This window comes from Phyllobates terribilis, unplaced genomic scaffold (assembly GCF_046119375.1).
Source record: "Phyllobates terribilis strain yellow unplaced genomic scaffold, ASM4611937v1 Scaffold_9__5_contigs__length_417890890, whole genome shotgun sequence".
In the NCBI taxonomy this organism is placed as follows: Eukaryota; Metazoa; Chordata; class Amphibia; order Anura; family Dendrobatidae; genus Phyllobates; species Phyllobates terribilis.
In genome coordinates this window covers 386,987,361-387,109,256 of record NW_027362769.1, presented here as the reverse complement: position 1 = coordinate 387,109,256, position 121,896 = coordinate 386,987,361, and the positions used below count along the sequence as shown (strand labels likewise).

Below are 121,896 nucleotides of genomic sequence, written 5' to 3'. Positions count from 1 at the left end.
AGGTAGCCAGAAGAGTATCGTTAGTTTGGGAGGCCTACAACTCCGCCTGGCCAGGGGAGATCCCATCTGCTCAAGGACTGACCAGGCCCCAATCGCTAGCCAGTACTCCGGGAGGGTCTATCGTTGTCACCAGTAAAGACCCTGAACTACACCGTACCGTCTCTGAGTGGTTCCTGCTACCCCCATCATCCACGTCGGCTGCCCTGAGGCCATACCCCTCCCGTTGGGGGTTATACTATCACGCTGCACAATCCTACCACCGGCCTCAGCGGTCTGCCCTGCAGCAGCAGCTCCTTAGCTGTACTCAACGGGTGGCGTAGTCGTCCAACATCTACCGCTAATACAGCGCCACTTAGTCTGACTCCCGGGGCACGGACCGGATCACCGCCACGAGACTACAACCCTCAGGAGATCCGGCTCCGGGTAAGCTCCCGCATGCGCAACGCAGCGCGACACAGGCCCAGGGGCGCGTCACAGGCGGCGCATGACAATGATGTCATATGCTGGTGGCATCACCGGCTTATGAGGTCACTTTCATGTGCTGCTTGCCACGGGCGGACTGGCGTCAGCCATCAACCTTTCTGCACCGCAATACATTTCAACTGAATGTGTGTCCTAGGACACACATTCAGCTGAAGCTAGCAGGGCCCTTCTACTTCCTGCTTGGGGGTCCACTGGAGAATCGTCCGATGTCCTGGTGCCCCGGTCTGACCTGGATTGCACCAGATCCTTCTTTTAATTAGCACACTTTTTACGTCTGATTACTTTGTGGGGTTTTTCTTTTCGCCTTTCTGGATGTGTTTTTTGTTTTCAAGATTTTGTGGACGATTCATTAATTTGTGACTTCTGGGGGAAAAAAAAGTCACTAAATTTTGGCGCAAATGTACTCCAGTCCCCCCACAACCTTCACCTCACCTCACCCCAAGTCAAGTTTAATTTCTATTTCTCTCCCAGAATATTGCAAAAGAAGCCTGAATTGTGGTGCAACAACAGTATTAATGTGGAGGCCTGTACTGCAAAATAATCCCTAAAAATCAAGAAAAAAGTCACAAAAAACTAAACAGTGATGGTTGTCAGAAATCAAGGGGACAAAAAAGAAAGAAAATGTGGTCTCAATTCTGCAGTAAAAGCAGCGCGTAAAACTATAAGTTAATGAAAAGAGGACTGACTGTGGATTTTCCATGTTTCACATCATTTTGCCCACAACATGTTAACTCTGCAGCTGGAGGCTGCGGCCATATCCCAGGACTGAAAATGAAAGTAGAAATAGACTTCACCCATCAGATGGACATGGCCGCCTCGCCCGCTGTGCTCCTTCTCCTCCTGCAGACGGGTACGTGTGTGCTTTATGTTACTGATCTCATCTCTGGGTTACATGGATGTGAAGATGGTGGTGATGGTGAGCGGTGTGATGTGCGGAGAGCAGGAGGGAGGGCTCACAGCTTTTGTGTATGAACATCCCAATTATCAACACATGAATTAACCCTGTTTATAACGTGAATGAATGAATGAAGGTTTGCCATAATAAGAGGCATAGTATTGAACTAGAGTCAGTTTCTGTAGAGAAGAAGAAAACACCTTCTCCCTATAGATGCAGTCAGACGGCCATATAACACCGGCGACGGTCACATCGCAAGGCTCGGACTGGCCGGTGACTCTCCAGACCCAACTGTGACATTTCTATGCAGATGTCATGGTCAGGTCACTCCGAGCATTGCGATGTGACTGTAATCCATGTTATAAGGCCGTCTGACTGCGCCCTTATAGTCAGAAATTCCCCTTAACCCCTAACAGTTCAGTGCAAGCATTGTGCTAACGCAGGAAATTAGCTGTAGGAGCGCTGCCGAGACCAGGACGAGTAATTCACTGCACATGTCCTGCTCCAAATTGTGAAACTAAAAAAAGATGTAGTCCAATAGTTAATGATATTCCAGGACTGGAATACTAAAGACTAAGATTAATGACCGGCCATCAATAACAGACAGAACGAAAAGTTGTGAATTTTCCTAATAAACACAGTACATACTGTAATAGCCCCTATAATTGACTGTGACAATTGTGAAGTAATTGTGTGGACATTGGTGCGTTCTCTACTGACATAAGGCCCATTTACCCCATAAGCATTAGATAAACTCGGCTGAATACTATTCTGGACCTCTACCAACTTCGAAAAACAAGAAAAAGACACATACAGTGGCACGGAGAGCACACCAAGTTTATATTTTACACTAATCCAGTCAACTATCCTTGTTCTTTTTATTCTCCTAGTGTTCCCACACAGTACGGTACCACTTTCATGGCAACCACACTGCTCACCACACTCATTTTCATGTCCCTACAGCTCCCTCACACAGTATGATGCCCCTCATAGCTTACTCACACAGTATGATGCCCCTCATAACTTACTCACACAATATGATGCCCCTCATAACTTACTCACACAATATGATGCCACTCATAACTTACTCACACAGTATGATGCCCCTCATAGCTTACTCACACAGTATGATGCCCCTCATAACTTACTCACACAGTATGATGCCCCTCATAACTTACTCACATAGTATGATGACCCTCATAGCTTACTCACACAGTATGATGCCCCTCATAACTTACTCACACAGTATGATGCCACTCATAACTTACTCACACAGTATGATGCCCCTCATAGCTTACTCACACAGTATGATGCCCCTCATAACTTACTCACATAGTATGATGACCCTCATAGCTTTCTCACACAGTATGATGCCCCTCATAGCTTACTCACACAGTATGATGACCCTCATAACTTACCCACACAGTATGATGCCCCTCATAGCTTACTCACACAGTATGATGCCCCTCATAACTTACCCACACAGTATGATGCCCCTCATAGCTAACTCACACAGTATGATGCCCCTCATAACTTACTCACACAGTATGATGATCCTCATGCATCCTACTGTGGAGCCAAGATGGTTGGGAGGTGTGAACGTGGCCCTCCTGACTGATTATGGCAGGGAAGAGAAGGATCTGCCCGGCTGAATATTAGTGGCTGGCAGCGGATCTCTCATAGAAATCATAGAGGAGCATAGCCTAGCTGAGGCTCCGTCACACAGAGGAGTTAGGAGAGATAGCTGTCAGCTGAACAATTCTTTGGACGACACCTACCTAATGTATACGGGAGACTTTAAACAGTTAAAAAAATGAAAGTGATTTTATCGCTGTCTCATTAAAGTTACAAAAGAAGGCCCATATTAAAGTATAAACAACACGTGGAGTATTCAATAGCAGAATGACAGTACGGAGACTTGAGAATTTCTGGATTGTATTGATTATCTATACTGATAATTATGAAAATTTTATTAAAATCTTGTGTCGTTTGGTCTTTTGTGTAGACCCCTATACACAATAGACAAATGTCAGCCTCTCCCACCAATATTGATGGATTCGCCTGATAGTCTAATGTGTATGGAGGCACGGGCTGACTTTCTGGTTGGGGGGAGATGTTAATCATGCATGTCTGATTTAGGACTGCCAATTGCATTACTCTCCCTGAGATAAGCCGCTGAGAGACGGGTCAGTCAGCAGCTGTCTCAGAAAACACAGGAGTGCTCGGCCAAATGAGATCTCCTGTGTATGGGAGAGTCGGCCGAGTTGGCTGTCAGCCGAATAATCGCCCAATGCACTGTTGGGCCGACAGACATCTAAAGTGTATGGTGGGCTTATGTCTTCTCTCCTTGTCCACAGTTGCATCTCTGAAGCTGCTTGTCCCACAGACTCAAAGGGCCTGGTTGGGCAAAAATGTGCAGATACCGTGCACATTCACTGTGGATAAACCTCCCGCCGACCGTTCACTACTGAAGGTAATTTGGTATTTTCAAGGAAAAGAAGTCCTGAGTGTAGATGACAAATCAGAGAAGACAAAAGATCACAGATTGTCCTACGTAGACAGAGCCTGGGATGGGGGAGCCGATCTGTATATTTCTAACACCTCGCTTTCTGATGGTGGACTGTACAAGTGTTCTGTAATATACAGCAACCAAAGAAAAGAGGCAGAAATCAGACTGGACATTCAAGGTAAGGATTCATAGATATAATTACAAATATTTACGTAATTAATTATCTGTAGAGATAAGATGATCTTGTGGTTGCAGCTGCTGGACCTCGTAATGATCAGTTGTAAGGAGATGTATAAAATATTTTAGAACAATGTTGGAATCTGAGAGTCTTCAGTGGTTGATACCTTTTAATGGCTAACTGAAAAGATGGTAAACATAGCAAGCTTTCGAGACTACTCAGGTCTCTTCATCAGGCATAGTATGCCACAAAATCTGAAGAGTCCCATATTTATACACAATAAGACACACAAAAAATGCAACAGGTAAGACAGGTGATGGAAAGCAGAGTTATTATGGAAGAGATAAACAGTTCTGGCTATAAATATTTTAGCAGTTAATAGATAAGGAGGGTGAAGGTTTTATTGTCCTGTGATTAGGTCCAGTGTTGTGATGGCCTCACAGGTCTGAGAGTCTGAGGAGCACATTCCTTAGTTGATGTAGAATGACATAAATCCATGTGACACATTCATTCCTGCTCTGAAAGTGTTAAAGGTCACCATCACTATATATTCTGAGATTCTTCTTTCTCTTTGAGATTTGAAGTTACCTTTTAATACCATTTTGATAAGGTAAAGAATATTTATACCGTGTTAGCCAGTAGATAGAACAATGTTGGAATCTGAGAGTCCTCATTGGTTGATACCTTTTAATGGCTAACTGAAAAGATGGTAAACATAGCAAGCTTTTGAGACAACTCAGGTCTCTTCTTCAGGCTAATAATGACACCAAATCTGAAAACACATACATATTTACATAGGCCAAAGAAAGAAAAAAAAAAAAAGGAAAAAAAATCAGTGCTATGTGCTGTCGTAAATACGACAGGTGACGTAAAGCCGAGTAGGCTAGGGAGGGGGAGAGGAGCTGGGAAAGTTAAAGCAAGATTCTAAGATAAGCGGAATAAATTGTATTATTGGTATATGGTTAGTAACCTGTGGAGATCTGAAAATACTTAAGTGAGTTGTGGAAAGTGATAAATCAAAGCAAGAGAGTTCACATACATGTCAAAAGTTCATTGTCCTCAAAATGGAGTCTCTTGGAGATGTGATATCCCCAGTTGTCCTTTAAATTTATATACCAACGCATGAATATATGATATCCCCAAATGCCCATTTATTTTGTATAAAAGCTCATGAATCCATGTGATACATTTAATCCTGTTTTGAATGTGTCAAAGGTTGTTATCAGTTTGTATTCCCAAATTCTTCTCTCTCTCCGAGATTTGAAGTTGCTTTTTAAGATGAGCAGATTCATATCTGTTAAACTGTGGTCAGGGCTGGAAAAGTGCTTTGCTACAGGTAGGTGCATACGCTTTTCTTTTATTGTGTGGCGATGAGAATTCATTCTTGTTCTGAATTTCTGCCCAGTCTCCCCTATGTACATGCCACCTGTTGGACATTTGGTACATATAATTAAATACACCACATTGCTTGTGATGCAACTGAAGTTACCTGGGATCTTGTAGTCCTGATCTGTCCCAGGAATCTTTATCTTGTCAGTTGTCATTATAGATGGACAGGTTTTGCACCTGTTCTGGTTGCAGGGAAAGGTTCCTGTAACTGCTGGAGAGGACAGGGCGCTTCTGACAATTATGCTTTTTAGATTCGGAGGTTGTCTAAAACACAAGAGTGGGGCATCCGGAAATATTGATTTTAGTCGGGCATCTTTTTGTAGGAGTGGTTGCAGTTTCCGTGCAGCTCCTCTTAGCACCTCCAGACTAGGGTTGTAGGTGACTACGACAAGAACCCGGTTGTTGTCTTCTCTAGTTTTGTAAAGTAGGAGATGATTCCTTGATATTCTGGTGGCTCTTGTAATCTGGTTTTCAATTGCACTTGGATGGTAGCCCTGGTTCAAAAAAGTCTTTCTGAGGTCCTCATGGTGATTGTCTCTATCTGTAGGGTTGGAACATATCCGATTGTATCTGATAGCCTGGCTATACACAATAGAGTTTTTTATGTGCTTCGGATGGAAACTGTCCCATCGGAGGTATGTTGGACGGTCAATTGGTTTCCGGTACAGAGATGTCTCTATGTCATTGTTTCGTAGCTTGATGATGGAATCCAGAAAGCTGATTTCAGTGCGTGAGTAGTTGAGTGTTAAGTTGATGGTGGGATGAAACTGATTAAAGTGTTCATGGAACGTCTTCAGCTGCTGCTCAGACTCCGTTCAGATAATTAAAATGTCATCGATATAGCGGTAGTAGGCCTGAGGTCTGATAGCACAAGAGGATAAAAAGTCACCTTCAAGCTTGGCCATGAAAAGATTTGCATATTGTGGTGCCATTTTGCTTCCCATTGCTGTGCCGGTCTCCTGTAGATATATGTTGTCATCAAACGTGAAGTAGTTGTGGGTAAGGATGAATTTAGTAAGTTTCACCACAGAGTCAGCATCAATTCCTGTGTTTTCCAGGAAGGTTTTGCAGGCATTCAATCCATCCTTGTGTGGGATGTTACTGTACAGAGATTCCACATCCATGGTGGCGAGGATGGTTCCTTCTGGTAGAGGACCTATTGCTGACAGTTTATTCAATAGGTTAGTTGTGTCCTGAATGTAGCTGGGTGTCTCTTTAACCAGGGGTTTGAGAACAACCTCTACCCATCCAGAAATTTGTTCCGTGAGGGAACCCACACATGAAATGATTGGTCTTCCTGGATTTCCTGATTTGTGGATTTTGGGAAGCATGTAAAACGTGCCTGTTCTTGGACTTTTTGGTATCAGGTCACCAGCTTTTAAGGATATGTCAGGTAGACAAGAAACTAGCTTGTTTAGTTCCTTGTGATAGTCCTGTGTGTGGTCAGACTCCAATCTCTTGTAGTAGTGTGTGTCCATCAGTTGTCTGTTTGCTTCTTTCAGGTAGTCTGGTTTGTTCATCATGACTATTGCACCACCCTTGTCTGCAGGTTTAATGATGATTTCTTTGTTGGTTTTCAAAGATTGTATGGCCTTTCTCTCCTGGACATTGATGTTGGATGGTTGACTCTTGTGTTTATCTAAAATGGTGGATTTTACCAAATGTCTGAAAGTGTCTATATAGTTATTCAAATGGGAGTTACGATTAGGATCAGGTGTAAAGTCTGACCTTTTCTTGGCTGCTAGGATCTTTCTTCCTTCGGCCCAGTTGGTTTCGGAATTCTCTCTGTCGCTGAAAATTTCCCTTAGGCGTAGTCTCCTGAAGTAATCCTCCATGTCATTGCACAGTTCGATTTTATCCAGAGCTTTAGTAGGACAAAATGAGAGTCCCCTAGAAAGCACAGCAAGTTCCACTTTGTTTGGTTTGTAATCCGAAAGGTTGATGACACAATTAGATGTTTTTGTGTCTTGACAGGAGTAGTTGTCCAAGTTGTCAGGATTTGTCTTTGTTTTGTTTGTATTGAGTCCTGAATTGATGCACAATCTATGTCATTTCTTTTCCTTGTTATGAATCAGACGAGTTTGTAATTTATGGTAATAATGTTGTAGATTCTGTTCCATGGCTTCTGTAAGTGTGTTCCTCCGTGTTTCCAATTCCCCTTGGATGTTACTTTTGATGCTGTAGAAGATATGCAAAAGGTGGTTCCTTAGCCTCTCAGAGGTCCTGTGGCAAAGATTTCGTGCATAATGAGTGTTATAGGTATGCAGAAGTGGATTTGTAATCCAGAGTCCTTTGGGAATCAGATTCTCCTTCTTGCATTTGGAAAGGAAAAATATGTCACTGTCCAGTTGTGCATGTTTCTTCAGAAGTGTCTTTAAATCCATAAAGATTCGGTACATTCTGGTATCCTCCATTTTGATAAGGTAAAGAATATTTATACCGTGTTAGCCAGTAGATAGAACAATGTTGGAATCTGAGAGTCCTCAGTGGTTGATACCTTTTAATGGCTAACTGAAAAGATGGTAAACATAGCAAGCTTTCGAGACTACTCAGGTCTCTTCATCAGGCATAGTATACCACAAAATCTGAAGAGTCCCATATTTATACACAATAAGACACACAAAAAATGCAACAGGTAAGACAGGTGATGGAAAGCAGAGTTATTATGGAAGAGATAAACAGTTCTGGCTATAAATATTTTAGCAGTTAATAGATAAGGAGGGTGAAGGTTTTATTGTCCTGTGATTAGGTCCACTGTTGTGATGGCCTCACAGGTCTGAGAGTCTGAGGAGCACATTCCTTAGTTGATGTAGAATGACATAAATCCATGTGACACATTCATTCCTGCTCTGAAAGTGTTAAAGGTCACCATCACTATATATGCTGAGATTCTTCTTTCTCTTTGAGATTTGAAGTTACCTTTTAATACCATTTTGATAAGGTAAAGAATATTTATACCGTGTTAGCCAGTAGATAGAACAATGTTGGAATCTGAGAGTCCTCATTGGTTGATACCTTTTAATGGCTAACTGAAAAGATGGTAAACATAGCAAGCTTTCGAGACAACTCAGGTCTCTTCTTCAGGCTAATAATGACACCAAAATCTGAAAACACATACATATTTACATAGGCCAAAGAAAGAAAAAAAAAAAGGAAAAAAAATCAGTGCTATGTGCTGTCGTAAATACGACAGGTGACGTAAAGCAGAGTAGGCTAGGGAGGGGGAGAGGAGCTGGGAAAGTTAAAGCAAGATTCTAGGATAGGCGGAACAAATTGTATTATTGGTATATGGTTAGTAACCTGTGGAGATCTGAAAATACTTAAGTGAGTTGTGGAAAGCGATAAATCAAAGCAAGAGAGTTCACATATATGTCAAAAGTTCATTGTCCTCAAAATGGAGTCTCTAGGAGATGTGATATCCCCAGTTGTCCTTTAAATTTATATAACAACACATGAATATATGATATCCCCAAATGCCCATTCATTTTGTATAAAAGCTCATGAATCCATGTGATACATTTAATCCTGTTTTGAATGTGTCAAAGGTTGTTATCAGTTTGTATTCCCAAATTCTTCTCTCTCTCCGAGATTTGAAGTTGCTTTTTAAGATGAGCAGATTCATATCTGTTAAACTGTGGTCAGGGCTGGAAAAGTGCTTTGCTACAGGTAGGTGCATACGCTTTTCTTTTATTGTGTGGCGATGAGAATTCATTCTTGTTCTGAATTTCTGCCCAGTCTCCCCTATGTACATGCCATCTGTTGGACATTTGGTACATATAATTAAATACACCACATTGCTTGTGATGCACCTGAAGTTACCTGGGATCTTGTAGTCCTGATCTGTCCCAGGAATCTTTATCTTGTCAGTTGTCATTATAGACGGACAGGTTTTGCACCTGTTCTGGTTGCAGGGAAAGATTCCTGTAACTGCTGGAGAGGACAGGGCGCTTCTGACAATGATGCTTTTTAGATTCGGAAGTTGTCTAAAACACAAGAGTGGGGCATCCGGAAATATTGATTTTAGTCGGGCATCTTTTTGTAGGAGTGGTTGCAGTTTCCGTGCAGCTCCTCTTAGCACCTCCAGACTAGGATTGTAGGTGACTACGAGAGGAACCCGGTTGTTGTCTTCTCTAGTTTTGTAAAGTAGGAGATGATTCCTTGATATTCTGGTGGCTCTTGTAATCTGGTTTTCAATTGCTCTTGGATGGTAGCCCTGGTTCAAAAAAGTCTTTCTGAGGTCCTGAAGGTGATTGTCTCTTAGGGATTATCTGCAGTGGAAACATATTAATGAGACTGATTTGATTCCGAACTACATTGAGGATCTATTATTGTCTTCAATCCTAAACGGATTGTATCATCAACCAAATTTATGCCCATATGTATAAATAATATATTGTTTATCAGCTTCTCCGCAGGTGATAATCACAGGTAAAATAGTTGTGGTGAATGCAGAGAGTGTCCTGCGCTGCTCCGTCACTGGATTCTACCCGGTGGACATTGATATTAAATGGTTCAGGGGCTCAGAGACGCTGAGCAATACTACAGAGGATCCGCCCCTGAGGAACCAAGATGGACTCTACAGTGTGAACAGCACCGTGACAATCGTACCTACTGAGGAGGACAGAGAGCAGAACTTCTCATGCAGAGTCCACCATGAATCTCTACTGGAACCTCACCAGGAGACATTTCATCTTGTTTATGGAGGTAAAGAAATATAATGAAAAAACTGACCTGGAATGGAGATTGATCTTACATTAGTGTTTACAGTGACTTTGACAATTTATTTTGTAGTACAGTAAAATAATTCCATGTATATATGAGAAAAAATAAATAACACAAAAAAAATGAAATTAGTTCATAAAATTAATCGACAAAACTGAAATATAAAAAAAAAAGAAAAATATGAATGTACTACACTGCCGATTAACTTCACACACACAACTTTTCCTAAGACGGTTACATATGATAAAAACTACAGAAAAATTAATATATTCCAAAACACACAAGTTACAAACATAAAAAGTGTTCTGGGGAACGTCTGGTGAGAAAAAGAAGCTGCACAGCACCAACCGATCAATATGAGCTGCACTACAATGAAGCAGATCCTTCTTATGGGCGGCACGGTGGCTCAGTGGAGTTTGCAAGGAGTTTGTATGTTCTCCTTGAGTTTGCGTGGGTTTCCTCCGGGTTCTCCGGTTTCCTCCCACACTCCAAAGACATACTGATAGGAAATTTAGATTGTAAGCCTCAATGGGGACAGTGATGATAATGTATGTAAAGCGCTGCGGAATATGTTAGCGCTATATAAAAATAAAGATTATTATTATTTATTATTCTTAGCTCACATTTCTGTTTCTTCCTAATTCACTAACAACTTTGTCTCCCTGTTACGATACAGTAAAGTTGCTCCGGTCACTGGTCACGGTTCTGACAGTTTATACTACACTTATCATTACTCTCCCTAATTCCTGTTAGTTACTTGAATCTGTGGTGAGGCTTCAGTAATTACAATTATCGATATCTTATCTCTCTATCGGTCTCTTTATCTCTTAAATTCATCAGCTGGAATCAGCAGGGAGAGAGTAACGGGCTGCAGTAATTCATAACATAATATTAAGCTAAAATAGTATATAGCCTACGAGTTAATGAAGATAGCAAACAAGAGAGTAGCCATGACTTACAGATAGGGAGACGGTTAAGTGGAATTTATAAGATAAGCTTCAAAATGAAAACTTTCATTACATATTATACATGTACACCAGTCTATAAAAAAACCTACTATGAAGGTTCAGCCTAAAAATCTTCTAAACTATAATGTCCTGATAAAACAACTTTATCAATTTACTTTTCTTTGCAGCCGTCCCATCTATTCACATCCTTCCTCACACATTTATAAAGAATGTAGAACAGCCATTGGTCTGCCTCGTGTCCGGGTTTTACCCAGAATCCATTGTGGTGAATTGGTTTTTGGATGCGTCGCCTATGGAGAAAACCAAAGTAAAGAGAATAAACAGCTCAGCGGTGGAAGCCGTCCTTCATTTCTTACCTACGGAGGAGACCTGGGGCACGGAGGTCTCCTGTGTGGTGGAACACGATACCCTGCTCCGGCCGCAGGCGAAGAGCCTGACCGTACTTGGGAAAGGTGAGAACAAACCTGATATTTTTGTATTCTATATTATCTTCTGACTACGTGTCGTCGAAAGCAGCGTGAACAGGTCCGATTACTTTCCTGAGTTACTGTTACCAGGGGAGGCGATGCAGTTATTCTGTGAGATTATGACATTACAAGGAAGAATTTACAGTTCTCATAATCATCTTAATCAAGGAAACTTCATTAAAATTATGTGACATGCCACTGACTGGGCTCCAGAACAAAATGATTACCAAGGTGCCCAAGAATTTCCAAATGGCTACAGATCTTTCCAGCTTTGTCACCACTTGTGAGTTGCCCCGCCAGCCTGCAGCTACTGTAAGAAGAGGCCAATATGTAGAGCGGCCGCCTCTCTCGCCTTTGTGCCTCCACTCCTTTGTCCTGACTTCTTGGCGACATAGAGGAGAGCAGGAGAATATAACTCACAGCTCCATTACAGCCTGGGAGACATACCTGGAGAAGGATTGGGCCCCCACAACAGTGGGTCATAACAGCTGGACTCTGACCTGTATCGACCCCTGGGCGGGTCAGGTGGTCACCGGCGACAACATGTGACCCTGTTACAAAAGCCTGGTGTGACCTGCACATAATATCTAATTTTACTACATTGGTGACCAGGAGCACTGCATAGGTGGGCTATTATACATGTGCCGTGAAACTATGAGCATCCTCCGGGAATAAGCCGGGTAGAGAACACCACGCTAAACTGCACATGCCCAGGAGATGGGGAGACGGCGGGGGCAAGCATGTAGGGTATACATGTCAAACTCTAGCCCATGGGCCATATCTGGCCCGCAGGGTGATTATATTTGGCCCGCGACACCAGAACTACCACCCTTATGTGGGGTCATTATTCTGTATGTAGAACTTCGTGGGGCCCATTATACTGTTTACTGGTTGGCCCTCGCCTTTGTCCAAGTTTTCCATTTTGGCCCTCTGTGTGTTTGACGTCCCTGGTGTAGAGCATTTTTATAAACCAATCCCCCTGATGCCTCCTTATCTGCTTTGTGCCTAAGATAGGTCTGGTAGGTAGCAGAAGATGTGGCATCAGAACACGGAGGGTGACACCAGGCGCTGATAAAATGGATTATATTAGTAGCAATTTAATATATCAATTTAATAATGTTCCAATTATTATACAAGTATTACACTTTGGAGACTAAACATTTCCTTTTGCTTCTTCATCTGTTCTCATTTGGTTTTCTTGTTTCAGATCTGACGCGTAATTATTTCCTTGCAATCGCTGCCGCAATACTGTCGGTGCTATTAGGAGCTGGGACCATTTTATTTTATGTGTCCAGATACAGACAGAGACGTAAGTGATTAACCTTACTTTCTAATGTTAGTGGATTCTGACTCTTGATCCAGACATTTAGTATCAGCCATTAGTGAGAGTCATTATTGTAGAAATCCCGTCTTTTCTGTGCAACCTGATCAAAAACGAAAAATGAGGAGCGGCTCCTCTCTCCTTCGCCCTCCTCCCTTCTGTGTAGGACAGTATCTGAAAATCTGTATTTATTGAAGAAAGATTTTACCTGTGAATTGACATTATTGAGAATGAAATATTAATCCAGGAGGAGAAAGAAGCCGATTTCTCTAATAAGATTTATTACAAAGTTTCTTCATGTGAAATATTCATCAATGAACGGAAAAAAAAATGACGTGGACACACGATGTAATAATGGCTGCAGAGTGGACTGAAACATTTCTGATGTCTTTTTTTATTTTGTCTTTCTGTTGTGGAGGTATTAGCAATGAAAATATGTCACCTAATAAGTTAACTTTAACTACGGCCAAGAAAGATGGATAGAAAGAAAGACAGAAAGAAAGAAAGAGAGAGAAAGAAAGAGGGAGAGATAGAAAGAGAAAGAAATAGAGAAAGAAAAAAGAAAGAGAAAAAGGTAAAGAAAGGGAGAAAAAGAAAAAAAAGAGAAAGAAAGGGAGAAAAAGAAATAGAAAAAAGAAGAGAAAGAAGCAAAAAAATAGAAGAAAGAAAGGAAGTAAAGAAAGAGAAAGAAAGAGGGAGAGATAGAAAGAGAAAGAAGCAAAGAAATAGAGAAAGAAAAAAGAAAGAGAAAAAGGTAAAGAAAGGGAGAAAAAGAAAAAAAAGAGAAAGAAAGGGAGAAAAAGAAATAGAAAAAAGAAGAGAAAGAAGCAAAAAAATAGAAGAAAGAAAGGAAGTAAAGAAAGAGAAAGAAGGAAAGAAGAAAATGAAAGAAGTAAAGGGAGAAAAAAAGAGTGAAAGGGAGAATAAGAAAGAAAAAAGAAAGAAAAAGAAAGAAACAATATAAAGAGAGAAAGAAGAAAGGAAGGGAAGAGAAGAAAAGAGAGAAAAGAAAAAAAAAGGAAAGAAAGAAGGAAAGAAAGGGAGAATAAGAAAGAAAGAGAAAAAGAAAGACAAGAAAGAAGGAAGGAAGGAAAGACAGAAAGAAGAGGCCGCCTTCAGGCTGCACAATGGGTATTATTGTTCCTTTACTCTTTTTATGTATCTTTATTATAAAATGTTTTTCCAATGAAATTACAATACAATTAACCTTGATGTTTCACAATTATCAATTTGCTGCAAATTACCAAAACAATGTTCTCTCGCTTGCTTTTCTTTTTCTCTGGCTAAAATAAACTGGCAAAAAAGATTATCAGGTCCTTTGGCCATGTGTTAATGTAGAAATGGAGCAAATACTACATCCCAGCTCCGTCTTCTCCTCACACCTGCCATAACTAGGAATGTCACTTGTTGTTCCAGGTCATCCGAAGCCAAGAAATATCACCCCCTCCGCAGACGGCAGCTTCAGTCTGAATGTGGATCATTTCTATCCAGATAACATCTCCATATCTTGGGAAATCTTTCAGCCTCCATCTAGTAAAAACCCTCAGACCCTGCAATCTACAGATCTCATGGAGGAAAACCAGGATGGCACCTTTAATGTGATCAGCACCACAGAAAGTCTCAGAGGGAAAGTCGATGAAAGTGAGAAATATTCCCTGCGAGCTGCGGTGACACACAAAAACCTAAAGCATCCGTCCTACAGAGAATGGAGTAATGAGAACAAGGACAACACGTGTAAGTGATTTGTAGAAGCCATATATAAATGAAATATACAGCAAATGTCCTGTAACCTTTTAACAATCACTGCTATGTACTGCAGACAAAGCAAACTTATAATTCGCACTCAAAGAAAACGCTGCAAAAATGCCATGAAAATGCTGCAAAACAAGTATTTTGAACTTATTTTTTACTGACAAGGAAGCAGGTTTTGGCTGCAGAAAATTACTTTTCTGAGCCTACAAATAGACTAAGGCCACGGCCCCACTATCAGTATTTGGTCAGTATTCAGTCAGTATTTTTATCAGGAGTGGGAGCCAAAACCAGGTGAGGAACAATCAGTGAAAAGGTATGATAGAAACAAGTCACCAATTCTGTATTTATCACCCACTCCTGAGAAAAAATACTGACCGAATACTGACCAAATACTGATAGTGGGGCCGTGACCTTACAATCTGCCATGGCTAACAAAATCTCAATCGGTTTTCTTTTTTCAAATAACTAGAAGGTGACCTGACATGACAATAAGGAGATACATGTAATACATCATCTCGGTGAAACATAATATCTCTTGTAGATAAAGTAGAACGACTGATAATTCCCACTCCTCGTTATTCACAGCTCGGCCAAAGTTTCTTGGCCCTCGAATTTATCTACAAAGTTTTACATCAGAAGCTGGAAACTAACTAGGAAGGTTAAGGGGCTTGTCTCATAGTCATAAAGGATTAAAATTGTAATGTACTTGTAAAAACAACCAAGTTTGCAACTTTCTGATTAGAAATCCTCTCCGCTCTCAAGAGTGGAAGGATTTTTAATTCCTCAGGTTATGGCTCAATGTCTCGAGTTTCTGCCTACTTTTGCAGTGGTCAGTCTCCTATGCTCGCTGTGTGTTATGCCGTCTGCACATCTGTAGCGCCCCGAGGGTTCGGCCGCTGCAGGGGTATTGCACCTCAGTCCAGAGGTGTGATATTCCACTCCCGGGTAAGGATGGAGTATGGACCAGGGCTCAGTTAGCTGCATACAGCACACACACCCCATTTCCGAGGGACAGCTCTACGGTGCTCCCACTAGACAGAAGTGCAGGCACGACCGACTATGTCCCTGCCTGGAGTGGGGAGGGGGGGTGGAACACCCAGTACTGTAGGGACAGATAGGGGTTGGTTCCTGAGCGTAGATAGGAGCTCATTGGTTGCTGGTCACCTGGGCTCATGGCTAGAGGGAGGTATAAAAGGTGGGCACCATCTTAGAACAGTGTTCAGTCTGTGAGCAGAGGAGAGCTGACAGGGAGCAGCAGCTCAGGCTGAGTGCTGCTCCACAGGCAGGCCTAGAGAAGAGGCCGGAGCCTGAGAGGAGAAGGAGAAGTGGGCCTGGAGAAGAGGCCAAGGGAAGGAGGAGAAGACAGAACAGGAAAGAAGGAGAAGAGAGAGAGAAACAGAAGGGCTCAGGAACAAGAAGGTGGAAGGGACCCTAAGAACCCACGAGAATCCAGGGTGAAGGGTCAGGCAGATTAAGGGTACCGGATCCCAAGTTGGTGGAGGAGAAACTACCCTCAGCCAAAGACCGGTCGTCGTGATCATTTATTGGTGCGACACCTCATCAAACCTGCTAGGAAGGCACCATATAGGACAGCGGAGGACGGGGCCCACGTTTACCCGCACAAGTCCGCGGCAGCTGGACAAAAGTGGGTCACTGGTGAGGCAGGCCAGAGAAAGGATTAAAGGGGGTCCTGTGCCATGCTCCAGAACTGCCTGGGAGTTGACCGAGCCCCACACCTGGTGGACGCAGCACGGCTCGGGCAGTCATTCCCTGCAGAAGTGACTTGGATATTAACCGTGAGTAAAGACCCTGGACTGCAGTACGTTGTCTGTGTGCTTTTTCGCTCCTCCGGCACTACCGGTACTGGGACTCTCCCCACCATCACTCCCACCATCTACTACACTGCCCTGGGGCCGCACTCTTCCCGTGGGGAGTCACACCATCCCAGCTGCACACACCATCGGCCCCAGCGGACTGCCTTGCAGCGGCGGTTCCTAATAACCGCAATCCACGGGTGGCGTAGTCAGACATAATCAATAGCACATAACGGACTACCACTAGCCTGACCACCCTGAGCCACGGAACCGGGTTGCCACTACTACTCCCATCGTTCCCTATTGCCCGGATCCGAGTGCCCCACGGCCCAGGGGGCGAGTCAGCTTTGGCGTAGTCGGCAGGATTACGTGCCCGCTAAAAACGGGTACTGCGCGCCTGAAGAGAAAGAAACTGTTTTATTGAAAATTGACTGTGCTGAAAATGGCGCCCGCCCTAGAAGAATGAGCGCCATAATGTGCGCGCCAAAAGACCACAGGAGGCCGCCTCCCATCGTGGGCCAGGTCCCAGAACGGCGCCAAAGAAGGAGCCCGCCCCCAACAGCCATGAGCACGGCTGTGGAGATGTCCATCAAGGTGGGGGGGCTGCCCCTGAAAGGGATTGTCACCAAGTTGCCCCGGGACCACCCCCAATGGGGGTGGGAAGAGAAGAAAACTGTGGGGCAGGGCGCGGTCTGGACCAGTCTCACCAGGCCGCACCCAGAGATAGAGACAGGAACCAGCTCCAGCGCCCTGGCGCGTGGCCTGCTGCAGGCCGAATCCCCATGCAGCTTCACGGAGCTGCTAGCGCAACTCCCCAAAGAAGACCCAGAGTTCATGCGGACTGCGCTGGAGGAGCTGGACCGGAGAATGGTCCGGGCACAGCGGGATGTCATCGCCGGGTGGAAGGAGGAGGTGGCCCAGCCGGCCGTGACCCAGCCGCTAGAGACACTGCCAGCACCCGACAGCGCGCCTGCCTCTGAGGACGGTGCAGGAGGAGTGAAGGCCGAAGACAGCGTCACGGAGGGAGCCACGAGGACCGAGGCAAGTTCCATGGACGTTACCACCCCAGGCCCAGCAGCCGCAAGCCTGCCCCAGCCTCCTGCCGCAGAACCCGAAGCCCCACTCACCGCACCTGTTGCCGCGCCGTCACTGCTCCCAGCTAGGCCTCAAGTGGCGAGCGCCGCGGCCACGCCCCACCCGGCGCCACGCCCCTTGACCCCGGGCGCCGTAAAGAGAGACGCGTCACCGGCCCGGCCGCAAGGCCTGAACTCCCCAGGCGCCTCCCAACCACGTGCGCCCCCAGTCCTGAAGCCACCACCCCTTGGGACTGACCTATACCCTGGTGACGTGGTCACCTTCACCCAACACGAGGGCGCAAAAGGACCGTACGCCCTCCATGTCCATCGACTTACAGAGGAGGAACTGCAGCACTATGGCTATGAGGAGAGCCAAGAGGACTCGGACGGGTCTGGAGATCACCAAGAGGAGGAAGGAGCATATGAAGGACACCGCTACTAGTAAGTAGCCACGTAAATGTGTACATAGTTACCCGTCAGGGTACAGAGAACTGTTTACTGTCATGGAACTGTGTGCAAGTTAACCCCCTACATCCCCCAACAGGCTGAGGACTGTGAGCAGCCATTTCCCTTCCCAAAACCGGCCGAGGACTGGGAACGGCCAATCCCCTGTAAATAGTTGCGCTTCCTAAAGCGCCCCCTACTGGTTTTATAAAAAGACTACCACGTCTACCTTGGGACAGCAAGTCCCTCATGTTTACAAGTTTGCCAAGGTTCCTGCACTTAAAAGAAGAATGCACACCTGGTCGCAAGTTGCACCGCCGCCAGGATTCAAGAATGTGTTTTTGAAAATGTTTTTCTTGTAAATGTTTTATATGAAAAAGTTTTATATGCTGCTAGGTGATAATACAAATGTTTTATATAATGTTTATATGTCAAAAGAGTTCCAGAAGTATTAGTAACGTGTTTTATAATAGTGTAACAAGAAAAGAGAAGTGTGTCCCATAAAGGGAATTGAACAATGTCGTCCGTTTCTAAATGTAAAAAGTTTTAAAAAGTTTTGCATGTCCTGTAATCAACTGTTTTTGCTCTTTTCCAGCCCGAGGACGTGCTGTGGTTTACCAGGGGGGAATGTAGCGCCCCGAGGGTTCGGCCGCTACAGGGGTATTGCACCTCAGTCCAGAGGTGTGATATTCCACTCCCGGGTAAGGATGGAGTATGGACCAGGGCTCAGTTAGCTGCATACAGCACACACACCCCATTTCCGAGGGACAGCTCAACGGTGCTCCCACTAGACAGAAGTGCAGGCACGACCGACTATGTCCCTGCCTGGAGTGGGGAGGGGGGGTGGAACACCCAGTGCTGTAGGGTCAGATAGGGGTTGGTTCCTGAGTGTAGATAGGAGCTCATTGGTTGCTGGTCACCTGGGCTCATGGTTAGAGGGAGGTATAAAAGGTGGGCACCATCTTAGAACAGTGTTCAGTCTGTGAGGAGAGGAGAGCTGACAGGGAGCAGCAGCTCAGGCTGAGTGCTGCTCCACAGGCAGGCCTAGAGAAGAGGCCGGAGCCTGAGAGGAGAAGGAGAAGTGGGCCTGGAGAAGAGGCCAAGGGAAGGAGGAGAAGACAGAACAGGAAAGAAGGAGAAGAGAGAGAGAAACAGAAGGGCTCAGGAACAAGAAGGTGGAAGGGACCCTAAGAACCCACGAGAATCCAGGGTGAAGGGTCAGGCAGATTAAGGGTACCGGATCCCAAGTTGGTGGAGGAGAAACTACCCTCAGCCAAAGACCGGTCGTCGTGATCATTTATTGGTGCGACACCTCATCAAACCTGCTAGGAAGGCACCATATAGGACAGCGGAGGACGGGGCCCACGTTTACCCGCACAAGTCCGCGGCAGCTGGACAAAAGTGGGTCACTGGTGAGGCAGGCCAGAGAAAGGATTAAAGGGGGTCCTGTGCCATGCTCCTGAGCTGCCTGGGAGTTGACCGAGCCCCACACCTGGTGGACGCAGCACGGCTCGGGCAGTCATTCCCTGCAGAAGTGACTTGGATATTAACCGTGAGTAAAGACCCTGGACTGCAGTACGTTGTCTGTGTGCTTTTTCGCTCCTCCGGCACTACCGGTACTGGGACTCTCCCCACCATCACTCCCACCATCTACTACACTGCCCTGGGGCCGCACTCTTCCCGTGGAGAGTCACACCATCCCAGCTGCACACACCATCGGCCCCAGCGGACTGCCTTGCAGCGGCGGTTCCTAATAACCGCAATCCACGGGTGGCGTAGTCGGACATAATCAATAGCACATAACGGACTACCACTGGCCTGACCACCCTGAGCCACGGAACCGGGTTGCCACTACTACTCCCATCATTCCCTATTGCCCGGATCCGAGTGCCCCACGGCCCAGGGGGCGAGTCACATCTGAAGATGGCCGGATCCAGTGATGCTCCACAGTTCCTCCTCTCTTCCAATGCTACGGCCCAAACTGTCAGTCTTGTGGAGCGCACCATCCCCGGGCAAGCAAAACAGCCCTGAGGCCAGGTTGCCATGTGCTCTTGAAGAATAAGGATTAGAACTTCCCATTAATGTACTGAATGCTATAAAAAGTTTAGCACAAACCACCTGGTCACCGAGTGCTAGGATTTATTAGGATGTTGCTCTGTACTGAATTTTGGACCTCATACTAGCAGGATATTGGATTTCATAACAATGGGATGATAATAGGTGAAGATTATCTTTTATGCCGCCTTTGCGGCCAAACTCAGTTTCCACTTTTGCTTGATTTCAGCCATACTGTGACAGAGACTCGGGCTTTCGATAGGAAAATCATATCATACACATTCTGCGCATAAACATGAGATTTTGGGGCCGGCGGACTAATCTTATGCTTCATCTTCCTGTAGGTTTTCTGTCTCCTCCAGAACTGGGGGAAATACTGGCACCGAGTCTGATGCTGAGCAGCCCGGCACAGCTCCAGTGCACAATCTCTCGCTTCTACCCCGATGATCTCACTGTGAAATGGATTAAGAAAGTGAAGGACAACGAGGAAACAATTGAGACGTGTGAGAAATACAAGATGACGCTCCACAGATCCCAGCAGCAGCGAGACAAGACATTTACATGTACGGCGGGTCTGACGCTCACCCCATCACTGGAGGACCAAGGCTCAGAGATCATCTGCAGAGTTACACATCCCGGCCTGGAGCGGCCGGCGGAGAGGAGTACGGGGCAGTTAGAAGTGAGGGGTAAGTCCAGGAGTGGGTGTAATCCTGCCCCCGAGTAACATCCTCTACAGCACCGGCACCCCCTAATCCCCTAATCCTCCAGGGCTGAAAGTAATCTGCAGTCATTGATCTTGCAAAAAAAATGTGGATTTTTAGAATTGGTATATATTTTCAAATAATTTTTAAGGGCCTAAATTCAGACTCTGCATTTAATAAAAGGAATAACAATCTCTGTATTACAGATATATTCTCTGTGTCTCTTTTTCAGTAAAACCAACATGTGACCGTCCCATCCAGCTCTCCATCACAGACTCCGGAGATGTGACAGCAGATTTATCGCTCCTAAACTTTTATCCCAAAGACATAATGATCACATGGAGCTACGGCCGATCCCAGGAGAAGAAGGCACCGGAGGAGAAAGCCACCGGAAACCTTGATGGCACCTTCTCTATTATTGCAAAGTGTAACATCCCGGAGGAAATCTTTAACCAAACAGATTGTAAAATAAAAGTGACCTGGAAACATGAAACCATGGACAAGGCGGAAAGCAGAGAGATGGGTGTGAGGCATGAAGGTGAGACGAGGAACCAATGTAACTCCTTGCACAGACATACACTTGCAGAACGAGAGTTGTTCTCCTCTCTGACACAGTCATTATGTATTTGTATGCAGAGAAAGGCAATGACAGAACCTCCTGCAGCTCTCTCGATTTTCACGAGGAAAATCTAATTCAAACATAGGTTTCTGCATTCATTTCTAGTCCCATATATACATATACAGTGTGTGATAATAATTTTCTATTTCTATCATTGACATTTTCTAGATTATCCGTGGTGTCCAAGAATTGTGGACCTGACTCCTCTGATTCTGCAATTGGGCAAACAGACCACAGTCACCTGCAAAATATCAAAGTATTTCCCAAATAACTTGATAGTGACCTGGTGCAATAAGACGGGGGGCTCTATAATAAATTGTGAGCGTGACACCTACAAGATGGCATGTACACCAGAGAGATCAGCGGATAACTCCTACTCCTGCTCGGCCTCCTTATCCTTCACAGCCACATCACAGCCCGAGGACCTGGAATTTATCTGTAAAGTCTCACACCCCAGCCTAAAGGATCCGCTAGAGCGAAGCACAGGGAAAGCCATGATGAGGGGTGAGTGGGGCATTTTTTATTAATTTTTATTTGGTTGAAAACAAGTTTATATTATAAATAAAGACAAAAAAAACAATTAAAGAAGCACTCAGCTCCTCCTCCGCCCATCAAAGTTTTTGTCCTCTTAATATATTGCAGTCGTCATATTATATAGCACTGTGAACTTACAATTGCTCATTTTGCCTTTCTACCCCGCTAATTCTTCTCTTTTCTATTTTTGCTCATTTTGCTTTTCTACACGGTTATTTTTTCTCTTTTCTTTGCTCTATGTAGAAACAAGAAGTCATCCCCCTCTTCAACCCCTGACCCACCTGCTCCGCTCCTCCCTCCTGCCAGGGACTTTTACACTGACTTCCTGTTTCTACATACAGCTATGGTGGATTCGACTCGTCTGGATTAAATCATGTCATGTGATGTCATAGACCTAATGGAAAAGAGAAAAATTAACGGTAGAAAGGCAAAATGAGCAATTGTAAGTGCACAGTGCTATATAATATGATGACTGCAATGCATTGAGAGGATAAAAATTTTGATGGGAGGAGGAGGGCTTCTTCAAGGGCAGCATTTCTCAAAAGTGACTAAAAGAAAAACTGTTTTTGTTACCCATAGCAATCAATCACAGCACAGCTTTCATTTTGCCAGAGCATTTTATGAAAAGAAATCTGTGCTGTGATTGATTGATTTGGGTAACAAAGACAGTTTTTCTTTTAGTCACTTTTGAGAAATGTGGCCCTTAATGTTCACTCGTGGAGTTATATCCATTGCTCCATTGAATCATACACCTTAGTCATAATTTGGAATGAACTACAGTCGTATGTCAGGCGCTGCCTCCACCAGTCGTTTTTGTTCACATTAGTAGGAGCCAATTTCTGAACATACCTATTCAACTGAAGATTTATCTTCCAAGCTGATTTGGCAACTTTTACTGTACGTCAATAGTTACTAAGACTTACTGTATATGTTGTAGGGCTTTGTACTCACTGAGCCGCGTTGGAGGTAGGCACAGGTTCACACAGTGATGCAGTCCGCGGGTTCAAACAAACTGGTGGTATATTTAGGCTGTGTGCCCACGATGCATTTTCCAAGTGTTTATGCTGCGGAATTTCCACAGCGTAAACGCTTGGGAAACGCTTGGTAAACTTTCCCCCATGGTCTCCAATGCAATTCCGCACTTTCAATGCCCATGCTGTGGATTTTTCCGCAGCGTTTATGCTGCGCTCAAAAATCCGCAGCATGTCCATTAATTTTGCGGAAGCGCTGCATTTTCGCCGCCATTGACTTGCATTAGAACGCGCCAATACCGCAAGACTGCATCTGTACTTGTGTAATTGGCGCGTTCTAATGTGCGGATGGTACCCGGGTGTAGAGGAGAGGAGAGTCTCATCCACACCCAGGTACCATTAAAAAAGCTGTAAAAAAAAGAATAAAATAAAAAATAAAGATTATATTCACCTTCTGACGGCCCCCGGTCTCCTTCTCTGTGCTGGCTGCCGACAGATCGCGCAGGACTGAAGGACCTGCGGTGACGTCACAGTCATGTGACGGCAGGTCTTTCAGTACAGCGTACTGCGCTTTGTCAGCAGCCAGTACAGGAGCGCAGCAAGACAGCGCGGGTCATCGGAGGGTAAGTATAGGTTTATTTTTTTATTTTTAACCATTCTCTCGGGTCACACTATATAAATCCATGCCGTTTGCATGAATTTATATAGTGTGACATAGTTGTCAAGTACTTTCCAAGTGATGCTAAAATCGCTTGGAAAGCGCTTGACACCTGCATGGGGAAATGCCAGTGAAGAATGCATGTACAATCCGCATGCGTTTTTTTCTGCCAGGGAGATGCAGAAACGCTCAGGAAAAAATCCTGAGCATTTCTGCATCGTGGGCACATAGCCTTAGTGTCCATACACCAGTGTGGAAACAAAAGTAACAGCCTTTTCCTGGCACAAAAAGGAATAACAGAACAAAGCTCAAAATAACAAGTCCATGCAGCATGGCCTCAGCCGTTTAAACAAAGTGCTTTTCTCTGCCTCCTGCAGAGTCTGAGAAGCACATGCAAGGTCTGCTCACCTTGCCCAACACACAGACAGACTGAGACCGGGGCAGCTGTCTTAAATCAGCCTTCCAAGACCTGGACTGGAGGTAAGTGAGCAGCTGGTCTCCCCCAGCTCTTTCAGCTGCTCATAAAACCCGGCCCTGTAATCCGGGCCCATTAAATTCCTCTCAGCACTATGTGTGCTGGAGCCTGCTTCTCCGGGTCCTACATCACTGAAGCTTGGCACTTCGGGGACACATACCTCCCGTCAGCGACCTGTCCGGCAGCCACCTTACATACCCCTCCCCTCTGCCCAAACCCGGCGGGCTTGGCACCTTCTGTCACCATACAATAAACCCTTGACAAGGCATCAGCATTCCCATGTTGTTTCCCAGGCCTATGCTCTACCTGGAAACTAAAATCTTGTAGAGCCAGGAACGACCTAGTCACTCTGGCATTGTTCCCCTTCTTTTCTCGCATCCACCTCAGTGGGGCATGGTCTGACATGAACCTGAACCTTCTACCTAGGAGGTAATACCTCAGAGTGTCTAACGCCCACTTAATGGCCAAACATTCTTTTTCTACAATGCAGTCATTCTTCTCACAAGTGGAGAGCTTCCGACTGAGGTATATTACAGGGTGTTCTTCTACGTTAATCTCCTGGGACAAGACTGCTCCCAGCCCGACATCCGATGCATCCGTCTGAACCACAAACTCCTTGGAGAAGTTGGGCGCCACCAAGACTGGCTGTTTACAGAGGACCAGTTTCAATTTCTGGAAGGCCGCTTCTGCTTCCGGGGACCAATTGGCCATAGCTGACTTCGTCCCTTTCAGAAGATCCGTCAGCAGGGCTGCTATCAGGGCAAAGTTAGGGACAAATCTTCGATTGTAGCCCACAATGCCTAGAAACGTCCTGACCTGCTTCTTCAAGAGGGGCTGTGGCCAGTTCAAGATCGCCTCGACCTTATTTATTTGTGGTTTCATTTCCCCTCTACCAACCACGTACCCTAGGTACTTGGTTTCCTCCATCCCCATGGCACATTTCTTTGGGTTGATAGTAAAGCCCGCCTTCCCTAGGGCATCAAGTATGACTTGAACTTTGTCCAGATGACTTTCCCAGTCCTGGCTGAATATGACGATGTCATATAGGTAGGCCGCAGCATACTTTTTGTGGGGTGCTAAGATCCGGTCCATGGCTCTCTGGAAGGTGGCCGGAGCTCCCTGCAACCCAAACGGCATCCTGACGTATTGATAACATCCGTCTGGCGTCGAGAAGGCTGTCTTCTCCGTGGCCTCTTTGGACAGGGAATTTGCCAATATCCTTTGGTGAGGTCCAGAGTGGTGATGTACCGATCGAGTCCTTGCCTTTCGATAAGCTCATCTACCCTAGGCATTGGGTAGGCGTCGAACTTCGAGACCTTATTCAGCTTCCTATAGTCGTTGCAAAACCGCCATTCCCCATCTGGTCTCGGCACTAAGACTATAGGACTGGACCATCCACTTTTGGACTCTTCAATGACTCCCAGGTTAAGCATCCGCCACACTTCTTTTGAGATCACCTCTCTGCGGGCCTCGGGGATCCGGTATGGTTTTAGATTGACACAAACATGCGGCTCTGTGAGAACCTCATGCTCTATGACCTGAGTGAGTCCAGACAACTCCGAAAACAGGTCTTTATTTCGCTGTAGCAAATCTTTGCACTGTTGTTTTTGGGCACGTGACAGTGACTCTGCCACCTTGACCTCTTTCACATCGGCCTCAGCCTCAGCCACTAAACAGGGAGCTTCCACGGGCTCTCTATCTTGCCATGGCTTAATCAAGTTAACATGGCAAATTTGGTAGGGCTTCCTCTTCCCCGGTTGGTGAATTTTATAGTTGACTTCCCCCACTTTCTCTACCACTTCATAGGGGCCCTGCCACTTGGCCATGAACTTGATTGCACTAGCACAAGCACTCGATCTCCTGGGTTGAATTGTCTCACCCGGACCGACCTATTATACACCCTGGACTGTGCCTCTTGTGCCTTGAGGAGGTCCTCCCTCACAATGGGCATCACGTGGGCAATCCTGTCTTGGGCAACGTGCTCCACCACGCTCCTATAGGGAGTGGTCTCAGCTTCCCAGGACTCTTTCGCCATATCCAGGAGTCCTCAAGGGTGTCTTCCATAGAGTAGTTCAAACGGGGAGAAACCTGTGGAAGCTTGGGGAACTTCCCTGATGGCGTACAACAGATAGGGAAGCAGACAGTCCCAGTCTTGGCCATCCTTTTCCACTGCTTTCCTCAACATTGCTTTCAAGGTTTTGTTAAACCTCTCAACCAGTTCGTCCGGATACCGTGTAGCATAATCTAATACCACCAAGACATACTGATGCCCTAGGGCGGACTTGACCAGAGGCCCCACTAGATCCATTGCTATGCGTTCGAATGGAACCTTAATGACGGGTGGGGGCACTAGGGGACTGCAGAAGTGGGCCACTGGGGAGGTTATCTGGCATGTGGGGCAGGAACGACAATAACTATTTATTTCTCTATAGCAACCTGGCCAGTAGAATATCTGGAGGATCCGTTCCTGAGTTTTGTCTGCACTCATGTGACCACCCAACACATGAGAATGAGCCATGTCTAACACCCTGCGTCTATAGGGCCCTGGCACCAGCAACTGTTCTATTACCTCACCCCTTGGCTTGGTTACTCTGTACAGCAAATCCCCATTCACAGCAAAATGAGGGAACCGAGTGTCAGCCCACGGATCCTGAGGCACTCCATTTAACACAGTTACATTTTCAAAGGCCCCTTTCTTTCCACAGTGTGGCACCCCCCTACATCTTTTCCCTCATTTCTGTTTATCGGCCTACCCGTTCTCTACGCTCCGCAAGCGACTTTCGACTAACATCCGCACTAATCCGTACCTCCCACTCCTGGCTTCAAGACTTCTCCCGAGCTGCACCTATTCTTTGGAATGATCTACCCCAAGAAATTAGGATGAACCACAACTTACACAGTTTTAGGCGCTCCCTAAAAACACACCTGTTTAGGGCGGCCTATCACCTTCCCTAATCGAAGTCATTTCATCTTCTTATAGCCCATCCCTTATTTCTCTAAACATAAGTCTCCACCGAACCCAAAAGCACTACAGATACTGGCTGGTGATGCGCTCATGCAGCCTTTATCTATCCCTCATCCCCTCAAGATGGCTGGACCATTCTTGTAAATAAGCCATTGTACTTTGTGTCACCCCCACCTCATTGTAGATTGTAAGCTCTTACGAGCAGGGTCGTCATTATTTTTGCTGTAATTATTGTATTATCTTTAGCTATGTTACTTATGACTGTTGTATATGAACCTGTGAATTGTTAAGCGCTGCGGAATATGTTGGCGCTATATAAATAAAGATTATTATTATTATTATTATTAGATCCCTGAGTTGGGCAGTTCCAAAGTTTCCCTTGGACACCTCCCAGCTCAGGGATATTGGCCTCAGGGGATGTTGCCTCATCCTCATAGCCCACAAACACACACATGGGAAACTCATCTACCATGTTCTGCGGATAAGTTTCCTTAGGAGCGATGTGGCTGTCGTCCGAGCAACCAGGTGTTCCCGCTTTCCCCCACATTTCCCAGAATAATGCAAAGTCACGTCCAATTATTATGGGATGCAATAGGTCCTTAACGACTGCCACTTCATGATATGTGGTGCCACAGTCCGTGTTTGCATCCACCTGGGCCACAGGATAGTTTTTAACGTCCCCATGGATACACCGGACACCCACCACCTTCCCAGGAACCAGTCGATGAGGGAGTGTGGCCCTTATCAGGGTCACTAAACTACCTGAGTCCATTAGTCCAGAGACTTGTATTCCGTTTATTGACACTGAGCATACCTGAGGGCCCTCGCCATGTTGAGGAACTGCGCTGCAGGTGGGGTAGGCAAAATAGGAGCAAAGCCGGCCCATGTTGCCGTCCATTGGCTCAGAGTTTATGGGACACTGGGCGGCAATATAGCCAGGGGTATGACATCTCCAACACACTATATTATGGGGTGGGACCTTGGGCAGCAACTCAGACCCCTCCTGAGCTCTAGGACACCCCCAGGTGTCTCTCTAGCTCCCTTCTTTTGGGTGTCCGCCGCCTTTTGGGAACCCCAGTATTGAGAGGCTACGACCCCTTGTTTTCCCAGCGGACTCTCAACCGCCTGGTATCTTTCCACCAACCCCACCAAGTCATCGGCATTATGGGGATCTCTCTGACCAACCCAGGATTTCACCGACTTCAGGAGAGAGTGTATAAACCTGTCTATGACGACCTTCTCCACCATATGTGCTGGGGAGGAACATTCAGGTTGCAACCACTTTTGGACCAGGTGTAGGAGGTCGAACATCTGGGAACGGGAAGGTTTGTCTCTGAAATAGGCCCAGTGGTGCACTCGTTGCGCCCTGACAGTCAGAGTCACTCCCAAGCGTGCCAAAATCTCAGTTTTCAACTTAGTGTACTCTTTTGCGTCCTGCAAGGCCAAGTCATAATAGGCCTTCTGCGGCTCGCCTGTCAAATATGGCGCCAGTACCTACGCCCACTGCTCTAAAGACAATTTCTCCCGCTGTGCCACCCTCTCAAAGACGTCAGGAACGCCTCAACGTCATCACCCGGGGTCATCTTTTGTAATGCTCTTCTTACCGTCTTATTGACGTGTGAGTTATCACCTGGATCTGGGGATGTGGCGGTCGTCCTGCCACGGATCTGCTCTGCCAAGATCTCCATTTGTCTTTGCTGCTGTTGGAACTGCTGCATCAGAAGTTTATTTGTTTCCTGCTGCTGTATGTTCTGCTGGCTCTGCAGGTACTGCTGTTCGAACTGCGCATGCTGAGCCTGCTGTTGCTGCTGCTGTTGCTGGTGCTGCGCCTGCTGTGCCTGCAACAGATGTTTAAGCACGTCCTCCATTTTGTCCGGCGACACTTGCTGGCTTATGGCCGACTTCACCCAGGACATATACGTCTTCTTGTAGCAGTCACACTGCCGCTTGGGATCTGTGCCCGTGCTTCTAGCACCAATTGTAGGGATTTGTACTCACTGAGCCGCGTTGGAGGTAGGCACAGGTTCCCACAGTGATGCAGTCCGCGGGTTTAAACAAACTGGTGGTTTATTTAGTGTCCATACACCAGTGTGGAAACAAAAGTAACTGTTATGATCTGCAACATGTACTAAGGAAAGATATGGGAAAACTGTCCCTACAGTAAAACTAAGCTGAATCCCTACGATGTAGCGGGCTGCCTGTTCCTAGCGATCAGACCCGCCTTAGTCCTCGGCTAGTCTGAACGAAGACCTGAAGCATAAGGGGAGGGGTCCCTAAAATAACTAAGGACTGGGACAAAAATGGGACACCTCCTAAACAAAGAAGTTGTTGCAGAACAGAAAAAGACAAACAGACAAAAAAAGTACTAGAGGTCCCAGAAGGACCAAAAGAACTGACAGAGAAGGCACAGAAGCACCTGGCTAGAGAAACAGTCAAACACTGAAGTCCAGCACAGACAAAAGGGCGGAGTTGGAATATAAAGGCAGATGGTCACGTGACCGCAAAACACAAGATGGAAAAAAGCAAACAGGAGGGTTCTAACAGTACCCCCTCTTTTATGAGGATCCTCCAGATCCTCCAGGCCTATCCGGAAACTTCTTGTGGAAAGCTTTAACAAGCCTAGGAGCAGAGACATCATCCGTCCTTACCCAGGAGTTGTCTTAGGGACAAAACCCTTCCAGGAGACAAGATACTATAATCTCCCTCTATGCCATCTAGAATTCAAGATACGAGAAATTTCATATTCGCAGTCTTCCACCACAGGAAGAACTGTGACAGTGGCGTCCCTATCAGACACATCAGCCTTTTTCAACAAGGAAACATGAAACACAGTATTAATCTTCCAGGAAGTAGGGACATCCAACCTAACCGCAGACAGGTTAACAACCTGAAGCACTTTAAATGGACCCACAAACTTAGGACCCAGTTTTCTAGAGGGAATCCTCAACTGCAAGTTCCTCGAGGACAACCAAACCATGTCACCCACAGTAAACAAAACCTCCTTACGTTTCCTGTCAAAATACTTCTTGGACTTGTTAGCCTCTTGAAGGTTGCAACGTACATTAGTCCAAACTCTCTCCAAATCACCGGAAAAATGATCTTCCTCCGGCACCGCCGACCCCAATTTGGAGAACGAACCAAAAGACGGATGTCTCCCAGTACAACAAAAAAAAAGGAGAACACCCAGCAGAGGAGGATGTATGATTGTTAAAAGCAAATTCTGCGAGAGACAGAAACTCAGACCACACCTCTTGATTGCCGCCACAAAACAACGCAAAAACTGTTCAACATCCTGGTTCTTTCTTTCAGTCTGTCCATTAGACTCAGGATGATACCCAGACGAAAATGACAAATGGACTCCCAACCTGTCACAAAAGGCACGCCAAAAGAGAGCCACAAACTGAGGTCCTCTATCAGAAACTATCCGTGGGAACGCCATGAAGCTTGACAATCTCCTTAACAAACGCCTTAGAGAGTGTCTTGGCGCAGGGCAACTTAATCAATGGAACCAAATGACACATCTTACTTAAACGGTCCATGACCACCCAGATGACAGTAAAACCCTCGGACACAGGAAGATCAGTAATAAAATCCATTGTGAGATGCGTCCATGGCGCACTCCAGAGGGCAAAGAAACCCCGCAGCAGGAGTATGTGAAGCCTTTGACCTAGCACACACAGTACATTGACGCACCCACTTGATGACTTCCTTCTGCCATCCAGGCCACCAAAAACTGCGACTGATAAGTCTCTTAGTCTCCGAAATTCCTGGATGACCTGCCAACCGAGACTCATGACACTCCACAAACAAATCTCTCCTAAAGGCTCTAGGCACGAACAACCTCCCATGGAGAGTGTTAGATGGGGCATCATCTTGAGCTTTCAGAATCCCATTCTCCAAAACGGAGTCCAATGCCGCCACCACAACTCCTTTCTGTAAAATGCTCTCCTCCTGCTCGGCACCGACCGTAGGAGAGAAGCTGCGAGATAAAGCATCGGCTTTAATATTCTTAGTACCAGGGATATAGGTAACAGAAAAATAAAACCGAGAAAAAAAAAGTGCCCACCTAGCTTGACGGGCATTCAAGCGCTTGGCAGCATCCAGATAGATCAAATTCTTATGATCTGTGAAAACCTGAATAGGAAATCTAGCGCCTTCTAAAAAATGACGCCAATGTTCAAAAGTGAGTTTAATAGCCAGCAACTCCTAATTTCCAACATCATAATTCAGTTCGGTTTCTGAAAATTTTTTCGAAAAGAAGGCACAAGGATGTACTCCACCCTTGTTCTCCTGAGATAAAACTGCTCCGACCCCCACCGATGAAGCATCGACCTCGACCACAAAAGGCTTGGTCTCATCAGGCTGCATAAGGATAGGGTCAGAACTGAACCTCTCTTTGAGGTACTCAAACGCTTCAATGGCCTCAGTAGTCCACTGTGCCGTATTCGCACCTTTCCTGATGAGATCGGTCAGAGGCTTAACAATTACAGAAAAATTCTTAATGAATTTCCTGTAATAATTGGCAAAACCCAAAAATCTCTGTATAGATTTCAAACCAATAGGTCTAGGCCATTCCTGCACAGCCTGAACCTTCACAGGGTCCATCTCAAAGCCCTCGCTGGAGACAATGTAGCCCAAAAAAATAATTTTCTGCACAGCGAACTCACATTTCTCCAGCTTAGCAAAGAGTGAATTATCACTCAATAACTGCAAGACTTCACGTACACTCTGCCAATGGGACTCTAGATCTGATGAATAAATCCAAACGTCATCCAAATACACAACCACATTCTTACCAATCAAAGGTCTCAGGATGTCATTAATAAGGTTCTGAAAAAACGCGGGTGCATTGGTAAGACCAAAAGGCATCACCAGATTCTCAAAATGACCTACCGGAGTGTTAAAAGCAGTTTTCCATTCATCATCCTCCTTCACTCGTAACAAATTGTATGCCCCCCGGAGATCAATTTTAGAGAACCACATGGCCCCCACCAGCTGGTTAAACAAGTCAGGAATTAACGGCAATGGGTAAGAATTGCGTACGGTAATCTTATTAATTTCACAAAAATCCAGACATGGACGTAAACCGCCGTCCTTTTTTTTAACAAAGAAAAATCCAACTGCCACAGGCGACTCAGAAGGTCTAATGTGACCAGCAGCCAGGCTAGTCTGTATGTATTCCTCCAAGGCCTTTCTTTCAGGAATACTCAGATTAAACAAGCGACTCTTGGGAAGAGTAGCACCCGGAACAAACTCAATGGCGCAATCATAATCCCTATGAGGAGGTAAAACTTGCGACTCCTCCTCTGAAAAAACCCTCCAAAAATCTTGAATAGGTACAGGTAATTCCCCTTTTTCCATAGCCGCAATGCGACCATTACAACATTTATCATAGCACTTCGGACTCCAAGACTTAATCACATTAGTAGACCAGTCCAGCAAAGGATTGTGCAGTTTTAACCAAGGCAATCCTAGAACGACCGGAGAGGGTAAATTATCTAATACAACCAAGTCCAAAATTTCTTGGTGAACTCCATTGATAGTGAGGGGAAATGCAGCAGTCTTGTGAGTAATACATTTCAAGGGAGTGTTATCAATCGCAATCACAGAAATAGGTGATGACAAAGGTTTGGATTTCAATTTAAGGTTTTCCAAAAACCCTTTATCAATCACATTAAGTGTTGAACCACAATCCACAAATACCTGAAATTCAATCAAATTTTCCTGCAAAGTAGTAGTCCCAGAAAGAAATACTCCTGCAGAGCGTAAACAAGCTATACGGGCGTAACTGACCTTTTTTTTTACTTTACGTAAACGAAGCTCACAATACTTAATCAAATGGTCAGCTTTACCACAATAAAGACACAATCCCTCGGCGAATCTCCGGTCTCTTTCCTGAGAGGGGAGCGACTTCGCCCCAACCTCCATCGGTTCTCCGCCGTCAGAGCAGATGTTCTGGGGACTAGGACCTGGCATTACAGGAGTCTTTACCTCATTCTGTCTAAATCTCAGTCTCCTATCCACACGAACAGCTAATTGCATGGCATCCTGCAGAGTCTCAGATGTGGGGAATGCAATTAGCAAATCTTTAACCCTTTCACTCAGACCAGCAAGAAATAGACATTTCAGAGCTGGATCATTCTATTTAACCTCTGAGGCCCATCTTCTGAAGTGTATGCAATAATTTTCAACATCACCTGACCCCTGATTCAAACGCCTGAGTTCTGCCTCAGCAAATGAGATTCGATCAGGATCGTCATATAATAGCCCCATAGCAGGAAAAAATTCTTCTACAGACCGTAAACATGGATCATTAGGGCAGAGAGAAAAGGCCCACCCCTGTGGTTCTTTGCGCAAAAGTGACATATAAACAAGCATTTTTAAAGAAAAAAAAATCTTGCTGTTTACCATAAAAAAAACATCAGGCAGTCCTACCTTGGGTTCCACAAAATGCGCTTCAGAACAGCCACTCACGTGTTGCTGGAACTTGGCTACCTCCAGAGACAATCCCTGCAAGCGTTGAGACAAATCCTGGATGGAAACCATACTGATCTCCGAATTTCTTTCCTTTTAGTTTTTTTGGGCTGGACTTACTGTTATGATCTGCAACATGTACTAAGGAAAGATATGGGAAAACTGTCCCTACAGTAAAACTAAGCTGAATCCCTACGATGTAGCGGACTGCCTGTTCCTAGCGAACAGACCCGCCTTAGTCCTCGGCTAGCCTGAACGAAGACCTATAGCATACGGGGAGGGGTCCCTCAAAGAACTAAGGACTGGGACAAAAATGGGACACCTCCTAAACACAGAAGTTGTTGCAGAAAACAAAAAGACAAACAGACAAAAAAAGTACTAGAGGTCTCAGAAGGACGAAACGATCTGACAGAGAAGGCACAGAAGCACCTGGCTAGAGAAACAGTCAAACACTGAAGTCCAGCACAGCCAAAAGGGAGGAGCTGGAATATAAAGGCAGATGGTCACGTGACCGCAAAACACAAGATGGAAAAAACAAACAGGAGGGTTCTAACAGTAACAGCCTTTTCCTGGCACAAAAAGGAATAACAGAACAAAGCTCAAAATAACAAGTCCATGCAGCACGGCTGTTTAAACAAAGTGCTTTTCTCTGCCTCCTGCAGAGTCTGAGAAGCACATGCAAGGTCTGCTCACCTTGCCCAACACACAGACAGACTGAGACCGGGGCAGCTGTCTTAAATCAGCCTTCCAAGACCTGGACTGGAGGTAAGTGAGCAGCTGTCCCCCCCCAGCTCTTTCAGATGCTCGTAAAACCCGGCCCTGTAATCCGGGCCCATTAAATTCCTCTCAGCACTGTGTGTGCTGGAGCCTGCTTCTCCGGGTCCTACATCACCGAAGCTTGGCACTTCGGAGACACATACCTCCCGTCCATGACCTGTCCGGCAGCCACCTTACAATGTGTAACCGAATTTTTGTATAACCTATGTATTGCATAGTGTAAGCTACTTTACCTTCCAGAAGTTTGGAAACACCTTTAAAAATCCACTGACTTTTTACGCAGGGACATCACATATATGCAGAAAGCACTAAATCACACTCCAACCGGTCTACCAAATAATGAGACTTTTGCAAATGCTTGTAAAAGATCTAATTGTTATGACTACATTTTTTTTTTTCCGGTTCACATAAATGGATTCAGCCTACAACTGCTATAAATGTTTTCTTTCCAGTAATGACCTCTGAAGGAATTTTTCGACCCTATTTTTGATTCTCAAAAACAGTGTTCCCACATTTAAAATGCCAAAACACTCTCTCCCCAAAACCTTGGTTTCCATTTTAATTGTTCCTCCTACCATTTATTAATCTACTGATGCACCCATCTGTTCACATATCGCAGTTTATGGCTGTGTTTTCCTAAAACTACCATGAAGTATAGCGCTGGCTCCTCAGTCTGCCCGACCAGATCTGTATTGGCTCACGCACTTTACCTCCTTGACCAACGCGCGTTTTGCTGGGGAAGCCGATCTACTTCTCAGGCACATACAGTCTTCAATGTATATGAGGTGACATCACTGTCATTGAGTAGTCTGTAAATGAAGGCAAATAAACTTGTGCTGATCAGTGAGCATGAAATTTGCAAAAGGGATAGGAAGGAAGCGCATCGAGTTCTGAAAATGTGGAAGAGACAACAATGTCTTCTTCAGGATACCGTCTCTCAGATGATCTTCAAGTTGTTCCAGCCATTGAAGCGAGGACTTAGTCACAATCATATTGGTTCTCAATAAAGTCGCTAAGGATTTTCAAGATTTTATTAACAAGCTTTCAGCTTTCCTGGTCTTACAGTTGAAATGAATCCTCAAATAGGACTGTGGTCTTGTTCACATGTTGATATCTATGCACACAGAAAGGCATGTGGATATTGAGCAACTGACCAACTTCAGTATTTGTAGCATCTTTTGCAGAACTAGTGATGAATTATAAGATTTCCTTTTTTCTTTTTTATAGATTTGAACATTCTAATAAGTTTTACACTTTTATTCCCAGTGATTCCAGAGATGGAGAAGCCGGTGAAGTTCACACTCAGGGAAACAGACAGAGTGCGGTGCCGTATGAAGTTAAAAAAATTTTACCCATCAGATGTTAAGATTACTTGGACATACGGAGGAGATAAACCGATACCTTCCACCAGAAAATTTATACAGACGGACGGAGAACAGACATTTGATGCTACGAGTGAATGTGCAGTTCCCTGGGATTATTTCACCTCTGGAGTGCGAGTGACTTGGGAGCACGAATCACTGACATCTCCTCAGCATCAGGATCTCAGTGTAATAGGTAAAGCCCTGTACACACCAGTAATCACATGGCAGAGCGAGGTAAAAAAAAATGTTGTTTGCACATAGCCTATAGAATCAACTTCTAAAGACGGATCTACTGGCAAACACAGTAAAAAAAAAAAAAAAAACATTTTTCCCTATCCAATATGATTTTTAATTTTTTTTTCTAGATTTTCCCTGGCGTCCAGTCATCGAAGAAATAGACAAACCAGCTTTCCTTGTGAACACTAAAGCTACATTGCAGTGCAAAATCTCTCAGTATTTCCCCAATAATCTCGCTGTGACCTGGTACAAGAAGAAGAAAGGAAATCTGGATGAAATGGAGAAAACTATACCCACTGCAGAGAGGCGGCCTGACAACACGTACAGCTGCACCGCCAGCCTGACAGTCACACCGTCCATAGAAGATGATGGAGCAGAGTTCATCTGCAGAGTGCAGCATCCCAGCCTGGAGCGACGCATAGAGCAAACGACGGGACCAATACAAGTCTATGGTGAGTTATTCTCTAGGAATTCAAAGATAAATTGAGGTCATTTTTTAAAAATTTTGCCATGAATTATAACTGTGAAATAATAATTTATATACAAAAGAGGCGAAAAAAAAGAGTATTGTGAAAACAGATGAGGACATGGCTGGATGACAGCTATGACTGAGCTGTTAATTTACAAGGTCATGGTTTATGATAGAAATGACTATTTAAGGTCACTGTGAGTGGTGATATTGGAAAGGAAATAAAAATAAAGTGCTGATAGGGATTTATAATGGAAGCAGCTGAAAATATCCTCATAAAACAAATAGATGAGGCAGCAAATTAAATAAAAGTTGTTATTATTGGGGGACTTCAACTACCCTGAAACTTAGAAAGCAGAAACCTGCAGGTCCAAAGAGAATAATCATAGATACCCATCAGAGCTATTGCAGGACCCAAGGGCACCTCTAGACCTAATTTTATCCAATAGTACAGCTTTAGGGTAGTTCAGGTAACTGTTAGAACTCTCCTGTTAGGTTTTTTCTATTTTGCTGGTCACATGACCTTTTTGCCTATTTAATCCTGCTCCGCCCTTCTGGCCATGCTGGACTTCATTGTAATTTCTACTCTTAAGCTAGCCAGGTGCTTTGTAACCTTTCTCAGTCAGTTTTGCTAGGTCTTTTGACCTTTATGTTCTATGTTGTGTGTTTGTCTTTTTACTGCTACAATTTCTGCTAGGAGGTGTCCATCTTTCTCCCAGTCCCTAGTTATTGTAGGGATCCCTCCCTCACATCTATAGGTCTTCGTTCAGACTAGCTGAGGACTTTAGCGGGTCTGATCGCAGGATCAGGTTCCCGTTACATCGTAGGGATCTAGCTTAGTTCTATTGTAGGGACAGATCTCCTTTCTTTCCTTAGTGCTTGTAGCCTATCATAACAGTAAGTCCAGCCCAAAAATATCTCTAAGGAAAGACCTCCAGTTTCCATCATGGTGTCGGTTCAGGATTTGGCTCAGCGCCTGCAGGGACTCTCTCTGGAGGTGGCTGAGCTCCAACAACACGTGAGTAGCTGTTCTGGAGCGCATTTTGTGGAGCCAAAGGTACGTTTGCCTGATTTATTTTTTGGTGAACAACAACATTTTTTTTCCTTTAAAAATGCTTGTGACTAGCCCAGGGGAAGATGGGGGATAACTCGGTACCCGGGCCTTTAGCCTGGCCTTTAGGGATGTTGCGGTGGTAGGCTCCCGGGCCCGTACCCTGGGCCTCTCTTTAAAAAGGGGTTGATGTTTATAAAAGAAAGAGTTCGTGACGCCACCTGTGGTTTCTGGTGAGGATCACCAGCGCTGCACGGTCCACTGAGGCTGATGATAGGGCAGCTTGATGGTATTGCTCTCCACAGGTAGAGCTGGGCCTCAGGGCAGTATAGGAACGGGGATGCAGGTTTAAGAGACTACGCCGGGCCAGAGCAAGAACAGGGACGGACACGATAGTCACTTCAGTACCTTTTACTGGTGGAATCTCAGGCACTCCCCGGAGCACTGTAGGGTGAAGGGTGTATGTCTGGATCCTCCCCAATGAGCAGGTTTTGGGCCTCCTGGTTCTTGCTGCTGCGTAATAAGTTTCTGACCTGCCTGGAGCTAGGCCTAACTTTGTCTCTGTCCTGCGCTGGCTGACCTTGTGGTAGGGCCTTCTCTTGGAGTGCACGCTCCCGACTTACGGGGTCTATGTGTCTCCTGGCTCTGGTACGTATCAGCACTTTAGCGATCCTGGGACCTGTAGTTCTCCAGGGATTCCGGTTTCTCTTACTGGGTCGTGGAGATCCCGGCAAGCGTCGGACCCGGTGTCCGGTAACTTCTTCTTAGGGGTGAGCTAGTAAGGCTCCTCTGCCCCCTATGTACTAACTCTCTACTCCTTCGCCTTCGGCCTACTCGAGCCCTCAATAGGCCACTCACACAAACGGCAGCGTGCCGCGGTTCACCGATCTTATGGCGCCGGCACACCTAAAGCTCACCTCTCTGAGCTGCGACTGAGTCTAGAACTGGATAAGCTCCACTGCAGGATAGCAATTGCAAGAGCTGGCACAGGCTTTTGTCCTCTGAGGTAACACGTCTCAGACTGCACTGGACTCACTGCTAATCCAGCCTCACACAGACTTAGACTAACTGCTGCCTGGCTCCACCTTCACTTATATATCTCCCTAAGGAGCTCCCTCTGGTGGTCTGAGGTGGAAGGTGGAGATGTGTGAATGGTTATGGGGGCCTCTTGTGGAGGAATCTGTCAATACACCCTTCTGGGTCTGTGATGCCAAGCACAGCTGGGCTTCACATTTGTTTATTGTATTTTCATTTGAGACCCAGATCCTCTGGTGATGAATCACAGCGCATAGGGTTCATAATGTCACTTTTGCGCAAAGAACCTCAGGGATGGGCCTTTTCTCTCCAGTGATCTGTGCTTTAGATCAGTGGATAGTTTTTTTTCTGCTTTGGGGTTGTTGTATGATGATCCTGATCGTGTCTCATCAGCTGAGACGGAATTGAGACTTTTGAGACAGGGATCAGGTAATGTGGAAAATTATTGTACTCACTTCCGTCGGTGGTCTGCTCAGGTGGGGTGGAACGATTCAGCTCTGAAAAGTTTGTTTCTTGCTGGGCTAGGTGAAAGGGTTAAGGATCTGCTTATTGCTTATCCTACACCTGGAAACTTGCAGGAGGCAATGCAATTAGCTATACGGGTGGACAGGAGACTGCGTGCAAGGGTTAATGAGAGTAAATCCTTTGCCATGTCAGCTCCTAGTCTTGAGAGGGTCTGTACTGACATTGGAGAGCCGATGGAGATTGGGGCGATGTCACCCCGCTCTCAGGAAAAAGACCACAGGTTTTCTGAAGGTTTCTGCTTTTATTGCGGAAAATCTGACCATTTCATTAAGAACTGTGTGCTTCGTATGAACAAAGAAAAAAAAAAAAAGTCAGTTACGCCCGTATAGCCTGTTTAAACACTAAGAGGGTATTTCTTTCTGCTACTACTGCAGCTCAGGAAGAATTAATTGAATTTCGGGTATTTGTGGATTGTGGTTCTACTCTGAATGTGATTGATGGGGGATTCTTGGAAAAACTTAAATTAAAACCCAAACCTTTGTCATCCCCTATTGCCGTGGTTTCTGTCGATGGCTCTCCCTTGAAATGTGTTACTCACAAGGTTTATGAATTTCCCCTCACTATTAATGGTATTCACCAAGAAAATTTGGATTTGGTAGTATTAAATGTAACATACCTGGCGGCGTCCTTGCATGGTGGTCCATCTCCCACTGTGCAAGAGCGCGCACTTGATCTCCAGTCCAGAATGTCTCTCTGGCTTCCCTCCATGCTGTCTGTTTGTGTCTGTTTCTGCTGCTTAAGGGCGGCGCCCAATCACTTCCTGCTTTTTGTACCTGCTGTGGGTCACACCCCTTGTGCGTCCTCAGCCTATTGCTGTCTGTCACCTGGTATATAGCTCAGCTGCTCCCATCTATCCCTGCCTGAGCATAGTGTTTCATTCAGTGTGTGCTTGCACTCTGAAGGTGCCAGGTCCCGTTCTTTGTCTCCTGCTTTGCGGTATCAGTTCCCGTTTCTGAACTGAGTCCTGTCTATTTCTCCTGCTTTGCGGTATCAGTTCCCGTGTCTGAACTGAGTCCTGTCTATGTCTCCTGCCTTGCGGTATCAGTTCCCGTGTCTGAGCTGAGTCCTGTCTATGTCTCCTGCCTTGCGGTATCAGTTCCCGTGTCTGAGCTGAGTCCTGTCTATGTCTCCTGCCTTGCGGTATCAGTTCCCGTGTCTGAACTGAGTCCTGTCTATGTCTCCTGCCTTGCGGTATCAGTTCCCGTGTCTGAACTGAGTCCTGTCTATGTCTCCTGCCTTGCGGTATCAGTTCCCGTGTCTGAACTGAGTCCTTTCTGTGTTCTCTTGTCTGCCTATCCTGGAGGCTGTATTTCCAGGCCTGTCTGAACTCGCTCCTAGCCTGTTCCTCCTGCCTTCTAGGGGCCGATTACCTAGACCTGTTCCTGTATCTTGTCTGTCCTGTCTGAACACGCTCCTTGCCTGTTCGTCCCGCCTCTCTGGGGCCCGTATTCCCAGACCCGCTCCTGTATCCCGCTGCAGTGTCGGTCTCCTCCGTACACTCAGTTCCAGTCTGAACTCTTTCCTATCCTTTACCTGTTTTGCCCCTATGTCCGTTCCCTTCCTTTTTCTGCAGAGTCTGAACTCGTACCTAACTCCTGCTTGTTGTCTCTGTACTCCCGTTTGTGAGTTTGTGGTCCACTCGCTACTTCACTGCAAGTATCCTGTGGGTATCTGGCTCTGCCTTTCTCTTCCTGTCTGTTCCGTGTGAACAGAGCCCTGTCCCCCCTGCTCTGCCTTGCTTACCGCTCCGGCGGTTCTAGCCTGCTCCTACTCCTTTGCTCACTGCTCCGGCGGTTCTAGCCTGCTCTGACTCCTTTGCTCACCGCTCCGGCGGTTCTAGCCTGCTCTGACTCCTTTGCTCACCGCTCCGGCGGTTCTAGCCTGCTCTGACTCCTTTGCTCACCGCTCCGGCGGTTCTAGCCTGCTCTGACTCCTTTGCTCACCGCTCCGGCGGTTCTAGCCTGCTCTGACTCCTTTGCTCACCGCTCCGGCGGTTCTAGCCTGCTCTGACTCCTTTGCTCACCGCTCCGGCGGTTCTAGCCTGCTCTGACTCCTTTGCTCACCGCTCCGGCGGTTCTAGCCTGCTCTGACTCCTTTGCTCACCGCTCCGGCGGTTCTAGCCTGCTCTGACTCCTTTGCTCACCGCTCTGGCGGTTCTAGCCTGCTCTGACTCCTTTGCTCACCGCTCCGGCGGTTCTAGCCTGCTCTGACTCCTTTGCTCACCGCTCCGGCGGTTCTAGCCTGCTCTGACTCCTTTGCTCACCGCTCCGGCGGTTCTAGCCTGCTCTGACTCCTTTGCTCACCGCTCCGGCGGTTCTAGCCTGCTCTGACTCCTTTGCTCACCGCTCTGGCGGTTCTAGCCTGCTCTGACTCCTTTGCTCACCGCTCCGGCGGTTCTAGCCTGCTCTGACTCCTTTGCTCACCGCTCCGGCGGTTCTAGCCTGCTCTGACTCCTTTGCTCGCTGCTCCGGCAGCCTTGCTCCGCTCGGACCCTTTTGCTCGCTGATCCGGCAGTCTCGCTCCGCTCTTATCCTTTTGCTCACTGCTCCGGCAGTCTTGCTCCACTCTTGCTCACCGCTCCAGGCGGCCTCGTCCTGCTTTACTCTTGCTCACTGCTCCGGCAGTCTCGCTCAGCTCTGACCCTTTGTTCACCGCTCCTGGCGGCCTTGTCCTGCTCTACTCTTGCTCACCGCTCCAGGCGGCCTTGTCCTGCCCTGTTCTCGCTCACCTCTCTGGGCGGCCTCACTCTGCTGTGTTTGTCCGCCACATCTGTGGTTCTGTTCCTGAGTCCCAGTGTGTACTGGGTCCTATCCCGCCAGTGTCCCTACCTGCTAGTGCCTCCCTGTCTGCACTCTAGCTGTGCTTGCCTGTACCCCTCTGCCTGTATTGTTCCTGAGTCCCAGTGTGTACTGGGTCCTATCCCGCCTGTGTTCCTACCTGCTAGTGCCCCCCTGTCTGCACTCTAGCTGTGCTTGCCTGTACCCCCCTGCCTGCATACCCGCCTGCCTGCATACCAGTCGTGCCTGCCTATACCCACCAGTCTGTGTGCCAGCCTACCAGTCTGTTCCTGTATTCCCCTGTGTGGGTCAACAGCCGTGTCCGGGGTCTGTCCTGGAGTAGCACCTGGTCCCTCTGCTCGGTTCCTCCTTGGTGCACTGGCGTCGTATGCCGTCGTGCGACCCTGGTCGGATCGGGTGAATACCTAGTTACGCCCCTCCAGGCATTCACTCTCCGGTACGGTCCAGTGGAATCACTACAATCACACGCACACGCCGCTCAGCCCGGGCGTGTGCATTACAGCATGCTCAGGCCATGGTTCCCGTTGAGCCCCACGGCCTTCGCTCTCTGAGAAGTTTTCCAGCGAATACATGCATTAAAATAAATAAATAATTTTTTTTTTTCCTTAGCTGAGTTCCAGGCGAATTACGCACCGTCCAGATGGATCTATCAGCTCTCGTTCCTGCGGATCCGCCACGTTACTATGGGGATCCAAGACAGTGTCGTGCATTTGTGGAGCAATGCATGCTACACTTTAAGGCCTACCCTCTCTATTTTCCTTCCGATTGGGCTAAAGTGGCCTTTATGATTGACTACCTAGCGGGTGATGCCTTGAAATGGGTCACCCCCCTATGGGAAGCATGGGATCCTGTCGTCCTTGACCTGCAGGCCTTCCTGGTGGCCTTTCGTATGGTCTTCGAGGACCCTAACCCTGAAGCCCCTGCTGAAGCTTCACTTCCCAATATCCTGGAGCAGCCCCGACGGGTAATGTGTGTGGGTAGCGCAATAGTCCTCCAGCCCAATGAGACTACTGCCCACCCAGAATCCTCACAGGGTGACTACGCTTTCCGGAATACTTCTCCCAACCTCAAGAGGCAGTCCAGACGTGCTAGACGTAGAGGCAAGCCGTCACGCCAGGGTCTGTCCTCCCTGAGACCTCCTGACCCCAACCTTGAAGTCCCTACTGAAGCTTCATCTCCCTGTATCCTGGAGAAGCCCCAACGGGTAATGTGCGTGGGTAGTGCACCAGTTCTCCTGCCCGAAGAGACTTCTGCCCATCCAGACTCCACACAGGAGAACTTCCTGCACCCGGCATCAGATGCTTCTCCCACTTTTACCGGTGTGCATGTCCAAGGATGCTCCAAAGCTGTGGTTACCTCAGAGTCTGTGCACCTCTACTACCTGGTGGAGGACCCCCTGTTGCCTCCTGAATCCTCCGGGATACCACTCGATGACAAATGGAGAGAGACTTCTCTACACCCGGTACTCGATACTATGTCCGCTTCGTCCTGTGAGCCTGACAATGGGTACCCCAAAGTGGTAGTTACTCCCGAGTCTCTACACCCCTCCGACCAGGCGGAGGACCTCCAGTTGTCTCCTGAACCCTTCGGGGTGCTACCTGGTAGCGAAAGGACAGAGACTCTCCTATACTCTGTACCTGATACCTCGCTCGCTTCGTCCACTGAGTCCAACCTAGTGTATTCCGAAGCAGTGGTTACTTCCGAGTCTCTACACCCCTCTGACCAGGCGGAGGACCTCCAGTTGTCTCCAGAACCCTTCTGGGTGCCACCTGGTGGTGAATGGACAGAGATTTTCCTATATCCTGGATCTGATACCTCGCTTGCTTCGTCCAGTGAGTCCGACCTAGTGTACTCTGAAGCAGATGTTTTCTCTGAGCCTCTGCACTCTTCTGACCCGGCGGAGGACCTCCAGTTGTTTCCTGAATCCTCCCGGGTACCACCAGATAACAAAGAGACAGTGACTTTTCCTCATTATGTACCTGATAACCCGTCTATTTCTTTCTGTGAGCTTGACAAGATGTACCTCGAAGCAGAGATTACCCCCAAGTCTCTGTCCCCCTCCAACCCGGTGAAGGACTTCCAGTTGTCTCCTGTACCCTCTGGGGTGCCACCTGAAAATATGTGGAGAGAGACTTCCTTGTGTGCTGTTCCTGGTACTCCACCCGTTTCGTCTGTTGCTGAGGATGGCTGGATAGGAGGTAGCATCCTAGCTAACCAGATGAGATCAGTTTTTCCTGTGGACAGTGGAAGTGATCTCCTTGAAGTGAACGACTGGTCCTCGAACTCCCTGCGGAAGATTCTGGCAGGCCTGAAGAAGAGGGGGCGTAAGGGGGGGGGTACTGTAACATACCTGGCGGCGTCCTTGCATGGTGGTCCATCTCCCACTGTGCAAGAGCGCGCACTTGATCTCCAGTCCAGAATGTCTCTCTGGCTTCCCTCCATGCTGTCTGTTTGTGTCTGTTTCTGCTGCTTAAGGGCGGCGCCCGATCACTTCCTGCTTTTTGTACCTGCTGTGGGTCACACCCCTTGTGCGTCCTCAGCCTATTGCTGTCTGTCACCTGGTATATAGCTCAGCTGCTCCCATCTATCCCTGCCTGAGCATAGTGTTTCATTCAGTGTGTGCTTGCACTCTGAAGGTGCCAGGTCCCGTTCTTTGTCTCCTGCTTTGCGGTATCAGTTCCCGTGTCTGAACTGAGTCCTGTCTATTTCTCCTGCTTTGCGGTATCAGTTCCCGTGTCTGAACTGAGTCCTGTCTATGTCTCCTGCCTTGCGGTATCAGTTCCCGTGTCTGAGCTGAGTCCTGTCTATGTCTCCTGCCTTGCGGTATCAGTTCCCGTGTTTGAGCTGAGTCCTGTCTATGTCTCCTGCCTTGCGGTATCAGTTCCCGTGTCTGAACTGAGTCCTGTCTATGTCTCCTGCCTTGCGGTATCAGTTCCCGTGTCTGAACTGAGTCCTGTCTATGTCTCCTGCCTTGCGGTATCAGTTCCCGTGTCTGAACTGAGTCCTTTCTGTGTTCTCTTGTCTGCCTATCCTGGAGGCTGTATTTCCAGGCCTGTCTGAACTCGCTCCTAGCCTGTTCCTCCTGCCTTCTAGGGGCCGATTACCTAGACCTGTTCCTGTATCTTGTCTGTCCTGTCTGAACACGCTCCTTGCCTGTTCGTCCCGCCTCTCTGGGGGCCGTATTCCCAGACCCGCTCCTGTATCCCGCTGCAGTGTCGGTCTCCTCCGTACACTCAGTTCCAGTCTGAACTCTTTCCTATCCTTTACCTGTTTTGCCTCTATGTCCGTTCCCTTCCTTTTTCTGCAGAGTCTGAACTCGTACCTAACTCCTGCTTGTTGTCTCTGTACTCCCGTTTGTGAGTTTGTGGTCCACTCGCTACTTCACTGCAAGTATCCTGTGGGTATCTGGCTCTGCCTTTCTCTTCCTGTCTGTTCCGTGTGAACAGAGCCCTGTCCCCCCTGCTCTGCCTTGCTTACCGCTCCGGCGGTTCTAGCCTGCTCCTACTCCTTTGCTCACCGCTCCGGCGGTTCTAGCCTGCTCTGACTCCTTTGCTCACCGCTCCGGCGGTTCTAGCCTGCTCTGACTCCTTTGCTCACCGCTCCGGCGGTTCTAGCCTGCTCTGACTCCTTTGCTCACCGCTCCGGCGGTTCTAGCCTGCTCTGACTCCTTTGCTCACCGCTCCGGCGGTTCTAGCCTGCTCTGACTCCTTTGCTCACCGCTCCGGCGGTTCTAGCCTGCTCTGACTCCTTTGCTCACCGCTCTGGCGGTTCTAGCCTGCTCTGACTCCTTTGCTCACCGCTCCGGCGGTTCTAGCCTGCTCTGACTCCTTTGCTCACCGCTCCGGCGGTTCTAGCCTGCTCTGACTCCTTTGCTCGCTGCTCCGGCAGCCTTGCTCCGCTCGGACCCTTTTGCTCGCTGCTCCGGCAGTCTCGCTCCGCTCTTATCCTTTTGCTCACTGCTCCGGCAGTCTTGCTCCACTCTTGCTCACCGCTCCAGACGGCCTCGTCCTGCTTTACTCTTGCTCACTGCTCCGGCAGTCTCACTCAGCTCTGACCCTTTGTTCACCGCTCCTGGCGGCCTTGTCCTGCTCTACTCTTGCTCACCGCTCCAGGCGGCCTTGTCCTGCCCTGTTCTCGCTCACCTCTCTGGGCGGCCTCACTCTGCTGTGTTTGTCCGCCACATCTGTGGTTCTGTTCCTGAGTCCCAGTGTGTACTGGGTCCTATCCCGCCAGTGTCCCTACCTGCTAGTGCCTCCCTGTCTGCACTCTAGGTGTGCTTGCCTGTACCCCTCTGCCTGTATTGTTCCTGAGTCCCAGTGTGTACTGGGTCCTATCCCGCCTGTGTTCCTACCTGCTAGTGCCTCCCTGTCTGCACTCTAGCTGTGCTTGCCTGTACCCCCCTGCCTGCATACCCGCCTGCCTGCATACCAGACGTGCCTGCCTATACCCACCAGTCTGTGTGCCAGCCTACCAGTCTGTTCCTGTATTCCCCTGTGTGGGTCAACAGCCGTGTCCGGGGTCTGTCCTGGAGTAGCACCTGGTCCCTCTGCTCGGTTCCTCCTTGGTGCACTGGCGTCGTATGCCGTCGTGCGACCCTGGTCGGATCGGGTGAATACCTAGTTACGCCCCTCCAGGCATTCACTCTCCGGTACGGTCCAGTGGAATCACTACAATCACACGCACACGCCGCTCAGCCCGGGCGTGTGCATTACATTAAATAATTTGCCTTCTCCAGTAATTTTGGGGTTACCCTGGTTAAAATTGCACAATCCTGTACTGGATTGGTCTACTAATGAAATTAAGTCCTGGAGCCCGAAGTGTTATGACAATTGTTGTAACGGGCGCATTGCTGCTGTGGATAAAGGGGAATTACCTGTACCTATTCAGGATTTTTGGAAAGTTTTTTCTGAGGAGGAGTCGCAAATTTTGCCTCCCCATAGAGACTATGATTGTACCATTGAATTTGTCCCTGGAGCGACTCTTCCTAAAAGTTGTTTATTTAATCTTACTATTCCTGAGAGAAAGGCTTTGGAGGAATACATACAGACAAGCTTGGCCGCCGGTCATATCAGACCCTCTAAGTCACCTGTGGCTGTTGGATTTTTTTTTGTTAAAAAAAAGGACGGCGGTTTACATCCTTGTCTGGACTTTCGCGAGATTAATAAAATTACTGTACGTAATCCCTACCCACTGCCATTGATTCCTGATTTGTTTAACCAGTTAGTGGGGGCCAAGTGGTTCTCTAAAATTGATCTCCGGGGGGCATACAATTTGTTGCGCATGAAGGAGGGTGATGAATGGAAGACTGCTTTTAACACTCCTGTGGGTCATTTTGAGAATCTGGTTATGCCTTTTGGTCTTACCAATGCACCAGCATTTTTACAGAATCTTATTAATGACATCCTTAGACCTTTGATCGGCAAAAATGTGGTTTTGTATTTGGATGACATTTTGATTTATTCGCCTGATCTGGAGTTTCATTGGCGGAGCGTACGTGAGGTATTACAGTTATTAATTGACAATTCGCTTTTTGCTAAGCTAGAGAAATGTGAGTTCGCTATACAGAGAATTAGTTTTTTGGGCTACATTGTCTCCAGCGAGGGCTTTGAGATGGACCCGGTGAAGGTTCAGGCTGTGCAGGAATGGCCTAGGCCTATTGGTTTGAAATCGATACAGAGGTTTTTGGGTTTCGCCAATTATTACAGAAAATTCATTAAAAAATTTTCTATTATTGTTAAACCACTGACCGATCTCACCAGGAAAGGTGCTAATGCGGTTCAGTGGACTTCTGAGGCCATTGAAGCTTTTGTGTTTCTAAAGGAGAGGTTCACCTCTGCTCCCATCCTTATGAAGCCTGATGTGACTAAGCCGTTTTTGGTTGAGGTTGATGCTTCTTCTGTGGGGGTTGGCGCAGTATTGTCTCAGGAAATCAAGGATGGATTACATCCCTGTGCCTTTTTTTCAAAAAAAATTTCTAAGACTGAACTTAATTACGATGTTGGTAATCTGGAATTGCTGGCTATTAAACTCGCATTTGAACATTGGCGTCATCTCTTGGAATTTCCCATTCAGGTTTTCACTGATCATAAAAATCTGATCTATCTTGATGCTGCCAAGCGCTTGAATGCCCGTCAGGCTAGGTGGGCACTTTTTTTTTTCGCGGTTTAATTTTTCCGTTACTTACATCCCGGGTACCAAGAATGTTAAAGCTGATGCTTTGTCTCGCAGCTTTTCTCCCATGGTCGGTGCTGAGGAGGAGGAGAGCATTTTACAAGAAGGTGTTGTGATTGCTGCATTGGACTCCGTTTTGGAAGATGAGATTCTTAAAGCACAGGAGAATGCCCCATCTAACACTCCTCATGGGAGGTTGTTTGTGCCTAGGACCTTTAGGAGAGATTTGTTTGTTGAGTGTCATGAGTCTCGGTTGGCAGGTCATCCAGGAATTTCTGAGACCAAGAGACTTGTGGGTCGCAGTTTTTGGTGGCCTGGATGGCAGAAGGAAGTCATTAAGTGGGTGCGTCAATGTACTGTGTGTGCTAGATCTAAGTCTTCACATGCTCCTGCTGCGGGGTTGCTTTGCCCTCTGGAGGTTCCTAGTGCACCTTGGACACATCTGGCTATGGACTTTATTACTGACCTTCCCTCCTCTGAGGGTTTCACGGTCATCTGGGTGGTCGTGGACCGTTTTAGCAAGATGTGTCACTTGGTTCCCTTCATCAAACTGCCCTGGGCTAAGACACTCGCTAAGGCCTTTGTCAAGGAAATTGTCAGACTCCATGGTGTTCCTACTGACATTGTTTCTGATAGAGGACCTCAGTTCGTGGCTCGTTTTTGGCGTGCCTTTTGTGACAGGTTGGGAGTTCATTTGTCGTTTTCATCTGGATATCATCCAGTATCTCGTCGCTTGGAAGGGTTTCGGTCCCGAGGATAACTCATGGGTGAGGGCGGATGATGTTTCTGCTTCCAGACTTGTCAGAGCGTTTCACAAGAGGTTTCCGGATAAGCCTGGGCCTAGGGGATCCGGAGGATCCTCTTAGAAGAGGGGGTACTGTTAGAACTCTCCTGTTAGTTTTTTTCTATTTTGCTGGTCACATGACCTTTTTGCCTATTTAATCCTGCTCCGCCCTTCAGGCCATGCTGGACTTCATTGTAATTTCTACCCTTAAGCTAGCCTGGTGCTTTGTAACCTTTCTCAGTCAGTTTAGCTAGGTCTTTTGACCTTTATGTTCTATGTTTTGTGTTTGTCTTTTTACTGCTACAATTACTGCTAGGAGGTGTCCATCTTTCTCCCAGTCCCTAGTTATTGTAGGGATCCCTCCCTCACATCTATAGGTCTTCATTCAGACTAGCTGAGTACTTTAGCGGGTCTGATCGCAGCATCGGGTTCCCCGTTACATCGTAGGGATCTAGCTTAGTTCTATTGTAGGGACAGATCTCCTTTCTTTCCTTAGTGCTTGTAGCCTATCATAACAGTAACAGTCATCACAACAATTGCTTTAATACGAAGTATAGGAAAAAGCTACAAAAGCACTAAACTTCAAAAATTTTATTATTAATCAATCCCTATTTACTTTTTTTTGTCTTTTCATTTCTTCTTCTACTTCTTTCAAGAGCCATTACTTTTTTTCCGTCAACAAGTCATAAGAGGGCTTTTTTTGTGTGTGACGTGTTGTAGTTTTGACACCATTCACATTACTATATAACATACTGAAAAAAAAAAAGAAAATAAATTGCACAAGCTGTGAAATGATAAAAAAAAAAGCAATTCTGCCAATGTCCATTGAATTTTGAAAGTGACCTGGCAATAGGATTCTTCAGGTCAAATCAAATAATTAAAAAATAACAAAGTTGTATTGTTTTTTTATTTTTGTGGTATATTAGTGACGCGCCCCTGGGCCTGCTGTGTCGCGCAGCGTCTCGCGCACGGGGGCTTACCCGGAACCGGATCAGATGAGGGTTGTAGTCTCCGAGTGGCGGGGACCCGGTCCGTGCCCAGGGAGTCAAACTCAGTGTGTGGCAGTCTTGATAGGTGTTATTTGAGTGTCGACTACGCCACCCGTTGATTTGCAGCTATGGAGCTGCCGCTGCAGGGCAGACCGCTGAGGCCGGTGTAGAATTGTGCAGCGTGATAGTATAACCCCCAACGGGAGGGGTATGGCCTCAGGGCAGCCGACGTGGAAGATGGGGGTAGCAGGAACCACTCAGAGACGGTGCGGTGTAATTCAGGGTCTTTACTGGTAACAACGATAGACCCTCCCGGAGTACTTGCTAGCGAACGGGGCCTGGTCAGTCCTTGAGCAGATGGGATCTCCCCTGGCCAGGCGGAGTTGTAGGCCTCCCAAACTGACTGTACTCTTCTGGCTACCTTGCTAGAAGCGGATATAAGTAGCCCACGTCCCTGAGTGTGCCGTGTGGTGCTCACCCGTATGGCCGGTGACTCGGGGCCTTCTAATGGCTTCCGCTCCACGATGGCGGTGCTGGTCCCACGCGTGTGACCTTGCCTTCGGGTTTCTGGGCCTGAGGACCTGAAATCCCCTGCCGGTCGGCTTCTGCTGCTGGGTAAGAGTTAGTCCCCACAGCCTCGGACGCCGGGTCCGGTAAGAAAGCTTCTCAGTCAGGGCGAGCTCTGCAGCTGCCAGCCCCTGACTCTTTGTAGTATTGCTCCCACTGAGCTTCTGCTGTTTCTTCCTATGACTGTTTCTCGTCTCTACTCTCCTTGACTCCTAACCCTGCCTCAGCCCCGGGTTTATATAGGGGAAGTTCTTCCCCTCCCAAGACTGGGCAGGAGGTGTGGCATGCACAGGATCCCTGACCAAAGGACCTCCCACCTGCTCTCAGACATAACATTACATTACTGTGGGAAACCAGACCCCTGGGGTGCCACATTCCCCCCTAGTGAAATTTAGTACTCCGGGACTAAACATATTTTAGAAAAACATAACAAGATATAACAACAATAATAGTACAATAAGAAGAAACACATAAAGGTGGTCACGGCATGTCCGTAACCGGGTGTAGTCTTTGAAGAAAAGCAAGGTGTCCATTTCACTAAAACAGGGAGACGTAACCAGGTAGGGGTTTGTCCTGCCCCGAGTCCTTAACAGTCTTTAGTCCGTCCTGGGTTACGCTCCAACTATGTACAAAGGATTCCCGGTAAATCCACCAAGGACTCCTACAAATAACTAGAAACACAAAATTATACACAAGCAACAATACACAGGTAAACATAAATAAAACAATTTATACACTTCAAATCCTCCAACGTGCGGGTAACTGGCCTCTAGTGGCCCTAGTGGACCTACGGAGCTGACCGTCTAGCCCTGAACTACAGGGTGTAGGAGCTGTCAAGGGTAAACTGGGCAGCTGTCTACCGGCTCTTTGGCTCACTAGGGATATGGCAGGCTCACTGCAAGCAGAGGGTTGATCCTCCTGGTCTGCGGGTGTGGGGTCTTCTGCCTCCTGGACCGGCTGTTCTTCCAGCTCTACCTGTTGCTCCGTAGGTGCTTGGGATGCTGGTTGGAGGAAGGTGAGTACGGGTACCACAACTGCACCATTGACTTGAGTCCAAGACCGAGGGAAGTCCCCGAGCACAGTACTAACCATATCTTCCCTTTCCTCTACGGGTCGATGGTCTTCTTGTTCCTCTTCAGGGTTCCTCAGTTGTTCGGGACACTTCTTCAGGTGGTCCCGGGATACAATGGCTGTAGTTTCCCCTCCGTCTTTACTGATGGTACAAACCTTCGGGTTCTCGTGGCTTGAGGGCAGTACGGTGTACGGGTCCTTCTCCCACTGGTCGTCCAACTTGTGGAGCCGTCTCTTCCTCTTCAAGACCTGCTCTCCGGGTACCAGGGGAACAGCGGGAGCATACTGGTTGTAAGTTTTCTCTTGTCTTTCCCTAGCCTGACAGAGACTTCGCTCCACGCTCTCCTGTACTCTCCGGTACTGCTGCTGCCTCTCTGTGTCCCAGTCTGCTTCTGGTGAAGTGTCCTCGGGTGTCAGGACTCCCATTTCCAGGTCAACAGGTAACTTACCAGGTCTTGCCCTCATTAGGTAAGCCGGGGTACAGTTGGTGGAACCTACCGGGATGTGGTTGTATAGGTCCACCAGATCGGGCAGCTTCTCAGGCCACAGACTGCGTTCTTCCAGGGGCAACGTTTTCAGAAGATCCATTACCACCTGGTTCATTTTCTCACAAAGTCCATTAGTTTGCGGATGATAGGGTGTCGTCCTTATCTTCCGGCAGCCATACAGAGTGCAGAATTCTTGGAAGACCTCCGCTTCAAAGGCAGGTCCCTGGTCTGTCAACACTTGGTCCGGGTACCCGTGTGGACGGCAGAAATGCTGCTGGAAGGCTCTCGCTGCTGTTCGAGCTGTTAAGTCCTTGACGGGGACGACAACCAAGAACCGGGAGTAGTGATCCACGATGGTTAGTGCGTAGACGTAGCCACTTCTGCTTGGGGTCAGTTTTACATGATCCAAGGCTACCAGTTCCAACGGCTGCCGGGTGACGATGGACTGCAGGGGAGTCTTCTGGCTGGCACGGTCCTTCCTTCTTAGGTTGCACGGGCCACAGTCTCTGCACCACTTCTCAATGGTTCCACTCATGCCTACCCAGTGGAATCGCTCGCGCAGCAGGAACTCCAGCTTCTTCCACCCGAAGTGTCCAGCTCCGTCGTGGTATGCCTCCATCACCATGGCTGCGTCTCTTCGTGGCACCACTACTTGCCAGAGTAGTTCATGCGTCCGGGAGTTAACCATTCTGCGGCACAACTTCCCCTTGTAAAGGAACAGTCGACTCCTCTCTGCCCATAGTTGTTTGGCTTCCTCCGGAGCGTCTGGTTCAAGGCAAGCCTCCGGGCGAGTCAGCATCTCCTTCACCAGTCAGACGGCAGGGTCGCTGTCTTGCGTTTCCGCCCAGTTGTAGTGAGGTAAGGGGTTCAACGTAGCAGCCTGCTTACTCCTTACCCGGTGGGAGTACTGGATAGTCCCATGACGGTGGAACGCAGGGAGTTCAACTTCTTCCAGTCCCTCCGGATCTTCTCCTTCGTCCGGCAGGTTGGGCATCCTGGACAGGGCGTCCGCGTTGGTATTGGAGCGTCCGGCCCGGTATTTGATTGTGAACTCGTAGTTGGACAGACGGGCCATCCACCTCTGCTCCAGGGCACCGAGTCTTGCCGTGTCCAGGTGTGTCAACGGGTTGTTATCCGTGTACACGGTGAACCGGGAAGAAGCGAGGTAATGCTTAAAGCGCTCGGTGACTGCCCATACTACGGCCAGGAACTCTAGCTTAAATGAGCTGTAATTCTCGGGGTTCCTTTCGGTGGGTCGCAGCTTTCGGCTGGCGTAGGCGATTACTCGTTCCTTCCCCTGCTGGATCTGGGACAGTACGGCTCCTAGCCCGATGTTACTGGCGTCGGTGTAGAGGATAAAGGGCTGGCTATAATCCGGGTACGCCAGGATTTCGTCCCCCGTGAGGGCCATCTTCAGCTGGCGGAAGGACTCTTCTTCCAGCTCCTCCCATTTGAAGGGCGGCTTCTGGTTCTTGGCCTTCCGGGACTGGCCTATCAGGAGGTCCTGCATAGGTGCTGCCTTTTTGGTGAAACCGGGAATAAACCTTCGGTAGTAGCCTACCAACCCGAGGAACTGCCGCACTTCTTTTACGCTGGAGGGGCTTGGCCATTCCTTAATTGCGGTGATCTTATCAGGGTCGGGAGCCACTCCGTCAGCGCTCACCACGTGTCCCAGGTACTGCACCTTTGGTTTCAGGAGGTGACACTTGGAGGGTTTCACCTTTAGGCCGTAACTCGCCAGAGCTTCGAACACTTCCGCCAGGTGTTTCAGGTGGTCCTCATACGTCTTGGAATATACGATGACATCGTCCAGGTACAACAGGACCGTCTCGAAGTTTCTGTGGCCCAGACAACACTCCATTAGTCGTTGGAAGGTTCCTGGTGCATTGCAGAGTCCGAACGGCATGCAGGTGAACTCGCTAAGTCCCATCGGGGTGGTGAATGCGGTCTTCTCCCGGTCCGCCTCTGCTACAGGAACCTGCCAGTACCCGCTAGTGAGATCCAAGGTAGAGAAGAAGTTAGCAGATCTTAAAGCAGCCAATGACTCCTCTATCCTTGGTAAGGGGTACGCATCCTTGTGTGTGATACGGTTGATTTTCCGGTAATCTACACACATCCTCATGGTGTTGTCTTTTTTTCTGACTAAGACTAGTGGAGCTGCCCAGGGGCTACAGCTATCCCTGATCACCCCAGCCTCCTTCATGTCTCTAAGCATCCCCTTGGCGTGTTGGTAGTGTGCAGGGGGTACGGGTCGATACCTCTCTTTTATGGGAGGATGGTCTCCCGTGGGGATGTGGTGTTCTACCCCCTTGACTCGCCCGAAGTCTAACGGGTGTTTACTAAACACTCTCTCGTACTCTTGAACCACCCGATAGACTCCCTGTTTCTGATGTGAGGGAGTAGAGTCAGTACCCAAATGTAGTTGCTGACACCAGTCCTCCATTGTTTTCTTAGAGCCGTTACCTTCCTCCGGGTGAGATGGAGGCAAGGGTTCCACAGATTGTATAGCATTTTGGTTAATGGTATATAATTTGGCTAGCGTGGCATACCGGGGCAGGTACACTTCCCTCTTCCCGATATTTATTATGCGAACGGGCACCCTCCCATGGCGTACATTAACCACCCCCCGTGCTGTCAAGATGGTGGGCCTACTGTCTGAGTAAACTGGTTCTACCATTGCCTGGTAATCTCTACCTCTCAGACCAATAGCTGCCCGGCACCAAATCATCATTTCACTTTTTGGGGGCATGGCAATAGGAAAAGGGTCACACATTCTTACACTACCAATCTCACCGCCGGAGAGTTCCACCTGTTGCCGTCGCATCAGTGCCCGGATCTCTTTCTGGAGCACCCGCTGCTCGCCGGAGCTGGCGTTCTTGGCAACCTGCTGTAAAAGGAAAATCACCACTGCAAGACAATTTTCAATTACATTAGTTCCTAGAGTTATTTTTGGGTGACTCTCATGTTTGTCAATATCTACAATGATCAGTCCCTGTGCTGCCAGTTCGACTCTACCGATTTTGATGGTCACCTCTTTAAATCCGATCTGTGGCAAGGGCTGGCCATTGCTGGCGATGATACTCAAGTCGTCGTCAGGGTAGCGGGTAATATCCGAGTCATTCCAGTACTGCTTAAAGAGCACGTACGGGATGGTGGTGACCTGTGACCCGGTGTCCAGTAGGGCACTCATGGGAATGCCATCCAGTACCACAGGCAAGACTGGACGTCCTCCCACATATCTGTCGCGCCAGTTCGATGGGCCTGGTGATCTTTTTCCTGGGGGTTGGCCCTCTACCCCAGGTTGTGCCCGTTTAAAGAACAGTACCTTGCCATATGTCCGGGTTGATTGCAGCGGCGGCAGATGGGTCGTCCGTCTTCGCTGTATCGGTCACTGGGTCTTCCTCTGGCCTGTGGGGTCCTCCTTGGTCGACGCCACGGGATGTCCTCCGGTCCGGATGCCAGCTGGATCTTCCCTGGGGTGGAAACCTGTAAAGACTGCACAGTTCGGGTTAGCGCAGCAACGCTCTTAGCTAGCTCTTGGACCTGATGGTGTAGGTCTGGAGCCGGGTCATTGTCCAAAGCCTGCGCATCAGCTCCCACAGGCCCTGCCGACAAGGGCGCCGCCTCCTGGTGGTAAGTGATAGCTGGGCGCCTGTGGGTCACAACGCCACCCGGTGCCGGTTCTCGGAGCACCCGGATGGCTCTGTCCTTGAACTGTGCAAAGCCCAGATGGGGATCCTGTAAGGCCATCGCCCGCAACTGGGTTCGGTGGGCATTACAATATAGTCCCTCTATAAATTGTTCGGTCAACAGCCTGTCCTCGTTTCCCACTCCATCAGGGTCGGTCTGCTTAATGGCCCTCAGGGCCTCTTGTAGGTTTAGTGCATAGTCCCTTATACTCTCATGCGCTCGCTGCTTGCACCCGTAGAATCTAAGCTTAATCTCGGCTGAGGTGCGGGTATCAAAGGTATCCTTCAGCCGGGTTAGTATCCCTGCGACAGTCTTCCTCCCAGGTGGCCAGGATTTTACTTCCCTTTTGGCTGCCCCGGTTAGTTGGGCCACCAGGATGCTCACTTTTTGCTCTTCTGTGAGGGGGTACACCTGGAAGAGGCTATCCAGGTTTTCTCTAAAGTCATGCAGGGTATGTGACTCCCCTGAGTACTGGGGTAGCCAAGCTGCTCCCGGGATATAGGGCATGGTGAAGGGCATAACTGCAGCAGCGGTGGCGCTGGCGGGGGTTGAGGCAATGAAGCTCTCCTCCGCATCCGACATCTTCCTCCCCCCTAGTGGACCGTGGCCTACCTTGCGATGATCCTGTTCCGTAGGCCGCGGCTCCGCAGTAGATCGTCAGGGTTGAGGACCTTCCGTCGCGCTCCGGTGACGTCGGCGTCTGCTGGGCTCCTTCCAGGACCTTACGCAACGTCCGGACGTGAGGCGGGGTTTCAGTTCTCGCGCGCTTTCGGAGTCCACGCCCCTCTTCTTCCCGCGCGGCGTCCTCAAGATGGCGTCCAACGGCGGGAAAACTCCACGGATGGCGGGAAGAAGGCTGAAGATGGCGCCGGATGGCGGGAATCTTCACAGATGGCGGGAAGAAGGCTGAAAATGGCGCCGGATGGCGGGAATCTTCACCGATGGCGGGAAAACTTCACGGATGGTAAGTTTTAAAAGTCTCTTTTTCAGGCACGCAGTACCCGGTGGTTGCGGGCACAAAATCCTGCCGACTACGCCAAAGTTGACGCGCCCCTGGGCCTGCTGTGTCGCGCAGCGTCTCGCGCACGGGGGCTTACCCGGAACCGGATCAGATGAAGGTTGTAGTCTCCGAGTGGCGGGGACCCGGTCCGTGCCCAGGGAGTCAAACTCAGTGTGTGGCAGTCTTGATAGGTGTTATTTGAGTGTCGACTACGCCACCCGTTGATTTGCAGCTATGGAGCTGCCGCTGCAGGGCAGACCGCTGAGGCCGGTGTAGAATTGTGCAGCGTGATAGTATAACCCCCAACGGGAGGGGTATGGCCTCAGGGCAGCCAACGTGGAAGATGGGGGTAGCAGGAACCACTCAGAGACGGTGCGGTGTAATTCAGGGTCTTTACTGGTAACAACGATAGACCCTCCCGGAGTACTTGCTAGCGAACGGGGCCTGGTCAGTCCTTGAGCAGATGGGATCTCCCCTGGCCAGGCGGAGTTGTAGGCCTCCCAAACTGACTGTACTCTTCTGGCTACCTTGCTAGAAGCGGATATAAGTAGCCCACGTCCCTGAGTGTGCCGTGTGGTGCTCACCCGTATGGCCGGTGACTCAGGGCCTTCTAATGGCTTCCGCTCCACGATGGCGGTGCTGGTCCCACGCGTGTGACCTTGCCTTCGGGTTTCTGGGCCTGAGGACCTGAAATCCCCTGCCGGTCGGCTTCTGCTGCTGGGTAAGAGTTAGTCCCCACAGCCTCGGACGCCGGGTCCGGTAAGAAAGCTTCTCAGTCAGGGCGAGCTCTGCAGCTGCCAGCCCCTGACTCGTAGTAATATTGCTCCCACTGAGCTTCTGCTGTTTCTTCCTATGCTGCTTCTCTGTCTCTACTCTCCTTGACTGACTAACCCTGCCTCAGCCCAGGGTTTATACAGGGGAAGTTCTTCCCCTCCCAAGACTGGGCAGGAGGTGTGGCATGCACAGGATCCCTGACCAAAGGACCTCCCACCTGCTCTCAGACATAACATTACATTACTGTGGGAAACCAGACCCCTGGGGTGCCACATTAGTAGTAGTAAACTAGTAAAGTGCTCATCACCCGCGCAGCTTAAATGCATCATTGCCACTTTGATAGTTTCAAACTTGGAAAATGAACTTCTAAGGGCTGTTTCAGATGTCGATGTCCAATGGCAGTGCACGGGCTGGCCGCACATCTCCTGACCCTTCATATACTTCTATGAAGCGGTCACATTCGGGTCAGGAGATGTGCGGCCGCTCCATGCATTGCAATCTGACATCAGACCGATTATCACAGACATCTGAAACAGCCCTAAGAAATTAAAACATTTATGAAACTACAAAAATTTTGTTTTGTCCAGCTTCTCCCAGGATGCAAAACCCCATACAATGGTCCCTCAAACAGAGGGGAGAGGGTCTCTGTACTCTCAGTTTGCAGAGTTTTTACCCCAAGTCTATAGAAATCAGGTGGAGCTGGAGCTCTAACAGTTCTGTAGAATCCAGTCAATCCTATGAAGACAACGCTGACTCCACATTCAATGTGAGCAGAGAGTGCAGAGTCGCTCAGCAGGAAATCAATGACCCCGTCTTTAGGATGACGGTAACCTGGAGCCACGAATCATTGAGAGAACCGGAGAAGAGAGAGGTGTACATCAGGGATGCAGGTCAATGCAGTGACTATCGTGTCGTTGTTTTATGTAATGCCAAAGAATAAAAGATTATATTCAGATTTCTATTAAAAGGAATCTGTCAAGCACGCTTTTGCTATGTAATCTGACAGCAGCACGATGTAGGGGGAGTGACCCTGATTCCAGTGATGTATCACTTAGTTTACCGGGTGCAGCAGTTGTGAGAGTTTCACAGTTTCGATCTAGCAGAGCTCTGAATGCTGAGCACTTTATAACCCCGCCCACTCCACTGATTGGCCGCTTTCTGTGTACAATGTCAGCAAGCTGCCAATTAGTGGTTGGGGCGGGGTTGGACCAGGAGGCACAAGACACCTAGTCCTGTAGCGATAATCTCCTGCTGATAAAACATTGATTTTATTGAAACTGCAAAACACAGCCTAGTAAGCGACACATCACATAATATATCAAAAACCTGGTGATAGATTTATATTAATGAATAAAGACAATCTATATTGGACGCCCTCAATAACAGATACAATCATACATTATTATATAGATGCTTTAAGACACACAACCAGGTCATGTATCCTACAGTATATTATCAGTTAAGTACTGTATTCACGGTTTTACAACTTGTATGGCAAAAGTATTCATGTAAGACCCTACTATGATAGGAGTAAGCAATAAGACCTGTTCATAGTGTTCTGTCTCAGACTGAAAGCTGCTTCCTTACAGGCACATTCCAGAAAACTAATGACTGGAATCATGTAGCACTGAAGCTGGCCATAAACATAAGAGGACTGTTGGTCGGAGACACTGACCATCTAATGTGTATAAGGAGCCCCAATAGTAGCTAGAGAGTAAAATCAGATTGGACTGTTGGATATTAACATGCCCAATCGTTTTGTTATCAGGGGAGATAAGCAGCAGCCTGAGATATCTGACATCAGCTTACTCCAGTCTTATTACAGAAAACACAACTGAGACAATCGTGCAAGCGATTAGGAGCGAAGGTCGGGAGGAATAACTGTAAGATGAACAAGTCTTCCTCCGACCACTACTTGAAGCGTATGAGCAGCTTAAAACACCCTCATCCTCAGTAAGAATAAGACGCTCACTTACACCAGGGATTATTCCTCCTGCTAGCTGATTTAAGTGTCTTATAATACCTTTATCCGCCCAAATTACTGCAGAGTAATTCTAAGGCAGCACCGTTAGTAAAAAAAAAAAAAAAAATCTCCAAATCCTTCTTTTGAGCTTTCTCTATATTTATAGGTCTTCCTGGGCACCCAACAGTCAGTGAAATATTCACACCGACTATGATGGAAAAGAAAAACGCAAAGCTGCATTGTGACATTAGTGGACAACTCTCGGAAAAACCCACAGTGTCCTGGTTTGTTAAGGAGAAAGGCAGCGATGGTTATAGTCCTGTAGAAGGGCAGAAGAAACACTACAAGATCGAGCTACAAAAGAACGTGGCCTCGTTACTAATCCAGCCATTGCTCAGAAGTCATCATGGGGTGTGTTTTATGTGCAGAGTAATACACCCCAGTCTGGAAGCCCCTATAGAGAGAAGCGCAGGACCCCTCCTCATATCACGTGAGTGCTGTACATTTATTAGAAGCGTAGCACACAAACAATGTCAGGCCACTTCACACCTAGATTACTTGTGGATTGTCGTAGTCAATTCTTGAAAATCAGTTCAAAAGCTCTTGATTATCAAAAACCCATGTACAAACAAATTGGATTTCCCTGTTGTGTTTGAGCTCACCGTTAAACGACCACTAAATATAGTAAATTCACAATTTAAAAAAAAAAAAAAATCAATAATTCCTTCCTAAAGGGGTTGTTCTCTACCTAGATAACCCCATCTTTAAATAAAGCAGTCCCTCTTGTAAAATAAAAATAACATATACTCCCCTCCAGCACTGGAATCATCCCAGCGCTGTCGGGGCTGGGTCTCCCGGGGGTCTCATGGAATCACATGACCCCTGCAGCCCATCAGTGGCCGCCAGTTGGGTGCTATGCACTCAATTCCTTTGGACAAGCGGGAGCAGTGATAGCACAGCAGCCCAAGAGAGGACGCTGATTGGCTTCAGGGCTCACATAGCGTAACTGGTGTCACGGGAGCCCTGGCACCAACATCACTGGAATAGCGCAGGTGAGTATATTATGTTTTTATTTTATAAGGGGGGGGGGAGTACTTTCTTTGAAAAGGGGTTTTCCAGGTAGTGGGCAACCCCTTTAATCTTCTATTTTTCCTTAACCCTATCTTGGTGCATATTACAAATAAATCTTATAACTATATGATATATATATATATATATATATATATATATATAACGATTCTGAGAGTCCAAGGAGCTCAGCTATGCCCCCTCCTCCTCATTGGCTGCAGCAGGAGCCTCCCCCTTCAGTACAGTCTACAGTAGGACAAAAAGAAGCTGTCACCCACACATTAGTAACGGGATGGGGGTATGGACAAACACCAACTGAAGATGGAACTGTTAAGCAGGGCACTAAGCCATGTCCTCTCCAGGATTTCTATAAAACTGATTGAGGAAACAGTGGGGTCATCAATATTCCTTGTTTAATTTGAAGGGGTTGTGTAATCCTTAGGATAGGTCTTCAGATCGGTGGGGGTCCAACACATCGGTACCAGACAGGAAAATCCTGCTGATAGTTTCCCATTAAGTGTTTAAAAGTCTTAAGTATACCAATAAACTGCGAGTTGGCTTCTGTGATTAACAATCTTCACTTTCTTCTTTCCCCGATCTATTCTGTAATCTCAGTGATTCCCGAGATGGAGAAGCCGGTGACATTCACACTCAGTGAAGCAGACAGTGTGACATGCTGCGTAAGGTTAAAAAGGTTTTATCCATCTGATATTAACATTACTTGGGCATACGGAAAAAATAAATCAGTATCTTCAACCATAAAACCTATACAGAACGGAGAAGAGACATTTGATGCTACGGATCAATGTGCAGTTCCCTGGGATGATTTTAAGTCTGGAGTGCGAGTAACTTGGAAGCACGAATCACTGAGATCTCCTCAGCATCAGGATCTCCATGTAAAAGGTAGAGCCCTGTGCACCACCGGTAATCACACGGCAGAGCACATAAATGGCTGATTTACACACTACAGTTTTCTTCTACCACCAATCTGGCTGCACATCAGCAATGCTAGCGAGGGGACAAGAAAACATTCACACAGCTTATCTGTGAACTGCTCCAACTTCTTTACTCTCCTACTAATATCGCACTATGTGACTCTTCAGAGTTACTGGTAATCCTGAGTCGTCTGGAAATTTGTTATTTCTGATCGTACAGGAACACGGTTGACACATAATACATCTCCCAGGCACTGGAGGAAACAAAAGAGTATACAGACATTACAGCCGGGGATCGCAGCTGCTGCATTCTGCGAGGTAAAACTTGTTTAAAAACAGGCAGTGAAATGTTTTACCTCACAGAAAGACTAAGCTGTAATGCAGTGCTGTCCTGTCTGTATACTCTCTTTTGCTTCTTCCCCTGACCAGGAGCTGTCATATGTTCATTTTTTTTAACACATCAAATTGATATTGATATATTGATGACCTTGTGACGGTGGTGGGTGTAGACCCACTGCGGCACTGGTGAAGAGGCATGACTAAGTGGCTACCTGGTCTTCACTAGAGCGTCCGATGGAGAGGATAGGCTTTAGAAGTTAGGCTAGCCACGAGGTGCCATGCCAGGGCAGTCCCCAAACCTGCAGCAGCTGACCAATGGGTCAAGGCAGTGATACGAGATAAAGAGGACACAGGCAGAAACCTAATCAGACAGTCCAAGGATGGGGCAGGCAGCACAGGATCATAGTGCGAAGCAGGGGTCAGAAGTGGAGAGATCAGACGAAACAAGAAAATTTGACGGGTCAGTAACAGGATATACAACATTATAATACACCAAAGAAGATACTTGGAGACAAACTGCACCTGCACTAGGAACCTAAGTTCAGCATAGTGTGGAGGGTGGAGCTTAACCCCTTAAAAGCCCAGGGGGTACTAATACGTATCTGCGCCCTGGACTTTAAGAGCCAAGTACGTATTAGTATGCCCTGTTGATTTCACACACACACAGAGTGTGCGGGCGCGATCGCCGCCAGGTGTCAGCTGATTGTCAAAGCTGACATTCAGTGCTATATCCTGGGAGCGGTCCCACACCGCTCCCGGCACATTAACCCCAGCAATGCTGCGATCGAAGTCGATCGAAGCATTGCGGGGGCAAGAGGAGGTGATCGCCGATACCTCTCCTGCCGGCGTCCAACTCTGCCTACCGTGGGTCACCATGTCAACAACCGGGTCACGCAGTGCATGACCAAAGTATCTTCTACATCTCCAGCGCTGACAGCCTGTATAGCACAGGTATGCAATACAGGCGATCAGAGCAAAAAAGTGAAAGTCCCATAGTGGGACAAAGTATAAAAGTAAGAAAAGTGTTCAAAAATGAAAAAAAAAAAAAAAAAAAATTGGAAAAATGTAAAAAAAAAAATAAAAAAAATAATCCACCAAAAATTAAAATATAATGTACCCATCAATAAATATTATTATGAAAAAAAACAACAATAAAAGTACACATATTTGGTATCGCCACGTCCAGAATGACCTGACATATAAAACTGTCTCACTAGTTAACCCCTTTAGTGAACACGGTAAAAAAAATAAATAAATAAGAAAGCAAAAAACAATGCTTTATCAGAATACCGCCAAACAAAAAATGGAATAACAAATCAATCATATCGATCAAAAAGACGAATATAAATAAAAATGGAACCGCTGAAAACTTCATCTTGTCCTGCAAAAAATAAGCCGCCATACAGCTCCATCAGCCGAAAATAAAAAAGTTATAGCTCTCAGAATAAAGCAATGCAAAAAAAAATTTTTTTCTATAAAATAGCTTTTATTGTGTAAAATCGCCAAAACATAGAAAAAAGATATAAATGCGGTACCACTGTAAACGTACTGACCTGAAGAATAAAGCTGCCTTATCAATTTTACCACACGCGGAACAGCATAAATTTTTTTTTTTTTTTTTTTTAAAAACAACAATTCCTGAATTGTTGGTTTTGTTTATTCTGCCTCCCAAAAATCAGAATAGAAAGCGATCAAAAAATGTCACGTGACTGAAAATGGCACCAACAAAAAGGTCAACTCATGCCGCAAAAAACAACCCGTTACATGACTGTCGGCCAAAATATTGAAAAATTATAGCTCTCAAAATATGGCGATGCAAAAACTAGATTTTGCAAAAAAAAAGCGTCTTTTAGTGTGTGACAGCTGTCAATCATAAAAACCTGATATGATTCTAGTATCGCTGTAATCAAACCGACCCGAAGAATAAAGTCATCTAATCACTTATACCACACGAGGAACGGCGTAAAAAATAAACTCTAGGGTTAGGGTTGTGCTAGGGTTAGGCCTGGGTTTGGGGTTAGGGTTGTGATGGGGTTGGGATTTTTTTCAAAAGTAAAAAAAAAAAGATGACGATATGGCGACTAGTGTTGAGCGCAAGTGCTCGCTACTTGAGTTTGCATCGGGTACTCGGGTATGCACTGAGTACTGCTTGTGCTCGAGTGACATGCTCGAGTCTCCACCCCATATGCTTTGCAGCCAAAAAAAACGCGGGGGGATTACCTGCCATTGCACGAGTGATCCCCTCATGTTTTTTTTGGGTGTCTAATAACCGTGAAAAATGCGGGGACACGAGCATGTAACTCAAGCACCCGCGATACATGGTGCATACCTGAGTACCCGATGCAAACTCAAGTAGCGAGCACTTGCGCTCAAGACTAATGACAACTTATTCAATATGATGACCTAATGTTATCAAATTTTGTCGTACCTCTGGGCTCAAAATGTTCACTATACCCCTTGATAAAATCCTTGAGGGGTGTAGTTTCCAAAATGGGGTCACTTGTTGGGGGTTTCCACTATTTGGGCACATCAAGGGCTCTCCAAACGTGACATGGCGTCCGCTCTCAATTCCAGCCAATTTTGCGTTCAAAAAGTCACACAGTGCTCCTTCCCTTCTAAACTCTGCCGTGCGCCCAAACACTGTATTTTCCCCCTATATGGGGTAGTGGCGTACTCTGGAGAAATTGCACAAAAGTTTTTGGAGTCCATTTTCTCCTCTTACCCTTGTGAAAATAAAAAAATTGGAGCTAAAACATCATTTTTGTGGAAAAAGTTTGATTTTTTTATTTTCACGGCTCCATGTTATAAACTTCTGTAAAGCACTTGGGGGTTCAGGGTGCTCACCACACATCTAGATAAGTTCCCTGAGGGGTCTAGTTTACAAAATGGTGTCACTTGTGGGGGGTTTCCACTGTTTAGGCACATCAGGGGCTCTCCAAACGCAACATGACGTCCGCTAATTATTCAAGCAAATTTTACATTCAAAAAGGCAATTGGCGCTCCTTCCCTTCCGAACCCTGCCATGCGCCCAAACAGTGGTTTTTCCCCACATATGGGGTATCGGCGTGCTCAGGGGAAATTGCACAACAAATGTTGGCATCCATTTTTTCCTGTTACCCTTGTGAAAATAAAAAATTTGGGTCTAAAGTAACATTTTTGTGAAAAAAGTTAAATGTTAATTTTTTTCTTCCACATTCCAAAAATTCCTGTGAAGCACCTGAAGGGTTAATAAACTTCTTGAATGTGGTTTTGAGCACCTTGAGGGGTGCAGTTTTTAGAATGGTGTCACTTTGGGGTATTTTCTGTCATTTAGACCCCTCAAAGTCACTTCAAATGTGATGTGGTCCCTAAAAAAATGGTTTTGTAAATTTTGTTGGAAAAATTAGAAATTGCTGGTCAACTTTTAACCCTTATAGCTCCCTAGTAAAAAAAAAATTGTGTGACATATCGCTCTGATTTAAGGGCATAAAAATTCAAATTTTGAAAATTGCAAAATTTTTTAAATTTTTCCCAAATTTCCATTTTTTTCACAAATAAATGCAAGTGATATTGAAGAAATTTTACCACAATCATGAAGTACAATATGTCACGAAAAAACACTCAGAATCAGGGGGATCCGTTGAAGCGTTCAAGAGTAATTACCTCATAAAGTGACAGTGGTCAGAATTGTAAAAATTGGCCTGGTCATTAACGTGCAAACCACCTTGGGTTTTAACCCCTTAACAACATCTGACGTACTAATACGCGTCTGTGCCCTGGGACTTAAGAGCCAGACCCGTATTAGTATGTCATGGCGATCGCGCGCGCACACAGGCTGTGCGGGCGCGATCGCCGCCGGGTGTCAGCTGATTGTCATGACACCCGATACTGTGTGCAAGTAGCGGTCCTGCACCGCTCCCAGCACATTAACCCCCGCTATGCTGCGATTGAAGTCGATCGCAGCATTGCGGGGGCAAGGGGAGGTGATCGCAGATACTCACCTCCTCTTCCGGCTTCTAGCGCTGTCTGCAAAGGCTTCCCGGGTGTTGCCATGATGACCCGATGTCGTCATGACAACATCCGGGTCACCAGACAGCAGGAAGATTGTTTGGACATGCGCAGTGCATCTCCAAACAATCTTCTCCCTGTCCAGCGCTGACAGCCTGCATGGCACAGGGATGATGCTGCATTCCTGTGCCATGCAGGCGATCAGAGAAAAAAAAGTGAAAGTCCCATAGTGGGACAAAGTAATAAACTATATAAGCTTCCAGAAAGTGAAAAAAATTGTAAAAAAAAAAATTCCAAAAATATAAAAAAAAAAATAAAAAAAATAATCCACCAAAAATAAAAATATAATGTACCCATCAATAAATATTATCATAAAAAAAAAAAAAAGCAATAAAAGTACACATATTTGGTATCGCCGCGTCCGGAACAACCTGACCTATAAAACTGTCCCACTAGTTAACCCCTTCAGTGAACACAGTAAAAAAAAAAAAAAAAAAAAAAAAGCAAAAAACAATGCTTTATCACCATACTGCCAAACAAAAAATGGAATAACACGCGATCAAAAAGACAAATATAAATAAAAATGGTACCGCTGAAAACGTCATCTCGTCCCGCAAAAAACAAGCCAACATACAGCTCCATCAGCCGAAAAATAAAAAAGTTATAGCTCTCAGAATAAAGCTATGCTAAAAAATATTTTTTTCTATAAAATTGCTTTTATTATGTAAAAGTGCAAAACATAGAAAAACCATATAAATGTGGTACCGCTGTAAACGTACTGACCCGAAGAATAAAGCTGCCTTATCAATTTTACCACACGCGGAACAGAATAAAAAAAAACAATTCCTGAATTGTTGGTTTTTGTTTATTCTGCCTCCCAAAAATCAGAATAGAAAGCGATCAAAAAATGTCACGTGCCTGAAAATGGCACCAATGACAACGTCAAGTCATCCCGCAAAAAACGAGCCGTCACATGACTGTCTGCCAAAATCTGGAAAAATTATAGCTCTCAAAATATGGCGATGCAAAAACTAGATTTTACAAAAAATGCGTCTTTTAGTGTGTGACAGCTGTCAGTCATAAAAACCCCATATGATTCTGGTATTGCTGTAATCACACCGACCCGAAGAATAAAGTCGTCTAATCACTTATACCGCACAAGGAATGGCGTCAAAAATAAACTCTTGGGTTAGGATTGGGCTAGGGTTAGGGCTGGGTTTGGGGTTAGGGTTGTGCTAGGGTTAGGGTTGTGCTAGGGCTAGGGTTGTGCTAGGGTTAGGGTTGTGCTACGGTTAGGGTTGTGCTAGGGTTAGGGCTGGGATTGGGGTTAGGGCTGGGGTTAGGGTTGTGATGGGGTTGGGATTTTTTTCAAAAGTAAGAAAAAAAGATGACGATATGGCGACTAGTGTTGAGCGCAAGTGCTCGCTACTTGAGTTTGCATCGGGTGCTCTGGTATGCATTGAGTATCGTGGGTATTTGAGTGACATGCTCGAGTCTCTGCCCCATATGCTTCGCGGCCAAAAAAACTTTACGGGGATTGCCTGCCATGCACGAGCGATCCCCGCATGTTTTTTTTTGGGTCTCTAATAACCGTGAACCATGCGGAGCAGGGACTCGAGCATGTCATTCGAGCACATGCTGTACATGGTGCATACCTGAGTACCCGATGCAAACTCAAGTAGCGAGCACTTGCGCTCAAGACTAATGACAACTTATTCAATATGATGACCTAATGTAAACAAATTCTGTGTCGTACATCTGGGTTCAAAATGTTCACTATACACCTTAATAAAATCCTTGAGGGGTATAGTTTCCAAAATGGGGTCACTTGTGGGGGAGCTCCACTGTTTAGGCACATCACGGGCTCTCCAAACGCGACATGGTGTCCGCTAACAAATTGAATGGAAAATCGTCTCAAATTGTTAGCGGACGCCATGTTGCGTTTGGAGAGCCCCTGCGTGCCCAAACATTGGAACGCCCCCACAAGTGACCCCATTTTGGAAACTAGACCCCCCAAGGCACCTATCTAGATGCATAGTGAGCACTTGGAACCCCCAGGTGCTTCACAAATTGATTCATAAAAATGAAAAAGTGTTTTTTTTTCACTTTTTCATTTTTATGAATCAATTTGTGAAGTACCTGGGGGTTCCAAGTGCTCAATATGCATCTAGATAGGTGCCTTGGGGGGTCTAGTTTCCAAAATGGGGTCACTTGTGGGGGAGCTCCAATGTTTGGGCACACAGGGGCTCTCCAAACGCAACATGGTGTCCGCTAACAATTTGAGCCGACAATTTGTTAGCGGACACCATGTTGCATTTGAAGAGTCCCTGGGTGCCCAAACATTGGAGCTCCCCCACAAGTGACACCATTTTGGAAACTAGACCCCCCAAGGCACCTATCTAGATGCATAGTGAGCACTTGGAACCCCAGGTGCTTCACAAATTGATTCATAAAAATGAAAAAAAATTTTTTTTTTCACTTTTTCATTTTTACGAATCAATTTGTGAAGCACCTGGGGGTTCCAAGTGCTCACTATGCATCTAGATAGGTGCCTTGGGGGGTCTAGTTTCCAAAATGGGGTCACTTGTGGGGGAGCTCCAAAGTTTGGGCACACAGGGGCTCTCCAAATGCAACATGGCGCCCGCTAATTATTCAAGCAAATTTTACAATCAAAAAGTCAAATGGCGCTCCTTCCCTTCCGAGCCCTGCCGTACGCCCAAACAGTGTTTTTTCCCCAAATATTGGGTATCTGCGTGCCCAGGGGAAATTGCACAACAAATTTTGGGGTCCATTTTTTCTTGTTACCCCTGTGAAAATAAAAAAAATTGGGTCTAAAGTAACATTTTTGTGAAAAAAGTTAGATGTTCATTTTTTTCTTCCACATTCAAAAAATTCCTGTGAAGCACCTGAAGGGTTAATAAAGTTCTTGAATGTGGTTTTGAGCACCTTGAGGGGTGCAGTTTTTAGAATGGTGTCACTTTTGGGTATTTTCTGTCATAAAGACCTCTCAAAGTGACTTCAAATGTGATGTGGTCCCTAAAAAAATGGTTTTGTAAATTTTGTTGGAAAAATGAGAAATCACTTGTCAACTTTTAACCCTTATAGCTCCCTAACAAAAAAAAAATTTGGTTCCAAAATTGTGCTGATGTAAAGTAGACATGTGGGAAATGTTATTTATTAACTCTTTTGTGTGACATACCTCTCTGATTTAAGAGCATAAAAATTCAAATTTTGTAAATTGCAAAATTTTCAAAATTTTCGCCAAATTTCCGTTTTTTTCACAAATAAACGCAAGTGATATCGAAGAAATTTTACCACTATCATGAAGTACAATATGTCACGAGAAACCAATCTCAGAATCAGGGGGATCCGTTGAAGCGTTCCAGAGTAATTACCTCATAAAGTGACAGTGGTCAGAATTGTAAAAATTGGCCTGGTCATTAACGTGCAAACCACCCTCGGGGCTTAAGGGGTTAAAGGGGTTAATATATCCCAGATAGGCGAGGGAAGTTAAACTCTGCAGGGATTTAGCCTCTGTGTGTCCTGCAGAGTCTGGCCTTGCCTCTCTATAGCCAGATTCTCAGCAAGAGGAGGATACAGCAATGCTAGGAATGCTGCAAGAGGGATTTTAGTGAGATGGCATGAGACTGAGAGGAGCAGAGCAGTGAGCACAGTGAGTAGAATTTCACCGAGAAAGCGTGAGAGCCACCAGCGTGATAGACCTATCCATAGGATAATTCATCAGTATAAAATAGATGGGGGTCCAACACTCGGCCCAACGTCTCACTGCTCAGCTGTTACCAGATTTGATCGTGGCTGTAACGGGTCTGGGAGGCGGAACCTCTGGGCTACTATACAAGGGAGCGGTCCTTGTAAGGGAGCGGGTGGCGACCAGGCAGGCAGTCACAGCAGGTGACCGGGACAGTCTCTGGGTGTACGGGCAGGAGGTCACGGCAAGTGATCAGGGCAGTCTCTGGAAGAACGGGCTGGAGGTCACGGCAAGTGACCGGGGCAGTCTCTGGAAGAACGGGCTGGAGGTCACGGCAAGTGACCGGGGCAGTCTCTAGGTAAAGGGTAGGTACGACCTGTGATGGCTGAACCTCCAGGTAGGCTAGCAAGGCAGATGGAGGATGTGTGCTCCCAGGTGAGCAAGCGAGAGTCTCTGGAATAGCAGGTGGTCACAGCACGTGACGGCGGAGCCTCCAGGTAGGCAAGCAGGCAGGTAGCGGAGAAGCGCTCCCAGGTGAGCGGGCAAGAGTCTCTGGAATAGCTGGTGGTCCCAGCACGTGACAGCGGAACCCCCGGGCAGGCAAGCAGGCAGGTAGCGGAAAAGCGCTCCCAGGTGAGTGGGCAAGAGTCTGGAATAGCTGGTGGTCACAGCACGTGACAGCGGAGCCTCCGGGCAGGCAAGCAGGCAGGTAGCGGAGAAGCGCTCCCAGGTGAGCGGGCAAGAGTCTGGAATAGCTGGTGGTCACAGCACGTGACAGCGGAGCCTCCGGGCAGGCAAGCAGGCAGGTAGCGGAGAAGCGCTCCCAGGTGAGCGGGCAAGCTGGTCCATAGACAGACTGACCGGAGTTGTAAGGCAGACCGTCGGACCTCAGGCAAGCAGGCAGGTAGCTGATGTGCGCTCCCAGGTGAGCGGGCAAGTTGGTCCTTAGACAGACTGACCGGAGTTGTAAGGCAGACCGTCGGACCTCAGGCAGGCAGGCAGGTAACAGGAAATCAGGCAGGATTAGGACAGCAAGCTGGCAGGAATCTGGCAGGTAACTGGCAGGTAACTGGCAACGGGACCTGAGGGCTGAAGCAGAGTAGAACGGTGCAACAACATTGCTCGGGCACCTCCATTTTGGAGGAGGTGCCTTATATATGGTAAAGTCCTCCGGCCATTGGCCGGGGACTCCTTAGGACGGCGCGCGCGGCCCCTTTAAGAGGGAGGGAGGGCGCGCGCGCGCGCCCTAAGCACAGTGGCCGGGAAGGAGCGCGCGCTGCCAGCAGAGCGGGAGAGGGACGCCGGGCACGGAGCAGAGCGGTGAGGGGAACAGCGTCCCTGCCTAGCAGAGGGCAGGGACGCCGGCACTACAGTGGCCCATTATATACATTGCATGGAGGGGAACACCACCACTGCATCACACTTTTTAGTGGCTACTCTATGGTACTTCAGAGCAAATCATATTTTAGAGTACCTGACAGCAGCCAATAAACAGTGTATAAGGCTATGTGCCCACGATGCAGAAATGCTCCGGATTTTTCCTGAGCGTTTCTGCATCTTCCTGGCAGAAAAAACGCATGCGGATTGTACATGCAGATTTTACATGCGTTTTTCCTGCCAGGGACAAGAGGAAGTGAAGCGTTTTGATCATGCGATTTCGCATGCGGGTTGTCAAGCGCTTTCCAAGCGATTTTAGCATCACTTGGAAAGAACTTTACAACTTGGTCACACTATATAAATCCATGCAACCGGCATGGATTTTATATAGTGTGACCAAGTTAGTTAAAAAAAAAGAATAACAATGGTAAAAAATAAAAAAAAAAACATACTCACCTTCCGATGGCCCCCGGTCTCCTTATCCGATGCGTCCGGTCTTCCCGGTGTCTCGCGGTTGTGTAAAAGGACCTTCCATGACGTCATTTAGTCATGTGACAGGTCAGCGGTCGCGTGACCCGTCATATGACTAAATGACGTCATGGCAGGTCGTTTTAGACCATCTCGAGCCGCCGGGAAGCCAGGATGCATCTGTTATGATCTGCAACATGTACTAAGGAAAGATAAGGGAAAACTGTCCCTACAGTAAAACTAAGCTGAATCCCTACGATGTAGCGGACTGCCTGTTCCTAGCGAACAGACCCGCCTTAGTCCTCGGCTAATCTGAACGAAGACCTGTAGCATAAGGGGAGGGGTCCCTAAAAGAACTAAGGACTGGGACAAAAATGGGACACCTCCTAAACAGAGAAGTTGTTGCAGAACACAAAAAGACAAACTGACAAAAAGGTACTAGAGGTCCCAGAAGGACCAAGCGAACTGACAGAGAAAGGCACCGAAGTACCAGGCTAGAGAAACAGTCAAACACTGAAGTCCAGCACAGCCAAAAGGGCGGAGCTGGAATATAAAGGCAGATGGTCAAGTGACCGCAAAACACAATATGGAAAAAACAAACAGGAGGGTTCTAACAGCATCACTATGGAGACCGGGGGCCATCGGAAGGTGAGTATAATGTATTTTTTTAATTTACTTTTTTTTTTCTTTCAACAGGTACTACGGTACCTGGGTCTGGAGGCGAGTCTCCTCTTCTCCAGACCCAGGTACCATCCGCACATTGAATTGCTTAATATGCGCATGTAGTCATGCAGATATTAAGCGATTCAATACAAGTCAATGGCGGCGAAAACGCCGCGATTACGCAAAATAATTGTTAGTGCTGCGGATTTTTCCGCAATGATAATCCGCAGCGGAAATTTCCGCAGCATGTGCATAGCACATGCGGATTATTGTTGGGGAGCATTGCAGACCTTCTACCAAGCGTTTTTTAAGCGTTTCTGCAGCGGAATTGCCGCTACGGAAACGATTAAAAAACGCATAGTGGGCACACAGCCGAAAGGTAGGTCTGATCCCCACCAATGTGATAATACTGACCTATGGAAAGTTTAAGTCATTAAAATCATTGCAGTGGAAAACCCCTTTAACTACTGAGGCTGGATCTACTGTTAAACATGGTGGCCCTGATTCAAGATTGTCGATTTTCTCACCTTGGTGATGGAGTGAAGGGGCATGTAGGAGTCAGAAGCTCCTGATTCATCAATGAATCAGGGGCGTCTGACAAATGACATGCACTTCTGACGCGCCCCCTGGGACATATTCCTTTTTGAGGGGAATACCCGGCACCGGATCAGATGGGGGGTTGTAGTCTCCGAGCGGCTGTGACCCGGTCCCGTGCCCAGGGCGTCAAGCTAAGTGTTATGTGGCAGTCCTACAGATGTTATTAAAGTTCTTTTGTGTCGACTACGCCACCCGTTGTGATGCGGTCACTGTGGCCGCCGCTGCTGCAGGGTCCGCTGAGGCTGATGGTGGGTGCGCAGCTTGGTGAGATAACCCCCAACGGGAGGGGTATAGCCTCAGAGGGGACAGGCGCAGAGGATGGGGGTTGTGGTGGTGCGGTGCAGCCGGCAATGAAGACAGACTCGGGTTGTGCAGTTAAGGGTGTTTACTTACTGCTGATGTTGTACTGGTCACTCCAGCTGCTAGTGACCACCCGAGCCGTGCTGCGTCCACCAGGTCCTGGATCCAGCCAACCCCCAAACAAGTCCAGAGCGTGGCCCTGAGCTCTCCCTCTGTCCTTTCTTCAGCCGTCCCCACCAGTGATTCACCTAGGTCCAGCTCCCTCGGGCCTTCTTTTGGGACACCCTTGGCCCTGGGTTCCCTGACCCTTCATGTGGTGTGCCTTCGGGGTGAATGTGGTGGGTGACCGTGACAGACACTGCCCACGGTCTCCGGTCTCTGGCTGGGGAATGTCTTTGCCCCCACCAGCTTGGGTTCCGGTACCCTCTTGCTGACTCCTCACCCGGTGTTCTAATTTGGGTTCTTGGGTCCCTTCAGTCTTCCCCCTCTGGGTCTTTCTCTGCTCCACTCTCTCTCTCTCTCCAGGGCTGCTGTTTCCTTCTCTCTCCTCTCCAACTGACTTGTTCTCAGCGTCTGACCCTGATCTAAGTTGGTGCCCTCCTTATATATCCCTCTATGTGTGAGCTCAGGTGACCAGCACCCAATGAGCTCCTATCACTACCCAGACTGCTCCCCCTATCTGCCCCTACACTACATGGGATGTACCACCCCCCTCCCACTCCAGCCAGGAACAGGCTCGGTTGTACCTGCACATTTCTAAGTGGGAGTACCGTCGGCCTGCTCCTCTGAAATGGGATGTATGTAGTGCATGCAGTCTATCTGAGCTCAGTTCCACACTCCATCCTTACCCGGGAGTGGAATATCACACCTCTGGGTTGAGGTGCAATACCCCTGTAGCAGCCGAATCCTCAGGGTGCTACATTCCCCCCTGGTAAATCACAGCACGTCCTCGGGCTGTAAGACATAAAACACCAAAACATACAAAATTTTTATATGAACATATAAAACATATAAACATTATATATATATAAAACTTTTTATATAAACATTCTCGTAGACTTCTCTTGTCTCTGGTTCCTCCTCCGGACACTGTGCAACGTGTGTCCGGGAAAAGTGCGACAGTCTCTTAGAAAAACTGGTTTTCTATAAAACCGGTAGGGGGCGCTTTAGGAAGCGCAACTATATACAGGGAGAAGTTGGAAGTTGGCCGCTCTCAGTCCTCGGCCAGGTAGAGGGAAGGGAATGGCTGCTCACAGTCCTCAGCCTGTAGGATAAAAGGGGTTAACGGGTAAACAGTTCACTGGTCCCAACGGGGACTATTTTAGCAGCAACAGTTTCAGTTTCTTTATACCCCCATGGGGTAACTATTTACAGCTCCTGCTCTGCCGCACTCAACGGCGTCTTCCTCCTGCTCTTTCTTGATATGATGTTTCTTCAGACCCGTCCGGGTCCTCTGGCTCCTCCTCTCCGTACCGCAACTCCTCCTCCGTCAAGCGGTGTACGTGGAGGGCGTAAGGTCCTTTGGCACACTTGTGCCGGGTGAAAGTGACCTCGTCTCCGACGTAGAGGTCACGGCCTTTGTGACCTTCCGGCAGGTGGGACTCGACGTCTCTGCGGGTCACAAAAACGTCACCGCGGTTGTTACGGTCCCGAATAAAGCCCCACCCATGCTGCGGGTTGAACTTTATCACTGTCCCGATGGTGCGGGGACAATGCGCTGCACGGGGGTTCCTCCTAGTCCGGCTCTTCTGCTCCGCGCTCTGGATTTGGGCCTGTTGTTCTCTGACCCGCCTCTCCTCCCGTTCTCTCTTAAACTCTGCCAGCTGTTGACGGCAACACTCTGTACGTTCAGCTGCGGCTGCCCGAGTTTCTCCGGTGAACCCCATCAAATCTTCTCCCGTGGGGTCCCACACGAATTGGGCTTCTGCTAGAGGAGGCGAGACCCGAGCCACGGGCTTCGGAGCCGGGATTAGGGGCTCACACAAGGGCCCTAGTCTTTGCTGCCGCTCCAGCTCAGGGTACCCTTCGGGCCAGATGAAGGGCCGCCCGTCCGGCCATGTGAGCTGGCCGAAGAGGTCCTCCCCCAGGTGTGGCACCCTAGGTATTGCGGGCGCGGTGGTGGTGGCGCCCGGGTTGCCCAGGCCTTGCGGCCAGGCCTGGGGCACCTGGAAGGTGAAGGGCACCGTTAGGACGGCGGCGCCCTGGGCTACCTGGCCTTGCGGCCAGGCCGGAGGCTCCGCGGAGGTAGGGGGCGCTGTTGGTGATGCGGCGCCCGGGGGTACTAGGCCTTGCGACCAGGCTGGTGGTAATTCCTGCTTTGTCACGCTCCGGGTCGGGGCGCGTGACGTCACAGGGGTCGCTGCGGCGGCTTCCGGTCGGGGCCTAGTCCATGGCGGTGACCTGGCGGCTACGGGCACAGCAGGGGGACTTTCGGGCTCTGCGACGGGGAGCTGGGGCAGGTAAGCGGTGTCACGGCTTGGGGTATAGGCGTCCCCTTTACCTGCCTCCATGCGTTCGGCTCCCTCCTCGGCGCCGTCTCCGGCCTTGGGTCCTCCTGCGCCATCCTCAGAGGCGGTCTGCTTCCTCTTCCAGGGTAGCGTGCTCCGTTGACTGGTCTCTGCTTGCTGGGTCATCTCCCGGCCCCACTCCGCCAATATCTCGCGCTGTACCCGGGCCATCCTCCTTGCGAGGCCCTCCAGGGCAGTTTGTGCACACTCCCGGTCTCGGGGGAGCTGCGCTAGGATCTCCGCTAGACCTAGCGGGGTTGTGGACTCTAGCAGGCTCCTGACCATCGGGTCGGTGCTGCTCTGCTCGGCTTCCGGCAGGCTCCTGGCCAGCGGGCCGGTGCTGCTCTGCCCTCCTTCCTCGGTCTCTAGCAGACTCCTGGCCAGCGGGCCGGTGCTGTTCTGCTTTCTTTCCATCTCCGGGTGAGCTTCTCCGCTACTCCTTGTTAGACCTCTTGCCTCCGGGTGCGCTCGCTCCAGACTCCTCCAAGCGACACCCATCTTTTCTCTTCTCTTTCGTCTCCTCCCACTTAGAGGGCGGTCCCGGGGCAACTCGGTGACTGTCAGCTCTAGGGGTAGTTCTTTCACGCTGACAGACACCTCCAGCATCACAGTCTCTGTTGGTGGGGGCGGTTTCCACTTTTGGCGCCATTTTCTGTCCCGGCCCACGATGGGATGTGGCCTCTTGCCCTCCTTTGGCACGCCCATAATGGCGTCTGCTGCTCTTCCAAGGCGGGAAATCTGCGGTTTTGGCGGGAAGCGTCGCCCAGTGGCGGGAAACTCTGCAGATGGCGGGAACAAGTTGGAAATGGCGGACAATCGGCGGGAAACGACTGGTGATGGAGTCCGATGGCGGGGACCCTCCGGAACCGGCGGGAGACTTCTTTCTGAGGTAAACTTGCACTTTTCTTCAGGCACGCAGTACCCGGGTGTTGCGGGCACGTAATCCTGCCGACTACGCCAAAGTTGACGCGCCCCCTGGGACATATTCCTTTTTGAGGGGAATACCCGGCACCGGATCAGATGGGGGGTTGTAGTCTCCGAGCGGCTGTGACCCGGTCCCGTGCCCAGGGCGTCAAGCTAAGTGTTATGTGGCAGTCCTACAGATGTTATTAAAGTTCTTTTGTGTCGACTACGCCACCCGTTGTGATGCGGTCACTGTGGCCGCCGCTGCTGCAGGGTCCGCTGAGGCTGATGGTGGGTGCGCAGCTTGGTGAGATAACCCCCAACGGGAGGGGTATAGCCTCAGAGGGGACAGGCGCAGAGGATGGGGGTTGTGGTGGTGCGGTGCAGCCGGCAATGAAGACAGACTCGGGTTGTGCAGTTAAGGGTGTTTACTTACTGCTGATGTTGTACTGGTCACTCCAGCTGCTAGTGACCACCCGAGCCGTGCTGCGTCCACCAGGTCCTGGATCCAGCCAACCCCCAAACAAGTCCAGAGCGTGGCCCTGAGCTCTCCCTCTGTCCTTTCTTCAGCCGTCCCCACCAGTGATTCACCTAGGTCCAGCTCCCTCGGGCCTTCTTTTGGGACACCCTTGGCCCTGGGTTCCCTGACCCTTCATGTGGTGTGCCTTCGGGGTGAATGTGGTGGGTGACCGTGACAGACACTGCCCACGGTCTCCGGTCTCTGGCTGGGGAATGTCTTTGCCCCCACCAGCTTGGGTTCCGGTACCCTCTTGCTGACTCCTCACCCGGTGTTCTAATTTGGGTTCTTGGGTCCCTTCAGTCTTCCCCCTCTGGGTCTTTCTCTGCTCCACTCTCTCTCTCTCTCCAGGGCTGCTGTTTCCTTCTCTCTCCTCTCCAACTGACTTGTTCTCAGCGTCTGACCCTGATCTAAGTTGGTGCCCTCCTTATATATCCCTCTATGTGTGAGCTCAGGTGACCAGCACCCAATGAGCTCCTATCACTACCCAGACTGCTCCCCCTATCTGCCCCTACACTACATGGGATGTACCACCCCCCTCCCACTCCAGCCAGGAACAGGCTCGGTTGTACCTGCACATTTCTAAGTGGGAGTACCGTCGGCCTGCTCCTCTGAAATGGGATGTATGTAGTGCATGCAGTCTATCTGAGCTCAGTTCCACACTCCATCCTTACCCGGGAGTGGAATATCACACCTCTGGGTTGAGGTGCAATACCCCTGTAGCAGCCGAATCCTCAGGGTGCTACACTTCCATGTGCGCCACACCACAAATTTTAATCTAGTACTTGACAGTAGTAAGATTTCTTGTATAAGGAACGCTACAGCTCATCATGAATTAGACAAGTTGTCATTAATGAATCAGGAGCTTCTGACTCCTACATGCCCCCTCACTCCTTCACCAAGGTGAGAAAATCGACCACCCCCTTATCCCACCCAAGATCTGCCCATTTTGTCAGAGCTGGGAGAAATTGGCGTGAAACTGCAAAGAGTTTCTAAATTTTGGAGCCAAATTTTTGAACTTTTCAAAGCTTTTATGCCACTTCTTGCTGTAAAAGCTTTCATGACTTGCAATCTTGTTATGTGACTTTTTTCCAGATTTGCCCTGGCGTCCAGTCTTTGAAGAAATAGACCAACCAGTATTCCTTGTGAACAATAAAGTCACATTGCAGTGCAAAATCTCCCAATATTTCCCAAATAGTCTTACTGTGACCTGGCACAAGAAGAAAATGAGAAAACAGATAGAGAACATGAAACCCACTGGCCAGAGACAGCCTGACAACACGTACAGCTGCACCGCCCGCCTGACTGTCACTCTATCCAAAAATGATAATGGAGCAGAGTTCATCTGCAGAGCGCAGCATCCCAGCCTGGAGCATGCCATAGAGAAGACAATAGGACCAATACAAGTCTGTGGTGAGTTATTCTCTAGGAATTTACAATTAGCAACCAGAAATAATACATAATTAATGACATTATTTTCAATGATAGAAATTAAGTTTTATGCTCACTAAAAATAGGTGTAAATGTCTGTATGGGCATTTGTATGTCCGGCCAAGGACATCTGCATAGAGTTATATGTCCTCCCTTTGTGTTAGTTTGATCTAATTTCCTCCTACACTCAAATAATATGCAAGATGGTAACTGGTTTTCAATTAAATTGGTCCATGTGTCTAAAATAGGGAAAAGTAGATTGTGGAGTTGGGGACTCATCTGAATGGTGACAATTTATATACAGCACTACAGAATATGTTGGCACTATGTTAGGATTAGGTAATAATAACTGAAGGACCCATATGAGTCTGTTTCAACTCTTGGAGACGAGGTCTGCTCTTTTCCCAGGCCATGTGGTCTGCACGTCTTCCAATTTGCTGATCACAGGGGTTATTCTACTGCCTAGCCCCCTCAGGTGAAGCATGAAGGATGCAGTGCAACAGCAAGTGAAGAAACAGCCATGCAATTCCATCCATTACAAGGGGATCCATTTGACCTGTTAGCTCTAAGCACTCCCGTCTACATCACAAATGACGTTATTTCTGAGGGAAAGGAGCTTGCAAGAGAATACTACCTTTTTTGCACAGGACTCCCTTACAAACAATGCCTTTAAGAAGTATTCATACCCCATGACCTTTTCCACATTTTTTCACGTTACACTCACTAACTTAAATGTATTTTATTGGGATTTTATGTGATCCTCAAATAAAGTAGTGAGTATTTGTGAAGTGTAAAGGAAATGATACAAGGTTTTCTAAGTATTTTAGAAATATAAATCTGAACATTGTGAGGTGCATTTGTCTTCACCCCTCGTCAATACTTTGCAGGACCACCTTTCACTGCAATTATTGCAGGGGTCTGTCGCTCCACCTTTGCACATCTAGAGGTGACATTTTGCCCCTTCTTCTTTGCACACTCGCTCAGTGAGATCGGATGGAGACGTCTGTGATCAGTAATTTTCAAGTTTTGTCAGAAATTCTCAATGGGATTTGGGTCTGGACTGAGACTGGGCCGTTCACACACATGACTATGCCTTGATCTAAACCCTCCATTCTAGCTCTAGCAGGATGTTCAGGCTGTGTGCCCACTATGCGTTTTTCAAGCGTTTTTGCCGCGTAACTTCCGCAGCAAAAACGCTTAAAATACGCTTGGTAATACGTGCCCCATGGTCCCCAATGACAATCCGCATGTGCTGTGCACATGCGGAAATTTCCGCTGCGAATTATCATTGCGGAAAAATACGCAGCGTGTCCATTAATTTTGCGGACACGCAGCGTAATCACGGCCATTGACTTGCATTGAAAACGCTCAATATCCGAGTTAGCACATTTGCACACACGGATAATATGCGTTTCTATGTGCCATCCGCACTGGAGGAGACTCTCCAGACTCGGGTACCATACAACCTGTTAAAAAAAGAATTTAAAATAAAGATTATACTTACCTTCTGATGGCCCCCGGCGTTTTCTCTGCTGCATCCCTTCTGTGTTATGGGTCGCGGTAGTGTGAGGACCTGCCATGACGTCATTTAGTCATGTGACAGGTCATGACTCAATGACATCACCGCAGGTCCTTCACACCACCGCGAGCCGCCCAAGAGACCAGACACACCGGAGAAATCCATCTTACCATCAACTCTGACCAGTTTCCCTGCCCCTGCTGAAAAAAAAGCCTCCCCACAGCATGATGCTGCCACCACCATGTGTGATGGTGAGGATGGTGTTTTCAGGGTGATGTGCAGTGTTAGTTTTCCGCCACACATAGCAATTTGGATTTAGCCCAAAAAGCTCTACTTTGGTCTCATTTGACCAGAGCACCTTCTTCCACATGCTACCTTTGTCCAATCTTGGCTACTTCACTAATTAGTCTTCTCCTTGCTTGGGATGTCACTTTAGGTGGACGGCCATGTCTTGGTAGGTTTGCAGTTGTGTCATACTCTTTCCATTTTTGGATGATGGATTGAACAGTGCTGCATAAGAGGTTCAGAGTTTGGACAATTTTGTATAACTTAACCTTGCTTTATTCCTCATCACAACTTTATCCCTGACCTGTCCGGTGTGTTCCTTGGTTTTCGTGAAGCTGTTTGATCCCTAATGTTCTCACACAGACCTCTGAGACCTTCACAGAACAGCTGTAGTTATACAGGAAATATATTACACATCGGTGGACTACATGTACTAATTATGTGACTTCTGGGTCACTCAGGATTTTATGTAGGGGTATAGATTTATATTTTTAAAATAATTAGAAAACCTTGTATAATTTTCTTTACACTTCACAAATACTTGCCATTTTGTGTTGGTATTGCCTAAAATCCCAATAAAGTGCACTTTAAGTTTGTGGGTATAATGTGGGAAAAGATGTGGAAAAGTTCATGGGGTATGAAAACTTACCGTTACGAACATCTGCACCTCCTCGGGTGGACATTACGCTCTCTTTCTATTTTCTTGGGTATGCCAGATACTGGATCTCAAGCTAGAGCTGTCAAGGAAACGGGAAAGCTGTTTTTCTATTGGAGGAGACTGATTGACAGGTCTGATCACTGCTCCTCCACCAGCAGCCATTGTATGGGCTAGAGAGCTGTTCAGTCTGTGAGGAAAGCTGCACTAACAAGAGCAGGACGAGTACCTGTCATACATAAATAATAGTACCACAAAATCATGTCCCCAACACATCGTTAACCCCTTACTGACATTGTCAATAATAGTACATCCCTGTGACCTGGGCCTTATGGACTAAGTACGTACTATTACTGCACAATGTGATCGCGCCCGCACAGAAGCTATGCGGGGCGATCACCGCTGGGTGTCAGCTGATTCTCACAGCTGACACCCGGTGCTATGTGAAAAAAAAAATGTAAAAATATAAAAAAAAAATGAAAAAAATAATCCCCCAAAAAATAAAAATATACTGTACCCCTGAATAAATATTCTGGAAAAAAAAAACAACAATAAACATACACATATTTGGTATCGCCGCATCTGGAACGACCTGACCTATAAAACTGTCTCACTAGTTAACCCCTTTAGTGAACACGGTAAAAAATAAAACTAAAAAAAAAAGCAAAAAATTGTGCTTCATCATCATACAGCCAAACAAAAGAAGGAATAAAACGAGATCAAAAGACGAATGTAAATTAAAATAGTACCGCTGGAAACGTCATCTTGTTCTGCAAAAAACATGCCGCCATACAGCTCCATCAGACGAAACATAAAGCTATAGCTCTCAGAATAAAGCAAAACAAAAATATTATTTTTCCTATAGAATAGTTTTTATTGTCTAAAAGCAGTGCCAAAACATAAAAAAAACAATATAAATGTGGTACCGCTGTAAACGTACTGACCCAAAGAATAAAGCTGCCTTATCAATTTTACCACACGCGGAACGGCATAAAAAAAAAAAAAAACAATTCCGGAATTGTTGGTTTTTGTTTATTCTACCTCCCAAAAATCGGAATGGAAAGTAATCAAAAAATGTCACATGCCCGAAAATGCTACCAATAAAAACGTCAAATTGTCCCGCAAAAAAACAAGCCAAATATGGAAAAATTATAGCTCTCAAAATATGGCGATGCAAAAACTAGCCTTTGCAAAAAAAAAAAAAAGTAATTAGTGTGTGGCAGCTGTCAATCATAAAAACCCGATATGAATCTGGTATCGGTGTAATCGCACCGACCCGAAGAATAAAGTTGTCTCATCACTTATACCGCAAGAGAAAAGGCATAAAAAATAAACTCTAGGGTTAAGGTTGTGCTAGGGTAAGGGTTGTGCTAGGGTTAGGGATGTGCTAGGGTTAGGGATGTGCTAGGGTTAGGGTTGTGCTAGGGTTGTACTAGGGTTAGGTTTGTGCTAGGGTTAAGGTTGGGCTAGGGTTAAGGTTGGGCTAGGGTTAGGGTTGAACTAGGATTAGGGTTGGGCTAGGATTAGCGTTGTTAGGGTTAGGGTTGTGCTAGGGTTGGGGTAGAGTTGTGCTAGGGTTAAGGTTGTGCTAGGGTTAGGGCTGGGCTACGGTTGAACTAGGGTTAGGGTTGAACTAGGGTTAGGGTTAGGCTAGGATTAGGGTTGTGTTAGGGTTAGGGTTGTACTAGGGCTAGGATTGTGCTAGGGTTAGGATTGTGCTCGGGCTAGGGTTGTGCTAGGGCTAGGGTTGTGCTAGGGTTAGGGTAAGGGATGTGCTAGGGTTATTGTTGGGCTAGGGTTAGGATTGAACTAGGGTTAGGGTTGGGCTAGGGTTAGGGTTGGACTAAGGTTGGACTAGGATTAGGGTTGTGTTGGGGTTGGGATTTTTTCAAAAGTAAAGAAAAAAAATAATGACGATATGGAAGCTAGTTTTGAGCGCAAGTGCTCGCTACTTGAGTTTGCATCAGGTGCTCGAGTATGCACCGAGTATTGCGGATGCTTGAGTGACATGCTCGAGTCTTCTTCGCGCCATATGTTTTGAAGCTGTTATACAGCCAAAAAAATCTTGCGGGGATTGCCTGCCATGCACGAGCGATCCACGCATGTTTTTTTTGGGGTGTCTAACAACCATGAAACATGTGGGACGGGGACTTGAGCATCCGCGATACATGGTGCATACCTGAGTACCGGATACAAACTCAAGTAGAGAGCACTTGCGCTCAAGACTAATGACAACTTATTCAATATGATGACCTAATGTTATCAAATTCTGTGTCGTACCTCTGGGCTCAAAATGTTTACTGTACCCCTTGATAAAATCCTTGAGGGGTGTAGTTTGCAAAATGGGGTCACTTGTGGGAGGTTTCCACTGTTTAGGCACATCAGGGGCTCCCCAAATGCAACATGGCGTCCGCTCTTGATTCCAGCCAATTTTGCATTCAAAAAGTCACACAGTTCTCCTTCCCTTCTAAACCCTGCCGTGCGCTAAAACAGTGTATTTTCCCCACATATGGGGTATCGACGTACTGAGGAGAAATTGCACAACAGTTTTTGGGATCCATTTTCTCCTCTTACCCTTGTGAAAATAAAAAAAATTGGAGCTAAAAGTGAATTTTTGTGGAAAAAGTTAGATTTTTTTATTTTTACCGCACAACGTTATAAACTTCTGTGAAGTACTTGGGGGTTCAGTACTCACCACACATATAGATAAGTTCCCTGAAGGGTCTAGTTTCCAAAATGGTGGCACTTGTGGTGGGTTTCCAATGATAAGGCACATCACGGGTTCCCCAAACTCGACATGGCATCCCCTGATTATTCAAGCAAATTTTACAATCAAAAGGTCAAATGGCGCTCCTTCCCTTCTGAACCCTGCTGTGCGCCAAAACAGTGGTTTTCTCCCACATAAGGGGTATTGGCTTACTCAGGAGAAATTGCACAACATATTGCATGGTGCAATTTCTCCTGTTACCCTTATGAAAATGCAAAATAGGGGGCTGAAAAACATTTTTTGTGGGAAAAATGTGAACATTTTATTTTTATGGCTCAATGTTACAAACATCTGTGAAACTTCTGTGAAGCACCTGGGGGTTCATGGTGTTCACTACACGTTTAAATAAGTTCCCTGAGGGGTCTAGTTTCCAAAATGGTGTCACTTGTGGGGGGTTTCCACTGTTTAGGCACATCAGGGGCTCTCCAAACGCGACATGGCGTCCGCTAATTATTCAAGCAAATTTTACATTCCAAAAAGTCAAATATTGCTCCTTCCCTTCTGAGCCCTGCTGTGGACCTAAACAGTCTTTTTCCCCACATATAGGGTATCTGCATGCTCAGAAGAAATTGTACAACAAATTTTGGGGTTTGTTAAGAAAATAAAAAAAATGGGTCTAAAGTAACATTTTTGTGAAAAAAAAAATAAATGTTCATTTTTTTCTTCCACATTCCAAAAACTCCTGTGAAGCACCTGAAGGGTTAATAAATATCTTGAATGTGGTTTTGAGCACCTTGAGGGGTGCAGTTTTTAGAATGGTGTCACTTTTGGGTATTTTCTGTCATAAAGGACCCTCAAAGTCACTTCAAATGTGATGTGGTCCCTGAAAAAATGGTTTTGTAAATTTTGTTTTAAAAATGAGAAAACGCTGGTCAACTTTTAACCCTTATAAATTCCTAACCCAAAAAAATTTTGGTTCCAAAATTGTGCTGATGTAAAGTAGACATGTGGGAAATGTTGTTTATTAACTATTTTGTGTGACATATCTCTCTGATTTAAGGGCATGAAAATTCAATGTTCGAAAATAGCGAAACTTTCAAAGTTTTAGTCAAATTTCTGATTTTTTTCACAAATAAACTCAAGTGATATCGAAGAAATGTTAACACTACCATGAAGTACAATATGTCACGAAAAAAACAGTCTCAGAATCAGGGGGATCCGTTGAAGCATTTCAGAGTGATTACCTCATAAAGGGACAGTGGTCAGAATTGTAAAAATTGGCCTGGTCATTAACGTGCAAACCACCCTCGGGGGTAAAGGGGTTAAAGATAAAGTGGCCAACCCTTTTAATGAAATTGGCTGAATGTTTGGGGTCTTTGTCCAACTGATGTTATCACATGATAATTATCTGCCTGGATTTCTCAGCATTGAGGACACTAAAGGCCCCGTCACACATAACGAGATCGCTAGCGAGATCGCTAATGAGTCACGGTATTGGTGACGCAATAGCGATCTCGCTAGCGATCTCGTTATGTCTGACAGGTAGCAACGATCAGGCCCCTGCTGTGAGATCGCTGATCGTTACAAAGCTTCCTGGACCATTCCTGGGTCGTTGCGCTCCCGCTGGGCAGTGTGCATCGCTGTATTTGACACCTTATCAACGACCTCGTTAGCGATTCAGAACTGAAACACGTAGGCGTGCATGAATTGGACTTTTCTGCGCTCTTCGTCCCCGATTGGTGGTCGCTACTGCGTCCTTGTTTTTTTCAGATCCCACCAGGGTTCTCCGGCTGTGACTCCACTTTGAAGAAACCAGGCATCTTTAGTGAGGTGGGTATTGTTTGGGGTCTCGAATGAGTTTCTATTTTTAATGGAGACATAGTAGGAATCCCATCTGATCGGAGACGCAGTGTTAAACCAAGGCCACCCAATCAGAACGCAGTAGTGTCCACCAATTGGAGATGAGGGGGGCGCGGAAAGGTAATTTTATGCACGCCTTTGTGACACAGTACAGTCCCTATCAAGGTGTGGATCGTTGAAATAGCTGCTGCGTGAAAGCGTCCCAACGACCGCCGAGATCGTTGGTTAGATCGCCGGGGTGGCTGAGATCGTTGGGAAGTTCTGCATGTTTGACATCTCCCAAGCGATCACAAAACCGTGACGCAATAACGATCTCGTTAGTGATCTCATTATGTGTGACGGGGCCTTAAGAAAAGGTCATCTCGTATCTCAGTAATGTAGCAATCTGTCCTCACCGAGTATGGATTTTACCCCAGAATTGAGAATTTTGAAAATGAAAGATCAGTCCAAGATAAGAAAAGAAAGCAGATTTCTGTAATTAGATATATTACAAAAGTTCTTTATTTTTATGTGTACTATTGATTTATGAAAATAGTTAAAATAACGGTTACTCTAACAATTCAAATTTTGAAAGCATCCTTACTTTGCAGCATTTTTTCCATACCTGCCTAAACATTTCCACAGTTTGGTTTATACTCACATTTATGTACACGTTTTTATACTGATATGTTTATATTTCTCATGGTACTATATGTAGATTTGATAACAATTTTCATTGTGAATTTCTGTTACTTTACAGATGTCGAAAACAAGAAGCAGAAAGAAAAGCAGAAGTAATACTTAAGAGACGGATCGTTACAATCCCAAGATACTCATCGTCTTACTCCATCATTTTCTGTGGGATTGTGATTTATTGTTTTCTTTGTCCATACAATACTTTACTGAGCAATGATCAAACTTGTGTGAAATTATTCCTAGAGTACGACGTTCTCAGAAAGACTGTGGGAAAAGTCCTGGGATGTCTTGTGTAGGATGTTATATATCGATGGCTTATCCTTAGGTCATCGATATTAAAGTCATGTACACACTTTATAGTGCTACCTGTAAATTAACCAGGTTAGTGTTGTGCGAGCAAGTACAATAAGTTTCCATTCATATTAATGGAGCGGTTTTGTTACTCTCTGCCAAGGGACACCAGATGCACATGCTGGGAAAATGATCAAAATTATTGGGACCTTATTTTTTACATTTTCAGAATCAGCAGATTGTAATGTTATTGGAGACCCTAGTTAATATATTACTGCGAAGAATTAATATGGGACCATGTGGCGCAAAGGTGCAATGAGTTGTTTTGGGCTATAATCCTACATGTATGGTCTGGGTTCAAAGCGCCTGCAATAAAGCAGCAGTAGTTCGGGTGCCAAAATGTCAGAGGCAAGAGGGGACCCTGAGACATCAATGAGCGCCATTGTACCCAGTGATCACAAGAACACTGGCCCCATATCAGCTCTGCCAAAGGCACCACTGGAGTGAAGATCCTCTGCAACTCGGACTCATATGAATGCCCCAGTTACAGAGGAAGAATGCAAAATATAAAACTACATTGTGTGAACGCTTTCTACTTGACTTTTATAACCCCTGGAGACACATTATACAAGCAAAATATATAGAAAGATAAGAAGGTTATATAGTACTATCAGATATTTGTAGTGTGTTCTATATTCATCACTATCTGCGGTTTAAGTTTTAGTTTCCATTTTTATTAGTTTGGGCTGAGTAAACAATTTGATGACTTTTTTAACATTTTTTTGTCAGGATGTAGCGCAATTTTGTACTTTGTGTTTTTTTTTTAATTTATTCACTACATTCATTCTGCAGTATAAAGAACATGCTAATTTTATTTAGTGGGCCATTACAATTGCAGCATTACCAATATTTTTGGAAAATTTTTAATATTTTATTAACTTTAAATGTTTATTTTTTTGATTGTTGGTGTAATATACTGTAATACTTCAAAATTGTCATGAATTATTATTACCTGTCAGCTTGCATCCTATTGGTAGGACATAAAGGGATTATCCACTACCGGACACTGATTCAATGCCCTCAATGTGCTGAATAAAATAAGAAGAAATCTTACTAACCTCCTGGACTGGCATCAGTCGTCCGCTGCCCCCGGAGATCTCTTGAAATTATTTGTTATGTAATATCCGCCGCTGTTTGTGAGCTGCAGCCTTCGCACTTTTGTCAGATGGAACAGTTTCATCTGATGAAATAATCGTTGATGGGCTGCAGCGGTCACTTGACATAACCAATGTCACATGGTTGAAGCACACCTAGTGGAGGAGTTTTGCTTGTTCGGGAGGTAAGAATGCTTTTATCTCCTTTAATAGATGTACTATAATGGCAGACCAGAGGGGCCAATGTTCGATCTCTGGATACCATCACAGCCATGGGCAACAGGATGCGGATAAGTCAACAGAAGTATCTTAGGGGTTATATAGCACGGCAGGCATTCCCTTGTGTTGCAGCATTACTGCCAGCTCCCATGGTGGATTAGATAAGCGCCTGAACTACTACATAACAGTTTACAAAGAATCGTATATTGTAAGAATGTATGTGACCATTCCATAGATTAACTGCTAATATTGATGGATCAGATATGGATATAACACTTGTATTAGTGAACTATTAGATATAACTGGACAATGATAATGTGAAGGAATCGTCTCAGCCTCGATTAATCGTCATACGCATTTATACACATGTATAAAAAGCTCAATGTGAACAATAAACTTGAAAGCAGAAGCAGAACCAGAGTCTGGTTTCTTGTATATACCTTATTATACATTTAAAGGGGTTCTCAGGAAATACAAAATACCTGAAAATGGTTTTTACACCACTATGATTCTTAAGATCATACTTTTATGATAACCCATCCTCAGAATACTTCATTAGAATCAGGATGGGGCGGGATTCTACTTCTCCATCGCACTGTTTAATGGCCGCTACCAGGTATGTCTTTGAACCGAAAGAAGTACCATTAAACAGTTCATAGAGGCATCAGACAAGACTGCATCATGTCACCATTTCTCCTCAATTTATACACAGAAGCTATTTTCAGGAAGAATGGACTTGCCCCAAAAAAACAAGTGATCAAAATTTCTGGGCGATCATCAACAATCTTAAATACACAGACAATACAACATTGATAGATGGAATGAAGGACTTATTATTGAGGGTCAAAATGGAAAGCTCGAACAAGGGACTGCTAATCAATACAAAGAAGACAAAGATATTGACTACTGCGAGGTATGACCAGCACACATGTAAGATGGACGGCGACGAACTGGAAGTTACAAAGGACTTCAACTTACTCGGATCAATGATCACTCAAGATGCAGCAACGACACCGGAAGGCAATAGGAGAATAACTATGGGCAAAACAACAATGAGGACACTGGACAAGATCTTCAAATCGAGGAACATTTCACTGGCTACAAAGACACGGCTCGTGCATAGTTTGGTCTTTTCTGCAGTGACATAAGGATGCGAAACCTGGACAATAAGGAAACAAGACAGAAGAAAAATCAACGCCTTCGAAATCTGGTGCTGGAGAAGGATGTTATCAATACCATGGATGGCAAGAAGAACAAAAATACATTTTGTAAGAAATCAAGCCAGAAATGTCGAGCAAGGATCACCAAGCTACGACTTGCCTACTTTAAACTCATCATACGTAGAGCGCGATCACTGGAGAAGGACATCATGGTAGGAAGAATAGAAGACACAAGGCGAAGAAGAAGACCAGCAACTTGATGGCTTGATACTATGAAGATAACGGAGAAGACCCTGGTGGACCTATCTAGGCTGCACAAGATGGATCTTCCTACAGATCGTTCATCCATCAAGTCGCCATGGCTCAAGATCGAGATGAAGGCTGCTAAATAATAATAAATGCAGGTACTACTGAAATAATAGTAGCTAATCTGCAGGACTTGGCAGCGGCCACTAAACAGTGTGACAGAGTGGTGGTGATAATCATGATGAACTCTATGTCTATAGAAAAAGTACATTAGTTTTTTACTTAGATGGAAGCAAGACTTAAAAAAGTGAATGGAAACTAAGGCAGGTGATGTCAGGTTGGCTACTTTCAATGGCCATAATGCATGTGACAGACATACTACCGGGACTGTCTGTGTTTTGCTGGGTCAAATGTAGATCAAACATAAAACTCTATAGTCATCTGGATAAAAACTCATGTCTCACAGATTCGGATCTCAGAACTGAGACACACAAATACTGTTATCTAAAGAACTGGGCCTCAGTGTGCACACTCTCATAGGATAGAGAGGTGGCCGTAAAGGTGGACATTATTCCCGCCTTCCTATGGGAGCTTATTTTTCCACCACAACTCAGTGGTTACACAATAAATTATGTCTTTAGGCTTGGCAGCTACACGTCATGGATAGATTCACAGAGCTTGACAGTTACAGTTAGGCTGTGTGCCCACTATGCGTTTTTTAAGTGTTTTCGCAGTGTAATTTCCGCCGCGGAAACACTGCTGCAATGGTTCCCAATGATAATCCGCATGTGCTGTGCACATGCTGCGGAGATTTCCGCTGCGGATTATTATTGCGGAAAAATCTGCATCAGGTCCATTAATTTTGCGGAATCGCGGCGTTTTAGCTGCCATTGACATACATTGAATCGCATAACATCCGCATGACTACACGTACACATGCGGATATTAAGCGATTCAATGTGCGGATGGTACCCGGGTCTGGAGAAGAGGAGACTCTCGTCCAGACCCGGGTACCATAGTACCTGTACTTAAAGAAAAATTAAAATAAAAAATAAACACATACTTACCTTTTCTTACTGTGTCAGGCAACAATAGAGCTCAATGTCACAAGCCACACTTTCAGTCCCAGACAGGTAAATTTTAGATGCATTTTTAGGCTTAGTATCTGTAAACACCTGTCCTCTTCTGAGGCAGAAGACTGTCAGGTCCAGCTCTTGACTGATACTGGCAATGGACAGACACAAAATTATCTACATGGGGGGACTAATAAGATTCTTTGACAGCCAAAGCTTTCAGATCACTAGTCCTTTTTGGCTAATGTAACTGCCAATTTAGATAGAAAGAGCAATTTCCTTAAGAAGTTCAAAGGGATGTTCACATAGCCTTCTTATAACAAGTGGTAAATCACATTTTGGAAAAAAACTGAAGGAGATTTTTAATGACTATCTGGACCTGCTTCATCAAAGGTTCCTTATAGCGACTACCTATCCAGAATGGCTTAAAGGATGGAGAACCGGGGTTCTGTCCTTTCTGAAATCTATCCTACAGCTATTGGACTATGTGTAGTGCAGTTTGGTAACAGGCCTTCTAAAACCAGACAGATCTCATTATAGTCCCTGTGGCCCCACTGCTGTCCGACAGGCAGAACATCCGGAACTGCCATTGTTTTTGTACTTCCGTTCCTATAATGGAGCAGAAATACAGAAATAACGCAGGTGTGAACAGAACATAAGCTGAGTGCATCATTATTATGTGTAATGAAAGTATTATATTTTATATTGAATATCTTTCTCTGCTGGTTATCAGCAGCTGCCTCCTCCTCTAGATATTGTCACAGAGGTGTAACATTTACTGTACATCACTAATAAACTCTAAAGAGATGGCCGGGTCCGATCCCTTCTGCACCTGTCTGGTTTATATTTGTACTAGATGGTGGCCCGATTGTAACGCATCGGGTATTCTAGAATATGTATGTGTAGCACCCTGAGGATTCGGCTGCTACAGGGGTATTGCACCTCAACCCAGAGGTGTGATATTCCACTCCCGGGTAAGGATGGAGTGTGGACCTGAGCTCGGTAGGCTGCATGCACTACACACATCCCATTTCCGAGGAGCAGACCGACGGTACTCCCACTTAGAAATGTGCAGGTACGACCGAGTCTGTTCCTGGCTGGAGTGGGAGGGGGGTGGAACATCCCAAGTAGTGTAGGGGCAGATAGGGGGAGCAGCCTGGGTAAAGATAGGAGCTCATTGGGTGCTGGTCGCCTGAGCTCACACATAGAGGGTGTATATAAGGTGGGCACCATCAGAGAACAGGGTCAGTCAGTCTGCCAGCCTTTTGCAGAGAGAAGTCAGAGGAGGAAGAGGAGCAGAGAAGCCCCAGAGAGAGAGAGAGAGTGGAGCAGAGAAGGAAAGACCCAGAGGAGACAAAGAGAGGACTCTGAGAACCCAAATTCAATCCCCGGGTGAAGAGTCGGCAATAGGGTACCGGATCCCAAACTGGTGGGGGCAAAAGCACACCCTAGCCAGAGACCGGAGGCCGTGGGCAGCGTCTGCCACGGCCACTCACCACATCCACCCCGAAGGCATACCACGTGGAGGGTCAGGGAACCCAAGGCCAAGGGTCTCCCAACAGAAGGCCCGAGGGAGCTGGACCTAGGTGGATCACTAGTGGGGACGGCCAGAGGAAAGGACAGAAGGAGAGCTCAGGGTCACGCTCCGGACTTGTTTGGGGGTTTGCTGAATCCAGGACCTGGTGGACGCAGCACGGCTCGGGTGGTCACTTGAAGCTGGAGTGACCGGAACATCAGCAGTGAGTAAATACCTTAAACTGCACAACCCGACTCTGTCTTCACTTAACATCTATGCTGCACCACCACAACCCCCATCCTCTGCACCTGACCCCCTGAGGCTATACCCCACCCGTTGGGGGTTATACTACCAAAAGCTGCACCAACACCATCAGCCTCAGCGGACCCTGCTGCAGCGGCGGCCATAGTGACCGCAATACAACGGGTGGCGTAGTCGACATAAAGAACTTTATAACATCTGTAGGACTGCCACATACTCTGAGCTTGACACCCTGGGCACGGACCGGGTCACAGCCACTCGGAAGACTACAACTCCCATCTGATCCGGCTCCGGGTATTCCCCTAAAGAATATGGCCCAGGGGGCGCGTCAACTTTGGCGTAGTCGGCAGGATTACGTGCCCGCAACACTCGGGTACTGCGTGCCTGAAGAAAAGAACAAGTTTACCTCAAAAAGAAGTCTCCTGCCGGTTCCGGAGGGTCCCCGCCATCGGACTCCATCACAGGTCGATTCCCGCCGGTTGTCCGCCATTAACAGCTTTATCCCGCCATTTGCAGAGTTTCCCGCCACTGGGAGACGATTCCCGCCATTTCCAAAGGTTTCCCGCCTTGTCAGAGCGGACGCCATTATGGGCGTGCCAGAGGGTGGTAAGAGGCCGCCTCCCATCGTGGGCCAGGACCGAAAATGGCGCCAAAAGTGGAAACCGCCCCCACCAACAGAGACTGTGATGCTAGAGGTGTCTGTCAGCGTGAAAGAACTGCCCCTGGAGCTGACAATCACCAAGTGGCCCCGGGACCGCCCTCGAAGTGGGAGGACTGAGAAGAAGAGAGCAAAGATGGGTGTCGCCTGGAGCAGTCTGGAGCGAGCGCACCCGGAGGCAAGAAGCCTGGAGAAGAGTATCGGAGGAGCTTACCCGGAGATGGCGAGAAAGCAGAGCAGCACCGGCCCGTTGGCCAGGAGCCTGCTAGAAACAGAGGAGGGAGAGCAGAGCAGCACCGGCCCGCTGGCCAGGAGCCTGCTGGAGACAACAGAAGGAGAGCAGAGCAGCACCGACCCGTTGGTCAGGAGCCTGCTGGGAACAACGACCCCACTAGGCCTAGTGGAGGTCCTAGCACAGCTCCCCCGAGACCGGGAGTGTGCACAGACCGCTCTGGAGGGCCTCGCAAGGAGGATGGCCCGGGTGCAGCGAGAGACGTTGGCAGAGTGGAGCCGTGAGATGGCCCAGCAGACCGAGACCTGTCAGCGGAGCACGCCACCCAAGACGAGGAGACAGACCGCCTCTGAGGATGGCGCGGGAGGACTGAAGGCCGGAGACGGCGCCGAGAAGGGAGCCGAACGAGTGGAGGCAGGTAAAGGGGACGTCTATACCCCAAACCGGGAAACCGCGTACCTGCCCCAGCTCCCCGTCGCAGAGCCCGAAGTCTATCCTGCCGTGCCCGTCGCTGCAACGTCACCGCCGCAGACTAGGCCTCAAACGGGAGCCGCGACCCCTGTGACGTCACACGCCTCGACCCCGAGCGTGACCAAGCAGGAAGTACCACCAGCCTGGTCGCAAGGCCTAGTACCCCCGGGCGCCGCAATACCAACAGCGCCCCCTACCTCCGCGGAGCCCCCGGCCTGGTCGCAGGGCCAAGTAGCCCAGGGCGCCGCCGTCCTTACGGTGCCCTTCACCTTCCAGATACCCCAGGCCTGGCCGCAAGGCCCAGGCAACCCGGGCGCCACCACCACCGCGCCCATAAAACCAAGAGTGCCGCATCTGGGAGAAGATCTGTTCTGAAGCTAAAGGAAACCATAAAGAAAGAGCAGGAGGACGTCGTCGTTAAGTACAGCGAAGCAGAAGCTGTATATAGTTGCCCGTCGGGGCTCCGTGAACTGTAACTGTTGCTAATATAGTCCCCGTTGGGACCAGCAAGTGTGAACTGTTTACCCGTTTAACCCTTAAATCCCACTGACCGAGGACTGAGAGCGGTCATTCCTCCCTAATACCTGGCCGAGGACTGAGAGCGGCCACTACCCCTTTTGTATATAGTTGCGCTTCCTAAAGCGCCCCCTACCGGTTTTATAGGAAAACCATTTTTCAAGAAAAGACTGTCGCACTGTACCCGGTCACACGTTGCACAGTGACCGGAGGAGGAGCCAGAGGCGACGAGAATGTTTTATATGAAAAGTTTTATGATGCTGCTAATGTATGTTATTTTATATGTTTTTACTATGTTGTTGATATGAAAAAAAAAAATTTGTATGTTTTGGTGTTGTTTATGTCTTACAGCCCGAGGACGTGCTGTGATTTACCAGGGGGGAATGTAGCACCCTGAGGATTCGGCTGCTACAGGGGTATTGCACCTCAACCCAGAGGTGTGATATTCCACTCCCGGGTAAGGATGGAGTGTGGACCTGAGCTCGGTAGGCTGCATGCACTACACACATCCCATTTCCGAGGAGCAGACCGACGGTACTCCCACTTAGAAATGTGCAGGTACGACCGAGTCTGTTCCTGGCTGGAGTGGGAGGGGGGTGGAACATCCCAAGTAGTGTAGGGGCAGATAGGGGGAGCAGCCTGGGTAAAGATAGGAGCTCATTGGGTGCTGGTCGCCTGAGCTCACACATAGAGGGTGTATATAAGGTGGGCACCATCAGAGAACAGGGTCAGTCAGTCTGCCAGCCTTTTGCAGAGAGAAGTCAGAGGAGGAAGAGGAGCAGAGAAGCCCCAGAGAGAGAGAGAGAGTGGAGCAGAGAAGGAAAGACCCAGAGGAGACAAAGAGAGGACTCTGAGAACCCAAATTCAATCCCCGGGTGAAGAGTCGGCAATAGGGTACCGGATCCCAAACTGGTGGGGGCAAAAGCACACCCTAGCCAGAGACCGGAGGCCGTGGGCAGCGTCTGCCACGGCCACTCACCACATCCACCCCGAAGGCATACCACGTGGAGGGTCAGGGAACCCAAGGCCAAGGGTCTCCCAACAGAAGGCCCGAGGGAGCTGGACCTAGGTGGATCACTAGTGGGGACGGCCAGAGGAAAGGACAGAAGGAGAGCTCAGGGTCACGCTCCGGACTTGTTTGGGGGTTTGCTGAATCCAGGACCTGGTGGACGCAGCACGGCTCGGGTGGTCACTTGAAGCTGGAGTGACCGGAACATCAGCAGTGAGTAAATACCTTAAACTGCACAACCCGACTCTGTCTTCACTTAACATCTATGCTGCACCACCACAACCCCCATCCTCTGCACCTGACCCCCTGAGGCTATACCCCACCCGTTGGGGGTTATACTACCAAAAGCTGCACCAACACCATCAGCCTCAGCGGACCCTGCTGCAGCGGCGGCCATAGTGACCGCAATACAACGGGTGGCGTAGTCGACATAAAGAACTTTATAACATCTGTAGGACTGCCACATACTCTGAGCTTGACACCCTGGGCACGGACCGGGTCACAGCCACTCGGAAGACTACAACTCCCATCTGATCCGGCTCCGGGTATTCCCCTAAAGAATATGGCCCAGGGGGCGCGTCATATGCGTCCGACCGGGCGAAACCTCTGTGGCACCCCAGGGGTCTGGTTTTCCACAGTAATGTAATGTTATGTCTGAGAGCAGGTGGGAGGTCCTTTGGTCAGGGATCCTGTGCATGCCACACCTCCTGCCCAGTCTTGGGAGGGGAAGAACTTCCCCTGTATAAACCCGGGGCTGAGGCAGGGTGAGTCAGACAAGGAGAGTGGAGACAAGAAGCAGCATAGGAAACAGCAGAGTTCCAAGGAGTCAGGGGCTGGCAGCTGCAGCGCTCGCCCTGACTAAGAAGATTCTTTACCGGACCCGGAGTCCGAGGCTGTGGGGACTAACTTCTACCCAGCAGCAGAATCCGTCAGGCAGGGGATTTCAGGTCCTCTGGCCCAGAAGCCCGAAGGCACGGTCACACGCGTGGGACCAGCACCGCCATCGTGGAGCGGAAGCCATTAGAAGGCCCCGAGTCACCGGCCATACGGGTGAGCACCACACGGTACACTCAGGGACGTGGGCTACTTACATCAGCTTCTAGCAAGGTAGCCAGAAGAGTACAGTCAGTTTGTGAGGCCTATAACTACGCCTGGCCAGGGGAGATCCCATCTGCTCAAAGACTGACCAGGCCCCGTTTGCTAGCAAGTACTCCGGGAGGGTCTATCGTTGTTACCAGTAAAGACCCTGAACTACACCGTACCGTCTCTGAGTGGTTCCTGCTACCCCCATCATCCACGTCGGCTGCCCTGAGGCCATACCCCTCCCGTTGGGGGTTATACTATCACGCTGCACAATCCTACCACCGGCCTCAGCGGTCTGCCCTGCAGCAGCAGCTCCCTGGCTGCACTCAACGGGTGGCGTAGTCATCAACTATTTACTACTAATAGACTGCCGTCTAGTTTGACTCCCTGGGCACGGACCGGGTCACCGCCACGAGACTACAACCCTCTACTGATCCGGCTCCGGGTAGGCTCCCGCATGCGCAACGCAGCGCGACACAGGCCCAGGGGCGCGTCAACTTTGGCGTAGTCGGCAGGATTTCGTGCCCGCAACCACCGGGTACTGCGTGCCTGAAAAGCAAAGACTGTTCAAACTTACCAGTGGTGAAGATTCCCGCTATCCGTGGAGGTTTCCCGCCATCCGGCGCCATCTTCTACCTTCTTCCCGCCATCTGTGAAGTTTCCCGCCATCCGGCGCCATCTTCGGCCTTCTTCCCGCCATCCGTGGAGTTTTCCCGCCGTTGGACGCCATCTTGGGGACGCCGCGCGGGAAGAAGAGGGGCGTGGACTCCGAAAGCGCGCGAGAACTGAAGCCCCGCCTCACGTCCGGACGTTGCGTAAGGTCCTGGAAGGAGCCCAGCAGACGCCGACGTCACAGGAGCGCGACGGAAGGTCCTCAACCCTGACGATCCACTGCGGAGCCGCGGCCTACGGAAGAGGATCATCGCAAGGTAGGCCACGGTCCACTAGGGGGGAGGAAGATGTCGGACACGGAGGAGAGCTTCACTGCCCCAACCCCCGCCAGCGCTACCGCTGCTGCAGTTATGCCCTTCACCATGCCCTATATCCCGGGAGCAGCTTGGCTACCCCAGTATTCAGGGGAGTCACATACCCTGCATGACTTTAGAGAAAAGCTGGATAGCCTCTTCCAGGTGTACCCCCTCACAGAAGAGCAAAAAGTGAGCATCCTGGTGGCCCAACTAACCGGGGCAGCCAAAAGGGAAGTAAAATCCTGGCCACCTGGGAGGAAGACTGTCGCAGGGATACTAACCCGGCTGAAGGACACCTTTGATACCCGCACCTCAGCCGAGATTAAGCTTAGATTCTACGGGTGCAAGCAGCGAGCGCATGAGAGTATAAGGGACTATGCACTAAACCTACAAGAGGCCCTGAGGGCCATAAAGCAGACCGACCCTGATGGGGTGGGAAACGAGGACAGGCTGTTGACTGAACAATTTATAGAGGGTTTATATTGCAATGCCCACCGAACCCAGTTGCGGGCAATGGCCTTACAGGATCCCCATCTGGACTTTGCACAGTTCAAGGACAGAGCCATCCGGGTGCTCCGAGAACCGGCACCAGGTGGCGTTGTGACCCACAGACGCCCCACTACCACTTACTACCAGGAGGCGGCGCCCTTGTCAGCAGGGCCTGTGGGAGCTGATGCGCAGGCTTTGGACAATGACCCGGCTCCAGACCTACACCATCAGGTCCAAGAGCTAGCTAAGAGCGTTGCTGCGCTAACCCGAACTGTGCAGTCTTTACAGGTTTCCACCCCAGGGAAGATCCAGCTGGCATCCGGACCGGAGGACATCCCGTGGCGTCGACCAAGGAGGACCCCACCGGCCAGAGGAAGACCCAGTGACCGATACAGCGAGGACGGACGACCCATCTGCCGCCGATGCAATCAACCCGGACATATGGAAAGGTACTGTTCTTTAAACGGGCACAACCTGGGGTAGAGGGCCAACCCCCAGGAAAAAGATCACCAGGCCCATCGAACTGGCGCGACAGATATGTGGGAGGACGTCCAGTCTTGCCTGTGGTACTGGATGGCATTCCCATGAGTGCCCTACTGGATACCGGGTCACAGGTCACCACCATCCCGTACGTGCTCTTCAAGCAGTACTGGAATGACTCGGATATTACCCACTACCCTGACGACGACTTGAGTATCATCGCCAGCAATGGCCAGCCCGTGCCACAGATCGGATTTAAGGAGGTGGCCCTCAAAATCGGTAGAGTCGAACTGGCCGCACAGGGACTGATCATTGTAGATATTGATAAACATGAGAGTCACCCAAAAATAACTCTAGGAACTAACGTAATTGAAAATTGTCTTGCAGAGGTGATTTTCCTTTTACAGCAGGTTGCCAAGAACGCCAGCTCCGGCGAGCAGCGGGTGCTCCAGAAAGAGATCCGGGCACTGATGCAACGGCAACAAGTGGAACTCTCCGGCGGTGAGATTGGTAGCGTAAGAATGTGTGACCCTTTTCCTATTGCCATGCCCCCAAAAAGTGAAATGATGATTTGGTGCCGGGCAGCTATTGGTCTGAGAGGAAGAGATTACCAGGCAATGGTAGAACCAGTTTACTCAGACAGTAGGCCCACCATTTTGACAGCACGGGGGGTGGTCAATGTACGCCATGGGAGGGTGCCCATTCGCATAATAAATATCGGGGAGAGGGAAGTGTACCTGCCCCGGTATGCCACGCTAGCCAAATTATATACCACTAATCAAAATTCTATACAATCTGTGGAACCCTTGCCTCCATCTCACCCGGAGGAAGGTAACGGCTCTAAGAAAGACATGGAGGACTGGTGTCAGCAACTACATTTGGGTACTGATTCCACTCCCTCACATCAGAAACAAGGAGTCTATCGGGTGGTTCAAGAGTATGAGAGAGTGTTTAGTAAACACCCGTTAGACTTCGGGCGAGTCAAGGGGGTAGAACACCGCATCCCCACGGGAGATCATCCTCCCATAAAAGAGAGGTATCGACCCGTACCCCCTGCACATTACCAACACGCCAAGGGGATGCTTAGAGACATGAAGGAGGCTGGGGTAATCCGGGATAGCTGTAGCCCCTGGGCAGCCCCACTAGTTTTAGTCAAAAAGAAAGACAACACCATGAGGATGTGTGTAGATTACCGGAAAATCAACCGTATCACACACAAGGATGCGTACCCCTTACCAAGGATAGAGGAGTCATTGGCTGCTTTAAGATCTGCTAACTTCTTCTCTACCTTGGATCTCACTAGCGGGTACTGGCAGGTTCCTGTAGCAGAGGCGGACCGGGAGAAGACCGCATTCACCACCCCGATGGGACTTAGTGAGTTCACCTGCATGCCGTTCGGACTCTGCAACGCCCCAGGAACCTTCCAACGATTAATGGAGTGCTGTCTGGGCCACAGAAACTTCGAGACGGTCCTGTTGTACCTGGACGATGTCATCGTATACTCCAAAACTTATGAGGACCACCTGAAACACCTGGCGGAGGTGTTCGAAGCTCTGGCGAGTTACGGCCTAAAGGTGAAACCCTCCAAGTGTCACCTCCTGAAACCAAAGGTGCAATACCTGGGACACGTGGTGAGCGCTGACGGAGTGGCTCCCGACCCCGATAAGATCACCGCAATTAAGGGATGGCCAAGCCCCTCCAGCGTAAAAGAAGTGCGGCAGTTCCTAGGGTTGGTAGGCTACTACCGAAGGTTTATTCCCGGTTTCACCAAAAAGGCAGCGCCTATGCAGGACCTCCTGATAGGCCAGTCCCGGAAGGCCAAGAACCAGAAGCCGCCCTTCAAATGGGAAGAGCTAGAAGAAGAGTCCTTCCGCCAGCTGAAGATGGCCCTCACGGGGGATGAAATCTTGGCGTACCCAGACTATAGCCAGCCCTTCATCCTCTACACCGACGCCAGTAACATCGGGCTAGGAGCCGTACTATCCCAGATTCAGCAGGGGAGAGAACGAGTGATCTCCTATGCCAGCCGAAAACTGCGACCCACCGAAAGGAACCCCGAGAATTACAGCTCATTTAAGCTAGAGTTCCTGGCCGTGGTATGGGCAGTCACCGAGCGCTTTAGGCATTACCTCGCTTCTTCCCGGTTCACCGTATATACGGATAACAACCCGTTGATACACCTGGACACGGCAAGACTCGGTGCCCTGGAGCAGAGGTGGATGGCCCGTCTGTCCAACTACGAGTTCACAATCAAATACCGGGCAGGACGCTCCAATACTAACGCGGATGCCCTGTCCAGGATGCCCAACCTGCCGGACGAAGGAGAAGATCCGGAGGGACTGGAAGAAGTTGAACTCCCTGCGTTCCACCGTCATGGGACTATCCAGTATTCCCACCGGGTAAGGGGTAAACAGGCTGCTACGTTGAACCCCTTACCCCACTACAACTGGGCGGAAACGCAAGACAGCGACCCTGCCGTCCGACTGGTGAAGGAGATGCTGACTCGGCCGGAGGCTCGACTTGAACCAGACGCTCCGGAGGAAGCCAAACAACTATGGGCGGAGAAGAGTCGACTATTCCTTTACAAGGGGAAGTTGTGCCGCAGAATGGTCAACTCCCGGACGCATGAACTACTCTGGCAAGTAGTGGTGCCACAAAGAGACGCAGCCATGGTGATGGAGGCATACCACGACGGAGCTGGACACTTCGGGTGGAAAAAGCTGGAGTTCCTGCTGCGCGAGCGGTTCCACTGGGTAGGCATGAGGGGAACCATCGAGAAGTGGTGCAGAGACTGTGGCCCGTGCAATCTGAGAAGGAAGGACCGGGCCAGCCAGAAGACTCCCCTGCAGTCCATCGTCACCCGGCAACCGTTGGAACTGGTAGCCTTGGATCATGTAAAACTGACCCCAAGCAGAAGTGGCTACGTCTACGCGTTAACCATCGTGGATCATTACTCCCGGTTCTTGGTTGTCGTCCCCGTCAAGGACTTAACGGCTCAAACAGCAGCTAGAGCCTTCCAGCAGCACTTCTGCCGTCCACACGGGTACCCGGACCAAGTGCTGACGGACCAGGGACCTGCCTTTGAAGCGGAGGTCTTCCAGGAATTCTGCAATCTGTATGGCTGCCGGAAGATAAGGACGACACCCTACCATCCGCAAACTAATGGACTTTGTGAAAAAATGAACCAGGTGGTAATGGATCTGCTAAAAACATTGCCCCTGGAAGAACGCAGTCTGTGGCCTGAGAAGTTGCCCGATCTGGTGGACCTATACAACCACATCCCGGTAGGTTCCACCAACTGTACCCCGGCTTACCTAATGAGGGCGAGACCTGGTAAGTTACCTGTTGACCTGGAAATGGGAGTCCTGACACCTGAGGACACTTCACCAGAAACAGACTGGGACACAGAGAGGCAGCAGCAGTACCGGAGAGTACAAGAGAGCGTGGAGCGAAGTCTCTGTCAGGCTAGGGAAAGACAAGAGAAGACTTACAACCAGTATGCTCCCGCTGTTCCCCTGGTACCCGGAGTGCAGGTCTTGAAGAGGAAAAGACGGCTCCACAAGTTGGATGACCAGTGGGAGGAGGACCCGTACACCGTACTGCCCTCAAGCCACGAGAACCCGAAGGTCTGTACCATCAGTAAAGACGGAGGGGAAACCACAGCCATTGTATCCCGGGACCACCTGAAGAAGTGTCCCGAACAACTGAGGAACCCTGAAGAGGAACAAGAAGACCATCGACCCGTGGAAGAAAGGGAAGATATGGTTAGTACCGTGCTCGGGGACTTCCCTCAGTCTTGGACTCAAGTCAATGGTGCAGTTGTGGTACCCGTACTCACCTTCCTCCAACCATCATCCCAAGAACCTACGGAGCAACGGGTAGAGCTGGAAGAACAGCCGGTCCAGGAGGCAGAAGACTCCACACAAGCAGAACAGGAGAATCAACCCTCTGCTTATAGTGAGCCTGCCGTACCCCTAGTGAGACAAAGAGCCGGTAGACAGCTGCCCAGTTTACCCTTGACAGCTCCTACACCCTGTAGTTCAGGGCCAGACAGTCAGCTCCGTAGGTCCACTCGGGTCACTAGAGGCCAGTTACCCGCACGCTGGAGAATTTAAAGTGTATAAATTGTTTTATTTATGTTTTTCTGTGTATTGTTGCTTGTGAATAATTTTGTGTTTCCAGTTGTTTTTAGGAAACCTTGGTGGATTTACCGGGAATCCTTGTATATAGTTGGAGCGTAACCCAGGATGGACTAGAGACTGTTAAGGACTCGGGGTAGGACAGACCCCTACCTGGTTACGTCTCCCTGTGTTGGTGAAATGGACACCTTGCTTTCTTCAGAGACTGCACCCGGTTGCGGACACGCCGTAACCATCTTTATATGTTTTCTTATTGTATTATTAATGTTTTTGCCTTGTTATGTTTTTCTAAATGTGTTTAGTCCCGGAGTACTAAAATTCACTAGGGGGGAATGTGGCACCCCAGGGGTCTGGTTTTCCACAGTAATGTAATGTTATGTCTGAGAGCAGGTGGGAGGTCCTTTGGTCAGGGATCCTGTGCATGCCACACCTCCTGCCCAGTCTTGGGAGGGGAAGAACTTCCCCTGTATAAACCCGGGGCTGAGGCAGGGTGAGTCAGACAAGGAGAGTGGAGACAAGAAGCAGCATAGGAAACAGCAGAGTTCCAAGGAGTCAGGGGCTGGCAGCTGCAGCGCTCGCCCTGACTAAGAAGATTCTTTACCGGACCCGGAGTCCGAGGCTGTGGGGACTAACTTCTACCCAGCAGCAGAATCCGTCAGGCAGGGGATTTCAGGTCCTCTGGCCCAGAAGCCCGAAGGCACGGTCACACGCGTGGGACCAGCACCGCCATCGTGGAGCGGAAGCCATTAGAAGGCCCCGAGTCACCGGCCATACGGGTGAGCACCACACGGTACACTCAGGGACGTGGGCTACTTACATCAGCTTCTAGCAAGGTAGCCAGAAGAGTACAGTCAGTTTGTGAGGCCTATAACTACGCCTGGCCAGGGGAGATCCCATCTGCTCAAAGACTGACCAGGCCCCGTTTGCTAGCAAGTACTCCGGGAGGGTCTATCGTTGTTACCAGTAAAGACCCTGAACTACACCGTACCGTCTCTGAGTGGTTCCTGCTACCCCCATCATCCACGTCGGCTGCCCTGAGGCCATACCCCTCCCGTTGGGGGTTATACTATCACGCTGCACAATCCTACCACCGGCCTCAGCGGTCTGCCCTGCAGCAGCAGCTCCCTGGCTGCACTCAACGGGTGGCGTAGTCATCAACTATTTACTACTAATAGACTGCCGTCTAGTTTGACTCCCTGGGCACGGACCGGGTCACCGCCACGAGACTACAACCCTCTACTGATCCGGCTCCGGGTAGGCTCCCGCATGCGCAACGCAGCGCGACACAGGCCCAGGGGCGCGTCACCTCCACACATGTACAGCACCAAGGAACAAATGTTGCACTAAAAATAAATAATAATAATAATAATAATGTATATATAGCATTGGGATTAGGAATTCCATTCGAGCAGCCCTAGTCCAGTTCTCCGTGGCGGTCGCTCTTCACTTCTGTGACTGGCATCCTGGGCACCTCTGGCGCTTACTAGGTGCCACAATGTTGTGACGTCATGACACCTTGTAAACGTGAGTGGCACCAAGGATGCTGGGCACGAAAGTAAAGACCGGCTGCCAAGGAGAAAAGGATTGAATGCCGGACCAGGGCACGGCAAACCGAATTGCTCATGTCTAACATTCAGTGTTCCATTTGCACAGCGCAGCGTTCTCGCTCACAGCTACACAAGTCCCTGAGCAGTCCCATCCACCCCCAGATCATGCAGCCTGCTGCCTTCATCCATCCTCATTATGGCTGCAGTAAGCATGTCTCTTACATGGGGGCTTGCATTCCTGTACCACTCATATGAGGTCTCACAGCCCCAGTAGGAGGAGACACGGCGGTGTAACTGGTTGTGATGTGACTGACAATGGTTTGTAGTACATCTGCGAGGCCCTGCTCCTTTCCTTTATTTTCTGTGACCATGTCCTCCCTGCTCCTGATCCTGCTGCTCCTGGTGACAGCTGCCTGTGAGTATGGCTTTAATGGGGATAACATCCATTCTGCAGATCTCTATTACAGCATTTGCCCTTGTCGCGTGTGGACGGTGGAGCATCTGCAGCATTTTACATCCTGAGATCACACAATGCAACATCTTAAGATGACATCCATATAGTCTGTAGGTTCTTGTTCCACATTCATCGGGTTCATCCTGAACAGGTCTGTATATACCATACACCTGTGTCTCCAGACGTGACGCTGCGTACTATCCCAGTGCTGGTATCATGGTGTGTTACTGGGCTTCTCTCTCATTAAATGTATCACTCGTATGAATGGGATTTGCAGAAATCCATGCACGTTGTGCAGAGTCGGCACCATTCAGACGCTCCGCACAGACATTCAGGCACGGAAAATCCTGCAACATATTCTTACCACAAACGGCTACTACCATACACGCATGAAAATGTGATATTATATCATCATGGCTAGTGTGGATCTACCACAACTCCTATTAGGTCTGTTATTTTAAAGGGGTATTCCCATCTCCAAGATGCTATCCCATGATGTAATTGGCGTAATAATCAGGGCTGTGGAGTCGGTAAGCCAGACCTTCGACTCCGAATCTTCAATTTCCATGACACCGACTCCGACTCCCTCATACGCGGCTCATGTGTAAGTGATAAATTTACTGTAGCACAGATTCATCTCAGCTAAAAGTCTAGACCTTTAGATCAGGAATAGGACAGACATTTATAGGACATTTCATAACTTTCTCAAATTCTTATGAAAAAAATATTCCCCACAAACTGCATTGAACTACTGTACCCAATTTATTATATATTTTAGGAGTCGGAGTCGGTCCATTTTATACCGACTCCACCAAAACGGAAACCGACTCGGACTCTACGACTATGATTTCACAACCCTGGTAATAATAATAATTTTAGAAAATACCTCAAATAAGAAATAAAGTATAGTTCTTCTAATTTGCTACGTCGCTTACCCATGTGTAGGGCATTCCAGTAGGTCAGGTATCCATGGTTATCCATGCTATAACAGCAAACTGTCACTATATGAGTGGTAGTAACCATGGATACCAAAACTACTGCAATGCCCTGCACGTGGGGTAAGCGACATAGCTAATTAGAAGAACTATACTATCTTTCTAATTGGAGGTATTTGCTAATATTATTAGAATTACCTCTAATACTTATTGGGATAGGATCTTGGAGATGGGAATATGAGTGAAATCATTGTATTCCCTAATATAGAACAATATTGCACCTTTCTTAGGCCGTATTCACATGATAAATTTGTCATGCCATGTACAATTCACATTAAATATTACAAAAAACTGTGACATCAGCAGCAGCAGCAGCATGTCATCGGTGACATCAGCAATGACACGCTGCTGGAGACACCTGACCGTGGCAGCCAATCACAGGTCTCAGTGGTCCTACTGCCGCTTTGAATGCCTATTCCAAACCACTGTTGAAAATTTAAGTTTTCCCAGGCAACCTCTTTAAGGGGTAAACTTTATACGTTTTCAACATGAAAGCCTATCATCGCAGTCAACCAGTAAAACGGGTATACATTAAAGCTAATCATTCTTTTAGGACACGAGGCTATGGGAGACGGACGGCATCAGTCAGATGTGCAGTTATTCTGGTTCTAAAAAAGCAAATACTCTAAGGCAATGCACATGGTGGTGTAACCTCCCTCACTTTTCTATTTATGCAGCTGTTTTTGTGTCACATACGACAGTTTCTAACTATACGGTATTACTGAAAAGTTGTTTTGATTCTCATTTTACTTGTGGTAATGTTAACTCAAAATAGGTGTATTTTATTTGACATTATTTGTAATATTTTTTTTATATATTCAAACACAACAAGCCTTAATGGGAACCTCTGAGGAACATTCACAATCGATCATTTTTTTATTGAGCATTTTCCACTGACATTGGTGCATCCATGGGATCCCCAGACAGAAGGGAAAACCTTCTCCTGCATAGCGATGGATATTTAATGGCTATTCCCAGCGCTGAATACGCATTCATTCTGTAATCCAGCTGCAGACTGATGAAGGTCAAATTACAGACCAAACGTCTCGTATTTTCCGAATTACAGACCCAAACGTCTCGTATTTTCTGGATTTTTTCACAATAAATTCTCATCCTTAGGATTCACGTTTGAGTGCTAAGTTTTTAAATATAGTTTATGGGACAGTATCCTACTTGTGCACAAACTACGGAATTGCCGTGTTCTGCTTTTTCATTCAATGACCCTATAATAGCAGTCTGGATGTGTAACCTGAAGCCCCCTATAACAGCAGTCTAGATGTGTAACCTGAAGCCCCCCTATAACAGCAGTCTCAATGTGTAGTCTGGAGCCCCCCTATAATAGCAGTCTGGATGTGTAATCTGGAGCCCCCTATGGCAGCAGTCTGGATGTGTAACCTGAAGCCCCCCTATAATAGCAGTCTGGATGTGTAGTCTGAAGCCCCCCTATAACAGCAGTCTGGCCGTATGCACTGAAGTCCCCCACATGAGATGATATTATAATATTGCAGCACAATCACTACATCCACTGGTGATGTCTATGTCCCTGACTGTCGGATGTTCTGGCTACTTTCCCCCAAACTCTATTGTTCTGCATTAAGATCCTAATTTACCAGAGTGATTGATACAATATCGCTGCTTTGTAACAGTTTGTAATCGTCTATAACGGTCTGTGTCTCACAGGTGCTCAGTTACAGGTCACCACCTCCAATGCTCCCATTACGTCTGAACCCGGGACCACGGCGGTCTTGCAATGTATGTTTTCTTTGGGTGTGACCCCAGTGGATCCTGCGCAAGTGCACGTGTTTTGGAAGCATGACGGAAAAAAAGTGTTATCATACGTGGACACAATCACTGCTTTCAGACCTGGTGCACACATCTCCGAAGAACAGCTGGCAAAGGGAGACGCATCACTATCTCTACCTGTGGTCACGCAGGACGACGCCGGTCTATATTCCTGTAGTATCCGACTGGGATTGGAGCAGGTGACACACGCTGTCAATCTGATTGTTAGTGGTAAGTGTCCCACCATAGAATCATAGAGTGTTAGAGTTGGAAGGATTCACTAAACCATCTCAGACAGATGTGTGAAGACTTCCATTGAAGGAGACCTCACCACCTCTCGTGGCCATCTGTTCCACTCATTGATCTCCTCACTGTCAAAAAGTTTTTTCTGATATCTATTCTGTATCTTCTCCCTTTCAGTTTCATCCCATTGCTTCTCGTGTTTCCATGTGCAAATGAGAATAAGGATGATCCCTCTACACTGTGACAGTCCTTCGGATATTTGTAGACAGCTTAAAGGAGTATTCCCATCTCCAAGATCCTATCCCAATATGTAGTAGGTGTAATAATAGTAATATTAGCAAATACCTACAATTAGAAATGTAGTATAGTTTTTCTGATTCGCTATCTCTCTTTCCTCATGTGCAGGCATCGCAGGACCTTAGGTATCCATGGTTACGTCCACTGATAAAGTCACAGTTAGTTAGCTAGTTGCTAGTGGTCGTAACCGTGGCTACCTAAGGTCCTGCGATGCCTGCACATGAGGAAAGAGAGATAGCGAATCAAAAATACTATACTACATTTCTAATTGTAGGTATTTGCTAATATTATTATTATTACACCTACTACATATTGGGATAGCATCTTGGAGATGGGAATACCCCTTTAAGTCTCCTCTTAACCTTCTTTTTTGCAAGATAAAAATTCCCAGATCCTTTAACCGTTCCTGATAGGACATAGTTTGCAGTCCGCTCACCATCCTGGTAGCTCATGACGCGCCCCCTGGGACATATTCCTTTTTGAGGGGAATACCCGGCACCGGATCAGATGGGGGGGGGGTTTGTAGTCTCCGAGCGGCTGTGACCCGGCCCGTGCCCAGGGCGTCAAGCTCAGTGTTATGTGGCAGTCCTACAGATGTTATTAAGAGTTCTTTTGTGTCGACTACGCCACCCGTTGAGATGCGGTCACTGTGGCCGCCGCTGCAGCAGGGTCCGCTGAGGCTGATGGTGGGTGCGCAGCTTGGTGGGATAACCCCCAACGGGAGGGGTATAGCCTCAGAGGGGACAGGCGCAGAGGATGGGGGTTGTGGTGGTGTAGTGCAGACGGCAGTGAAGACAGAGTCGGGTTGTGCAGTTAAGGGTGTTTACTTACTGCAGATGTTGTACTGGTCACTCCAGCTGCTAGTGACCACCCGAGCCGTGCTGCGTCCACCAGGTCCTGGATCCAGCCAACCCCCAAACAAGTCCGGAGCGTGGCCCTGAGCTCTCTTTCTGTCCCGTTCTCTGGCCGTCCCCACCAGTAATCCACCTAGGTCCAGCTCCCTCGGGCCTTCTGTTGGGACACCCTTGGCCCTGGGTTCCCTGACCCTTCATGTGGTGTGCCTTCGGGGTGGATGTGATGGGTGACCGTGGCAGACGCTGCCCACGGTCTCCGGTCTCTGGCTGGGGAATGTTTTTACCCCCACCAGCTTGGGTTCCGGTACCCTGATGCCGACTCTTCACCCGGTGCTTTGAGTTGGGATCTCAGAGTCCTTCTCTTCTGTGCTCTGGGTCTCTCTCTTTTCTCCTCTCTCACTCTGGGTCTTTGTCTTTCTCCTCTCCTCTGCTCCTGACTTGTTCTCTGCAGCTGACTGACTCTCTGCATCTGATCCTCTGCATCTGACCCTGATCTTAGTTGGTGCCCACCTTATATACACCCTCTATGTGTGAGCTCAGGTGACCAGCACCCAATGAGCTCCTATCTTTACCCAGGCTGCTCCCCCTATCTGCCCCTACACTACATGGGATGTACCACCCCCCTCCCACTCCAGCCAGGAACAGACTCGGTCGTACCTGCACATTTCTAAGTGGGAGTACCGTCGGCCTGTTCCCCGGAAATGGGATGTGTGTAGTGCATGCAGCCTACCGAGCTCAGTTCCACACTCCATCCTTACCCGGGAGTGGAATATCACACCTCTGGGTTGAGGTGCAATACTCCTGTAGCAGCCGAATCCTCAGGGTGCTACATTCCCCCCTGGTAAATCACAGCACGTCCTCGGGCTGTAAGACATAAATAACACCAAAACATACAATTTTTTTTTTTTTTTTCATATAAACATAATAAAACATATAAAACATTATATATATAAAACTTTTCATATAAACATTCTCGTCGTCTCTTGTTTCAGGTTCCTCCTCCGGACACTGTGCAACGTGTGTCCGGGTAAAGTGCGACAGTCTCTTAGAAAAACTGGTTTTCCTATAAAACCGGTAGGGGGCGCTTTAGGAAGCGCAACTATATACAGGGGAAGTTGGCCGCTCTCAGTCCTCGGCCAGGTAGAGGGAAGGGAATGGCTGCTCACAGTCCTCAGCCTGTGGGATTAAGGGGTTAACGGGTAAACAGTTCACTCAGCTGGTCCCAACGGGGACTATATATATATATATCAACAGTTTCAGTTTCTTTATACCCCGATTGGGTAACTTATTTACAGCACCTGCTTCGCTGTACTTAACAACGGCGTCCTCCTCCTGCTCTTTGCTTATAGCTGGTGGTAACTTCAGACCCGTCCGGGTCCTCTTGCTCCTCCTCCTCGCACCGCAACTCCTCCTCCGTCAGGCGGTGTACGTGGAGGGCATAAGGTCCCTTGGCACACTTGTGCCGGGTAAAGGTGACCTCGTCTCCGATGTAGAGGTCACGACCTCTGTGCCCCTCCGGCAGATGAGACTCCACGTCTCTGCGCGTGACAAAGACGTCGCCGGGGGTGTTGTTGTCTCTAATGAAGCCCCACCCATGCTGCTGGTTGAACTTGATCACTGTCCCGATGGTGCGGGGACAATGCGCTGCACGGGGGTCTCTCCTGGCCCGGCTCTTCTGCTCCGCGCTCCTTATCTGGGCTTGTTGTTCCCGGACCCGCCTCTCTCTCCGCTCCCTCGTAAACTCCTCGAGCTGCTGTCGGCAGCACTCAGCACGCTCCGCTGCAGCTGCCCTGGTTTCCTGAGTGAACCCCATTAGATCTTCTCCGGTGGGGTCCCACTCAAACTGCGCTTCCGCTAGCGGGGGCGAGATCCTTATTACGGGCTTCGGAGCCGGAATCAGGGGTGCACACATGGCCCCAACCCTCCTCTGGTGCTCCAGTTCGTAATACTTCTGGGGCCAGATGAAAGGCTGCCCGTCCGGCCATGTGTGCTGGGCAAACAAGTCCTCTCCCAGACGCGGCACCCTTGGTTTTACGGGTGCGGGCGCGGTGGTGATGGCGCCCGGGTTGCCCAGGCCTTGCGGCCAGGCCTGGGGCACCTGGAAGGTGAAGGGCACCGTTAATACGGCGGCGCCCTGGGCTACCTGGCCTTGCGACCAGGCCGGAGGCTCCGCAGAGGTAGGGGGCGCTGTTGGTGTTGCGGCGCCCGGGAATTCTAGGCCCTGCGACCAGGCTGGTGGTACTTCCTGCTTGGTCACGCTCGGGGTCGAGGCGTGTGACGTCACAGGGGTCGCGGCGGCGGCTTCCGGTTGGGGCCTAGTCTGCGTCGGTGACATGGCGTTTTCGGGCACAGCAGGGGGACTTTCGGGCTCTGCGACGGGGAGCTGGGGCAGGTAAGCGGTGTCACGGCTTGGGGTATAGGCGTCCCCTTTACCTGCCTCCATGCGTTCGGCTCCCTCCTCGGCGCCGTCTCCGGCCTTGGGTCCTCCCGCGCCATCCTCAGAGGCGGTCTCCTTCCTCATCTCGGCTGGCGTGCTCCGGGTCTTGGTTTCAGCTTGCGTCTTGGTTTCAGCTTGCTGGGCCATCTCCCGGCTCCATTCCGCCAATATCTCGCGCTGTACCCGGGCCATCCTCCGTGCGAGGCCCTCCAGGGCAGTCTGCGCACACTCCCGGTCTCGGGGGAGCTGTGCAAGGACCTCCACTAGGCCTAGTGGGGTCGTGGTGTCCAGCAGGCTCCTGACCAACGGGTCGGTGCTGCTCTGCTCTTCTTCCAGCAGGCTCCTGGCCAGCGGGCCGGTGCTGCTCTGCTCTCTGGACATCTCCGGGTGAGCTTCTCTGCTACTCCTCTCCAGACTTCTTGTCTCCGGGTGCGCTCGCTCCAGACTGCTCCAGGCGGCACCCATCTTTGTTCTCTCCTTTCGTCCCCTCCCACTTCGAGGGCGGTCCCGGGGCAACTCGGTGACTGTCAGCTCCAGGGGTAGTTCTTTCACGCTGACAGACACCTCCAGCATCACAGTCTCTGTTGGTGGGGGCGGTTTCCACTTTTGGCGCCATTTTCTGTCCTGGCCCACGATGGGAGGTGGCCTCTTGCCCTCCTTTGGCACGCCCATAATGGCGTCCGCTGCTCTTCCAAGGCGGGAAATCTGCGGTTTTGGCGGGAAGCGTCGCCCAGTGGCGGGAAACTCTGCAGATGGCGGGAACAAGTTGGAAATGGCGGACAATCGGCAGGAAACGACTGGTGATGGAGTCCGATGGCGTGGACCCTCCGGAACCGGCGGGAGACTTCTTTCTGAGGTAAACTTGCACTTTTCTTCAGGCACGCAGTACCCGGGTGTTGCGGGCACGTAATCCTGCCGACTACGCCAAAGTTGACGCGCCCCCTGGGACATATTCCTTTTTGAGGGGAATACCCGGCACCGGATCAGATGGGGGGGGGTTTGTAGTCTCCGAGCGGCTGTGACCCGGCCCGTGCCCAGGGCGTCAAGCTCAGTGTTATGTGGCAGTCCTACAGATGTTATTAAGAGTTCTTTTGTGTCGACTACGCCACCCGTTGAGATGCGGTCACTGTGGCCGCCGCTGCAGCAGGGTCCGCTGAGGCTGATGGTGGGTGCGCAGCTTGGTGGGATAACCCCCAACGGGAGGGGTATAGCCTCAGAGGGGACAGGCGCAGAGGATGGGGGTTGTGGTGGTGTAGTGCAGACGGCAGTGAAGACAGAGTCGGGTTGTGCAGTTAAGGGTGTTTACTTACTGCAGATGTTGTACTGGTCACTCCAGCTGCTAGTGACCACCCGAGCCGTGCTGCGTCCACCAGGTCCTGGATCCAGCCAACCCCCAAACAAGTCCGGAGCGTGGCCCTGAGCTCTCTTTCTGTCCCGTTCTCTGGCCGTCCCCACCAGTAATCCACCTAGGTCCAGCTCCCTCGGGCCTTCTGTTGGGACACCCTTGGCCCTGGGTTCCCTGACCCTTCATGTGGTGTGCCTTCGGGGTGGATGTGATGGGTGACCGTGGCAGACGCTGCCCACGGTCTCCGGTCTCTGGCTGGGGAATGTTTTTACCCCCACCAGCTTGGGTTCCGGTACCCTGATGCCGACTCTTCACCCGGTGCTTTGAGTTGGGATCTCAGAGTCCTTCTCTTCTGTGCTCTGGGTCTCTCTCTTTTCTCCTCTCTCACTCTGGGTCTTTGTCTTTCTCCTCTCCTCTGCTCCTGACTTGTTCTCTGCAGCTGACTGACTCTCTGCATCTGATCCTCTGCATCTGACCCTGATCTTAGTTGGTGCCCACCTTATATACACCCTCTATGTGTGAGCTCAGGTGACCAGCACCCAATGAGCTCCTATCTTTACCCAGGCTGCTCCCCCTATCTGCCCCTACACTACATGGGATGTACCACCCCCCTCCCACTCCAGCCAGGAACAGACTCGGTCGTACCTGCACATTTCTAAGTGGGAGTACCGTCGGCCTGTTCCCCGGAAATGGGATGTGTGTAGTGCATGCAGCCTACCGAGCTCAGTTCCACACTCCATCCTTACCCGGGAGTGGAATATCACACCTCTGGGTTGAGGTGCAATACTCCTGTAGCAGCCGAATCCTCAGGGTGCTACACAGGCATCGCAGGACCTTAGGTATCCATGGTTACGTCCACTGATAAAGTCACAGTTAGTTAGCTAGTTGCTAGTGGTCGTAACCGTGGCTACCTAAGGTCCTGCGATGCCTGCACATGAGGAAAGAGAGATAGCGAATCAAAAATACTATACTACATTTCTAATTGTAGGTATTTGCTAATATTATTATTATTACACCTACTACATATTGGGATAGCATCTTGGAGATGGGAATACCCCTTTAAGTCTCCTCTTAACCTTCTTTTTTGCAAGATAAAAATTCCCAGATCCTTTAACCGTTCCTGATAGGACATAGTTTGCAGTCCGCTCACCATCCTGGTAGCTCATCTCTGAACTTGTTCCAGCTTGTCGATGTATTTTTTAAAATCTGGCGCCCAGAACTGGACACAGTATCCAGATGAGGTCTGACCAAAGAGGAGTACAGGGTGGATAATTACCGTACTTCATGTTCTCACTCCATCAAGTGTGATACTCCAAATTACACAAAAAATGCTTTCATTATGTCAAAATTATATAAAACTTTAGCTCAACAAGATTAGATAGATAGATAGATAGATAGATACAGATAGATAGATAGATAGATAATAGATAGATAGATAGACAGATAGAGATAGATAGATAATAGATAGATGATAGATAGATAATAGATAGATAGATGATAGATAGATGATAGATAATAGATAGATAGATAGATGATAGATAGATAATAGATAGATGATAGATAGATAATAGATAGATAGATAGATAATAGATAGACAGAGAGATAGATAGATAATAGATAGATAGATAGATAGATAATAGATAGACAGATAGAGAGATAGATAGATAGATAGATAGATAGATAGATAGATATAGATAGATATAGATAGATAGAGCTTTCTTGGTCCTGTGTCCTTCTTATAAGTGTTTGCCAGATAATGATTGGCAGGTCTTGCAGCTAGATCTCGGTGCACGGTGGACCTGCTGCTTGTCATGTACAGCAGATGTCCAGAAAAGGGTTATTCTCATCTTTTGAGATGGACATTATGGGATTGTTACAATCACTTTGCAATTTACTGCCTATTAACGTTTGCAGCCGTTCTTGAGATATTAATTAACAGCTGGTTGCCTGGTTTTAAAAACTTTTATTTTTGACTTTATTTTCTAATTCCCCTAAGGGAATTGGAACCTGTAATCGTCTGATCGCATATACACTATACTGCAATACAACAGAGCAATATAACGTTTAAGTCACAGTCTGCCATTCACAGGAGTAACAAGATGGCAGGGACCGAAGCCTTCAGCAGGATGCCTGCTGCCATGATAACCTACTGGTGTTCCTAGACCACATCGTGGGGGAAAATGAGAAGCGAGTGCTTCGGTAACCACTCCATTAAACGAGATAACAGATTGACAGCAGCATCTAAATGGTTAACAGCAGCAATCAACGGTCAACTCCAGGCACTGCTGTTAAGAGACAGAAGTCAGTTATGTAACATAGCCGGCATCTACTGGGTGTGAAGGGGGCTCAGCTCCTGACACGGTGACCCCAGCGCTAATGTATATGTGTGTCAATTTGCACTAAGGGTTAGGAGGAGGCTGAAGGAGACACTCAACTATGCAGTTTTCTTCATGCAATTAAAAGATAGAAGTTAACTTTTTGTGCAAATCAATAAAATATGAATACATAAAACCTTGCCAAACATTACAATATCAATTTTCTATTTATGTACTAAATAACTACATTATGAGAGATCATTCTAGAAATCTTATTTGAGGGGCAGTCACAGTCTAAATAATAAGATCATACATATTGCCATATATCATTATTCCTTTATAATCTACATGTTATCTTCTTTCCAGAATTTCGTCACATAAGCCTTGAAGGAACCACAGTCGTTATGAACAAGTCTAATGAGTTGCAGTGTTCAGCAAATAACCTGTCATCTCCTGAAGTTACGTTCAAGTGGATGAGAGATGGAGCGGTTCTCAGCACCTCCGCCCCACAGCGGGTAGAAGGCAATGACACTCACGGCTTTAAAGTGCAAAGTTCCTTCTGCTTTACTCCGGTCCTTGGGGACGACAAGGCTCATTACTCCTGTGAAGTTGTGCCAAAAATATTTCCTCCGCTGAAGAAAACATTTCAGCTTACCTTCGGAGGTAAGACCCCCAACCCTTTGTTACGTATTTCTCCATTTTTCTCCCTGAAACCGAATAGTATCGGAGTAATCACAGGATAAAGTCAGAAAATTATGTAAAGCAAAAAAAAACTCACAAGGACAATATTTTGATTGGCAATATCTCTGCAACGGAGAGAATAAAAATAAAGTTTTCTCCTGTGTCCAGGTCAACATGAAAAATTTGGTTAAAAGGTCCTTTTTAAGTCCTCTTCAGTATGTCGGTTAGTATTTTCCGTCAGAAATGGCAAGCCAAAACCAGAAAAAAAGAGAGAAAAATATCATTGAATTATTTTCACGTCTTCTGTCTTTTGGATCCACCTTTGGTTTTAGCAGTAGCAAAATACTTTCCAAAATTCGTCTGCAACTGATCTAAAAATGCAAGGCTGTCAATATTAGGAAACTTGAGAGCAGCAATTCATTTTGAAGGCTTAATTCTATATTAAAGCGTTTCTAGTCAAATGTTTTACTTGCAAACCTAACCTTTATCTCTGCCCTTTCGCAGTTCAGCCAGATGTCTTCTTCTACCTCTCAAGCAATGGTCAGAAGAATTCATCCTTGGTCTGTCTGGTGTCAGGCTTTTATCCTGATGATCTGAACCTCTCCATGAAGAAAGGTGGAGAGCTCTTGGGTTGCAAGATCAAGAAATGGAGAAATTCTAATGGCACTTATTCCCTAGAGGCCATGTACCGGACCAATGTGACCTATACTGACAGCAACGTTGATTACACTTGCAGCGTCCATCATTCTACGATCCGAGAGGGTACAACAGAAAGGCTCAAGTTTCTGGGTGAGTTTTCAATAGTTTAATAACAGTAGATGAAGATATTCTACCATGAACAATTTACCAGATTAAAAAATCATAAAATCCAGTCAACATTAGTTAATTCTTTATATTAAGTTACTAACTAAGTGTCTCTTCTTGCAGTTGATGCTTATGTACCAAAAGCGTTGTGGATTTCAGCGATTTGCGGCTTCTTACTGTTAGCAGGAATTCAGATTTTCTGCAAACAAGGTAAGATACATCTAAAACTGGATTAAAAATACAACATGGAATTTGCAGCTAAATTTACTTATCTACATATGGTGAATTAGACCATATGGAGACTAACTATGGTGTGTCCCATAGGGCAGCACACAGATGTATTAGGGATCCGGCTCTCTTGCTTCTATGCAGAAGACAGACAGCAGCATGGTGGAAATTATGCAGCACTACTGAGCAGTGTAGCTGTGAGTTATGCAGCACTACTGAGCAGTGTAGCTGTGAGTTATGCAGCACTACTGAGCAGTGTAGCTGTGAGTTATGCAGCACTACTGAGCAGTGTAGCTGTGAGTCAAGCATTTGAGTGGCTAAAAAGCGGCAGTCCCATCTCTGTCTCACTCACTCTCTCTGCGCCTTCCTCTCCATAGACTTCTATGGCCAGCAGTAATCTGGCGCTTTAGTGAGTTTTCAGACCCCCTTGTTTTGACCTAAATGGAGTTAGCTGTTCTTCAGTGAAAATAATTAATTCCGGACATGAGGAAGGAGTAGCTGATAAGTGATGAAAGAAGCATATTTCTTTGATAAGATACGGAATATTACATAGTTATATATTCACAGGAACTACAAGTTATGCAAAGTTTGGTGAAATGATAGTGACCATTCAATGGTTTGTTAGATTCCCAAAACATTGATAAAACTGATGCCGATTTGTTATGGATCCGTGGCAAAATCCACACTAAAAAATTTGTATGTTTAAACTTTCCCCTAAAGGGAACATGTCACCTGAACAAAAACCCTATTAGCCTGGAGATATGGGGTTAATCCGCAGGTTAATAGTGTTCTGAACCTGCCCACCGCCTGCACTTAAGTTCCTCTGCCAGGAAGAAATTAACTTTATTCCTCCCGATAAAGAGGACAATGTTTATCAATGTTTATTCCAAGGAATACGACAGCAGGTTCTTGCTATGTAATCTGAGAACAGAATGATGTAGAGTCAGAGACCCTGATTCCAGCGATGTGTCACTTATTAGGCTTTGTGCTGTTGTTTCAATAAAATCAGTGTTTTATCAGCAGATTATTACCACAGGATTAGTTGTTTTTTGCTTCATAGTCCAACCATGTCTCCACCACTGATTAGCAGTTGTCAATGTACACAGAAAACTGCCAGAGGTGTGGGCGGGGTTATACACAGAAAGCGGCCAATCAGTGGTGTGGGCGGAGTTATACACAGAAAGCTGCCAATCAGTGGTGTGGGCAGAGTTATACACAGAAAGCTGCCAGTGGTGTGGGCAGAGTTCTACACAGAAAGCTGACAATCAGTGGTGTGGGCAGAGTTCTACACAGAAAGCTGCCAATCAGTGGTGTGGGCAGAGTTATACACAGAAAGCTGCCAGTGGTGTGGGCAGAGTTCTACACAGAAAGCTGACAATCAGTGGTGTGGGCAGAGTTCTACACAGAAAGCTGCCAATCAGTGGTGTGGGCAGAGTTCTACACAGAAAGCAGCCAATCAGTGGTGTGGGCGGAGTTATACACAGAAAGCTGCCAGTGGTGTGGGCGGGGTTAATGATGTGGGCGTGGTTATAAAGTGGTAAGTATTCTAAGCTCTGCTAGATCTACAGCAGGGAAACTAATTTTATCACAACTGCTTCACCCAGTAAAATTAAGTGACACATTGCTAGAGTTTCTGCCCCCACATTATGCTGCTCTCAGATAAGGTAGCAAAAAATTGGTGACAAATTCCATTTAAATAAAAGAAAGAGCATCATGTCCTGAGGGGGGAGAGCTGCAGAAAAACACAGGAAAATATTTGCCAGAGACAAAGTACAAAGCAATAGGAGCTCAATGTAGAGGTTAGAAATACAAGGAAAATTGCGAAGAGAAATGCATGCTAATTTAAATTTGTCAAAACTCAACAATCAGGACAACACTGTCATCACATGCTCCAATTGTACCGTGCGCTAATTTTCTGCACTGAATCTTGTGTCTTTCCAGTGACTGACATCTCGGTTTGCAAAGACTGGACAGAAGGCAGCATTGCTACTCTGAAGTGTAGTATTGCAGGCCGATACCCAAAAAGCATAAGTGCGGTGTGGCTGATCCGACAAGGGGACAAGGAGATTGAAATAAAAGAGAAAGGGTCGCTGTACCCGGCTGGGGACTACAAAGAGCTGCAGGAACAGGATTCCTACACATGCTGGAATATCGTCAAGAGTAAATTTGTGGGTGGAATACGCCACTCGCTGTGCTCCATCCTGAGCTTCCAGGTGCACAAGCAGCGCCATGACCAGGCTGAGTTCATCTGTCGCTTTATGAGAGCTGGCAAGATTCTGCAGGAGAAGAAATACTTTGGAATTGTCCTCGGTAAGTATTTGTCTATGTGGATTTTACTGTGGAGACCTCTGCTACAGGAAGCCCCCCTAACACAAGTCCAAACACATCAAAATCATCTTACTGACAGCATTTGCTTTTGGCTGTATTTCATCAGTTAAATCAATGTGTAAACTTCCCTAACCCATGTGTCAGTGTTTTCAGTGAAGTATAAAAGGGAATGTGTCAGATGTAATCTGACAACAGCATGATGTAGGGACAGAGACCCTGATTCCAATTATGTCAATTATTTTACTGGGTGAAGTAGTTGTAATATATTCAGTTTTCTCTGCTGCAGATCTAGCAGAGCTGTGAATGCTGAGCTGTGTATAACCCCGCCCACACTTCTGATTGGCGGATTTCTCTGAATAACTCCGTCCACACCACTGATTGGCAGATTTCTGTGTACACTGTGTAGTGATAAATCACCAGAAGAAAAGAACTGACAAAAGGTCAATAGTAAAGGTGCAATAAATAGAGGTTTTATTAATCAATAGTGAATGGACATGGGTGGGACCAACAAACTGGCGAAACGCACGTCGGGGTGGGTGCATCCTAGTAGCATCTGGGCTGACCCTCATACAGGTATGTTCTTTATCCATTCATTGAGACCATATACTTATATGGATGACATATAATAGCCTCACATGCAGTAGAGACTGGATCTATCTCATACATAAAATGTACTGATTTATTCAACTCCACCTGTCTGTCATTTCAGCATTGAGACACTTTCTTACACGAGTTTCAAATGCTTACCCATTGGTAATTTACCTATAATTATAATTTAACTCTTTTGATAACATGCATGTGCACTTTCATCATAACTTCTCCATGTCTCTCCTTTTACCTTGATTCTTGGGCTATTTCTAGGTCTATTTTATCTGTATCTTATTTGACTTTTTGATATCGTACAGTCATCTATTGATATATTTTAATTGGATTTTCTATTTATAAACATACCTATTTGTGAGTATTTGCTAGCTACCCGGATTATGTGCTCACTTTTTTGTTTGTTGGTCCCACCCATGTCCATTCACTATTGATTAATAAAATCTCTATTTATTGCACCTTTACTATTGACCTTTGGTGGGTTCTTTTCTTCTGGAGATTTATGCATATTTCCCAATAGGTCACTGCTATACATAATCCACACATGCACGGTAAAAATACAATGGAGACTAGTCTTTGTATGTAAATGGGTACTAACCACAATATATCGGTATATAAATATTGAGATCTGCATGTTTATTGTATTACTCGTGAAGTGTTTCTTAACTGTGTAGTGATAGAAACCTGCTAATCAGTGCTGGTGGCGGGGTTGGACTAGGAGGCATGAGACACCTAGTCCTGTAGTGAGAATCTTCTGCTGATAAAACACTGATTTTATTGAAACAGCAAAACACAGCATAGTAAATGACACATGGCTGAAATCAGGGTCTCTTCCCCTACATCAGAAAACATAGCAAAAACCTGCTGACAGACTCCCTTTAATACATGGACCCTATTTTTACTCACTTTGCATTGTCTTACCCCCCTACAGATAGTTACGGATTCTACTCTGTATCGGAAATTTGTGTACCGGAAACATGCAACGAGGGAGAGAAATTAACCCTTAGCTGCATTATGAAAGGAAACATACCTCGGGACATCAGCGTCACATGGGAGAGGGGCCTGGACGAAGAGCGGACATTAATCTCAAAGGAACTGGATGCCAATTACCAGGTCACCGAGAATAAATCACAAGGACAGATCTGCGCTTTCTTAACACTTTGCCCAACTTGTGAGGAATCGGGGGCCGTGTTCACAGCTTCATTCTCTGAAAACGAGGGAAGGATCCTTGCAGAGCGCAGCTCGACTCCTCTGAAAGTAGCTGGTAAATACTCGATTTGTCCCCCCTACCACTCACATAAGTGACAACTGGATAGAAGGAGGGCTCCTCGACCACTCAAGAGTGGTGATTTCATTCACTGCTAGGTGCTAAGAGGGTCCCTCAAAAGGAAACTCCAAAAAAGCCATGGTCTGCATCTGAGAAATAGTTACAGACATAGTTCTGCTAAAATAATCAGCAAGTAACTTGGGAATTCCACACAGGTTTGTAGGGGTGGAGAGGATGACGTTGGCACCCCTCTGGAGACCCCGGTAGGTTTATAGCAGGCCGGGGTAAAGCAGCTACCTCATTTATCACAGACAATAATCCATATTTTTTACTATAGACAAGAACAGTTTCCAATGTCTATTTCTAGTTTTCGGTGCAAAACACAAAACGAGTAGAACAGGAGGCAAGAGACGAATCTAGAAGAGAACGAAAGTTCACGTATCGGGGAAATAAATCACGAGACCCCCGGCTAACATGTTATACTTCTTTGTGACATCGACTGGGTTAAACTGCTGGAATTGGCTCTCTCTCCACTGCTATCAGTTTCAGCACGAGCCCAATCATCTGTATCAGCCGGGTTCCTGCATACAATTTTTTCTTAAATTCTTTGGAAATACTATAATTGTATAAGAGAGAATCTGTCAGTAGGGTCAACCCCTCCTAAGCCGTCTATATGGGCATTCCGGCCATAGAAAGTTGAATAAAATGACTCCTTGATGTCCGAAATCGGATGTTTTATTCCAGAGAAATCCCTACTTTATATGTAAATGAGCTGTTAAGACCTATGGGAGGGACACAGATCTCCCGGAGACTCTTCCTCCAGAGATTATTGTAAATGAAAGGAGGAGTTACCAGTGTGAGACATGTAGATAAGGAAAGCAGACTGTCAGTCATTACATGTCTCACACTGGTAACACCCTGTCATTTACATTAAGCACTGGAGGCCGATTTTCTGGGAGATCTATATCCAGCCCATAGATCTTAACAGCTCATTTACATATTAGGAAAAATGTGAATTACTCTGGAATAAGACATCGTATCACAGATATCAAGGTATCATTTTATTCAATTTTCTATGACCTACATGTCCATATGGATGTCTTAAGAGGGTTGATCCTATTGTCAGATTCCATTTAACATCTTAAATAACTTTCAGGCATCAAATCAGTAAAATTTCAAGAACTGGAGTCCCTGTGGAATGCAGGATTCCTGGTGCTGGGATATTAGATGAATACCACTTTGAAAAAAGTGGAAATGCACAAGTAGATACATATAATAATATACAAGTCTCATTGTATGAAGCTACCTCCTTTTATCTATTATTCTTTCACTTAAAAGGAATCTGTTACCAATTTTTTAGTCAATTTCAGAGCACAGTAATGTAGAGGCAGAGACCCTGATTCCAGCGATGTGTCACTTACTAGTTTACGTGCTACAGTTTTGATAACATCCCTGTTTTTTCTGCTGCAGATCTAGCAGTTCTCTGAATGCTGAATACAGATTGGCAGCTTTCTGTGTGCACTGTGCATAGGCAGAAATCTGCCAATCATTAGTGGGGTGGGGTTATAAAGATCTCATGAATATGGAGGATTACATGGCAGCAGGTTTACTAGTCCTCTAGTGATAATCTTTTGCTGATCAACAGTGATTTTATCAAAACTACCCCAAGTAGCCTAGTAAGTGACACATCACTGGAATCAGGGTCTCGGTACCTACATTATGCTGCTCTCAGATTACGTAGCAAAAACCTGGTGACAGATTCCCTTGAAGATGGATTTTCCTAATAAATATATAATTGTTTGGCTGGGTAAGATGACGAAAACGTCCTGTTTCTTCTCACTGCACAAATGCAACCAGGAATAAAATCACAGTGACTGACTCAACCACGGCAGATCCAGTGAGGAGTCTCCACCGCTGCACTGACGGCTATGTAGACAGCATGAGCCACTGAGCCCAGTAACTGGCTGCAGTAGCCATGTGATGTCACCTCGGCAGCCTGTAAACAGAGACAGGGAGCAGCGGTGGAGTC

General features: G+C 47.6%; 2 protein-coding genes across 2 annotated transcripts in view; both read left to right on the top strand.

Annotated features, from left to right (window-relative positions):
* The first annotated feature begins 1,195 nt into the window (after positions 1 to 1,195).
* LOC141162484 (uncharacterized) lies at positions 1,196 to 87,794 on the top strand. The gene is made up of 15 exons (XM_073648651.1): positions 1,196 to 1,333; positions 3,736 to 4,065; positions 9,859 to 10,158; positions 11,312 to 11,596; positions 12,819 to 12,920; positions 14,349 to 14,666; positions 20,418 to 20,759; positions 21,007 to 21,312; positions 21,562 to 21,897; positions 35,514 to 35,804; positions 35,977 to 36,300; positions 59,390 to 59,713; positions 60,907 to 61,194; positions 77,689 to 78,006; positions 85,790 to 87,794. Exons 1-15 carry the CDS (start codon positions 1,255 to 1,257, stop codon positions 85,825 to 85,827), a joined length of 3,981 nt encoding a protein of 1,326 aa, XP_073504752.1. The 5' UTR covers positions 1,196 to 1,254; the 3' UTR covers positions 85,828 to 87,794.
* Positions 87,795 to 103,334: 15,540 nt separating this feature from the next.
* The window catches only part of LOC141162483 (uncharacterized), a 21,221-nt gene continuing 2,659 nt past the window's right edge, over positions 103,335 to 121,896 (top strand). Inside the window, exons 1-7 of the mRNA XM_073648650.1 lie at positions 103,335 to 103,652; positions 106,367 to 106,699; positions 114,326 to 114,622; positions 115,145 to 115,429; positions 115,568 to 115,654; positions 117,614 to 117,982; positions 119,532 to 119,864. Of these exons, the coding sequence (XP_073504751.1) occupies positions 103,553 to 103,652; positions 106,367 to 106,699; positions 114,326 to 114,622; positions 115,145 to 115,429; positions 115,568 to 115,654; positions 117,614 to 117,982; positions 119,532 to 119,864 (1,804 nt within the window). The 5' untranslated portion in view covers positions 103,335 to 103,552. The remainder of the gene's footprint in view (positions 103,653 to 106,366; positions 106,700 to 114,325; positions 114,623 to 115,144; positions 115,430 to 115,567; positions 115,655 to 117,613; positions 117,983 to 119,531; positions 119,865 to 121,896) is intronic.

Coding starts and splice junctions, on each gene's coding strand:
- LOC141162484 (XM_073648651.1), top strand. CDS start 1,255: ATGAAAGTAGAAATAGACTTCACCCATCAGATGGACATGGCCGCCTCG. Junction 4,066..9,858: donor AATCAGACTGGACATTCAAG/GTAAGGATTCAT, acceptor ATTGTTTATCAG/CTTCTCCGCAGGTGATAATC. Junction 59,714..60,906: donor AGGACCCCTCCTCATATCAC/GTGAGTGCTGTA, acceptor CTGTAATCTCAG/TGATTCCCGAGATGGAGAAG.